Source organism: Sturnira hondurensis, unplaced genomic scaffold (genome assembly GCF_014824575.4).
Source record: "Sturnira hondurensis isolate 20B ecotype Veracruz unplaced genomic scaffold, ASM1482457v3 Scaffold0010128, whole genome shotgun sequence".
Classification (NCBI taxonomy): domain Eukaryota; kingdom Metazoa; phylum Chordata; class Mammalia; order Chiroptera; family Phyllostomidae; genus Sturnira; species Sturnira hondurensis.
In genome coordinates, this window is record NW_028082759.1 from 7501363 (window position 1) to 7621995 (window position 120633).

At 39.8% G+C, this 120633-nt stretch overlaps 4 protein-coding genes, 1 non-coding gene and 1 pseudogene across 6 annotated transcripts; 4 read left to right on the forward strand and 2 right to left on the reverse strand.

The window, feature by feature from the left end:
• Positions 1 to 42084: 42084 nt before the first annotated feature.
• On the forward strand, positions 42085 to 57260 carry APELA (apelin receptor early endogenous ligand). The gene is made up of 3 exons (XM_037058205.1): positions 42085 to 42321; positions 43708 to 43797; positions 56244 to 57260. Exons 1-2 carry the CDS (start codon positions 42246 to 42248, stop codon positions 43794 to 43796), a joined length of 165 nt encoding a protein of 54 aa, XP_036914100.1. The 5' UTR covers positions 42085 to 42245; the 3' UTR covers position 43797; positions 56244 to 57260.
• Positions 57261 to 63948: 6688 nt separating this feature from the next.
• LOC118995369 (tripartite motif-containing protein 60-like) lies at positions 63949 to 72634 on the forward strand. Of its 2 annotated transcripts, none has more exons than XR_005068255.1 (3): positions 63949 to 64379; positions 66746 to 66829; positions 70367 to 70482. XR_005068255.1 is itself a non-coding variant. In XM_037058326.1 (3 exons), the coding sequence occupies exon 3, from the start codon at positions 70660 to 70662 to the stop codon at positions 72079 to 72081; it is 1422 nt and encodes a 473-aa protein (XP_036914221.1). In that variant the 5' UTR covers positions 63949 to 64379; positions 66746 to 66829; positions 70656 to 70659; the 3' UTR covers positions 72082 to 72634. The 2 variants fall into 2 exon arrangements, 1 of the variants encoding a protein (XP_036914221.1); XM_037058326.1 differs by lacking the exon at positions 70367 to 70482 and adding an exon at positions 70656 to 72634.
• A 7341-nt stretch (positions 72635 to 79975) lies between these two features.
• Positions 79976 to 81394, reverse strand: LOC118995314 (putative tripartite motif-containing protein 75). The gene has a single exon (XM_037058230.1). It carries the CDS (start codon positions 81392 to 81394, stop codon positions 79976 to 79978), a length of 1419 nt encoding a protein of 472 aa, XP_036914125.1.
• Positions 81395 to 101685: 20291 nt separating this feature from the next.
• Positions 101686 to 101876, forward strand: LOC118995615 (U2 spliceosomal RNA). The gene has a single exon (XR_005068325.1). It is a non-coding gene; the product is annotated as a U2 spliceosomal RNA (small nuclear RNA).
• Positions 101877 to 103358: 1482 nt separating this feature from the next.
• LOC118995315 (tripartite motif-containing protein 60-like) lies at positions 103359 to 104665 on the forward strand (annotated as a pseudogene).
• Positions 104666 to 108678: 4013 nt separating this feature from the next.
• Positions 108679 to 110058, reverse strand: LOC118995316 (tripartite motif-containing protein 60-like). Its single transcript, XM_037058231.1, has one exon. It carries the CDS (start codon positions 110056 to 110058, stop codon positions 108679 to 108681), a length of 1380 nt encoding a protein of 459 aa, XP_036914126.1.
• Positions 110059 to 120633: the final 10575 nt, after the last annotated feature.

Genomic DNA, 120633 nt, shown 5'->3' on the forward strand with positions numbered 1-120633 from the left:
GACAGGCGACACAGCTCACAGTGCCAGTGACCTGAAAAAACGGACGTGCGCTCTTTTCCTGATTTATGGTACCTGGAGTTGGGACAGTGGGAGAAGGGAGTGCTGTGTGTGTAGGTGTGTAGGTGTATACCCTAAAGGACTTTGATATTTTAAGGAAGGAATTAGGCCTGAATAGCATTAAATAAACTTTTCCTTTCCTTTTCACAAATCTCTGGCATTGAGAGATGTCTTTCCAATTGGCGGCAGACAGAGAGCTCAGTAGATATTAGTATACCCTCTTTGGGAGGGGCCCCTGTTGTTCTGTAGCAGTTTTTGGCATCCCTCAGTGGGCCAAGTATTGCCCCCCACTACCCCGTTGTTCAGTAACAACCCCACAGATTATCAATGGGTAGAAGGAGGAGGAGGAGAGGAAGTTTTCCTTTTCTTCCACTGAATCTGAGGAATGAAGTCCTGAAGCTTTTCCAAGAGCTAAGGTTTGTAAAAGGCCCTCTGATGTCTTATCAATGTTTGCTTATCTTTCTTAGTTAATGTTGGTGGCAAGAGAGGGCAGTTAGATAACCTTGTATCATTGTCCTAGCATCCCTCAAATGACTGGCAAAAGGCCTAGGAATGTAGGTCAATAGACTACGGTTTTTCTCAGTAATTTAATGAAGACTGTTTAAAGTGTCTATAGAGATTAGCAATAAACTGACTTGTAAATTCACTGAGTGCTTTTAAGTACTGCTTTAGACTCATGTCTTAAAGGAGTATATCAAATAATAAACTTAGTGGTGAAATATTCACATTCCTTTGTTTGAGTTGTACTGAAATACTGAGATAATTTATTTCTTATTTGAAAGCATAATGATAAGTATTATCTGAATAAAACATTATTTTTATTTTATTTTATTGATACTCAGAGGGGAAGGGAAGGAGAGGGAGAGAGAAACATCAATGTATGGTTGCCTCTCGTGAGTCCCCTGCTGGGAACTGGCCTGCAACCCAGGCATGTGCCCTGACTGGGAATCGAACCGCGATCGTGTGGTTCCCAGGCCCGCGCTCAATCCACTGAGCTACGCCAGCCAGGGCTGAATAAAACATTATTGAACACTGGTTTTATCTGAACCTAGAACACATTCTATTTTAACTTCATTACAAAATGAGTTTCAGGATAGAAGGAAGCACAATAAATGTTACTGAAATACTTGTATACTAATAACACAAAGCTTACTAACAAATCTAAATTTTTTTATCTTAATATATTTTTAAATATTTTATTTATTTATTTTTAGAGAGGGGTAGGGAGAGAGAAGGGGAGAGAAACATCAATGTGTGGTTGCCTCTCAAGTGTCCTCTGCTGGGGACCTGGCCTGCAACCCAGGCATGTGCCCTGACTGGGAATCGAACCTGCAACCCTTTGGTTCACAGGCCTGCACTCAGTCCACTGAGCCACACCAGGCAGGGCTATCTTACCATTTTTAATTTCCAGTCTTTGATGATTTATCTAATAAACTTTTGTGCTTTTTTTTTAATTTGAAAAATGTTTTTTAAATAAGATTTGTGCAGACCCTTTAGCAAAAAATAAAAGTTTCCAACAACAAGTTTGATAACCACTAACTTGATAACTAAACTCAGCAACTTTTGGAATAAAATTATCAAATAGCTAATGAAAATAAAAGCATTCAGTTATAATAAATGAAACTCTTCATGCACTTGGGCCTTTAACCTGACCTCAGCTTGTAAACAATTATCATCTTTTTAACCATCCGTAACAACAGCATGAAACTGAAAACTGAATGAGTTTTTCATCATACAAAGGAAAGACCTATTAAAATGTGGTCATGACCGTCACCTATGGTATCAACAGAGTAATTCCAAGGACATTTTTTCATAATTTGGTGGTACAGAGCAGTTAAACATCTAATAGCAACAAATTAGTATTTCTACTAAGACCAAGATTATCTATTTTACCTACTACTTCAGGCTATTATAAGTTAAACTGCATTGTCACTTTACTATTTAATCTTGTAAGACCTCAGACTGGGAGCTAGGTAATCCTATGTGACACGGGAGTTGTGTTATGGCTCAGTGAAAAGAGAAAAGTTCAGATCACTTGTATTAGATGCATTTCGAGAGAAAAAATTAAAACATTACACTCCATATTTTATTTGGCTATTCAGTGGATTTTTAAGAAATAAAAATGTATAGCCATGGCTGGTATGGCCTAGTGGGTTGAGTACCAGCCAACGAAACAAAAGGGCACAGGTTCAATTCCTAGTCAGGGCACATACCGGAGGCCAGGTCCTCAGGTGGAGGCTTGCAAGAGGCCACACTGACCAATATTTTTCTCTCGCACATTGATGTTTTTCTCCCTCTCTGTCTCCCTCCCTTCTCCTTCCTCTAAAACTAAAATACAATTTTAAAAATAAATAAGAATAAAAATGTATAAATAAAGTAGTAGGCATACATACACGCATAAACTTAATCTAGAAATCAACTGTCAAAGCATTTCCTTGTTTCTTTAAAAACTTTTATTTTTATTTATTCAGTTAAAAAGTAAATGAGCACATACTAACAACAGTCAGGAAGTGTTCTGTGTACAGGTAGTATAGAAACAAATCAACCTTAACCCTGAAGCACTAATACGTCCTAATACTTCTAATCATTTTCTACTCACTTCTCATGGGAGACCCCTTAATTTCATGTAACCACTGCATATGCATATTGTGCTTTAAGCTCATAGAGAACATTAATTTATACCTGTAAACTTTCACACACACAGTTCAAAGCCCAGAAAAATAAGCGGTACAACTTCCCAATATATCTGGACAGGCCAGAAAAGTTCAATAGAATATTGACTAAAAGACCTTTCAGTTCTCAAAAGTGAGTTTCAGATGGGGAAATGCCTGCCAGATCTCAACAGATGAGCCCGCCTGTCAGGGTTAGGTTTGGGGGCATGGGATATACTGAAAACATGCAAAGTACCTCAAGGGTTAAGGTGAAAATTTCCCACCTTAAATTTCAATCCGGTTCAGTATTTTCAAAAGAGGAAATGGTGCTTTTTAGAAGAACTGGCTCCAGGGTAGAGTTAAAATTGAATCCAGATTATTCCCTGATTAATGTATATGAAACCTCAAATTGTCCCCTCAAAGCCCAAGAAAACAGGAAAGAACGTAATGCATTTAAGGGCCTAATTTCTGACCAGAGAAAGATATTACAGGACTATGAATGAAAGATACAAAAAACTTCTTACATAAAAGGCTCTGTTTCCCTAACCATGAGGCTGCACAGAAGGCCTCAGAGACGCCTCTTCTTTCCAGGAAAGCACATTCCTTTCCAGAATGTTTACACTCTGAAAACCATCTTTTTAAGAGTATTTTATTAGTTTTATAATTGTGTATGTGTACTTTATAAATTATTAAATACTTAGTCTCTTGACGACCATGGACAAGTTATGGAATCTCTCCCAGTCTTTGTTTATCATGGGGAAGATGGAGATCCTAACGCATCGCAAGACCCTACAACTGCTGCAAAGTTTAAAACCTGTAAGGGAACTAAAACACAGCGACTGGCCCATAGGAAAAGACCAGTGAATGGTAGTAGCTATTACCAGTATCCTATAAAATATCTTGATAGTTTTTCTATGCCCTTATGGTTTCAGTCTCCATGGCAGTTTTGTATTATTTAAATTACTTCCATACAAAAAGAAATGTTTCTTTAGAAATATCACTTCGTTCCTCTATTGTTCCGATAAAATGCCTTTAGACACTTTCATATATAGTGGATACACGAAAGGATCTTTAGGATCACTCAAATGCCAGAGAATCTAAACTCCTTTTCCCATCCTTGTACGTTATGAGCAGTGAGGAAGGAAAGCTTTTATTTTATTTTCTGTTAAGTGATATTACTTCTAAGTCCTGGTAACTATGAAAGAAGCTGAAAAACACATGGAAATGAATCATGTGGGCAAGAACCCTGACAACCAATGCTTATATCAACCACATTTGATCTTGTTCGGCCGTCATGAGACCCAGGAGAACAGCTGATGGGAAGCACCACATGACTGGGAACAAGGGAATACTATTCAAAGGACTAAGGAATGTGTATATTGTCTACGGCCATACCACCCTGAACGCACCCAATCTTGTCTGATCTCGGAAGCTAAGCAGGGTTGGGCCTGGTTAGTACTTGGATGGGAGGAATGTATATATTGCTCAGAAATAAATAAACAAACAAATAAATATATCTTCATATACATGTACATATCAGGACAGCCATATATATCAACAGATTACGTGACAGGAAGACAAGGGTGCCTTTTTCACTAGTTTGCAAACTTCCCAGCCTAAATTATAGGACTGCAGTATTATCAGAGCTGTGATCATTCTTCTGGAGAAGACCACAGCTCTGTTTACTTTGCCTGTTTTCATGCCTTCCCTGCAGTATTTTCATCGTCATGGACGCTGTTATTCACATTAAAAATGAGCACACCTCAAACTCCAAGAAAACAATGCCAGAGGGGTTTGGGAGAAAAAATTTCAAAGTACCTACAATACGCATTACCCAGAAAACAGATGAAGCAGTTTCTGCTTCAAAGAATCATGCTAATTAAGTGATGTAACCATTCCATTTCTGTAACCACAAAGGACTTTGAGTACATTCTATGTATACAGAAGAACCATTCGGGAATTTTCACTATTAGCAAGCTAATGAAGAAAACTTAGTGATACCCTACAATAATTTTTGCATCACCTGTTTTGACGGGTTTTGATTTTTTAAAAATTGTTCTAGCCCTGGCTGGCGTAGCTCAGTGGATTGAGCGCGGGCCTGCGAACCACACGATCGCGGTTCGATTCCCAGTCAGGGCACATGACTGGGTTGCAGGCCAGTTCCTGGCAGGGGACTCACAAGAGGCAACCATACATTGATGTTTCTCTCTCCCTCTCCTTCCCTTCCCCTCTAGAGATAAATAAATAAAATCTTTAATAAATAAATAAATAAAAGGGGTAGGACAATAAAAAAAAAATTGTTCTAATCCTAACATATACCTGCAAAGTTTTTAGCACATCTTACAGAATCTAACTATGGCCAATGGTTGGGTTGAGAGGCCAAAACACCTTTTTATATTTATTTATGCGAGAATTAGACACCAATACTATATCTTCAGTTAGAAAACAGCCCTATCAATGTCCTCTGGGCATCCCCTCCTGCTTAATTAACCATCACCCATGACTGAGCCTTGGGAAATCACTCAGCTTGACAAAGGGTCATGGGGACGGGACTTCATGGACTGGAACCAAAAAAAAAAGTCTGAAAAATTACAAGTGCAAACAAAAAATGCTTTGGTTATACTCAACATCTTTTTCCCAAGTTGTAACTAGTATTTCAGGCCCACATTCCTCCCCTCACCCCCCAAATCTATGCACAGCGAAATCCTAATTAGCATCACCTGGAGAGAAAACAGTGTTAAGGTTTACAAAATTTCCAATCTCTTCAACCTTTTATGCACATTCACCTCAGCCCAGAGTAAACACACTCTGACTTTAACTATCTTGCTCTCCAAACAATTAGGAGCCATAACCATAAATTTTTAGCAAAGTTTGCTGTTTTTGCTTTGTGGAAACAAAAATCACATTAAATTCAACATAAAAATAGGAGGAAATTTCAGAGGTCTTAACTTTTTTAAACATTTGGGATATTTTTGTAGCAATATACAATGAGGTTAAGAAATATTCAATGAAAATACTCTTTCTATTTCTTCAATGAAAAACTTCTTTCTATTCCCTCCCCTCTAGCTGGCTCTAATATTTGCTTAAAATTAGACTTTGTATAGTCACAGTCCCATTCTTATTTTTGTTCTGTAAAACCTGGAACTTTTATTTGGAATTTTACTATCAACTAAATATAAAACCATGATCTTATTAAAAGTGCTGCTGTGTGTTTGAAGTTGTAACTAAATTGACTGTACTGTGCTGCTCCCATATGCAAATAAGTTTAAATGTATTCTATTCAGTCCTGGTCTACTTTCCTTCCAGGCTACTCAGCCAGGCTTACCCCAGATCCCAGATTCTGGCTTTTCTTTCTTTTGGCTTTTCTTCTTCCTCCTCCTTTTTACCCCTAAGTGACAGCCCTAACTAAAACTGTCAAATAAATTATTTGAGTTTTTCAAAATAAGGAGGGCAAGTATGAATAGCACAAAACAGTTCAGCACAAACTAACCGCTTGTTTCTCAGTCAGTCCTGCACGGCTTTTACAATACCTTCCCAGGAGGGGGTGAAAGGATGGGAGCCAGGACCACAATGAACTCAGGGCATTAGTTTACTTTCTGCTTTGTTCATCTTTTATTAGCCCTCCTTATGTGTCCTTGATAGGTCTTCTCTATTGTATATCTCTATGTACCTTTAAGAACTAATCTGCGTTTTACAAGCCCACTTTGTGTTCAGAGAGTAACTCAAAAGAAGTTTGTTTTGTGATGTGATTAGCGGATTTTTCTTTATAATAAGAATAGGCATGGAATTTTGTAAGGGTTCAAATTTACATCTCCTTTCACATTCCTCTCTGTGACCCATTCCCTAGGAAAGAACTGAAAGGGGATGTCTGGAAAAGCATCTTTTTCTCCCCGTTGAGCATCTAATAGTTACTTCTAAAGCCAAAAGGTTTCATCAAACATTTCTGTGCACACATGCATCTACATTAATTGAAAGTAATGATAACATTAGTGCCAAGTTACCACAATTTTTTGAAACAAGGACAAGCGCTGGTAGGATCCAGCAAGGGAGGGAAAGGATACCCTAGAAGAAATCAAGCAATTTTCCCTCAGCTCCTGATCCATGACTCGACTGGGGGAGGAAATTTACTACCAGAAGGAACCAATGAAAATGTTCCATGTGGCTTTTTTGTTGTTTTGGTTTAGAGTATTTTTTTCTCTTTTCTTTGAAAGCTTTTTTTCTTGATGCTTTCACCAATGTGCAAATATGTATATTCCAGAATGTTAATTGTAAGTTATTAAATAAGTGTAAATGATGTTTGGGGTGAGGGTAAGGAAGAAAAGTCATCACTAGCATTTGCCAGTTTCTGAGACAAACATACTCCTACCACGATTTCAAACTACGGAAATGATGTCGGCAGCGCACAGAGTTAGGAGGAGATGTGACGGCGAGCTCTTAGGAGCTGGTATAAGCAACCCCCAGAACACCGCTGAGACTTCAAGTAATGTCTACCAGATAAGTATTACTAAAATAAACTAAGGTAAATTTATACAATATTATAATACTAGTACCATATTGTGCAACCCTTAAAAATGTGATAGAAATTGGTAATTATACTAATATAAAAGCAGATATTATTAAATTAAAAAATTTTAATTCTCTATGATTCTCATGTCTATAAAATTGATATAAATGTATATTATATAAACATAAAAAGTGGCTAACTTTAAATAAAAACTTAATAAAATGCCACATGTACAGCGCATCCTATGTATTATCTCATTTACTATTCACAACTTATAAGATAGTTATATTGTTATTACTTTAGAAATGAGGAAACAGAGCATCAACTAGTGAGTGGTAGAGTCAGAATTTAAGATGATCAGATTTCAAAGCCAAAGTTCTTCATAAGTCTTCTTCCTATAAGTGTTACTATATACAACTGCACAAGAAAGAAAAATCAGTAATATATTTACCAATTGTTTACATTGGCATGTGAGGAGGAGAGAGGTTACAGATAAATTCAGGTATTAAGTCACCATTTCTGTAATATTTAAACATTTATCACATTTCTTACTTATTTTTTTAAACTTATTTATTTATCTTTAGAGGGGAAGGGAAGGAGAGAAATGTCAGTGTATGGTTGCCTCTCGTGAGTCCCCTGCTGGGAACTGGCCTGCAACCCAGGCATGTGCCCTGACTGGGAATCAAACCACGATCGTGTGGTTTGCAGGCCCACGCTCAATCCACTGAGCTACACCAGCCAGGGCTACATTTCTTACTTATTGAATTAGGAAAAAGGTGAACTTTTCTTAATCAACTGTATCTTTGCCTCTTGCCAAACAGGAAAAAGAGAGACTTTTCCTTGTTACTGAAATTAATGGAATAAAAATTAGTACTTGGCTCTATTATGTCATGACAGCAACAAATATGCAATATTAAGAAGGACAATGGGCCCATTTTTTTATTTTCTTATGCTAGGCCCCACATCGCCAAACCGAGACTTATGGTTGCAGCTCTCCGAGAAATGGAATCTTAAACCTATCAGTCAGGAACTGGCTAACCTACCTGCGTTGGGTAATCTACCTGATAAACCCCTGCCATCCCCTTGAGGAGAGTAACCTGGTAACGACCAATCAGGGTTTTTTTTGGCCTAATATATAATAACTTACTTGTTCCTGCTTCCTTCTACTGATAGTATCTCTTGCCAATAATATCTTTAAAATTGACTTGGTTTGATTTTGTTTTTTAACAATATGGTCCTAAAAGAGTTCATATCTATCGTAAAAGCCTTGTTTTCTAGTTTTGACACTACATATGAAAAGGTACAGGAATATAGAAATGGTCAACAGATGCTCAACGTCACTAATCATCAGGGAAATGCCAATCAAAGCCACAATGAGATAGCACCTCATTTTGATAATGTCTGTATCAAAAAAACAACAAATAAGAAACGTTGGCAAGTGTATGAACAAAAGGGAGCCCTAGTGCACTATGGGTGGGATTCTAAATTAGTACAGCCACTGTGGAAAACAGGATGGAGAGTCCTCAAAAAAATTTTTTAATTTAAAATTTAAAATAAAATATCGTACAACATAGCAAGTCCACTTGTGGATATTTATCTGAAAAATAATAATAATAATTTGAAAAGACATATGGATACCTATTGCAGCTGTGTTTACTACAGGTAAGAAATGGAAGCAACCTAGGTATCCATCGATAGATGAATAGAAAAGGATGTGGTACATACACACATTGGACTATTACTCAGCCATTGAAAAAAAATAAAATCTTGCCATTTGTGACAACATGGATGGTCCTAGAGAGTATTATGTTAAGTGAAATAAGTCAGACAGAGAAAGACATACACCATATAATTTTACTTATACATGGAATCTAAAACACAAAACAAATAAAACAAAACAGAAACAAACTTATAGATACAGAAAACAGACTTACAGATATTTGTCAGAAGAGAAGTGGGTAGGGAGAGGAGCAGAAAAAAAGGAAGAGAATTAAGAAGCACACGCTTCCAGTTGTAAAATTTCCAGTCAAAGAGATTAAAGTAGAGCACAGGGAATAGAGTCAATATCATAATAACTGTACAGCGACAGGTGGTTAAGGTAACTTGTAAAATATTTAAATGTTGAGTCATCATGCTGTACACCTGAAACTAATATAATACTGTATGTCAATTATTGGGCGCCTCAGCATAACAAAGGACAAAAGGTACAGCTCGTGTCACATACAGATTTTCTGAAAAAAACTAAAGATACCTGCCTGAGCTGGAGAAGGAGAAGTCTCACAGAGAGGCATAAAATTCTCTAAATACTGAAAGTTGTTTTTCATGAAGTATTATTTCAAAGGAAGAACTAGACTTATTCTAAAATGCCACAAGTTCAAAACTTTTTTAAAAAGGCTAGATATTTTAGAAAGATGTAACTGATTACCATCATAGAAAGTCCTTTTATTAGAAAATTAAAATGTTAAATGAAAAAACATTTTAAAATATAAATCTGTTCAATGGGCTTCTTTAGAAATAAACAAATAAATAAATAAATATCTCATTGGAAGGGCCGAGAATGACCATCTCTCTAAGATATTGCAAACAAAATTCTTCCACTAGGTGGAAAAGAGACTAATAATTCTAAAGCACCTATCAACCCTACAATTCTATGAAACATTATGGCTCAGTTTTCAAAAGAGCTATCAGAAAGTTTCAATGATAAGGAAACAGGGCCCTTGTGACCCACCCTTTACCAGCACAACCATTCATTTTCCCGTTCAACCACGACTTCGTGTACTGACTTGGAGAATCTTCCGGTTGGCTGGATCCTGGTCACATCTAACCTGGAAAACACCGCATCACTCCCCACAAAAAGCCTTCTCTAGGAAATCAAAGCAACCCCTGAACTTATATTAAGCTGAACTCTCAAGACTTCACTGAGCATCTTATCTAAATCCCAGACTGAACCCAGAATCTATCTATCTCAAGAAATGGAAACTAACATTACATCCTGACTAAAGGAATTAACTCAAAATCAAAGCCATTTAGGGAACACAGAATTCAGATACACCAATTTTTACTTCCCTCATAGTAAAATTGTATAGTAAACAAGTAGGCTGTCCTTTGTTACTTAGGCACTGGAAATCTCAATATTGAAAGTAAAAGATGAAAGTTTTTGTTATTGTTCAAATTATACTAATCAATGCCCAGGCCTATTTTTGACATTCTGTATTTCAGGAGCTTTCCCTGAAAGCCAATGGAAATGACTACTTGTGGAACGCCTGGGCAAAAGTTCACTTACTAGGCTCTTCTCTGTATCAGGAAAAGATTAGGAAGACAGTCAGACACATAGGCAATGTAATGGTCCTTTTCCACAGTTTCAGAATGAGATTCACAGTCATAATTCATTAAACAAATGGTTTTAGCCCTGGCTGGTATGGCTCAGTGGATGGAGTGCCCACCTGTGAACCAAAGGGTCACTGGTTCAATTTTCAGTCAGGGCACATGCCTGGGTTGTGGGCCAGGTCCCCAGTAGGGGGCACATGAGAGTCAACCACACATTGATGTTTCCCTCTCTTTCTTCTTCCCTTCCTCTCTCTCTAAAAATAAATAAAATCTTTTAAAAATGGTTTTAAAATAGTATAATCTTATTTTTAAATACAGGTTAATGTGCATAACAAAATCTGAGCTAAAATTCACTGAAATGTTAATAGTAATTATTTCTGTTAAAAGTTCTATTGATTTTTTTTAATTTTTAATAAATACACATGTTTTTCAATCCAAGCTACTACTTTGCAGAACAACATACAGTTGCCCCTGAATGATGCAGAGATTTTGACTACCGACCCCTGTGCAGTCAAAAAATCCGCATACAACTTTTAACTGCCCCAAACTTAACTACAGTGTCCTTTCGTATCTATAGGGGGGTTGGTTCCAGGACCAAGATGCACAGACACTCAAGTCCCTTATATAAAATAGTGAAGAATGATGCGTACCACTGGGCTTCCACTCCCATGGACTCCCCATTGCAGATGAAAAATACTGATTTTGACCCATAGTTGGTTGAAACCATAGATGCAAAACCAGGGCATACGTACATTTATTTCTAAAAACCTGTGTGTAAGGGACCTGCACAGTTTCAACCCATATGGTTCAAGAATCAATTGTACATGTGTGTATTTTACTCCACAAAATAAATGAGATGAAGGTCATTGTTGACTTTAACAAGATCAGTTTGCAGGGATGATGAGTCTGAAAGGCAGTTGGGAACACTTTCCTTTATCTGCAATTGGCTCCAAATAATCAGATGGAAGCTAGATGATGGATATATACGTGGTCATTTCACATTTCTCGTTTTGTTTATGTTTAAATTCTTCCATAAGAAAAAGGAAAAAAACAAAACATAAAAGGGTGGGTTCAAGAAAAAATGAGAGAAGAGAAACTGGAGACAGATCTTCAAAAAATAGAAGCAACTCTTTCAAAAGTTTGTTTTAAAGAGAAGGAGAGAAATAGGATGGCAGTTGGAGGGTAACTGAGGTCCAAAGAAATCTTTTTTTTAAGCAAAGAAATACAGCATTTGCAAGTGGTTCAAGAAAGGGGTGGGAGTTAACTGACGATGGAGAAGACAGTAGGGACCTACTGCTGCAGGGAGGAATTTAGTGGGTGAGGGAAGGAGAGGATTATGAAGGTAAACTGACAGGAAATAGACAGAATGGTCCAGGCCAAGAGGACAAAGCCTAAAATCCCCCTGAGAGAGGCTGGATTTTACTCAGCAGATTATTGGGAAACTTCAAAGATTCTAAGCAGAGGAATGGCACGCTAGGCTTCTGCTTTAGATAACAACAGCTATCTAAAATGGGATTTGGCTTAGCACGGGAACTGACCTCTCCTGTTGAAATGTGGTGTTTCTTCTAGCACAGGAAAACCTGCAGTGGATGGCTCTTTACATCTTTTGGAAATCCTCTGAGTGTCAACAAATAAAGTTTGTCTCACAGAAGATTATCAACATTAATTTTGCCATTACACAAAGTGTAATCTTTTTTATAAATTAATAGAGGAAAATTGGTATTTTGACACTTTTAAAAAAAAGAATGTATTTGTTTATTTTTAGAGAGAGGGGAAGGAAGGAAGAAAGAGAAGGAGAGAAACATGGATAGATTTCCTCTTGCATGTCCCCAGCCAGGGACCTGGTCGACAACTCAGGCCTGTGCCCTGACAGAGAATCACACAGAACTTAAGGTTTGTGGGGTGACAACAACACACTAGGCCACACCAGTCAGGGCTCACCACTGGTTTCAGTTGTATTTATTTAACTTCTAATGGAACCAAATATTTTCATATCTATATTCACTGTATATTTTTTACTGTTCACCTTCTATTGCTAGGCTGTAGAAAACTTTATTTCTGTCAAATGCAGACATTATTTGTAAGCTGTAAGTAGGATTGTTGTGTTGGGTTTTTAAAGAAAAGTAACATGTAGATATTAACATAGCATTAAGCAAGAAGAGAAAGTAAGAAAAAATCTGGATTTTTCTTGGGTTATTTGCAATTTTGGAATAAACCTTTAGTATAGTCCTCAGAAATATTAAAATCACGGTTCCTATTAAGTAGCTCTCTAAACATCTCCCAAGTGTTGGGAGTGAAAGGGAAGAATAATACATCTGTTGCTACAATGCTGGGGTGAGTAAATTTTTTCCATAAAGTGCCATATAGTAAATGTTTTAAGCATAACAATTCATACGATTTCTGTTGCAACTATTCGATAGAAAAAGCAGTCATAGACATTACTTAAACAAATAAGTATTGCTGTATTCTGATAAATTATATTAATGGGCACTAAAATTGGAATTTCATATCATTTTCACATGTCATGAAATACTATTTTTTTCTTTTATATTTTCTTCATTATTTTAAAATGTAAAAGTTATTCTTTGCTCATAGATTGTTCAAAACTAGGGCCATAGTCTGAAGTTTGCTTACCTTTGCTGTAACAAATTGTTTCTTTTTTTAAAGAACCAGCATTTCTGAAGGACTCTGAAGGTAAACAGCCCTTCTCTTTTCCAGATGAAGATAGTATCATAGACACTATACACTATATGACAAAGTAAAGGGCAAAGGTATGACCCTGTATGCCTGAAAGTTGAAGGTAGTATTAAATTCAATCATACAAACAATTCACAAGAATCCACTTTTTAAAATGAAAAGGTTGTCTAATATTCAAATGCTTGTCTTTAATTATATTAATGTATCTACCTGAGAGCTAGACAATGGGTATAGACAAAGCCCTGGAAATAGAGCTCTCAGCTTTGCTATGAGCTAGCTGTGTAATTTGGGGCAAATCACTTAAACTTTCCTGACTTCCGTCATCTCATCTATAAAATAATGCCATTAAGCCCTATTATACTGTACCCAGCCCTGGCCCGTGTGGCTCATTTGGTTGCAGTATTGTCCTGTAAACTGAAGGGTTACTGAGTCAGTTCCTGGCAGGGCACATAACTAGACTGCAGGTCCCATTCCAGTTGGGTCCCTGATCAAGCAGTGTGTGGGAGGCAAGCCATCAATGTTTCTCTGTCACACAGATGTCACTCTCTCTCAAAGCAATGAAAATAATGTCCTTGGATTAGGATTCCAAAAATTTTTTTGATATATTATACCTAAACAACCTTCTACCTATGAGTTTTTGTTATCAAGCCTATTGATTTACAGATAAAATATTTAACCTAGCCTATATTTTTTATTTTAATAAATATTGTATCCATTCTTTTTTTAAAGATTCTATTTTTTTATCTTTAGGGGGAAGGGAAGGAGAGAAGGAGAGAAATATCAGTGTATGGTTGCTTCTCCTGAGTCCCCTGCTGGGAACTGGCCTGCAACCCAGGCATGTGCCCTGACTGGGAATCGAACTGCAATCATGTGGTTCGCAGGCCTGCGCTCAATCCACTGAGCTACAACCTAACCAATAATTTAACTTATTAACTAAGTTATTTAGCAAATAACGTAAGTAAGTTATTTAGCAAATATTTTCTGAACAGCTATGTGTCAGGCACTGAAGCTAGACGGACACCAGGAGTAACAAAGACGATGTACCTGTCTAGGAAATTTCTCAGGCTGGTGAACCAAAGGGCAGAACGGGGTTGGGTACAAGGCGTGATGTAAAACTTCTTTATGCCAACTTTGCCTTTCCCTTTCCCTTTACAGTTCCAACATAAATGCTTAGTAAAAAGATGAGATCTCAGATGAAAGACTGTTGCTGTGCCTCTGGTCCATGTCTTGAGAAATGAATAAATATCATGTGCTATCATTTGCTGTCTCCCTAGCACAGAGTCTCTTTCACATGTCACACACACGTGTGTGCACGCACACATTCATGCACACAAACACATGCACACTCTCATGGATCTTCCAGCTCATGACCTGTAATTTGTCATGTCTAAAAAGTAAATAGCTTAGTAATAAGTGGGAATTATTATATAATGAGGATTCTGGGTATTGAAAAATATAATACCCAAGTATAGAAGGTGTTAGCTCTAGATCACGAAGACTGCTATCATTATGTGAACATAACAACGAACATCAACAGGCTAACCCGACCAGAGCACAGCAACGGTAGTGGGGGATCTGGAAGGCAGGGTAGAAGAGGACCACTGATGGTGGGTGAATAGATGCAGCAGAAATTCTCTTCTGATGCCCCCACTTTAATTAGTGAAACAGTATATAAAGCAAGGTCAAAACCGAGAGTGATTAGAAGGAAGGAGGAAAAGTGTTGAGAGTTTGAGAGGGAAAAGAGTAATGGTAGAATCACCCTGGACTTTTTTGTTCTCAAATAACCTCTGAGATAAATTTTTAAAACTATGTGCTCATATATTTTTAAGTTAACATTAAAAATTCTTCCTTATGGCTTTTAAAAGTTGCTATAGGTATAATGTTTGGTACATTGTAAATGTAGATATCCTAAATGAAACCTTTATGCTATTTTTTTTAAAGATTTTATTTATTTATTTATCTTAGAGGGGAAGGAGAGAGGGAGAGAAACATCAATGTATGGTTGCCTTTTGTGCATCCCCTGCTGGGAGTTGGCCTGCAGGGAACTGGACTACAACCCAGGCATGTGCCCTGACTGGGAATCGAACCACGATCCTCTGGTCCGCAGGCCCGCGCTCAATCCACTGAGCTACACCAGCCAGGGCCCTTTATGCTATTTTTTAATGTAGTCACTGGAATTACGCAAAGTATAATTTATAAAAATAAAAAACATGACTCATACAAGTGTAAAGTGAGTATATGTCCAAGACTTAAGTCATTTACAAGAAAACGAGCAGAATGGTTACCTGGACTCAAAGAGTTATACAAGAGAAACAGTGTTCACAGTCTCTAAAAAGATGTGTGATCAAATAAGATTGCTAAATTAGATATAAAACTGGTTACTGTCACAGAGCAATGAAAATGTAACTTTTGAGCTATCTTTTCTCATTCACATCTTTACTGGACAAAAATCATTCACATCTCTTCCGGACAAAATTCATTTGCAGTGTTACTGGACAAAGAATCTTTGCATTGCCATTAGTTTCCTCTTTTTTTCCAGTTTTTTTATTTAATTATTTTTCAAGTGCAGTTTTCTATTACTCCCATCCCATCCCACCTCCGTGCCCCCCCTCCCTCCCATTTCCACCCTTCTCAGTTGTTGTCCATGTATCCTTTATATATGTTCCTCTAAATCCCTCCCCTATTTCCCCTGAAATTCCCTCCCCTCTCCCCTCAGGTCACTGTCAACCATTAGTTTTCTACAGTTTAGCATCTGCCCTTCGAAGAATTATAAATTATTTTGATCAGTAGTAAATAGTAAGTGAAAAAAATACAAATCCTTAGAAAACTATGTAACTCCTGTTTGAGCCTCTGAGACAGCGCTCCAGTGTGACATTGAAAAGCCATGTGGTCATCCTTTCACCTGTTTGCACATTTCAGATGTTTTATATTTTATCAAAATAGCATCATATTTAGAGATCCAAAATCATTTATTTTAAAAATACATTGACTCTCCTTTAGCAGAACCATATATTTTTTCCTTGACATACTATTTCTATTTATCTTCCCCATATTTTAATTCAATATATTTTTATGTGTGCCAGGTCTTCAGTTAGTATTTCTACATTATGAATGAGAAAACAGGGTAATAAATAGCTAAGTTGAGTAAAGAATGCAACATCAGATACGGTCACTCATATTGTGGTAAATAACCTCTGAACCACAGTCTTTAGTCTGCAGGATTACAATGTGAGATGTTTTCCTGAAAAAAAAAACTATCATGACAAGATATTTGCATTCCCTTGTTCACTGCAACACTATACACAATAGCCAAGATGGGGAAGAAAACTGAATGTCCACTAACAGATGAATGAAGAAAATGTACTACACACATATGATGAAGTATTTTCAGCTTTAAAGATGAAGGCAAATCTTCTACACCAGACAATGCAGATGAACTGTGAGGACATTATGCTAAGTGAAATAAGTCTGTCACAGAAGGACAAATACTGCATCATTTCACTGGTAGGAAGTATCTGAAATAGTCAAATAGTCTTTGCTCGTGGAAGCAAAGGACTAATTGTGGTTGCCAAGCGCCAGAGGCGAGGTATAAAATGTCAGTTATGCAGGATGCGTAAGTCCTGGAGATCTGCCGTATAACTTTATGCCTGTGGATCACCGTATTGACTATATAATATGCGTGGTCATATTTGCTGTTGCATTCTTTCCACAACCGCTATTTCATACTTGCCTTTCTCATTCACAATGTAGAAATACCAACTGAAGAACAGTCACACATATAAATATATTAAGTATGGGAGCCCTGGCTGGCGTAGCTCAGTGGATTGAGCGCGGGCCTGCGAACCAGACGATCGCGGTTCGATTCCCAGTCAGGGCACATGCCTGGGTTGCAGGCTGGTTCCTTGCAGGCCAACTCCCAGCAGGGGACGCACGAAAGGCAACCATACATTGATGTTTCTCTCCCTCTCTCCTTCCCCTCTAAAGATAAATAAATGAATAAAATCTTAAAAAAAAAAGGCTAAGTGTATTTTAAAAAAATAAATAAATAAAAAAAAAATAAAAAAAAATAAAAAAGTATGGGGAAGATGACTAGAAATGTTTAAGTACACTGAAGAATCTGCTAAGAGGGTAAATCTCATGTTAAGTATTCTTAATACAATAAAATTTTAAAAAATTCATCATGACAAATATTCATAATATTTTATGCCAGGGGGTCTTGAGCAAGGTACTTAACCTCAGTACTGTGTTCAGTTTCCTTTTCTGTCAAATGGAGATAATATTTCCACATCTCAGAACTTTTGCCAGTGAAATGTGAAGAGAAGGAAAATACTCAAATGGCTGATTCAGAGTAACCACCTGATAGTGATTATTCTTTTTATCTGCTTTTTAAAAAATGTTTTAAAGATTTTATTTATTTATCTTTAGAAGGGAAGGGAAGGAGAGAAGGAGAGAAATATCAATGTATGGTTGCTTCTCATGCATCCCCTGCCGGGAACTGGCCTGCAACCCAGGCATGTGCCCTGACTGGGAATCGAACCACGATCGTATGGTTCACAGGCCCGTGCTCAATCCACTCAGCTACACCAGCCAGGGCCTTTTTATCTGCTTTGAATTATGTTTTTAAGTATAATGTGTTAACATACGGTTAGTTAAATACATAGTTTTATACATATTCATTGCATTTCTGTTTTTCCTTTTGTGAGTTGAGTGTTTCTTTGCATATTTTTATTGACATGTTCATCTTTGTTCTTATTGATTCATAGGAGTGATTTATATTTTGAGGATAATAATCCTATATATGAGATACATTTGGCAAGTAATTTTGAAGTTCGTCAGTTGAGTCTGAACTTAGTATTTTCTGATGTTTTAATAGATTCTTTCAACTTCGTATTATAAAAATTTACCAACACACAGAAAAGTTGGAAGGATTATATATGAATGCATGTTTACCAAGTAACTATTCAACTATATCTTAACAACTTGTCACATTTCCTTTATCTCCTTTGTTTTTGCTGAAACATTTCAAAATATGTTGCAGACCTCATGTCAGTCCACATCTGCATGCGTTAGCATACATCTCCTAAGAACTTGGACATTCTCATATATGTCCACAAACATCATCACCCCCTCAAATATCACCCACGCCCCACTGTGGAAAAGGTTTCAGTTGTCTCATTAAAATTCTATAAATAAATAAATAAATAGGCCTGTCCAAGCCTTCAAAATCAAAGGAGATTTTTTAATAACCAAGTTTTTAACTCCCATAAAATTCCTACTGAGCCTATAGAAATCCAGAGAAATCATAAGCAAAAATCTGATTTCACTGTTGCCCACAGCAATCTTTGCACCAGAGCTGCTGTGAGGACCTGCAGGCCCCTGGCATTCTCCCTGGGAATGGGAATGGGAAGTCACGCTTGATCATCCCTGTGTCTCTCTATTCCAAATATTCCTCATAAAGTAATTCAGATGAGAATGACTTTAAACAGAAGACACCTGGGAGCACTTGTGGAAGTTGTTAGCCTCACATAAGCATGAGTAAACAGACCAAATAACAGCTTGAAATATTTAGGTTAACCCTCCAAGAATCTGCCGGATGTGTGAGTCATTTGTCTTGTAATTACCTCCCATCTCCTAGGCACAAATTTATCCTGCTTCAAACATTCCCCAGCAGAGCAGCCTTGTTTTCAATACGACCCGGTGCAGTCAAACCACACACACCCCCAGAAAAAAACCAAAAAACAAAAAACCCGAAGGCATACTGTTCCCCAAATTTTTGTGCAACCACATATGTAATAAAGACAAAATTATATATTTTTCCAACCATTTTATCTTTACTCAGGCTTCCATAAGAAGAGGGGAATATCGTCGTGGAAATCAAATGATACCAGAGAGAGGTTATAAAATGTGTGCTTATTTGAACTCTCTTACTAACGTGACTATTAAAATTCGGGAGGAATTCAAATACTCCACTTTTAAAATTTGTCTTAGCCGAGCCTGGAAGGCATTAAAGACTGCAGAGCTCAGCACCTGTTTGGTAATATTTAATGAAAAGCAGAAGCATCTCTCTTTAGTTGTGAAGTCAAACAAATTTAAATTATTACCAGTAAAAGGCCTGAAACCCATTATGAAAAGTGTGGGTTTTGTGTTCTGGAATGTATGTCATCATCAGCTCGTGGGAAGCAGGAACTTTGGCTGTATCAGCAGAGGGGGAATTCGGCATCCACAATGACCCGGCACCCAGCAAAGCACACGGGAGAGCCCAGTCCAGCCGCCCCGAGTGCTAAAATACAGCCAGAGGCATAGGTGTGTGTCTCCTCCTTCACTTGGTCACTCTCCTTTCTTGCATTTAAGAGTCCTCTTCTATTCCAACACACAGGTGTTCTTTCTCCACATCTTGCTGATTCATCACACACACACAAAAGGCACAGAATAATGAAAGTACTAACTAATGTTTACGGTTACTTAGAATTTATAGGATCCCTTTCTGCAAACTGCCTGTTAATACCTGCATGTATTAACATGGCATGTAATAGATAGGCAACAGACTTCTGTTAAATCAATTTTCTCATTTCTCAGTATTTTCACAGTGATCCTTTAAAAGAATATGCAGAAGTAATACATACATTTAACAGGTAATAAAAGTGAGGCTTAAACGCATTTCATGACTTTCTTGAGGTCATACAAGAAAATGATGACAGGGCTGTCTCGGCAGCCGAGTGTCAAAATTAAAACTATTACCAAAAATCTCTGATAATAGGGTGTTTGTGCTGCCATGACTCACTCGGTTCCTGCGCACTTTAATTCTTACTTTTCATGAGTGGTAAGTCTCTGATATTTCTACCCTGAGCCCCATCCACCTGTAAGGAGGACAATCTGAAAGGGAGGACTGGAGGAAAACGTAGGTATTGATAAACTCTGCTGTGGCTGAGTCAAATCCCTGCTAAACAGAGAAGGCAGACTTCAACATCCACCACTCTGAGAAAAAGGGGGAGAACCGGGTGGTCCAGGAGCAGAGGACTGAGGAAATGGAAGTCACACTGCTGAGTCTCAAAGAGACATCACTGTGCCCCAACGCACTGCATTTCTGTTACTCAACTAACTATGTCAGAGGTCTGGAAAGATAATCTTTGACATTTGCAGTCAAAGCACCAAGCCTGTAAAAGACCTCAGGAAGCAGGAAGAGCTGAACGTTGCTCAATTCAGCGTGAGATGCCTTGTCCTGCCAGTTAAAAATACCTCTGCTTTGTTCCTCCCTCTGATTGTCAGTCTGGTGCTCCTCCTTACACATCCCACAAACCAGGGCAGCAGGAGGAGATGGGATTCACGGGTGGTGTTATCAAGAATGAAAGAAACTGGACACCTTGAGAGATTGTGTCCACACCATGTTATTCACCAGCTATTGTTTCCTCAACCTGAATGTAATTTAAAATATAGCAGGACTGTTATTAGTAGTAAAAGCTAGCATGTTGCTCAGTAAGTCCTGCCTGAGTGCTTCACCTGCGTACTAATTTATTCCTCACCTCTTTCCTATTAGACTTTATTCCTTCTTACAGAAAAGACATTTCAGGGCACACAGTTAACATGTGGTGGAGCTAAATTTTGCACCTAATCTTTCTGATATCAACCTATATAGGGCTCTTAACTACTATATTGTATTTCCTTTATTGAAATAAATTGGGACTGTTTAAAAGTTAAAATAAATGAAAAACAGAGAGGAAGCATAGAAAAGAAAGAAATACATGAAAAGATAATGTGCACATTCTTTTAAAAAGGCAAATTCCATTCCCATGTGAAATATGCAGATGACTTTTCCTGCTACACACACAAGATGTCACTGCCAGTGATGTCAGTGACACAGCTTCCATACACACTGCACGCACGTCCGCCCCAGCAGCTTCGTGGTGTGGCGTCCAACTGGGAACGGTGCCACAGGTGGTCTGGAAGAGATGGAGACCCTTCAGTGCTCTCCCCTACTTGATTTCCACTAGAAAATAAATATTTGACTTTTCACTGCAAATTGCAGTTTTTAATGGTTTAGTAGCAAGAACCAGAGTATGTACTGCACCAAGAAGGGCTGAGAAGGCACAGGCATCAGTCTCTGGGGTGAGGCATCGGGGGGGGGGGGGGGGGGGGGGGGGGGGGGGGGGGGGGTGGTCATAATATATACTACCATCCACATCCCAAAGCTGACAAGCGCGGCATTTTAGAGTATTTGCGGGGCAGGGGAGTCTTCCTTGACAAGATAGTTTGATTTGAAGGCAGAGTGCGTCAGAATATCTTGTTGGCAAAAGCAAAGGCGATTCATTTCTATTCTCTGGTTTGACCACTACCACTGGGTAACTGGGTACTTCTGGACTGATAGCTGTAGCCCATTTGATCGAATGGAAAAGTTTCATAAATAAACCTTAGACAGATGACTAAATTTACTTGGATTATTCTAAAGCATGAAATGCTAATGTCTTTATGAGTTGTGCTTACTTCAAAGTACCTGAAGACAAAATACTGCAGGTAGCCCTGAATGGTGTGGCTCGAACACCAGCCCACGAACCAAAGGATCACTGGTTCAATTCCCAGTCAGGGCACATGCCTGAGTTGCAGGCCAAGTCCCCAGTAGGGAGCGCACAAGACGCAAGTACACATTGATGTGTCTTTCCTTCTTTCTCCTTCCCTTCCCCTCTCTCTGAAAATAAATAAATAGAATATTTTAAAAAATACTGCAGGTAGCCTTAATAAACATATAAAGTTATTTGTTGTGTTGTTTTTTGAAGTTAATATTTGTTGACTATTTTGTGACACGAGTCAAGTCTATTTTAAAATGCTTTACTCAATATCTTTACTGAAGAGCCTTTCAAAAATGAAATTGTAAAACCAACAAACTAGACAGACACAGACTCAAAGATACAGAGAACAAATTGCTGGTTGCTCCAAGGAAGGGGGAAAGGGAGGTTTGGGAACTGGATGAAAAAGGTGAAGAGATTGAGAAGTACAGATTGGTAGTTACAAAAAAGTCATGGGGATATAAAGTATAGCATAGGAAATATATCAACAATATTGTAATAATTATGCATAGTGCCAATAACTATATATAGTGCCATGAAAATATTGGAGGAACACTTCATAAAGTATGTGTTTGTCTAACCACTTATGTTGCTCACCTGAAGCTAATACAAAATAATATTAAACGTAAACTGTAGTTGAAAAAAAATTAAAAGAAATAAAAGAAATTAGAGATCTATATGTTTAAGTACAACCCATGAAAACACTGAGAAAGTAATAAGGATATCATCAGTATAAAACACTATGAAAGCTAAATCTTTGTCTGATGTGCACCTTTAATGCTCCCCAGGGTGAGAAGCTGCCTGAGGAGGTAAATAAAAAACTTCCCTTCTTCATAGAGGTCTTGACTATGCCTCATTTCTGTCTCCTAAAATAATAGAAATAATATTGACACTTTTTTTAATCTTGCATCTCTCAAGATCTACACTAGTCTTAAAAAATAATAAGCACCTTACTAGTCTTAATAATAAAAATTCTCAAAGTTACAAATTAGCTTTTCATATGTAAATTCCACAGAAGCAAAAGGTAGGGAAGAGCGATAGCCACAGGAAGCCTGGAGTTCGGGTATGCCTGAGTTTGCCGCTCCCATGCTCACACGGGCACACACCCAGAGACACCACCTAAGGCCCTTTTTTCTTTATTTTTACTGCTGACACTCTTATAGATGTCCCCATTTCCACCCGCCTCTGGCCATCACCACCCTAAGCACTCTTGGCTTGTCCACCATCAGTACACGGTCAACATATTCTGATAAAATCGGGGAAAAGTTTCTCCCAATAGGACTGAAACTAACACCAGGTACACTAAAAGGCACTTAACACTTATCTTAGAATGTGCTCGGACAAAGACAAATAGAAACAGCTTTGCAATTGGGCAGGATACATAGTTAAATAAAGCCAGTCTGATAGAGCCTTTTCCCATAATTTAAAGTATAATTCACAACTTTATTTTTATATACAAATACAAACTAGTGAGAACGTGAACTCTGGCCTTCTGTGCAGCACTGATATCAATTACTTGCCCTTTCCAAATTCCTGTCCTCAAAACCTGGATTGCTTTCCAAAGGAACGCCATTAATTGGGGGAAATCTTTCTGAAGTTTGTTCCTTCCCCAGGTTTTCGTTTTTCTTTTTAGAAATGACTACAGCATATTTCCCTAATTTGGAGTAATATAATTCCATAGCAGAATATTTATTTTACAAATTATTTTGAGCTATCATTTTTGAAAATCTAAAAACTAGGCACACGTTTTAAGTCTATTTATTCATTACAGGCCAAAAGTCAGCTAGAGTAGCGATCTCATGAGTGCCATTACTCTCAAGTACAAAATGATAGAACAAGTCAGCCATCAAATGTGTAGAGTAACGTTTTCATTGGAAAATAGGGGCAGCATAAAAATGGGAAAAATATTTTTGAAGAAAGGACTCCAATATGTTAATCCTAGCTGCCTCTAAGTGTGTAGGATTGTGATTTTTTTCTTCTTCTTTGAACTCTACATTTTATGGGACTTCATAAGTCTGAAGTAGGTGCAGTAAGAACCATGTTTTAAATTCCCACATCAAAACAAAGGAAGCTCAGATGTTATCGGCTGGGGGCAGTAGTGAAGTGAGTTTCTGTCGTACATTCTACATGTGACTCTTCTGTTGGTCAGGCAGCCTTCCTGGAGAATAATACAGGCAGTTTTGCCTACATGATATAATAATAATTGAACTAAAATACTTTCATGTGTTTGAACCCTAAGATTCAATGTAATTGATTCCTTTAGACCAAGGTGTTTTTGTTTCTCGGGGTTTACAAAACTCCCTGAAATGGGTATTATTAACCTAATGCGGAAAGCACATAGATTGAAGATTTATATATTTGCATACATTAAACCTACCAGTCATTAATCCAGAGGTGACCTTTGTCAGCGGGCAGATGTTTTCTAATTCCCTGAACACAAAAAGAGGGGACAGTATATTTGAACGGCCCCCTCCTCCAGCGTTTTGCAATCCAGCAGACAGGTCTTCCGCATACAATGAGGCAGCCCCGGGCGGTATTCTCTGTTCTGTGTAGACAGTGACAGAGTACTCTGGTGAGATTTAACCTTTACCTTTGTTTGTCTGGAGGCCCTGCAAATTCAATGCTTTCACAAAATAAGAAAAATAACTTTCCATCTACATTACAATATAAACATTTTCTCCTATACTTAATGTGGTTGAGCCATAAAAATGGCTTCGCCACATGGGTGGTCCGAATATAAGAACGTATACAAAGAAAATGGAATTTATTCTGGAAAATATCATTTCCTGGTCTGGCAAAGTACCTCAAAAGTTAGCTGTTTATTGCAAAAATGATAAAATTATATTGGTTTTTTAATGTATTGATTTTAAAGGGAGAGGGGAAGGGAGGAAAAGAAACATTGATTTGTTGTTCTACTTATTTATGCATTCATTCATTGATTCTTGTATGTGCCCTGACTGAGGATCAAACCCACAGCCTTGGTGTATTGGTACACTGCTCTAGCCATCTGAGCTACCCAGCCAGGGCTATATTGTTTTGCTTTGTTTTTTTTTTTATCTTTTAACAATTTTTTCCTTACTAAACATAAATTAGTTACTGCATGTGCATGTATAACATTTTTATATTTTGTTACTTGAAGCTAAGTTTTGGGGACTTATAAGGGTTATCATTTATGAATACAGATTAAGATATCATTGTGCAATATTATTTATATGCATGCATAGCAAAAGTCCCAGGGTTCCTACAGTGATAACAAAGTCTTCAAATTCGACTTCTCCCCTCTCCAGAGTTCTTGCAGTGAAGCTCAGGCGCTCAAGTCTGATTGCAAGGATGAATCCAGGACAACAGACAGCAGAGCTCATGCAGAGATTGTCTTTGCATTCATCCCACGATTGATCAAGGATTTATTGAGTGCCTACTATATAGCAGGCACTGTTTCAGGGTCTCTGGGTAGAATGAGAAGCACAAGAGACAAGACCTCCACTTTCAAAGAGTTAATAGTCTAATGAGGACTCACTAACAAATATATTTAAAAATTTAAGGCTGCATTAAATATTTCAAAGATAAAGAATCAGAACAATATGAGAGACTCTAACTAGAGATGTAGCTGAAACCAGAAAGAAAAAGTTTTGGTAAAGAAGGAAAAGGTTTTTCTCAACACTCAGAGGGTCAGAAAATTAAACTCATAGAGTTAACAGGGGAAAAGCATACACATTTATTTAGCCTAAGTTTTACCCGGCACGGGAGCCGTCTGAAGGAAATAAAGACCCAAAGAAAGAGATCTGCGTACTCTTATGCTAGGTTTAATGAGAAGTGGGCAATTGTGTAGAATATGATAGGTTAGAAACTATGAATTAAGTGTAGTAAACTGGGGAAACTTAGCAAGGCCTGTTTTGTTAGGATTCTTCTTGGCAGCGCTTTGTTTTAGGAGATAAGAAGGCTCCTTTCCTTCCGTTAGAGGGAGGGCACTTCTCATACAACATAAGGGTTTTATGACCTGTTTATGGGAAATAGGAGGAAAGATCAGAGTCATCTTTGTGCTTTTGCCATTTCCTCAGACTCCTTCAGCTTAAAATATTCAATATGGCCAGGTGCCCTATTTTGGGATAGTGTGTCTAAAATCCACCACTATCCACATGAAGATCCGAGGAAGAAAATTCCCAAGAAGGGGAACAGCGGGTTCAAATAACCTATGGGAAAAGAAATGTGTGGGTTTTATAAGCAGTGGGACATAGCAAGGGAATAGGAGAAGGAGGTAGGGGCGGACATAGGCCAGGCTACAAAGAGCTCAGAGGGAATTGGTGCCATATTTGATTTTTTTTTTCTCAGTGGGAAATCTATTTAAAATGCCCCCACCATTTATTTCTTTGCTTCTGAGACTCCAGGTAGCCTACGTTCAAGAAGGGCATCTTTTTTTTTTAAAAGATTTTATTTATTTATTTATCTTTAGACCAGAAGGAGAGAGGGAGAGAAACATCAATGTATGGTTGCCTTTTGTGCGTCCCCTGCTGGGAGTTGGCCTGCAGGGAACTGGACTACAACCCAGGCATGTACCCTGACTGGGAATCGAACCGCGATCCTCTGGTTCACAGGTCCGCGCTCAATCCACTGAAAGAAGGGCATCTTTTTTATAAACATGTTTCAGGCTGCTCCCTCAGCAGCACTTACCCCCAACAAGCCACAGCAGCCACGCGGAGTTTTCATCTGTGTTGCAAGCTACTTTTATTTTCTTTCTCAAAGGTTTTTATTTACTTATTTTTAGAGAGAGGGGAGGGGAAGAAAAAAAAGAAGGAGAGAAACATCAATGTGAGAGAGAAACCTCTACTGGTTGCTTCTCACACGCCCCTAGGGGGCCTGGGTTGCAACCCAGGCATGTGCCCTGACCAGCAGTGCAACCAGTGACCTTTCAGTTAGTGAGACAATACTCAACCCACTGAGCCATACCAGTCAGGGCTCGAGCTATTTTTATTTTTAAAAATTATTTTTAAACTACTCATTTTGAAATTCTGGATATAAACAAAAAAAGAAAAAATAGTACAATAAGCCCCAAGTTTCAACAATGATCAACAAGTTATTTTTAAGTACGCAAGCAATTCAAAGAAAAGAAGGCACTTAAAATTCTACTGCTTAGAAACAGCCACCAAAAACCACAGCATAATGCTACATCTCCCTCCGGGTTTACACACAGGCATACACACACACACAGGGTGTGTTTTTTCTTGCAAGTTTGTCTGTCTTTGTTTTTGCTTGCCAAGGTGAGTTTATGCTATTTTGCAAGCTTAGGCAACCATTGAGCCATTTCTTCTTCTCTCCCCCTTCCCATGGAATTCTTTGTTTTACCTGACCTCATGACACATTTATTTTTGACATTCCTAATATTTATTCATCCTTTTTACATGTCCCACATAGCAGAACTACATTGTGTTAAGAATAATTTCCAATAAAAGCCATTTTATTAAAAAAATAAAAGAATAATTTTATTCTTTTACCGATAAACCACCTACATAGTTGGAAACTGCAGGTTAGCACAGTCGTGGGGAATGTAGATTCAGGGTGAGACAGAAAATGACTACTCTCTCTGTGGCTCAATTTTATTGTTAGTAAACTGGAGAAAAAATAGTTTCTACCTCCTGGTGTTGTGGATAATGTAAAGCAGTGTGTGCACTTATGGTGTTTGCCACTGTTAAAAAACAAAATTCAGCCTAGAAAATTTGAAGATCTGATTGGCCTTATGAAGCAGTTCATGAATCTGGAAGTCACCCCATCTAACAACTAGAAGAGCTCCCCCAAAATGGAAGGTTTTATAGGAAGAAGGTTGGGACAAGAAAAGATTATTTTTAGACCCATACATCTTTTGGGGGGTGAGGGAATGGATTTTTATCATGTAGATTGCCTCTTTCTATGGGGGATGAGAGGACCCATGTATCAGACCCTTTCATTGGTGTTGCTCAGAAAATTCCAGACATCGATTAAGATTAAGTTTCTGGGAGAAGTTGAAATATCTATGAGATTAGGTATTAAATTTAGGTTTGGTATCATGGGATTTAGCATAAGTGATGCCATTTTGGGTCTATGGTCTTCTCTTTAACATCATATATCATGAGCTCAATCAATGGTTGCTATTTTAATTATTAAAACATCTGTTATCAGTGAACTAAACTGTTTCTTCAAATGATAAAATATCCAGGACGTTGATTTTACTCCCCAAAAAGCTGTATGCAACGCCTGCAGGAAGTCATTGTCTTCAAGCTATATAACTCAGAAAGCATATTTGCTTTTATTAGTTGAAGTTAAACCATAATGTCATGTTGGCATTGTTATTTATTAGTCTGTATATTATATGTAATATTGTACTTAAATAGGTCTTGGTCTGTGTTCATGAGAGGATGACTAATATTAGATCCATGTTCTCTCCCAGGTAGGGGAAAGAAAAAACACTGGTATTGGAATAAAAAGCTTATTACCTTTCATTAATCAACAGTGGTGGGCAAATGAGAGAATATAAACCTTTATGACAACATGAGAAATCATTTATCTGGGCTACTCTCAGCAATTACCTGTGCTTCACTTGTAACCTGTAGGTAGCAGTGAAAAATCAAGAAGGGTAAAGGAATATGGTCTCCAAGAAGGTAGAGAGGAGAAAGCCATCTCCTTAATAAGTCTGCTTTAAAATTTTCTTTCCACCCAATTTTACTGATAAAAATCCTCCCGCATTAGATTAAAAAAGAGAAATACTCAAAAGAAATCAGAAATAGAGCAGAGATTCAGCAGAAAATAAAGTGAAAAGCTTTATCGCCTTTGTCAATTTTATTTCTAAGGTGAGATTTTCAAGAAAAATAACTCTATTGTCCTTTGCTACAATCAAGGAGGAAACATTGATATGTTAACTACCCTCTTTGCTTCTCATGCTGAGGTGTCATTAGCAAAGTATTTTCAAAATACAAGGTTGTTTTCATGATATACTAACCCCAGCTGTATGATTTCCTTAAATGCATTTAACTTTGCATGGCTTTAATGTTCCTTCTTACCAGGAGCAATCACGTTGTGTGGCCATTAAATTTACAAAACAGATTTTCCTAAAAGCAAACAAATGAAGATCCCATTGAAATTCCTTAACACTGAACCTCTCTCTTACTCGCTTCCCCTTTGTCTCACTCCCTCCACTTCTTTCTCTCTTTACATCTTCCCATTTTCCCTTTCACTTTCTACTTTATTCTTTTCCTTTTCAAATGACAAGATTACCATAAACATTTTTCCTTCACACACACGCACACACACGCACACACACATTCATCCAACTGCATCTGCTACTGATTGGCTCTTGCAAAAGGACAAAGGGTCAGTTAGAGGAGCCATCCTTCAGCTTGTGTGTAGAGATCTGCCAGACTAGCTGAAATGGGCAAAAGTAACTGTCATTACAACTCTGCAGACAATTAAATAATTGGATCCATATGTGTTGTCTTACAGGATTTTAAAAAGAAGTTAATTTCAATGTGGAGTTCTGATTTCTGTAAGAAAGAACACACTATTATCTAGTTTACTTCCTAGCTAGTTAGTATACCAATCTTTTATGGAAACTTGTGTTTATGTTGTAGCATAGATTTTGGTGCTTGTGTAATAGAGTAACTGGATAGAGTAATAGAGTAATTTAAAGCCATTCATAAGAAAATAGTACGTAAGTTAAAAAATTAAATTTCTATAAGTATATACATAGATACATAAAAACATTCTCTCTATATATCCCTATAACCATTATATTTCTGAAAAATAACATTTGACTGGAAGTTCTGCTGAGTCAGAAATCCAATGGCTTGTCCACGTGAAGACAAAAGCATGCATAAAATTTAAAAGTCATTGTAAATCTTAAGACTCCACACAGGGATGTTCGGCCCATAGCTTGTGGGCCACATGCAGCCCAGGATGGCTATAAATGTGGCCCAACACAAAATCGTAAATTTACTTAAAACAGTATGAGGTTTTTTCTGTTTTCGTTAGTGTTTGTGTACTTAATGTGTGGCCCAAGACTATTCTTCTTCCAGTGAGGCCCAGAGGTGCCCTGGAAACACACAATAAGGATTGTTTTTTTCTGTCCCTATGGAAGGTAGCTAGCAACTCAGAACAGGAACTCAGGGGTCTTGGACTGGGTTCAAAGCCTAGGTCTGTTTACCAGCTATGCAATCTTGGAAAACTATCTTATTTCTCCATACCTAAGTAGCCTAATTTATAAAACAGGCATAAGGGGGTTATTAAAAAGATTAAATTAATTAGCCCTGGCTGGTGTAGCTCAGTGGATTGAGCGTGGGCCTGCAAACCACGCGATCGTGGTTCGATTCCCAGTCAGGGCACATGCCTGGGTTGTGGGCCAGTTCCCAGCAGGGGACTCACGAGAGGCAACCATACATTGATATTTCTCTCCTCTAAAGGATAAATAAATCCCTTCTGATATTTCCCTTCCCCTCTAAAGATAAATAAATAAAATCTTTAAAAAAGATTAAATTAATTAACTCAAGTAAAGTTCATTTTTTAATAACAAGACATTTTATTTGTTTGTTTTAATATCCTCATCTGAAAATGTTTATTGATTTTTAAAAATAGAGGAAGGAAGAGAGAGAGAGAAACATCTGTGTGAGAAATATTGATCTATTGTCTCCTGTATATACCCCAACCAGGGATCGAACCCACAACCTTTTAGTGTACAGGATGACACTCCAACTAACTGAGCCACTCTGTCAGGGCTCAAGTAAAGCTCTTACAATAATACTTGCAATATAGCAGGTGACACAGAGAGAATCTTTCATATTAAATTTGCTTCTAACAAAAACCATTACTGGTGCACTGGTCAGTTCTATTACTGACTTGCTTTGGCCTTCAACAAGCCATTTAATGGCAGTTTTCTCTTTTTTTATAAGGGAAACAGATTGGACTTCATTTCTAACATCACATATGGGTATTTCTAGGACCTTTACTGTATTTCAATAGCACATAAGCTCCTTTAAATATTGTGTGTGATAAGGGCTTAACAGTCAGTAGCTGAATAATTGATCTCAAACATTTCTAGTTCAGGTGCCCAATTTGGAAACTGCAAAGGTAAAAATATAATAATAAACAATAATGAAATACCCCTTCTAGCCAGGTCAAGAAGCTGACAGAGAACCATATGCAACATTTGTATTGAACATCCCATGCGAGTGTTCACTACAGAAAGGAGAAAGTTGGAAACTGTTCTTGACTAGTTATCAGGAAAATAGACAGGCAAAGTACAGCAATGTTAGGCAACTGGACTAAGCACCCTGGGATAACACTAATTGGACTGCATTCTCTGGGAAAGAGAAATGATATTTTGCAGGATGTTACTAGGGAGTGAAGTACGGGTCAGTGCAGAAAGGATGAAATGCTTGGAAATCGATCAACAAAGTTTTCTGCACTTTGTCAACCACATACCAATTAGCACACTACCCTCCTAGAGTTCTGTTTGAGATATAGACACTTTGGGCTTATATTTTCCCTTCTCATAATGTGCAACAAAACCCCTGCATATACTAAGTGTTTTCATTTAATGTTTATTAAACGAGCTAATGAAACCACTTAAATTTTCTACCAAAGGAAATTGAAGTAGAGCCAAAAGTTAGAGTTTTGGAGGACTTAAGAATCTGTCATTTAAAGACTAAATACCTCATACTTTAAATGAAGGCTCTGATAAAAATAAGTTGAGCAAATCCATATGACTTAGAGACAGGAGCCAGGACTGAAAATTCAAGTTGCCTGACTCCTAAGGTCATGCTATTTCCATTAGACCAAACTACCTTCACTTTCAGTGACAAACAAAATCATCACAAGCCAAATACCAGATTTCCATTCTTTTAGCTTAATTTTAAACTCTAGACTATTCAAGTTTTGTAGTTCAAAAATGATTTAAAATTCCATGAATTTCAAAGTCTTAAATACCTCCTTAAAGAATTCCTACACAAGGTTTACTAGCAGTTTTATATCATATATAATTCATCCAGTACACCATAATTACTGGCCAGGAGTCATTCAAATTTATTATGAAAATTCCTGAGACTGTTTTTAATAAATAATAATAAAAAGGATGTAAACAAGGTTAAAGGTAGCAGGAGAGAAGATGAACTCAAAATCTTTATTTTCTTTTTAAAGAATATATTACTAAGTAGGACCTCTCCTATGTCGATTGAACAATATTTACCTAATTTGTTGTTTTTATTTGTCGTTGTTTTTTTTTAGAGAGAGACAGATACATCCATTAGTTGTTGCACTTATTTATGTATTCATTAGTTCATTTTTTAATGTGCCCTGACCAGGGATGGAACCCAAAACCTTGGTATATCAAGACAATGCTCTAACTGAGCTAAATGCCCAGGGCTCTATGTTGTTCTTCATTAGAAAAATATATAGCCCTGGCCAGGTAAGCTCAGTTGTTTGGAGCATCATCCAGGTACACAAGGGTTGTGAGTTCCATCTGAGTCAGGGCACATGTAGGAATCAACCAATGAACACATAGGTGGGCGAAGATGACAAATCAATGCTTCTCTCTCTTTCCCCTCCTTTCATCTCTCTCTAAAAATAAGTAAATGAAATTTTAAAAAATACATACAATGATCACCAATATCCCTTTTAATCAATAACAGGACTCTTCTTCCTCTGGCTGGTGTGGCTCAGTAGACGGAGCACCAGCCTGCTAACTGAAAGGTAACCGGTTCAACTCCCAGTCAGATTATGTGCCTGGATTGCAGGCCAGGTCTCCAGTTGGGGGAATGCAAAAGGCAGTGAACTGATGTATCTCTCACATATCAGCGTTTCCCTCCTTCTCTTTATCCTTTCCTCCCCCCCCTCTCTAAACATAAATACATTTTTAAAAAACGTCTTCTTGATGTCATTAGGTCAATCATCAATCACTCTAACCCAGTGTAAGAATCACCACAATGTAGGGGGGTATCTAAATGCCCCACAAATGTTGTTACCTGTGTTATTTTTGTACTTCATATAAATAAGAGTCTACTACTCTCATGACCATGTCGTTTTTTTCAGGTTTGCCAGGCATATGAGGGTTAGGGAGATATTCATACTCTCAAAAGTGAATGCCTTTTTTGGAGTTATGGTTTTTTGTGAAAATATGTGTTTTGGCTCAGATATTATCTTGAGGCAGCATTTATAATCAGTAATGTTTTTTCAACCAGTACATGTGCCCAAGAAGATCCTGGGAAAATTTTTGAATGAGCATTGTACTGAATAAATGCTTTACCACATTCAATATTCTAATTTTATACATTTGATCTCTCTAACATATCTAAGTCACCATTTCCTCTAAGCAGGAAGAATGTCAATCTAGTCACATATTTTCAAAACCAATAATTTTTTATTTACTATGATTCCATTTTATATAATTCTGGTTGCTTCCTCATCGGTGTTAATTTGGGACCAAAAAATGGCAGTAGATAATTAAGGGAGCCCTAGGGGAGCTAGTATAGGGAATGAAAACTAAAAAGCCTGGGACTGATCTAGACTTAGAAGTGGGCAAAATAAAACCAAGGATCAAAAGAAAAATTATGATGAATATGCCAAAATTAAAGGTCAATGAATGCATTTGTTTTAAATTCAAAGAGTCAGAAAGCAGAAATGTGAGGTCAGAAGGAAATAAGGCCTCAGGCAGGTAAGTGAGGTCAAAGGAAGGAATGGGAAAGGGGGAGTCAACACCACAGAAGCAATCAGGAATCAAGTAGGAAATATTCTTGGGAACATAAACTCCAAATTAAGCTATACTATATCTCCACCAGATTAGTTTTGAATGTTTTCATCTGTGGGCAGGACACAATCCCACCACAAAGAGAGACAGAGATCAAGAGTGGACTCATAATATTAAGATCTACTTCCTGCACTACAATTATTCAACAGCAAGTTAGATAATGAAGAGATGGCAATGAAGAAAACATAAAATTTCCTATCCTCACGGAGTTTACATTCTATAGAGATAGGGGAACTTAAAGAGCAACTCAGTTTCTATCCTTATCTAGATCAAGTTTCACAAACTGCTATCCTTGTATTTGCTCTAAATCCTGAATTTACTCATTTTTCTTCACCTTTTCCAGGTAAATATTTTTCACAAATTCTTTCTCTTTATCCAAGAATCACTTCTGGTGTCATACTGGTTTTAAGTGCTCACCGATTCATTTTTGAATATCTCATGATTTCCATATTTAATTCAATATGAATTCAGTATTTCTAGGCTCCGGAGAAAACATCATAATTAGAAAGGGCAAGTCTCTCCATTCAAAAAGTTTTTATTGCTGCTTGAGTCCATGTGTCCTCAAGACACTGGCAGACCAGGATGGATGTACTACAGCCCACAAGGGAGGAATTAAGTGCTACAGTGATGAAAAGGCCATGACAAGAGAGGAAATTTTACAGACCTCCAAAACAGAATTGAAATCACTTTCAGTTAGCAGGAATGAAGAAAATCTTATAGAGGAAGCCTAGTGAATTTACCTAAAAATTAAATTAGATAAAATTTAATGAATAAGCATTAAATACAAGAGTAGGGCCTATTTCCGCCCCGACTGGTGTAGCTCAGTAGATTGAGCGCAGGCCTGCGAACCAGATGATCGTGGTTTGATTCCCAGTCAGGGCACATGCCTGGGTTGTAGGCCAGTTCCCGGCAGGGGCCAGTTCCCAGCAGGGGTTGCACCAAAAGCAACCATACATTGATGTTTCTCTTCCTCTCTCCTTCCCTTCCCCTCTAAAGATAAATAAATAAATATTTAAAAAAAAGAGTAGGGCCTATTTCCTTTTTTTTTTTAAAGATTTTATTTGGACTTCCGATCAAGATGGTGGCATATGTAAACACAGTTTTCCTCCTCACACTACAGCATCAAAACTACAACTACACCATAGAAAAACGATTACGCAGAACTGTCCGAAATAGAGTTGAATGGAAGTTTGACAACAGAATTAAAGAATCCACATCCAGGGGTGGAGGCAAGGGAGGGAGGTGGGTTTGGCTGGGGTCGGGGGAGTGGTGGAGAATAAACACAGACAACTGTAACTGAACAACAATAAAATAATTTTAAAAAAAGAAGAATCCACATCTATCCAGACTAGTAGGAGGGGGGAAGGTGCAAAATGCACTGATCCATGAGTGGTGGACAAAAATTCAGAAGGGGTATCTCAGGAACAAGGAGCCCAATACCAGGGTCCCCAACCCAGAAGGATAATTCCTGGAATGACAAACCCCCATAACTTCTGGCTGCAAAACTCAGTGGGGACTGAGTCAGTGGAAGAAACTTCTGGAGCCTCAAGCAGTTCCCCTTAAAGAACCCACACACAGACTTACTCTACTCACTCCCTCTGAGCTCCAGCACCAGGATAGCAGCTTGAAAGGCACCAGTCGCACACGGGCAGGAATTGAAGTGTCTGGCATCAAGAGCTGGGGGTCATCTTTCTCCCAGGATGAAAGACAGAGGCCATTCTCCCTTTTCGGGTCCCACCTCCCACAGAGTCATAGAGCCAGCAGGCTCTGTGAGACTTCATCAACCTAGCTAATACTGTTTGCCTCAACCTGGGGATGCCCTGAGACTCCATCCCAACTTACAGGCCCATCCAAGCTGTTAACGGTAACTTTTCCATATGAATAGCTGGTCCATAGGATTTATGCTTTACATAAATCTTATATAAGTAACTTTTCCATAGGATTATGCTTCATAATCCCTACATTCTCTCAAACAAGCAACAGCAGACCTCAGTGAGCTTCGGCCCCCGTACCTCTTGCTAAGCAGCCCCAAGCAATGCACTAGCAGCAACCAGCCTACATTCACAGCTTCATTTCACCTGGGAACCTCTAAACCCGGCACAAATAGCAGCCATCTCAGATTGCTTTACAGCTCAGGCAGGGTGGTCCTGGGTAGAAAACAGGTGGGGGCTAACATTGGCCTGCCCCACCTGGGAAACCACAGAGCCTGAACACTCAGTGGGCATCTACACACCAGAGCACCACCACCCTGCCCCTGAACAGCTGGTCCTGCACAGAGGGTGGAGGTTGGTGGACAGTGGACACTGTCAGTCCTTGCAGCTGACTGGCCTGAGTAAATCCCTTTCACTGACTTACCAACATCAGTCAAGGCTCAGCTACAAGAGGAGGGTGTACTCAGCTCACACAGAGAGCACACTTCAAGTACCCGACTTGGGTGTTAGGAGACACTGCACCCCTGGACCCTACAGGACACCTACTATATTAGGCCACACTACCAAGACACAGAGTCAAAGAAGCTCTACCTAATACATAGAAACAAACACAGGGAGGCTGCCAAAACAAGGAGACAAAGAAGCATGGCCCAAATGTAAGAACAGACCAAACTCCAGAAAAAAATAACTAAATAAAAAGGAGATAAACATTCTATCAGATGCAGAATTCAAAACACCGTCTATAAGTATGCTCAAGAAAACTAGTGAGGACCTCAGCAGCATAAAAAAGATGCAATCAGAAAACAAAGGATTTGCTAATTGAAATTAAGAACAATTTATAGGGAACCACCAATAGAGTGGGTGTTTTGAAACACTAAGAATCAAATCAATGATTTGGAACATAAGGGAGAAAAAAGCATTCAGTCAGAAGATCGAGAAGACAAAGTAATCCCCCCAAATGAGGACAGTATAAGCAGCCTCTGGAACAACTTCAGGCAGTCCAGCATTTGCATCATAGGGGTGCCAGAAAGAGAAGTCAAAAAGCAAGAAACTGGAAATCTATTTGAACAAATAATGAAAGAAAACTTCCCTAATTTGGTGAAGAAAATAAACATGCAAGTCCAGGAAGCACAGAGAGTCCCAAACAAGATGGATGCAAAGAGGCCCACTCCAAGACACATCATTATTAAAATGCCAAAGGTTAAAGATAAAGAGAGAATCTTAAAAGCAGCAAAAGATGCCCTGGCTGGTGTAGCTCGGTGGATTGAGCACAGGCCTATGAACCAAAGGACTGAGGTTCGATTCCCAGTCGGGGCACATGCCTGGGTTGCAGGCCAGTTCCCAGGAGGGGACACACAGGAGGCGCAACCATACATTAATGTTTCTCTCCCTCTCTCCTTCCCTTCCCCTCCAAAAATAAATAAATAAAATGTTTTTTTTTTAAAAAAGCAGCAAAAGAAAAGCAGTTAGTTTACTACAGGGGAGTTCCCTTAAGACTGTCAGCTGATTTCTCAAAAGAAACTTTGGAGGGATTAGCAAGAAATACTCAAAGTTATGAAAAGCAGGGACCTATAGCCAAGATTGCTCTACCCAGCAATGATTTCATTTAGAATTGAAGGGCAGATAAAGAGCTTCCCAAATGAAAAAAAACACTGAAGGAGTTCATCATCACTAAACCATTATTATATGAAATGTTAAAGGGGCTTATTTAAGAAAAAGAAGATCAAAACTATGAACAATAAAATGGCAATAAATATGTATCTATCAACAAATGAATCTAAAAACAAACTATGCAAACAAGAAGAACAGAGACAGAATCATGGACATGGAGAGCATTTTGATGGTTGCCAAATGGGAGGTTATGTGGGGAAATGAGGGAAGAGGTGAGGGGATTAAGATGTACAAATAGGTAGTTACAGAATAGCCATGGGGATATAAAGTACAATATACAAAATGGAATAGCCAAAGAATTTGTGCACATGACCCATAGACATGAACAATGGTGTGGGAATTGCCTGAAGGAGTGGGGAGTGCTGGATGGTAGGGACAAAGGGGTAAAAATCGGGACAACTGTAATAGCATAATCAATAAAATATAATTTTAAAAATAAATATTTTATTTATTTTCAGAGAGAAGATAAGGGAGGGAGAGAGAGAGGGAAACAGAAATATCTGTCAGCTGCCCCTTGTGTGCCCTGATCTAGGGACCTGGCCCACAACCCAGGCATGTGCCCTGATTGGGACTCAAACTGGCAACCTTTTGGTTTGTAGACTGGCACTCAATCCACTGAGCCACACCAGCCATTGTAAGAGTAGGGCCCATTTCTGAGTCTTCATTTTTTACCTTACACTTAGAACTGAGCCTGGTACATAGTAGTCATTTTAAGTACTCAACAGATATCTGTTAAACTGATCTTGAATGACAAGCAGTAGGACTTCAATTGTGTAAAACTAGGACAAAACAGAGCAGATGTTTGCAAAGAAAAGAAACATAAAGCCTGAGCAAAAACAAGAAAAGAGGAAAATGTGGGCAGAGAATAGCCTAATTTGGATGGATCAAAGCTCTCACAGAAAGGACCTATTTGGAAGTCTGCTGCGTGGTAAAAGCTGGAGTTCAATATTGAGGAGACGTATCCCAAGGAGGTGGTAAGGGCCACCAACAATCTTTATTTCAGACATCTTCCTGAATAGTGGCTGAATGAAAATGCGCAAAAGGACAGAAGTTGTAGGAAAGATCAAAACACAAGTAAGAAAGATTCAGGATGCCGGAAGTCCAAAACCAAAGTGTCAGAAGGTTTAATTCTTTCTTGGGACTCAGAGAGAGAATGTGTTCTACTCGTCTGTCCTAAATTCTATCGGTTGCTGGCAATCCTTGCCTAGTTGCAGCATAACTCCAATCTCTAGCTCTGTTGTCACATGCCATTCTCCCTGTGTGTCCCTGTATGTCTGTGTCTTTTCTTATAACCACACCAATCAGATCTAAAGGCAACCTTACTCCAGTGTGAACTCAATCTTAACTAATTACATCTGCAAAAACCTATTTCCAAATACAGTCACATTCTGAGGTTCTAAGCTGGCATTTGGGGGTGACAGTATTTAACCCAATGTAAGTATTTTCCTAACTCATCCTTATTTTTTTAAGGTTTATTTATTTATTCTTAGAGGGAAGGTAATGGAGGGAGAAAAGAGAGAGAAAAACATCAGTGTGAGAGAGAAACATGGATGAGTTGCCTGTCATACACCACCCCTGCATTGGGGGCCAGACCCAAAACCAGGCATGTGCCCTGACCAGGAATCAAACTGGCTACATTTTGCTTTTTGGGATGATGCCCAACCCACTGGGCCACATTGGTGAGGACTCTTACCCTTATTTTTATAATAGCTTCAGTAGGCTATTATTATAAGAACTAGAATTTTGACCTTAAACAGGAGAATAGGGAAACGATTGGATGCTCAGGTCACAGGATTTAAATTCCATCTCTTCCTCTTCCCAGTTGTGTTGTCTCTTCAGTTGATAGCTTTCTCATTTAATAAACAGGGAGTGATGTTTCCGAGTGTTTTGAGGAGGATTAAATGATGTAATACATGCAATGCATTTAGCGTGGTACTTGGCCCAGAGGGGACAGTTCTTTACTCCACAGAGGTCGACCTCTGCTGTAAGGGGGTGGAAATGAGTGTTTCTGTTCACATAAACAAAGATGATTTATCATTTCCACATAGTTGCAGGCTGAAAGTCCTCTTTGCAGAGCTACCTGAATTTACCACTTTGATTTACCACTTGCTACCAAGATTCCTCCATGCCTGGTTGTTCGACACTAACACGCGTGATTGACCATCCTTGTTGACTCACATTCCATAGAGATGCTGGATCGTTCGTCACTGTCCTTCAATGTTTAGAATTTCAGTTTGCCCGTCAACTTTATAACACTTCACTATTATATTCCCAAAAGCAACTGCTTAAACCTAATTACCATCATCTTCCCTAAGTTGTTTTTTTGAAGTAATAATTTTAAAATATATACATAAATAATGTCTTAACTTTCATAGATACATTATTTCACTAAACTCCTGGAAATGGAAAACCAAGTATTTTATCTCATTTCTTTAATGAGTACGTTGATATTCAAAGCAGTACCATGAGAAATACAGCACTTTGCTGTACCCTGGTCAGTGGAAATGTCACACATGTATCTTCCATAGTACTTGCTTGTATTGATTGGCCTTATTCTATTGTTGAACATCTGATAATAAAATGTGAACATTTTAATCTACATATGCAGTCTTGGTGGTCACTATTTTATTCATAGAGAAAACTTGCTACTATACCTTTGAACAGACTTAAAACTTGATGTTAATTTGTCAAAAGCTACATTGGTCTTCTGTCGGTTTGCTTGATTTACCCCTCAGCCTGGTTGGCTTGCTGTTTTCCATTGTGCCACGCAGAGAAGCTAGCAGAGGAAGTAACAATTTGAAGCACTTTTTGCCATTCGTGAAACACTTTTATGAATCCAAACTCTTATATTCAACTGATTGCACGGAGCAATGCACAAATACAACACGGAAATGTAATACCCTTAACACTAAGCTTCCATTTGCCAAACAGGTAAATATTCTTTGGATTTTAAGAATTTCTGTATGCTATTGCCTGTTGTAAGGTGCATGCATAACTAGTGTCCATGTAAGATAGGTCCAAACCTCTAAGAAAATTTTAGGAGTTGATTTGAGCCAAACTGACAACGGTTGCCCTGAAGCAGAATTTCATTGGACTGAGAAAATGCTCCAGAAAACGGCAGCTTTACGCCTTAGAATCAAAGGGGAAGATGTAAGTGGGTTACATGAAATTTATTGGTGATAGATTAGGGAGGTGGGAGAAAGCAAAGCAGGGAAATCTCTGGGATTGGATGAAAAGCAAAACAAACAGACACAAGCCCTGGCTGCTGTAGCTCAGTGGATTGAGCGCGGGCCTGTGAACCAGAGGATCGAGGTTTGATTCCCAGTCAAGGCATATGCCTGGGTTGCAGGCCAGGTCCCAGCAGGGGACACAGGAGAGGCAACCATACATTGATATTTCTCTCCCTCTCTCCTTCCCTTCCCCTCTAAAGATAAATTTAAAAAATTTCTAAGAACCTCCTTTAAAATAACAACAACAACAAATAGACACATAGTTCTTTTATGTGAGCAGTTATAGAACAGCTAACCATTCACACAATAATAACAACAACTAACAACAACTAAGGAATTTGGGGTCTCTGCTCCGGTGGTTGGTTGTTCTTTGTGGGGTCCAGAAAAAAGGAAATTACTTTGATATTCCAAAGTCATGTTACTGTAGAAACAAAAAGACACACACCCAAGACAGGCTCAGTTAAGTCAAAATTGACATTTGTTAGGGAAAAACACTGGCCTAGGATAAAACTGCTTTTAGTTACAAAGTTTTAATTTCAAGTCTCTGAGTTTATGAAGTCATAAGACAGGCCTCCTTTAAGCTTGTCAGGTTTAGTACGAGGCCCCTTTTTCATTCACACGAAGCAGGAAGGGAAATTCACAAACTGACTTGTAAGGTCAAAACAAAATCATGCATTAATTTCAAACCTCAGGAAGCCCAAGGCTGTGTACCAACTACTTGAATCTAGAGAAACTAAATGCAACAAAATTGCTGGTAGTTCATAAAAGTTGCATATGCTTTAGATCTGGTATGTGGCTCTACATGCATTTCAAGTATACCTACATGATTCTTTTGGTTTGCTTTATACTAAGCACAGTAATTTCCGTTTATAACAGAGAAGGTCACACTTAAAACAACAACAACAAAAAAAGAGATCTTAGTGCATGTGTGCCAAAGACAAGGCTAGATGGGTTTTGTGCCTTCTGAATTCACTGGGAGACCTCCAATTTCTGTGACTGTGATATTCTGTTAGCCTGGTATTCCACCACATATAAAATATTTTTTTAACAGAACACAGATTTCATGAGTTTGTGGTTTGTCTAAGCTTCCTTGTTAAAAATCCTGAACACAATACAGATAAAAATGATCTCCATTGCTTTTTAAATTGTACTTTACAAAATAAAAATAAAAACACTTTTAAGATTTATTTCAGAACGCTGTAAACCCCAGGAATGTTTATTGATACCAATGAAGCAATTTAGAGATTTAAGATAAACAGGCAGGACATTGCAGTAGATTGGGTAAATGAGAAAGAATTTCAGCACAGGTTTTGCCACAAAGCATTTGGGAGTCTGAAGTCAGAGCTTCAGAATTCCTTCTGAAAAGGACAAAAGAGAGACTTCCTGTCATTTCCACTGGTTTCTGCATGTGGGACCAATATGGGCAATCCAAAGTTTAAACAGATGCAAATGGTGAGGGGAGGAGGCAAAGCCATGCCTAGTTTTACATAATTCTCCAAATCCAGATTGAATTAAGCCAGTCTCTCCTAAAAGCTTCCAGAGCGGACTTCCACCGAAGTTACTGCACACTTGAATGGTTTATTTCACCAATATTTGCTTATGGAAATGAAGGGGAGTGACAGAGGGGAAGGAGGAGGGGAGCAGAGGAGGGGCTTGGGGCTGAGGGAGGCTCTGACCGAAGCACAACACACCAGTAACCTTGTCTGATGTGATCATTAACCCTTCTGGAAAAGGCAGCTGGCGGTGCTCGGAGGTTTGTCATTAGAATGTGAGAAGAGCCACACAGATACTGCGCAGGCTGTTCAAAGAAGTTTGATCTCCTTCGGGAACCACGGTTCCTTTACAGTGCAGCAGAAAAATGAGACTCCAGCAATTCTTTTTTGTATTTTTAGTTTTTTTGATGAGTCTTCTTCTTATCAGTGGACAGAGACCAGGTAAGACTGACATATTTGTCGCAAGTCACTTGTTTTTGTGCCTGTTTGTCTCAGTGTGCCTCTGAGCACAGTTGTGCTGGTGTTGAAAATCACTCAGGTGTGCTTGGTGGCACCGGAGGGTGTGCAGGATTGCAGAGGTATGCTATTTAACCTGTTAGGTCTATTATTTCGCTGGTTTTTAAATAGCTGGATATTAAAACAATGGTAAATATTTTACTACTATTTTTTCTGATTTTTAAAGATATTGATTCTTTAGCTATTGTAGATATGTTGTCCTAATAAGTAAAAAGGAATGAAAATGTTTAGTCCATTCATCACAGAGGTAAACAAAACTTACAGATATTTAGGTAAAATGCAAAATTCAAAGCAATTTATTAAAAGAGCATGTAGCCGGCTAAAATGAGGCAATGTTGACTTGACTAACAACATATAAAATTCATAATGTGTCAGACTGTTGATGAATTCTTAGAATTGGTCAATAGCATTATTTCCAGCTATACATAATTACATGTGTCACTTAAAACAAAAAGAAAAGTACAATTTTAGTATTGTGTTTATAAAGCCAAAAGTATGTATGGTCAAGATAAATAAATATTCATTTACTTGGCATATTTTTTAAAACTGATATCAGTTGTGGTGTCCTTATCCAACAGGAATCTAGTAAGCAGTTATTCTGAAGTGCTTTTAATTCAAAACCAAATATCTAAGATTTCTAAGCACTGGCAAGTAAAAACAGAAAATAGAAAATTTTCTGACTCAGAAGAATGCATACCCAAATTTAAAAGGAAGGGTGATTATATTTATATTCAAATGTGTATACTGTTCACTTAATAATATAATTGTCCATTTAGAACAGAAAATGGTACATCAGTGGTTAAAAATTCAGTCTGCCTTTTAGTTAATCAGAAGTTTGATCACTGAGGTTATTATTTCAAATGGAGTCCATTGGTGTGTCCTTTTATATAAATAAGAAAAAAGTCCCAAACTAGCAACTTGGAAAGCATTCCTTTTCACTGTTTACATCCATTGCTTCTCAAACCATATCTCCTTTTGTGAAACATGAAACATCTTTGACAATGTTCTTGTAAAATATTTGTGATTAATTCACGACATAAAATAAAAGCTCGAGGAGCATTTAGGAAGAAGACACGTAGAAAGAGGGGGGTATAACTATTAGATCCTTCTATTAATGTGAACTGTTGGGAATAAACCTCGTATTTCTACATCACATTAATTTTTTTATGGCATAATCACGTCTAAACAAATAGCAAATAATCACATTATAGTTTGAATCCTAAATATTCCTTGGCATCCCCCAGACTGAAAAACAGTTAGTTTTCTGGGGAAAAAAAAATGCTCCTAACATTTCTCTTTTTTTCCTCTCAGCTAACTTGGCAATGAGAAGAAAACTGCACAGACTCAGCTGCCATCAGAGGAGATGCATTCCTCTCCATTCACGAGTGCCCTTCCCCTGAGGTACTTCTGATGGAAAATCGCTCTCCTACATTTAGGCAGAGGCCCATACCAAAAAGAATGTCTGTTCCAATGTTGTGACATGTAATAATGGCTTTATGGTAGTGTCAGTTTAAGACATGCATGCTGTTAGCACCGATGAAACGGTGAAATGACACGATGATTAAAAATAGTTTAATGGGGTAGATGAGAAAATGTAGGAAAATCTTGATAATTGTTGAAGTTGAATAATAGTTATATGGGGATTAATACTCTTTTGTGTGTTTGATAATTATAATTAAAAATCAGGCACCAGGAGAATATAATAATTAAAAAAGTACCTTTAAACACGTGTTTCGAAAAACACTGAATAGCTCCCTATTGGAAGCATTTGGATATGTATGCCCAGCAACACTGTATGAATGATGTGATAGCCTCAATATAGTTTATTTTTCCTGGTACTATTTCTTTTAATACATAAAATCAACTTGCCCTGGCTGGTGTAGCTCAGTGGATTGAGCGCGGGCCTGCGAACCACACGATCGCGGTTCGATTCCAAGTCAGGGCACATGCCTGGGTTGTAGGCCAGTTCCCAGCAGGGGACTCACAAGAGGCAACCATACATTGATGTTTCTCTCCTTCTCTCCTTCCCTTCCTCTCTAAAGATAAATAAATAAATAAAATCATTTAAAAATAAATAAATAAAATAAAAGCAACTTAATTTTAATGGCATAGCATTTTTACAGCCTCACTCATGGAACTGTTCTTGATGGTTGCATCTTTAAGAACAAATTCTGCATGGAATTTTGCTCCTCCCCCACTTTTTTGTTGGAAAAAAATTAAAAGACAAATGATTTTACATCACCATGAAGCAGTAATACCATCTGAATCAATTAACTTCAAACACTGCCCAAGTTGAAGTTACTTTGCATGAAAGAAATAATTAACTTGCCATTCCATTTAATTATTTTTAAGCTGTTAAGTCATAAAATGTATCTTCCTTTAAAAAAAGCCATAGAAATATTGCTTGGCTGGTAAATATACAGAGACAATTGCTGAATTGGCTTATTCAGCTGGCCTATGGACTGTAGCTTTTATGGCTCTATTCATTCAGAGGAGAGAATGGCTGCTGTACCTATTTAATATGTGCTTTCAAATGCCATGAAAGCCCTGCATAAGACATTAAAAGAGGGAAGAGGAATTCCATAACAAGCATTTCAGTACCAAGCATTTTTCACAAGGACTGAGACAAAATGCCAAGTTCTCTATGTCTATACCTGCAACAAATTACTCTTTGCTATCAACATATGAAAAATAAATTTGGTGAAAGAATCTAGAAAGATACAATAAGAAGTTCTTGAGGAGACAATTAGTAGAGGCTCAAATATGCTTTAAAAGGATTTTATATGTCTTTAAAAAAGTCCTTTGCTGTGTGTTGATAATGCCTTTTAGTCTCACGTATAAATAAATAATGGTAAAATCTGTGCTGAGGAGGAGGGAAGAAGTTCAAGATTTTCCCAGCACTCCTCCACAAATAACAAAGAGGAGAGGAGGCATTTCACAATAGCAAGGGAATTCCTGCATATACGGAGCAAGATACCTTACATAACTGTAAATAAAAGCCCTCAGCCACAGGTTTTACTGGCTTTCTCTACAAACCACCTGCCATAAAAGCTAGTGTTGCATGTAAACGAGATAGAGTCAGGAAATTTGAATCTGCAAAGTTAAGGAAAAATTTTGACCTATAAACCAAATTTGTAAACCCAAGGGAAATTTAAGTGAAGGCTATAGAGACCATTTTAAAAAAGGAATCCTGTACAAAATTAGGCGGAACCCGTTAAAAAACTGCTCGGCTTACAGCATTCATTTTGTCCGTGTTTGGACTAGCTCTGCATTCCAGCCACACTTCTTTGAAGAACGTATAAAAACCTTATTCTGGAACCCAGGAACAGCATAAGAACCAATGCAAGATAACACATTAGATAATGTTCTAAGATCTTGTTGAACCAGTGCTTGAATAGCAGGTTCCACCTTCAAACTTGATAGCATAATTCTCACTGTCCTGAAATTTGCACATATTTTATATGCCTTGCCACACAACTTTCTGTGGACTCGATAACTAAAGGCAGGCCCTACAGACCTAGGTAGTGGAACTCGGAGGCAGAAACTCCCCTTCATTCATTCCCCTGTTATCCTGCATGCTTTAGATAAAATGACTTTCTGGTTACTTGACTCAGTGAGCCTCAAGGAAAACCGTAAAAGGATAGGAAAGGTAAAAAGTTAACTTCGGAATTTTTCCAGATTAACCCTTTAGAATGGTTTAGACTTTTAACTCACTTCATAGGAATGTTCTATCACCTTGAACGTCAATGTTTTCAGCTTCTAGAGTCCTCTTCAGTGATCCTAAGACTCCCTAACAGTTAAATAGAAATCAACTTAATCCTACAGAAAACTTAGGCCGCATGCAATTCATGTTCTTGATCTCTTTTTTCTCACGAAAGTATTTTGGCATTGCATTCAGTGCTAAGTGAACTGGGGGGGAGGGAAGCAGGAGAAGGGCTGTCGGGGATTCTAAGCTTACAGGTCCACGGGAGAGCTCCAGAGTGGAAAATGGCGTAGGGGGCTTTAGACTGTAATGAATCTCTCTCTTCCAACAGTGAAATCTTAACTACATCAATGCTTTTACTTATAAATGTGTGCTCCCCATAACTATATATCCTATTAGTATATTCCCTATCTCACTTTTTAATTATAATTATAATATATTTTCATGGTGTGTAACTTTTTTAACAGTATGGAGGTATGTAAAGTCGAAAGTAGATCTTCCTACCCTCGTGCCCATTTTCACTTACCAGAAGTAATGGCTATGAAAAAAGAGTTCTGGTAAAGTTACCTTCTATAAATGAGACCAGCTAATATTCTCTTGCCACCCTTTTTAAATAAAATTGTATTGTTTAATTAAATGATACAGCTTTCAGATATACAATTCTATAAGTTCTATTTCTGTCTTATTCTTACCCTTCAAAGTCATGGACTTCTTACCTCCTTGACCAAATCTCTGCCCTGCCTCCCAACTCTTGCCACAAATGTCCTGTTGCCTTGGCCCTTCTCACTCCGTTCTCTTTCTGGCTAACCCAAAAGGCAAGTTTGCCTTTGGCACAGAATCGCCACGTTTTAGTGTAGCACTTCATCTCCAACTTCAGCAGCGCTCTCCAGAAAATACTCTTCTGTTTACTCTTAGGTGCTTCTGAGTCCCATTCATCTATATATTTCAAATATTCGGTAACCTCTAGTTTCCTTAAACTTCATTTTTTTAAGATTTTATTTCTATAGCTTTAGATAAATAAGGGAGGGAGGGAAACATCGATGTGAGAGAGAAATATGGATTGGTTGTGTTCTCTTTGTGCCCCTACCGGGACGAAACTGCAACCCAGACATGTACCCCGACCAGGAATGGAACCGGTGGCCTTTTAGTTTGTGAGATGGTGCCCAGCCAACTAAGCCACACCAGTCAGGGCTCCTTAAACGTCTCCACCTCCTTTTCTTCTTTTTTTTTTTTTTTTAAGATTTTATTTATTTATTTATCTTTAGAGGGGAAGGAGAGAGGGAGAGAAACATCAATGTATGGTTGCCTTTTGTGCATCCCCTGCTGGTAGTTAGCCTGCAAGGAACCGGCCTGCAACCCAGGCATGTGCCCTGACTGGGAATCGAACCGAGCTCGTCTGGTTCGCAGGCCCGCGCTCAATTCCACCTCCTTTTCTAACTCACAGCAAGAGCTAATTCCTCTTGCCACAGAAAATGGAGCTCATCAAGCTGCACAATGAGACCCTGCCCACAAACTTACAAACATCTGCATCTGCAAGACTTCTATTCTCACTCGCTAGTCTTTCACTAACAGATTCCTCTCTTGGGTAAGGTTAATCTTTCTACACTTCAGGAACTTTGATCCAGCAATTACTCCCTTTTTCCCCCTAGAATGTTCCTCAGTCAAAACTGTTCTATTCTACTCTGTATTTTTTAAAAAGTGCACCATTGACCTCATTGTGCTCTCTAGTGAACAACCCATGTTCTATACACGGCCAATTTTCTTGAAAAGATGGCTCTTTGCTGTCTTCTCAGCTATTGTTCTATTGTTAACACACTGCTCCCCAGTACATACTGGGAAGGGTCCCTAGTGTCTTCTCAAATCCAGTGAACACGTTTTGGCCCTCATCTCAGTTATCTTGCTGTAGGTCAAATCAGTCAATGAATTTTCCTTGGTTTCAGTGACACCATCCTCCCTTGTGACTATTTATCTCTATGTTGGAAACAAATTACTGTTCTTTTCAGGACCTGTAATGGTGTCCATATGCCCTCTCAGCATCACCTTAGCTGTCATCTGGTCTTTCCAAACTAAGTCAAATCATGTCACAACACAATTAAAACCCTTAATTGTCCCTGTAGCCTTCAGGATAGTGAGAATTCCCATCGCTTAATAAACAGCACCTTACAAATTGTACCTCTTCAGCATTATCTACCACCTCTTCTCCCCTTTCCCCTTATGGAGGGGATAAGAATTAAGACTTTGGACTTACGGATTTAAGCTCTGGCTACATAGCTCACTCACTGGTGATCAATGGTAAGTCACTTACCCTCTCTAAGCCTCCCTCCACTTCCAGACCTGTAAGATGAAGCAGGTAATGATACTTAACCTTATAATAACCATTCCTGGCACATAATAAATGCTAAATACAATAGAGAGTAGCGAGAACTATTTTTACCATTATTTTAAAGTCAGTCAATTCTTCACCTCTCACTACACCTCTGCTGCAATGACCTTTCTGTATTTTTTTCCTTACTATCAAGTCATCCTCTAGGAAATGTTCCCTGATTTTGATATCCTTACCACTTGTATTAGATGCCCACTTTTTTTCAGCACCATTTGTATACTTCTGTTGACTCACTGCATTGTAAAAATGTGTTAACTGACTGTATACTCTTCCCCTCCACTCCCAGCAGGCTATAAATTTCCTGAAGGCAGAAGGCTGAATGGGGTATTCTGATTTTGTTAAATTAACATTTGTTAAGTGGAGCACCCAGAGTGCATAATGGTGAGCATTAATTCAATAGCTGACTACAGAAAACTTATAATAGAGAAGTTTATTATTCATGGCATGCCTGTAGGGAGCCCATGGGGAGGTCAAGGCAGAACGGAAACAGAGACAAAATAGTGACAGGAGAGAGAGAAAGGTATGGGGCCTGTATTAGTTTGTGGGTGGAGTGCTTTTGCATTACTGGCCTTAAGGCTGGAATGCTAAATTGAAACCCAAATAGGTGGGCTTGGGTAGGCTCCGCAGGGATTTTTATCTAAGAGGAAGATAAAGTATACAGGCCTGGAAGGCCTAGGAGACTACTGATCACAAGGGCTTTTGGAGAAGTCATATCAGGAACTTATATCTGCTTGCGACTCTGTGACTGCTGTCCAGAACATGTGTTTGCATAAGGGGGCCAGTATCAGTTTAAGGTCTTTGCAGGCCACTTGGCCAAACAAAATGCATGCTGAGGCAGGAGTTCCATGGAGTGGCTTACCTAAATACTCAACAATGGGTTGCATTTACCTTTGTATCTTCAGCCAAAAAGAGTGCCCGAAATACAGCAGGCATTGCACAAATGTTAAAAAAAAGTGAAATGAAACTTTTATTATCTTAGCCTTTAAGACTTGCCATCCTCAGATCCCATCACACATTTGCAGCTTTATTGTCTAACATGAACTGCCAAACTGAACTTCAGTTTCCTATAGCTGTGCGGGAAGTGTTTGGTCTTCCAGGTATTGATTGCTTCCCTCATCTCATCAAGTTCAAGCCCATTCCCTCCCCTAGGGTTCTCCTCAAATTCCATTTTCTATATGAGGCCCACCCTGACCCAACTGACATAAAAATAATCTTCCACTCTCTTAACAATCACAGCATTTTAATCAGTAGGGGTTACTTTATTTTATTTTTACCAGCAGATTTTTAAAAGCTATTTATCATATTAATCTTTATTTCATCAGATTTTATCCATATTTGCATGTGAGCTCCTTGAAAACAAGATAGGGCCCCTAAAGTTTCATGTATAAACCTTTATAATGTGTGAATGGCCTGAAAGCACCTTTAAGTATAAAGGATTCCTTCATGGACTATAATATCTGCAAGATGTCCTGCTTAAAATTAAATATAAAAAAATTACTGTTTTCTCAATCATAGCCCAGTGTCCAAAGACCATGCCCAGAGAAAATCCCTAATGTCTTTAACTTACTGAAGAAGTGAAACTTTTCTATAAAGGTCATGATGCCTTAATGGTAATTATATATTATATATTGAATACATAAATATACAAAATATAGTTATATATTTTAAATGTATATTCCCCCATATGTACTGATGTATAGAATGAACTAAATATGTATGTAATGAACTAAAGCCTAATTTCAGAGTTTCTTTGGAAACTGACTCATTACAAAGTCTGAATAATTCCTTCTGCAAATATTTACTGAAATAGTAGCTCTCTATCATGTTCAGAAGTCTAAAATTTTTTTAGCATAAATCTGTCTTCAGTTTGTTCTCAATCATATATTCAATTAGTGGCCTAGAGATATGAGGTTAACTTTATTATTATACAATAGTAACACATTTGAAAAATATATTATTCTTAGATATTAGCAGGAAAATATTTATAGTTTTGTGGGTGACTTGAAAAGCAAAATCATTGCTCATTAACTGCTTCAACATATTTCACTCTTTGATATATTTTTTAATAGTAGTACACAATTCTTCCAACACTGTCAATATTAATATACATAGATGAATTGTAAACTTCTTGATCATAATAAAATGATAAGTAATTATCACCAGAAACATTTAAATTTGTGTCAGAGTATCTACAATTCCTCAGAACATTGCTAATTTAGAATTAAAATCCTTGATAGTTAGAATATTTAAAAAATATTTATAAATAAAATCATAATACAAACCACATATCTGCTGCTTTGTAAAACTTTTATTAGAGAAGAAAAATAGGTAGAACACACAAGCTCTCCCAAGATACTCTTCTCTGCTAGGTCTCAGCCATGCACGCCCCTATTTATGCCAAGAGCTTGGTCAGCCATTGCCACTATTTCACCACAGTCGGCCTTGCAGAATATTGACCACCTTTCTCTGTATCCACTGATTAGTCCTCTTTAGTCTTCCTTCTCTCCAGCTAAGATTCTATAATTCATTCTTTCCCTAATTGCTGCCAATATTATAAGTTTTTTTGCTGCTGTCTTCATCTGATTATTCTAGAAAAATCATGAAGTTTTTATCCAAGTATGTTAACTGAAGAATACACAAGACTAACTGGAACCAGTTTTCTTAATTTATTGATTTTTGAGAGAGACAGAGAAGGAGGGGTGGGGGGAGAGAGAGAAACACTGATTTGCTGTTCCACTTCCTTATGCCTTCATTGATGGCTTCTTGTATGTGCCCTGACCAGAGACTGAGCCCACAACCTTGGCGTATGGGGATGACATTCAAACCAAATGAGCTATCCAGCCAGGGCTGGAGCCACTTTTAAGTTCTTATCTACAAGTTCAGTTCTTCACAGTGCCCGGCAAACCTACTACATTCCTATAGTCAACTTGCTGCCTTATATTCCATAGTAACTGTTCCTAACTTTTCTGACTCGCCTCAAATTTTAGACCTTTCTTTTCATTTTCAGCAGACAACCTTGTTTCATATAAAAGAAAGAAAAAGTCATCAGGTGGTATGTACCTCAACTTCCCAGTACCAACTAGAATCTCATCTAACCCACCTCTTATCCTGCCCACTCCTATCCTCTTCTTGTCTCTTGGTGCCATGGAAGCCATGACCATTCCTCCAGGAACCCATTCCCCACTTCAGGGGAAAGGAGGGCAAGTATTAGGAAAGAGGGCCGTTAATGATCAGATCCTGACCATTTGAAACCAGTTGCTGCAGAGGTTATACTTTGGTTTCCTGAGCCGGTTGTTAAGAGTTTGTGGGTCAGGGTTCTGTTTTAATCTATGGTCTGGCCACTATCCATTTGTATATTCAGTCTCCCAGCTCCAAACTTATTTCATCTCTAGTTCACAGCACCCAGACTTAACTACTGTCTATGTTGCACTAACCTCCTCACATCCACTTTTGCTTCTCTTTTTTCCATTCTTCGAATTGTAGCTTCATCCTACTTAAGGCCCTTTAGTGGTTTCTCATTACACTTAAGATTAAAATAAAATTCTTAATGTTATTATAAAATTGCACAGTCAAGCACTTCTCTCCAGCCCTATCTGACTCACTATGGCTATAAGAGTTTAACAAAGGCACCCTGGCTGGTGTAGCTCAGTGGATTGAGAACGGGCCTGCGAACCAAAATCGAGGTTCGATTCCCAGTCAGGGCACATGCCTGGGTTGCAGGCCAGTTCCCAGCGGGGGACGCATGAGAGGCAACCATACACTGATATTTCTCTCCCTCTCTCCTTCCCTTCCCTTCTAAAAATAAATAAATAAAAATAAATAAAATTAAAAAAAAACTCTCCTTTGACCCTAAACTGCTTTAAAAAAAAACAACAACAAGAATTTATCAAAGGCATTCTGTTCCTTTTCAGGACTTTCACACATTATTTTCCCAGCCCAGAATCTAGGATGTTCCCTTTCTTATCTTTACCTAATTTATTCCTACTCAATAAAGACTTTGAGCAATTGTCACTTCATTTGGTGGGTGTGCGTACACCACATACAACTTCTCTCATTACACCGGCCCCAGTAATTTTTGGGGGGGCACTTTGGAATTTTTTAGGTTTTACATTACATTTATATTAAAATTGTGTTAGAGCTTTCAACTTTATACTTCTCATTTTTTCTCTGACAGTACCTTTTGTATATATAAAAATTATATGTGTGTGGACATATGATATATACACATACATGTATATGTCACAGAATGTGGAATGTATTATTTTGCCTCTATATAGGCAACTAAACTTAAGTATCTATTTGTAGATATGCAGATAGTTGTTTTAAATGACTGGAATTTCATTGTATAGACAGTCTTAATTTATTTGACTTGACTATTGATGGATACATATGTTTTATGTTTTTTTGAACAATGGTGCAATGAACAATATGCATGCATCTTTGAACACTTGTATACTTATAAAACATCAAGAATTAGAATCAGTAAGGCATGTGTGTTTTTAAATTTTTTGAGATATAATTCACATATCATGTAATTTCCTCATTTAAGGTGTACAGTTCAACGGTTTTTACTACATTCAAGTAGTTGTGCAACCACACCGTAATCAATATTAGAACATGTTCTTCACCTCATAAAGAAATATCCAGCCCTGGCTGGTGTAGCTCAGTGGATTGAGCGCGGGCTCCCGAACCACACGATCTCGGTTCGATTCCCAGTCAGGGCACATGCCTGGGTTGCAGGCCAACTCCCAGCAGGGGATGCACTAAAGGCAACCATACATTGATGTTTCTCTCCCTCTCTCCTTCCCCTCTAAAGATAAATAAATTAAAAAAAAAAGAAATATCCAGAAGCATATACTCTCAACTTCACCCAAACTTTCTAATTCTACTAACTTTGTTTCTATCTACAGACTTATTTATTTTGGACATTTTGTATAGATTTATATGATTTTCGTGTGTGTGTATAATTAGTCTCTTTCACTTAGCTTAATGTTTTCAAGGCCCAGTCATGTAGTAGCATGTATCAGTCACAATTCTTTTTTAATGACATAATAAAATATAGAAAAATCACTCTTTACCTGTCCTCTGTTGTTCCCACTATTTAGCTATTAAGAACAGTTTTACCCTGAATAGTCATGTAAAAGTTTCTGTTTGAACATGTTCCCAGTTCTCTTGGACATATACCTAAGGCCAAGAGTGAAATTGCTAGATTATATGGTTTTTCTATGTTTAATTTGAGGAACTGCCGAACTGTTTTCCACAGTGGTTACAGCATTTTATCACATTTACTATATTCCTACCAGCAAGTATATAAGGGTTCCAATTTCCCCATATCCTCACCAACACTTTCTGTTATAGCCATCCCAGTGGGTATGAATTGGTATCTCACTGTGATTTTTAAAAAATTCTTATTCAAGTACAGTTTTGTTTTATATTCCCTGCCCTGCCCCCCCCCCCCCAGCTCATTGTGATTTTGATTTGCCTTTCCCTAATGACTAATGATGTTGAGCAACTTTTTAATGTACTTACCGGCTATTTGTCTATCTTTTTTTAAAAAATCTTTTTTAAAATTTATTTATTTATCTTTAGAGGGGAAGGGGAGAGGGAGAGAAACATCAATGTATGGTTGCCTTTTGTGTGTCCCCTGCTGGGAGTTGGCCTGCAGGGAACCTGCCTGCAACCCAAGCATGTGCCCTGACTGGGAATCGAACCGCGATCCTCTGGTTCACAGGCCTGTGCTCAATCCACTGAGCTACACCAGCCAGGCTGTTTTGTCTATCTTTGAAGAAATATCTGTTGAAATCCTTTCCTCATTTTTCAGTTGGCTTATTTCTCTTTTTATTGTTGAGTTGTGAGAGTTTTTATATATTTTGAATACACAGCTCTTATCAGATACAGGCTTGCAAATATTTTCTTCCATTCTGTGGGTTGTCTTTTCACTTTCTTGGTGTTGTCCTTGGAGCACCAAAGCTTTCAGTTTTGCTAAAATCAAATATGCCCATTTTTTCTTTGCTTTATTATAGTTTAGGTATCCTATTAAAAACCACTGACTGCCCTGGTTGGTGTGGAACAGTGGATTGAGCGCTGGCCTGTGAACCAAAAGGTCGCCAGTTGATTCCCAGTCAGGGAACAGGCCAGGGTTGCAGCACCAGGTTCTCAGCTGGGGGTCTATAAGAAGCAACAGATCTGTGTATGTCTCACACATCTTTTTCTCTCCCTCTCTTTCTTCCTCTCTTCTCCTCTCTTTAAAAGTAAATAAATAAAATCTTTAAACAAACAAACAAAAAAACATTGGCTAATCTAAGGTCACAAATATTTGTACCTACGTTTTCCTCTAAGAGTTTTATCACTTACATTTATGATCCATTTTGAGTTAAATTTTGTATGTGGTGTGAGCTAGAGGTCCAACTTCTCTGCATGTACTCAGTTTAGATATCGAGCATCATCTGTTGAAAACACTATTCTCTCCCCCATTGAATCATGTTGGCACTACTGTTGAAAATCAATCAACATAAACGTGAGGGGTTGTTTCCCGACTCTCACTTCTACTGTATTGGTCCATATGTCAATCCTTGCACCAACACTCTAATCTCTGGATGATTGCAGCATTGTAGCAAGTTTCCAACTATGACTGAATCCTCAAACTTTGTAGTTCTTTGAGATTATTTTGATTATTATTCTGGTTCCCTTGAATTTCCATATAAATTTTAAGATCATCTTGACAGTGCAAAGACCCAGCTGTGATTTGGATAGGTATTGTGTTGATTCTGTAGATCAATATGGGAAATATCACCATGTGGGCAATTACGTTTTTCAATCTGTGAACAAGGGCTGTATTTCCATTTATGCATATCTACTTTGATTTCTTTCAACAATGTTTTATAATTTTTAGAACAAAAGTTTTCTATTTCTAAATTAAACAAGAAATTTCTTTCTTGTTTAACTTACTCCTAAGTATTTTGTTCCTTTGCTGGTATTATAAATGAAAATATTTTAAATTGATTTTTTAGAGAGATGGAGAGGAAGAAAAAGGAGAAACACTGATTTGTTGTTCCACTTATTTATTCACCCACTGGTTGCTTCCTGTATGCACCCTGACTGGGGATCAAACCCACAGCCTTGGCTTATTGGGATGATGCTCTAACCAACTGTGCTGCCTGGCCAGGGCCTATAAATAAAATGTTCAATTCTGAATTGTTAACTACTAATGTCTAGGTATGTAGTTAACTTTTGGTTATTAATCTTATATCCTGTAACCTGAATGAAATCATTGATTGATTAGTAGGCTTCATAGGATCTGCTATACATTTGCATAGGTTATATGCAAATAGGGGTTTACTACTTTCTTCCTTTCTAATCTAGATTTGTTTTATTTCTTTTCCTTGCCTAATTGCCTTAACTAGAACCTACAGTACAATGTTCAGTAGAAGTGGTGAGAGCAGACATCCTTGTTTCACTCCTTATCTTAGACGGGAAGCATTCTGTCTTTCACCATTGTGGTGCTAACTATGGGTCTCCGTAGAGATATCTTTATCAAGTTGAATGAGCTCCCTTCTATTCCTAGTGTGTGAGTGTTTTTATCATGAAAAAAGAGTGTTGGGCTTTGTTAACTGTTTTTTCTGTATCTACTGAGATTATCATGTGTTTTTGTCCGATTGAAATTCTAAAATTTTCATAACTCATTGTCTATTTTAAAAATTAAGCATGGGTAAATTGGCCTGATGGATGATATGTTCTTTCTTCTTTGCCTTTCAAATACAGATTGTCTCTTGCTAACTTCACCCCATCTGCCCGATGAAGAAGAGGAGCCATGGAAAGATACCCACCCACCCACAAACTAATGTGCTTGCTTAGAAGTTCCTGTTTGAAAAGGAATCACTTGAGAGCACCTGGGATGTCTTATTAGTTTCACAGGATTCTCTTCTTTTCTTTCAAAAGGGAAAATCACAAATTCAAAAGCAATGACAGTTTGAAGCACAGCTATTTACCTGCATAACAAATATCTCTCATCTTTTCTGTACATTATGATTCTTATGTGGGTTGAAAAGAAAAATACTTTGTAATGTCTTAAGACTCTATAATAGTGAAAAGTACAAAAATTAAACGTTTTTCTTTCATATTCCTACAATTCTTAAAAATATTAAAATAAATTTATGTATGTTTGAGTGGTTATTTTCAAAAATGCTATATCTGGAATCAATTTTAATGACTATTTGGCTTTGCAGAATTGAGAGAAAATAATTGGTTCATCAGTTATTTGTATAGAAAGACCAAGAAAGAGGTTATTAATTGCTACCAATTTTATATTATAGGTTTTAATGTTTATAAAAGTATTTTTATTTTGAATAATATTCATTTAAAGTTGTAAAAAAGTTCGAAATACTAACTGTAGCTCATTTTATTTTAAAACTGAAATGTTCATTTCTGAATCTTTATCATGTAATTACAAGAAGCCAACATTTGAGTTTCTTTGAAGTTCTGTTTCATGTTCTTGATTCATTTGCAGAGTTTCTTAGAAAGGCCCACGTGAAGGTGACATTTAAAATACAGTTATGCCATCACTGTCCATCTTGGGAGAATGCCTGCGCCTTCTCCCCTTCTTTCCTGCGCACTCTCTCAGGAGCAGCTTTCCCTTCCCCCTCCTGTCCTTCCCTTCCTGCCACCCCATTCATTACCTTTGCCCTTTTCTCTCTGAAGCTCCAAGGATCCTTCTTTTGCCTCTGTAACTTGTTTCCTGAGCCTACACAGCCCAGCTGGCTCACTTCTACTACCTCTGTAATTTTCTAAATAAACTTTATATTTGGGGGGAGTGTGTGTGTGTGTGTTATGTCAATGAAATCTTAAGCTGGTCAAGAGCTCTATCTAATATATAAGTGTTCATCATTCATTCTACTAGGCTCTGTTTAGGTGCTATTGAACCTGCAGTGGTGAGACTTGTTTAAAAAATCAGGAGGAATTTAAGGATATGAAGGATTACCCAAGAAGGAAACTATCCTGTCTAAATCTGGATTGTATTGATAATTAGGTGCTCCCAAGTTGTTAAATATGCTCTTAATTTGTATTTATTGAAAAACTGTTTAGCTCAGTGTCATAAAGCTTACATTATTTTACTGTAAGTTAATTCCAGGTATAAAATTTATAAATTCATACCTTGACTAAAAATTTTACATTGGAAAGAGTAGGAGAAGCCATAAACCATGAACCCTTATTTTGCAAAAATAAAAGATTGGGGTTGATACATAAAGAATTTGATAGACATATTCTGACATCATGGAGTTTGTCTCCTATTCATAGCTCATTAGTGGTATCTTTTAGATTCATAGGTATTTTATATAAAGCACTGCAATTAAATTTACATACAAAAGATGTTTTATAAAATATGTTACCTCATTTCAACTGAATATTGGGGAATTCTAAATGATTTTCTGCATAAATTAATTCTTTTACACAAGTGCATTTCAGTAGAAACAGCTATTATCACTTATGTTTAAAGCACATATTTATTGATATGTTTATATATTTTGTATAAAGGAAAAGAAACAATACATAGTTCAGATACATCTCAATGAGTACAAGTCTATTTTTTCAAGTACAGATTCTCACATCCACAAAATGTTAAAATCCAGCCATACCACTGTAAAGTAATTGAATGGTTATACATTTCTGCTCATACCACTTGAATAATTGTTCAATAAAACACTCAGGGATTTGAGTATCTAGCTGTACTTAGTTTGTATAAGAAATGCTCAGAGGCCTGGCTGGTGTAGCTCAGTGCATTGAGCATGGGCCTGCGAACCACATGATCGCGGTTTGATTCCCAGTCAGGCCACATGCCTGGGTTGCAGGCCAGTTCCCAGCAGGGGACTCACAAGAAGCAACCATACATTGATCCTTCTCTCCTTCCCTTCCTCTCTAAAGACAAATAAAATCTTAAATTAAAAAAAAAAGATGCTCAAAGTATTGAGTGCAGTATAACAGAAGTTTCCCTAATATTTGTCTCTATTCCATGGTTTTAATTGAAGCAGTTCAGCCTGAATCTCTTTGCCATCTCTCCTTGTATGCCCTGCTACAGCAGATCTTTTACTTAATTCTAGATTATCAGTGTAAGGGAAAAGTTTCTCAAAATCTATAAAAACTCAACAACCAGTGGCTTATACGCTGAAAGTGGCGTACCAGAACAAGACCATGACAATAGAACCATATTCACCAGCGAGATACAGCAGCAGACCAGAGGAATGTTAAATGTTTGTACTTAAAACTTAACCATGTCTATGATTTAGTGTTTGTCTCTTTAGTTTTCTAGTAAAGGTTCTTTGTAATTTCTAATATTTTCAGAATACAAAAGATATTTTATACAGTATAATCAAGATGGTTAGGGGAATCAGAAATAATGATGCCACCCCATCTTGGGGATGTGGAGTGGGTCAGTGGAGTAGGACAGATGGAGTGGTAGATCAAAGAACAATTGTACATGTTGACCCCTTCTTCCTTGGCTCATTTCTTTCCAAACTCTGAAATCAGTCTTTGTTCCCATTCTTACATCATTTTCGCTCTCCTTTGCAGGGCCAGAATGAATAGTTACCAAATTTAAGGGTGTGCCAAAAGCCTTAGTAATCAAGATGAGTAATATTTTTATACCATTTTTGAAAACAAATAAAACAATACTAAAAAGAAGTATGATGAACAAAATACCAAACTTTTAGGGGAAAGATAGGATCAGCCCTGGCTGGATAACTCAGATGGTTAGGACATCATTCTGTTACTACAAAGTTGAGGGTTCAATTCCCAGTCAGAGCACATACAAATAGCAACCAATGAATGTTTCTCTCCTTTTGTGTTGCTCTGTCTCTCTAAAATCAATTTTTAAAAAGAAAGACAGGCTTAGTTAAGCCATGTTAGCGCCTGAGGTGAAAGGAAAAGATTAGTAATACTAATCCTGTCAGTAAAAAGCCTTATTTTAAGCATATTGAAGCCTGAGTCCCCTTTGACTCCTCCTTTCTCACTTCCAAAATTGACCTCACTCCCTAAACCCTAAATCTGTATGCCGTTCTTCATACTTGGCTTCTGCCTGGCCAGTGTTTGTAGAAAGAACACTGGATTCTAGCCCTGGCTTTTTCATCTGAGTTCACGTCTTACTATAAAATCATATAATTGGATTCCAAGGAGTCTCAGTAAGAGAAGTAGTGAGGTTGATAGAGGCTTCTGCCCCTGCCAGCTGTTCTACAGGAAAGTCCTATCAATTTCATCTGGCAGTTTAACATCTGATTGTATAGTTAAGAACTACCTACAATATCTCCTGACTCTATACTTGAAGGATTATCACAATACTCATACCTTATATCAACTGTTTTGCAGCACTTTCTATGTAAGTGACTATAATATTCTTCTAAGTTTTTAACTAATGGAAAATAGTAAAGGAATATTTTGGTTTGCAGCCATTTCTCGGGTTGTTTTTTTTAATGTAACATTACCTGGTAGAATGTGTTAGTATGTCAGTTTCCAAACTTCTTTTTTCTCTTCCAGTGAGTCCTGGACAATGTGTTTTATAACTCAAATAGTGTTAGCGCTTAACTAAATATGCCTTTTATAAACTAAGCCATATAAGTCATGAGAAGTGCAAATACTACAATTAAGCCAAGACAAAAATATTTCCAATTCTTTAGCATTTGGTAAACTTTTTATAACATTAGCTTTGAGCCTTGACCAGCATGGCTCAGCAGGTTTGGGCATCATCCCACAAAACTAAAGGTTGCCAGTTCAATTCCTGGTCAGGGCACATGTCTGAGTTGCAGGCCAGGTCCACAGCTGGGGGCTGTTGGAGGCAACCAATCAATGTCTCTCTCTCTCTCTCTATCTCCCTCCCTTCCCCTCTCTCTAAGACTAAATGAATAAAATCTTTAAAAAATATATTAGCTTTGAAAAAATGAAAGGAAAAAGTTCTAAAATTGAAATTTGACCAAAAAGTGATGTTTTCTGTTAAGATACTCTTCCCTATGATGAGATTGTGGATGATATTGTCCATATTATAATTTCTGGAGGTATGTTTTTAAAGTATCTAAGCCTCTCTTTTTAAATTATTCAGGTCTTTTGTGTGTTTGCTTAATATAAGAAAAAGTGCACTTGTTAGAAAGGAAGGAGAAAAGAAGGGCCGCAGCCTTCACAAAGCAGTTCCCCAATAATTCTGTGGGATTAAGTATCACTTTGCCCCTTTTCAGATGAGGAAACAGGTACTTAGAAAGTAAGAGTAATCTGAAATCACACAGCTAGTAAACTGATATATTTGAGATACAACTCCACGTGCCTTCCAAAATGTGCTCTTAACCAGAAGGACTATTAAATTAGGAGTTTTAAGTTATTTACTAAAGCCAGATATTTGGCAATGGGATTAAAAAATTGTTTTCTGACCTGCACCTGAAAAACAGGAAAAACCTTTTTAGTCTACAGTTTTAGGCCCCTTCTAGAGGCAGGTCGGTGTAGGCATCACCACTTGCGCCCTCTTGGCCAGAGACCTGTTCTGTCTTTGTGTGTGACTCCACCGAACACAGTTAGGGTTCATCCCTCCCACCCTTCCTTCTCCTCTCAAGGAAACCCAGAAATTATTGTTTGCTTCAACTACTTTTTAAAGAGAAAAATAGTACTCATAAAAAGTAAAATTACTTTTTGTTTATCCTATGTACTAAGCAGAATATTTCAAACAACTATAATAATGGTATGTTTTGAGGTTTTGTTTTGTTTTGTTTTGTTTTGGAGAGGTAGCAAAATTATGCTCCAGAAAGTATTTTTTATCTTTGCCAACAACTAATTTAGCACAGGTTTGATGTGGGAGTCATAATTTCACAAGTCAATAGCCTATAGGATAATATCTCTTAATAAAACTAAATAGACAAATAACATCCCAAGCAAATGACAGATTAATTACAGTTTTTCCAGGCAAGGAGATGTGAAGGAATGAAGTCTAAATTTCATATGAGGTGTATCTTTTACAAGGTGGAGGCACTTGGAGAGTCAGCAACCACCAACCAAAGGGTTGGTGGTTTTTCAGCTGCCAGCACTAAAGTAGAAGACCCCTTTTGCTAGAGCAGGTTGACAGGGTCAAAGATGCCAGTGCCCATAGGTAGTCTGATCACTCACCAGGCCAATGTGAGTTTATCAACAATGTTTTTGAGGAGTATCTCCCCACGCTGGGAGCAAATGCCCCAAGGATCTTTGGAAAGTCTTTAGGTTGGGGAACTGTTGCCCTACCCAAACTAAAACTCAAATAGTTCCCACAAACTCAATATTTATACTCTAAATGTCCCTTTGCCGCACTGGCTTCTCTCTGTGTCCTTATTGATAAGCCCCCAGCAGGGCCTCTTAGCAGCCCAGCTTATCAATGATTAAGATGTAGAATTATGACATTCTGGCACAACTTACTACATTCTTCTATCAAAGTAACTTTTTTCTTTGTCATAAACAAGTGGATTAAAACAACTTCACATAAGTCATAAGAAAGCAGTTTTAAAATCATATAAACCAGTACACAACATAACATCAAAAGAGCCTGAAACAAAAAACTTTTACAAGTGATATAAAACCATGTGATACACCTGTTCCCTCTAAATCTCCCTTCTGCTCTGAAACAGACATTAGATGAATTTATAGTGTGTTCATATACACATACACAAATATACACATTACTTGTCATCTGTTTTTACATTGCATTTACCATGCCAGACACTCTTCCAGGTGTTTAACATATGAAAAGTCATTTAGTACAACTCTTAAGAGGCAATTGTACTACTATTAACCCCAGCCCGTTTTTTAGTAGATGAGAAGACAGGCACAAAAAGATAACCTGCCAGAGGTTACACAAAGAGGGTAGACCTTGGATTTGAACTCCCAGGAGCCTAACTCCAAAGCTAGGAATCTTTAGCCACTGCTCTTAAGCTTCCTCTATATATGCAGCAGGACATAGACTGGGTATGTGTATGCCTACAGATGCACATCTGTATATGTTTCATGCTACCTTTTAAAAGTTTGTCAGATGCCCTTGCAGACTTTGACATGTAAGCATGAAGGACAGAGAAGGAGCAGCAACTGCCAAAACCAGGGAGCAGTTAGAGACTAAGACTACATAGCATCTCAGATAGTAACAGACATGAAATATACTCCTTGACTAAGAAACTAAATTCCTGAAAAATTAAGTTTCAGTTCTTATACAAGGAGTAGGGTGAAAATGAGATTGCTTCTGAACTAGTCTTGTAGGAAAAAAGGTAACATTTCTTAAAACACAGTGGGTCCAGAGGAAGAATCCAATGTATAACAACCAACTCATTAGTGCAATTAACATCCAGCAGGAAGGCGGGCTCCATCCTGTTGAATTATGCGATAGCCTACAAAGCAAGGCCAGCTTCATAACAAAGGAGCTCCTGTCTTAAGTAACTTTTTATGTCATGAACCATGATAGGAATGACTCATATTTTGTATCTTAAAATATTTAAATTAAAACCATATACTCACCCCACAGTAAAAGAATCAATGAAAAGAGGAAGTTGCTGCCACCAGCAATTCAAAAGGTTTAGGCATATAACTTTAACAGTGTCTGTTAAGTCTCTAATTCACATCTGTACTTAACTGCTCTACACATGCACCAAGCACTAATTCTTAGATTTTTTAAAGGCACCAGGAGATCTATTTTCTGAATTGTAGCCAGTGATCCACTAAAATTTCAAATTTTATTACCGGCACTTTTTGCTTTATTGTGTTTCCTAAGCGTTGCTTTTTTTTTTTTTTAACAAATGGAAGGCAAGACCCTCCACCAGCAAAAGAAAGAAAGGAAGGAAGGAAGGAAGAAAGGAAGGAAGGAAGGGAGGGAGGGAGGGAGGGAGGGAGGAAGAAAAGATCGCTTTATTGCAATACTTGTTTTATTACGATGTCTGGAACCAAATCTACACAGTATCTCTGAGTTATGCCTTTGTATTATGTTAACTGTTTGAAATGCTTCACTTGTTTCCTTTGCACCTGATAAAGACCGAAATCCTCAATTGCCTGAGGATCCCAAATCCTCAACTACCGAAATCCTCAACTGGTCTTGCAGCAGCAATTCTTGCCTATCTCATCAGCCTCACAAAAGCCATTTTTTAAATCTTTTCTACTCCCCGCATCTCCCTACTTCTCGAGGTGTCAGCCAAACCAACTTGTTTCAGTCACTCAGGTACCACCTTCAAACTTCAGACTTAAGAGCCTTCTCATTCGCTCTTCCTTTATCCTTATAGATTTTACCGTCGAATTTGTCCAACTAACTCAAATTTACCAATCAACTTTTATCTTAAATGTCACTTCCTTAGAAGGTCTCAGTGAGCCAAGATGGGATTGGCCTAATTCTACAGTGGGGCACACCCTCCCACTCACCTACTGAGATCCAAACTGAGCCTTAGAGGCGACAGTTCCCATTCCAAGGTTTACCACCTCCTCACCAGCGACCACAGACCAAGTGAACCGGCTCCTCTGCCGCAAAGTTCCCCATTGCCTTGTGTCTGCGAGGAGGAGGGTGCGGTGGCGAAGCTTTAAAAACCACCCTGAAACCTGACTTCGACCCTCAAGTGGCTCAACAGTAGGAATCGGAGAAGTCTGCCCCTGGGAATGGAATGATCGGCTGAAGCCACAACAAAGGCCTTAGCGCTCGGGGAAACGCCCGCAGCGGTGCTCCCGCGCTCCGGCCGCGTTTCGCCCTCCACTCGGGGTCATTCGGTTCGCGCCCGTCTCTTACCTGCTCATTTCCGGAGGAACCGCCAATCGTCGCGCCGGCCGAGAGCGCGCCTCGGCCGCGAAAGACCCTGCTCACGCTCGTCGGATCGAGGTCCTACGTGGACCGGGCTCTGAGACCCCGGCAGTGTCGCTCCTTGCCGTCGGTTCCAGGTAAGCCGGGAGGCTGCGGAACCGGGCCGTACCGGGCTGTCGTGAGGCTCAGCCGAGCAGGTCGCGTAGGCTCCCTGAGCGTCTCTTGTGCGCCAGACCCCGGGTCGTCTCGGCTTGTCCACAGTGGGTCTCCTCGGTCAGGCAGGCTCAACTCCCTGGTCCCAGGCGTGTGGTATCAGAATGGGGGTGGCGGGCCTTAGAAGTTTTCGAGAAGATACTGATCTGAACAAGAATATGAGGGTTGCCACGTTATTTCCAAAGAATGACTGTTTGGTGGGAGGTTAAGGGAGTGGAGTGGTAGGTACCGTTTGAGAACCCATTACCCTCCTACATTGCCTACACCTCCTGGCCAATTTAAACATCTCTTAATCCTCACAAGTATTTTACAGTTGAGGATTATTATTACAAATTTACAAATGACCTGATTTAGGCTCAGGCAAGTTAAGAATCATCCTTTATAAGAGGTTGAAACGGAAGCCTAGGAATCTACAAGTTTGTTTGTTTTTTTAAGTTTTGTGTAACCAGTAGTTCACAAAGGAAGGTTCCGAGGCTATAGCAGCATCACCTGGGAACTTCTCAGAAATAATACACACCAACCAAATTAGAAACTGGGAATGTGGCCCAGCAAACAGATCAGTTTAGCCACAGTGAGGCAATTCATTGGAGGCACCATTGTGTTTTAGAGTAGAAAAGGGCTCACACTGTAATCCAGGTAAGAGGCGTGGGTAACTTGAACTACAATGGTAGTGCCTGTAAAACTAGTTGTGTTCAGTTCGTGGTCTGTTTTCTTAATGGCCTCATTCTGAAAAGCAGGGAAGACTGATTTGTACAAGTGCTGGGGAAATGGAAGGCACAGTGATACCTGGAGTGAGTACCTACTATGTTCCTTGTACAGCGCTAGAATCCTTTTTTTGTACATATTTTCTTAACAGATATATATTTTTCTTTTTTTTTTAAAGATTTTATTTATTTATCTTTAGAGGGGAAGGGAAGAAGAGAGGGATAGAAATATCAATGTATGGTTGCCTCTCGTGAGTCCCCTTCTGGGAACTGGCCTGCAACCCAGGCATGTGCCCTGACTGGGAATCGAACCTCGATCGTGTGGTTCGCAGGCCCGCGCTCAACCACTGAGCTACACCAGCCAGGGCTATATATTTTTCTTTTGATTTTAGTTTTCCCATTATACTCTGCAATTTACTAGCGGCATGATATTGGTTGGGCAAGTTTCGTAAAACATCCTTCAGCCTAAATTTTCTAATCTCTTACTACTGTTCTCTGCAACCTCACGCCCAATCCCAGGCAGTCGCCATCTTTCTTAATGCATATACCTCCTGCATCCAGGGGAGAGACCCAGGAAAACTGAGTAAAACTCACCAAAATAACAGAAAACACCACCTCAAATATTATCTTAAACTGAAGAGAAAATATGTTGGTGGGAGAGTCAGTTATGGGAGGGTACAGTAAAAGGATTACTGGAAACGCACAATAAAGGAGGGTAAGATTGTTATGCAGATTGAGTCATTGTCTTCTGCATTGATAAGAGTTCCTAGAGATAAAGTTTTATTCCTCTTCCTGGTCCTGCCTAGGGAGATACAAATGGAGGTTTCTCCTACAAATGTAAATTTTCTTTTACAAAGGGTAACTTTTACTTGGTGTTCTGAGTGTGTCTCCCTAGTGTACGCTTTCTTAAAATTAGCCAGCCTACTATCATCCTACACCAAAGAGGCATGTTTTGGGGTGACAAATTCTGTTCCCCTACAGCTCCTAGGCTATGAACTTGTATGTACATGGTGTTACTGTATTGAAGACTATAGGCAGTTGTGACACAATGATCCATAATGTCTCATGCTGGGGTGATAGGAACTTTTCCGCTCTGTAATAGTCTGTGGGACTCTGATAATCACACCAGAGTTATATGTGATTATCATTGATCAAAACATGGTTGCACAGGGTGTGACTGTATCATTCGAGGATTAAAAGTCAAAGCTGGATAAAATTCAATGTGTTTTAAAGTTCTGAAACTTGTCTCCTGCACCTCCAAAATGAGTATAGGAAGTTTTGTGCATCGTACTATTACAATGAGCCTAGTGGAAATTAATGCCTTTAATGGTCCCTGGGGGTGTAACAGCTAACCAGACATAGCAGTTTTAGGTCAAATATCAGTAGTGCTTTTTATATGTAAGTAAATAAACACACATGTAATATATAGTGTAATAAAGTGTAACATTTTATGGGATACAATGAGATGTGGATTTGGCTGGATTTCTCAAGAGCGTTTGAGATTTTATGAGGTAGCCTTATAATACTTTTCAATGTACATGTGCCAGCTCCGTGACATGTGCCTTGCATTATTTTCTCAATGACAGGTGTCACTCTGAAAAACTGATGCTCAGAGAAATTAATTTGACCAAGATAAGTGACCAAGTTGGATGAAAATTCAGTTCTGTCAGGTATTGCTACTTCTCAATTTGTGTTATATCTGTTTCACTGTCATATTCCTGCAATCAGTAAGCTCCTGTTTTTCTCCCTTAATTTTTTTGGAATATGTTATCAAATATGAATAAATATGAACATATCAATACAAAAACTATGTGGTCTTTGGACTAGATGTGGAGAGATAAATAGAATGCTGTGGAAGTGAAGAAGGGACAGTATAATGTAATGTGAGTGTATTCAAATTATTGTAGACTCAGCTTTATAGCTCACTGAGGATGATAGCTCTTAACTTAGAAGGTTGTTTTGAGAGCTTACTGGAATCAGAGACTGTATGAAAGATTCTTAGCTTAATGCCCAACACATAATAAACCACCCTAGAGAACATGTCTCTTGGTCCGAGTCTCCCAAAGGAGCAAACTTAGTTCTTGGAAAGAATAAGCAGTGTGCTTTGTTTTTTTTTGTTAAACTTTTAATGATGTTTTTGTTTTGTTTTGTTTTGTTTTATTTATTTATTTATTTTTAGAGGGGAAGGAGAGAGGGAGAGAAACATCAATGTATGGTTGCCTTTTGTTCATCCCCTGCTGGTAGTTAGCCTGCAAGGAACCAGTTTGCAACCCAGGCATGTGCCCTGACTGGGAATTGAACCGCGATCGTCTGGTTCGCAGGCCCGAGCAGTGTGCTTTGTGAAGAGGAAAAACAGCATGAATGGAAAAAAGGTTGATTAAAAATAAACAGTTGCTAAAAAATAAAGGCCAAGTGCTTTAGTCGGGACCGTAGCCAGATGAAGATAATAATTTATGAAGGTATCTGAATGACAAGAAACTTGAGATAGTATATAAAAGTTCGTGTGTGTATATGCCTTTATATATTTTTCTTAACTTTTTATACTTATATATAAAGTCATACCTTCATACTTGTCAACCTCAGGCCTCATCAAACCTAGTACTTGTTGCGTTTTGACAAGAAAAAAAATGTTTGGACACTTGGTGCTAGCTCAGGACTCATACTTGCTAGAACTTGTATGAGTCAGAACACCACTCCACAGGAGAAGGTGCTTTGTTACTTGGTACTCATCCGTTTCAGCACTCATCAGGAGTTCCGGAACAAATTAACAAGTGCCTTGGTACAACTGTGTGGGTGTGTGGGTGTGGGTGTGATAGAAACTTGAGATAGTCAATAGGACAAAAGTAGAGAGGCAGGGAATATTTAAGAGAACTAATGAAATTCAGTGTGTGTGTTGTATTTGGATCCATATGCAAAGAAATCTAAAATGGAAAGCTGCTGCCCTGGCTGGTGTTGCTCAGTGGATTGAGTGCTGGGCTACAAAGCAAAGGGTCACACTGGTTTGATTCTCAGTCAGGGCACATGCCTGGGTTGCAGGCCAGGTCCCCAGTAGGGAGATTGGTTGCCCCAGTAAGAGGCAACCACACATTGGTATTTCTCTCCCTTTCTTTCTCCCTCCCTCCTCTGCTCTCTGAAAATAAGTAAGTAAAATCTTTAACAAAATATTTTAAAGAAAAAAAGCTCCTCCTTGGCCAAGAACAGTAGGCATCTATTAGTTGGCATTTATATGATATCTTTATTTTAAAAGGCCCTAATCCCCATTTTATAGGTCAGACAAATGGCATTCAAAAAATATGCGCACTTTTCCTAAGAAATACACCATAAATAACCAGAAGTGGAACCTTTGCATAATGTTAGCCCTGAAACACTGCTTCCCATAGCGTGTCGTTATAATAGCTTTTATTTGTGCAGGCCCAAGACACTGAGCCAGGCTTTGAATTTGGGAATAATTTATCAGTGGAGACTTTGTAGAATTACTGCCGTTTTCCTATTCTGCTGGCAGAAAGTCTGTAGTAAAAACTTGCTAGGTCACCAAGACGAAGCCAATTTCAAATGTCAAAACCATGCTTTTATTATTCTATCTTTGGGTTATGAGGAAAAGCAAAAGTTGAGAAAATATTGGTGTAGGGAGAAGGGAAAGAAAGAAGACTGTACTGGGTGGCTCGTAAGCTTGGAGGGATTTGGTTGGTTTAAAATTGATTGTCGGTGGCTATCTTGAAAACAAGCCAGGAAATTTTCTCCTTAACTTTTTATATTGAAATCTTCAAACCCACAGAAAAGTTGAATAGATCGCAATAAATATAAATATACTGTATATACTTTTTGCCTGGATTTAACAATTGTTAACCTTTTCCATAGTTGCTTTTTCTCTTATATTTATACAGTAAGTTCTGATTTAATGTCGTTGTCTGTTCTATGACTCGAAGGAACATGCTGTATAACAAAACCAGTTTTACCATCGGCTAATTGATAGAAACAAGAGTTAAGTTCTTCTGACATCTCATCAACGTTATAACATAATGTTATGTTATAATAACATTGAACATATGTTAATATACCATTGAACACAACAGTGTTATTCAAGGACCCTCTGCGTATACATTTTTAAATTAGTGAACTTTCTGGAAGTAAGCTGCAGCCACCATTTTTTTAAATGTTTATTGAGTTTTAGAAAGAGAGAGAGAAAGGGAGAGAAACATCACTTTGTTGTTCTGCTTATTTATGCATTCGTTGGTTGCTTCTTGTATGGGCCCTAACTAGGGATCGAACCTGCAACCTTGGTCTATCAGGATGACGCTCTAAACAAATGAACTACCAGGCCAGGGCTATCAGTATGTATTTCTTAAGAACAAGGACATTTTATTTGTTACCTGTGACAAATTAAACATAATGTAATACTGATACAATAGTGATATCTGTACTAAAATTCTCACATTTGTCCAAAAATTTTAGTTGTTTAACTTTTAAGATACTAGACTCAATCCAGGCTTGCACATTTTGTCATACTTCTGTAGTCTTCAATCTAGAACTTTTTTGATTAAATTGAAATGGAATATTTTGGCAAGAATATTTTTAAGTATTCATTTTTATTTTTTTTCCCAAGGATAACCCCAATTATTTCCTTTTTTTAATTTTATTTATTTATTTATCTTTAGAGGGGAAGGAGAGAGGGAGAGAAACATCAATGTATGGTTGCCTTTTGCGCATCCCCTGCTGGTAGTTAGCCTGCAAGGAACTGGCCTGCAACCCAGGCATGTGCCCTGACTGGGAATCGAACCGCGATCGTCTGGTATTTATTCATTTTTAGAGAGAGGGGAAGGGAAGGAGAAAGTGGGAGAGAAACATCAATGTGTGATTGCCTCCCATATGTGCCCTGACTGGGAATCGAACCGGCAACCCTTTGCTTCACAGGCCCGCGCTCAATCCACTGAGCTACACCGGACAGGGCAGGCAAGAATATTTTATAGACAATGTTATGTGCTTAATATTGCAGTGTATCAGGAAGCACATAAGGTCAGTTTGTTCCCTATTTTTGTTTTTGATTAATAGAAATATGCAGGGTAAATCTCTACAACTATGTAATCTTGTTTTTCTAAGAACTTCCACTCAGTGATTTTAGCATTCATGGATGACTCCTGTGTGGGTATTTTATTACATTGGTGATTGTGGGATCCTATTTTTAATTTAATGTCTTTTCTCATCCATAGGAAGGATTCCTTGTCTTGGACTCAAGGCTACAAGAAAGCCATTAAGCTTGACTTTGAATCATTGAGTGGGAAGAGCAACAGCCCAGCTAATATGTTCTAATATGTAATAGAGTTCAGCCTGCGGTGTATACTTAGCACCAGCTAAGGGGCAGAGAGATAAACAAGTTTTTAGGAGCTGGTCAGTTCCTGAGGTCTGGGGGAAGATATCCACTGCTTACTGGGTCTTGAAGCTAGAGCCAGGCCTCACTAAAGGACACATTACCTTACCTGCCACCACCTGTGTTCACAGCTCAATGGAGTTTGTGACAGCCCTGGCGGACTTTCAAGCAGGGGCTAGCTGTCCCATCTGTTCAGACTACTTGAAAGACCCAGTGACCATTAACTGTGGGCATAACTTCTGTCTCTCCTGCATCAGCATGTCGTGGAAGGATCTAACTGATACTTTCCCCTGCCCTTTTTGCCGATTTTGCTGTCTAGAAAAGAAATTTGCAAGCAACCCCCAGCTGGGCAATTTGACTGAAATTGCTAAGCTACTCCAGATAAGAAGAAGCAAGAGGAAGAGACAAGAAGAGAAGCTTTTATGTAAAAAACACAATCAGGTTTTGACCTTTTTCTGTCAGAAGGACTTAGAGGTTTTGTGTGCACAGTGCACGTTCTCTGATGATCACCGGAAACATTACGTTTGGCCCATAGAGAAGGCCGCCCCCTATCATCGGCAAAGATTGGAATATTGCCTTGAACCATGGAAAGATAGAGTGGAACAAATTGAGAAGGTGATAACTATGCAAACCAGGAAATCACGGGAACTGAAGAAGAAGATAGAATATAGGAGAGAAGAAATAAGGTCTGAATTTGAGCAACTTATGTTGTTTCTTCAAAATGAGCAAGAGACTGTTCTTCGGCAATTACAAGATGAAGAAACGAAGATTTTAACAAAATTAAATGAAAACATAACAGATTTTTCAGATCATGTTTCCACATTAAAATATCTATTAAAGGAGATAGACAGCAAATATGTGAAGTCAAAACTGGAATTCCTGACAGATGTTAGAAGCATCTACCATAGATACAAAACCTTAAAGGCCCCTGAACCTTTTTCATACCAGTTAAAAGAATATAGTTACCATCTTCCTCCACAATATTCTGGCCTAAACAAAATTATCAAGCATTTTCAAGTTGATGTACTTCTAGATCCTGAAACAGCACATCGTAAACTTATTGTTTCAGATGATAGAAAAACTGTACAATATGGAAACAGAATGCAAAACTTACCTCATAACCCAAAGAGATTTTATCTCTGCCCAGTTGTTCTGGGTTCTGAGGGATACGATTCAGGCAGACAGTATTGGGAGGTAGAAGTGAAAGACAAGACTGAATGGGCCTTGGGTGTCTGTAAAGACTCTATTCCCAGAAGAAGAAAGAATCAGAATGCTTCGATTTTATTAGAGGATGGGTTGTGGTGTATCAGGCGAGGTGGTCCAATTAATTACACTGCACTGGGTCCTGAAAAGGTTAATTTCCTGCCAAAAGTAATACCTAGTAAGATTGGCATTTTTTTAGACTATGAATTGGGTGAGGTTTCCTTTTACAACTTGAGTGATAGATCTCTTCTTCATGTTTTTAATGATTATTTTACAGGAGCACTTTGGCCCTATTTCCATACTGGAACTGACTCAAAACCTCTTAAAATCTGTACAGTGACAGATTTTGAATAGTGAACTATTGGGAGACTTGTATATCTATTTACCTTAATAACTCTGTAATGTGCTTTGGTCTTTTTGTCTTTGTCAGTTTTGATGTAATACAATGAAAAATGAAATAGTGATCTCACCATATATGCTTACGTATGCACACACAATCAATAGATAATCTTCCCTCTGTTTGTTTTTAAACAATGTACCTTCTCTGTTCAGCTGCTATCCCTCACCTCATTTGGGAACTGACCTTTTTCCTCGAAATCCTTGTTGATTAGTTGTTTTCCTTCTTAGGCTTACTCTATTCAAGGAATCACATCTTAACAATATTGGGGCTTCTAATCCATGAACTCATTTATTTAGGTCTTTAAATTCTCTCTGCAATTTTTGTAGTTTTTAGTATATCTGACTTTAACATTTTGGGGTAGATTTATCCCTAAGTAGAATCCACTGGGTTTTCTGTAGACGTGCTCATGCCATTTGTAAATAGACTTTCACTTTTTCATTTACAGCCTAGGTTCTTTTTCTTTTCTTGCCTATTTGCACTGACTAGGACCTCCAGCACAGGGTTGATTTTTTTAAATTTTATTTATTTATCTTTAGAGGGAAAGGAGAGAGGGAGAGAAACATCAATGTATGGTTGCCTTTCCTGTGTCCCCTGCTGGGAGTTGGCCTGCAGGGAACCAGCCTGCAACCCAGGCATGTGCCCTGACTGGGAATTGAACCGTGATCATGTGGTTCACAGGTCTGTGCTCAATCCACTGAGCTATACCATCCAGGGCTGATTCTTATTTTGATTGGGTTTATCCCTCATTTTACTGTTCACATTTACTCAATTTCTATCCTTTTTTCTGTTGTTACTTTTTTAAAAATATTTATTTATCTTTAGAGGGGAAGGGAAGGAGAGAGGAAGAGAAACATAAGTGTATGGTTGCTTTTCGTGCATCCCTTGCTGGGAACTGGCCTGCAACCCAGGCATGTGCCCTGACTGGGAATCGAACCGCGATCGCGTGGTTCGCAGGCCCGCGCTCAATCCACTGAGCTACACCAGCCAGGGCCTGTTGTTACTTTTATTACCTAACTTGGATAGTTCTCAGCCTTTGCTTAAAGTAATCTGTTTAATATTGTTGATTCAATATTATCTAACCATTTCCCCACTGATGGGTATATATTAAAGTCATGCTAACTTTTGCAAATAATGTATATTGAATATATATTTACACTTTTCCATTGTGGACCATAATCAAAAAGAAGACACCCGCATAACCATGACCTGACACTAACATCACCTTTGAACTCTGCCTCTTTTCAGCCCCAGTCTCTTCCTGGTTCTATTCAGTTCCCTCCACCATTCTTAATTTGACATTCCACTGTTACAACTTTTTATCATGTATCTCTGTGTCCCTAAATGTTTAGTTCCACATGTTTTTGAGTTTTACATAAAATCAACACTGGATTATTCTGTCAGGGTTTTTTTCCCCCATGTTCATGAGATTCATCATGCTTTTGCTTAAGGTAGTGTTTGTTTTCACTCCACTTCTGATGTATACTCAGTTAACAATCATCCCTGTTTCTTCCCTTATAAAGTACTTGGGTTTTTTTCTTGTTTTTTTTTTAATGGTCTTGCTAAGAGCAATGAACTCATTTCTTTAAATTGACTTTAGAGAGAGAGGGGAAAAAGAAAGAGAGAAATATCAGTTTATTATTCCACTTATTTGTGCATTAATTTGTTGATTTTTTTGTATGTGCCCTGACCAGGGATCAAATCCCCACTTTGGTGCATTGGGACATTGCTTATAACCAACTGAACTACCTGGCTAGTCCTCCTTGTTTTTCAATTAGTCTATTTGTCTCATTTATAGCAACTCTTCTGGGTTCTAGTCCTGTAGAAATAATATTCACTGCAGGTATCTTCAAGTTTATCTCTTATGGTGTCTTGTACAGAACTTATATTTGATGTAGTTGATTGTATTGGTCTTTCAAGGTTTGCATTCTTGTTGAAGAAATCCTATCCTACACTAATGCTGTTAAAATACTCTGCATGCTTCTAAACATTTTAAACATCTACTTGGGGTTGATAATGTTTGGGGGAATAGGATGGGGCCTGCCTGGATATTTAGTTATATATGATGAATAAATAACCAGTGGTCACAACTTAATTTATTAATTTATTAAGCAGTCCATCATTTTTTCAACTGATTTGCAATACTACCTGTATGTGATATCGAATCTGTTCTACTGGTCTGTTGGTCTATCCTTGGGCCAATATCATACTCAAATATTACAGCTCACTCATCTGATATCTGGTGGAAATTTTCATCATCTGTTCAGGGTTATCTTGGCAACTCTTGGCCTCTTCCATGTAAATTTACAATCAGTTTACTAAATTAAACATAACCATGGAGAATTAATTTGAAATTGCATTGAAGCTGTAAGTCAAATTGGACAAAATAGACAATCTCCACTTTGTTGAGTTGCCTGAACATAATACACCTTTACATCTATTTAAGTGTCTCTTAATAATTTATATAACATCTACCAGTTGGCTGCCATAGTTATAATTAAACTTTATAACTCACATGACATCAAGGTTACTCAGAATGATATACTCTAATCAGCTTGCCATCAGCTTTCCTTTTTATGGAAATCCTTGCTCAAGTCTATGTAGCTTAGAAACCCAGGAGTACTTCTCTTGGGTTCCCTATGAGATGGCTCAGCCTCATTTATGTCCATTTATGAGGTGGACATAAATGAGACATTGAACAGGTGAGGGACCTGCATTGACAAAAGCTTCACAGTCCAGAAGACCACTAAATCTTAATTTCCTACAAGTGAGTGGGCTCCATAGATTGAAAAGGACCTTATGAAATTTTACTAAAGAGTCATTAAGTGATCTCTGGAGGAAGCACATATACAAGGCATTAGAGTTTGAACTTTGTAGGTTTTGGAACCAGTCTCCTTACCTCTAAAAAGTGCTCCCAGCTGCCACCTTCAATAATACCATGACTTCAGACCTAGTCTCCCCTTTCTCATTTCAATTAAACAATGCAGCTAAGCATTTTGTGTTTTAAGAATAGTTTATTTGATTCCAACTGAATTTTTTTTAAGGATTTTATTTATCTTTAGAAGGAAAGGGAAGGAGAGAGGGAGATAAACATCAGTGTATGGCTGCTTCTCATGTGTCCCCTGCTGGGGACTGGCCTGCAACCCAGGCATGTGCCCTGACTGGGAATCGAACTGCCATCCTCCGGTTTGCAGGCCCGCACTGAATCCACTGAGCTACACCAGCCAGGGCTGATTCCAACTGAGTTTTTAATCTAGTTTTAATGTTTTTGTTAATGTTCGTTGTTGACAAGATTTATTAAAATTACCAACCATTGCTTTATAATCACCATTGCCAACTTTGAGGCAACCCCTTTCAACTCATGTTCATTGGGTATTTTATAGTCACTAAATAAGCTAATCGTGATACTCCAGAATTTTTTAGTTTGATGTATCATTTGATGTCCTACTTTGGAAGATGAGAATTTCACCCTGGCCCTCTCAAAATAGAATTCTTCATTTTTTAAATATTTTCTGATATTTATATGCAGTAGTCTAAATCTCTCAATCTAAGCACATGTAGCTTTCTACCACTTTGATTTTGCAGTCTACCCAAGGAGCCATCTAACCAACCCCAGTGCAGGCAGGTTGTTCACTAAGCCAACTGCTCAGATATCATGTTGGGGGTGGATACCCTTAGCTTCTCTTGAGTTTTTCCTATTTCCATATCTTTGTCCATTCGGAAGTTAGTGTCTCATTTTGTTGGAGAATGTCCTTCAGTAGCTTCCTAATCAGAGTACATGGGAAATAAAATTTTTGAGTACTGTATGTCTGAAAATGTCTTTAGGCTTTCCTGATATTTAACTGAAAGTTCCTCAGGGTATAAAATTCTAGTTTCAATTCACTGAGCTACACCAGCCAGGGCTATATAGACTTTTAAAAATGTCTACTATTGGGAACAAGAAAAATAGTTTCAGCCCCAAGGAGCCTGTGTCCCTAGCAAATATCCTGTAAGTTGATTGCCATCTGTTTAGTTTCAGAATTTTCCTTTCAGTTGAGTCAGACCCCACCCTGTTCCCGAGCACGGGCTCTGTAAGCCAATAGCTAACTGCCACATCTGCTTCTGTGCAACGCTTGCTTGCTTGCCTCTATATAAGGACTTAGCTGTAAGCGCTGGGCGTGACTCTCCTTTGCAGCCCCTGCGGGCACCGTGTCTCCGGACACTTTGAGAGTTCGCCCCTGCGCAGGTTAAACTTGGCCAATAAAGTAACATCTTTGAAACCCTGAAAGTCTCCAACATTTGTTCTCGCGGTTGACGGATGCAACATCTACATGTAGGGCAAAGTTTTGACTGAGACTTGATTTTTTTGTATTACCCAGCAGTTGTTAACCTTTACACACAAAGAACTATTGACAGTTATCTATTGAGAGGAGCAATAATTGTGCAAATCAAATTGGCTTAGGTCATTTCTTAGCATACATGATGGAAAACCTGTGTAAGTAATGTAGAGGTATTCCTTTACATGTTTAAAGGAAAAGATTAATACTGTAATCAGCTGTCTATCATTCAACTTAAGAAATATACTTTTAATGTAAAAGCCCCCCCATACCCCACCTTAGCTGTATTCCATTTCCTATCTGGAACCAAATTGTGAAAAAAGCCTGTAATCATCATTCCTTCATTAAAATGAACTTGCCCTGGAGTTTTTATCATTTAATAGTGGTTGTGGATACTTTTAATATCAGTGATTGTCAGTCTGACTGATACCGTTTTCTCTGCTAGCTCACTAGAGCTTTGAGTATGAAAACGTGTCTGAAAATTTTGTTTTCACTTAGTTTGTGCCTAATATCTTGTTTACACTCAAGGCTGCAGCCTGTTCATTTTCCAATAAGAGCATACATTACTCAGGACCAGAGTTTAATCTCTCTAATATTCTGTAGCTTTAATGTATATATAATAGAGTGTAATGATAACCTTTAAATGGCTTCTGCTTCCTCTGAGGCAGCTTGCTCTATGGTACGACGAGTGAGCCCAGTGGGACACTATTACAGACACAAACTCTCTAAGTCCTTCTCACCGAATGAATGGATGAATGTATGAGGGCGGAGGGCTGGACATTATAGTATTTCCATTCCAGCCTTTTGCTCGTGGTACTCATTTAGAGCTGGTTGGCAATTTCAGTGATCTATCAGGGTATTAATACTAAAATACCTGCCGACAGAGTCAGCGCCAGACCAGGCAGGGAAAGCGTTTAGCCCACCCCAGGACTGGTGATTGCAAGAGCAACAGCAGTTGGGCCACAGGGTCATCACTGGGTCTCTTGTAACCCGCACATTCAGGGTTGCCATGCCTCAGCGTTAAGTCTGTCAAGGTGACCTATTTAGCACCCTTAGCAGGGAACACAGTGCTCGCCCAGCTAACTCTGCACAGCCTTTGCTCCAGAGGGTGGGGGGTAGGTTAAAGAGAACAGCTCTTCTGCCCATACCCCGTGCCTTTACACCTTCCTGACGCCTGACGTCACGCGGAGGCTCCGTGGTCACCTTCAACCTTCTTGGGCTTCACGGAACAGGACAAACCCACAAGCCCCTGCGCGCGGCACGGCCAGTCGTAACTCAGCAGCTCAGACTTCTACCTCGGTTCTGGAGAGCTGCTGGACCAGGCAGTGTCTCAGGCTGTACGAGGGTGGTTGGTTCGTTTGCCTTCTGGTTGTGGTTGGTTGTGGTTGGTTCGTTTGCCTTCTGCTGCCCATCCCCACCCCACCAGATTGCGCATGCTCTCTACCACCATTGAGCCTAGCAGGTTCCTGGTCCGACCTGTAAGTCTCAGACTATTACAGTGGACACCCCCACCCCCACCCAGTGGACCCCTCTAGCCACCTATCTTCTTTCGTGTCTCCTTTGTCACCCAAAGAAGGTCGAGGAAATGCACTGGCTTTTTGAGTGATACACTCCAAGCTTGGCATTACAGGCTCCACCTGTCTAACCTAAAGCAGGTTACTAAATCTCCCAGACTGTCAGAGATACCAGCAAACCATGGCAACAGCCCCTTCAGTTTCCTTGGGACTTTTGAACATTTCGAATAAACCCAATCACGGCATTTGGCACATATGCCCTTAAACAACTAGAACAGCTTAGGCACATAACATATTTCAAATTGATGTTCAATTTTGACACTTGTTTTCCCTGATTTTAATCTGATGTATTAATCATTAAGGAATTAATCTGTATAGGAGATGACTTAGAGTAATTCATTTTTTATGTCTCATAGAGTGCTGAATTCCACCTTAAAAGATAAAGCATAAAAATAACACTTAAAGGTGTTTAGGGAGATTTAAAATATGTATTTATTTTCTGATGTTATGCATTACCTTAAACACCAAAGTGATAAAACACTGCCAAAAGTTTGAACACAAATGAAAGTACCAAAAATATTTGAAATATTAGAGTAAATATTTCCATTAGAGACTATGACTCATATCTGTAAAGTTTCAGCAACATAAGAAACTAATACATGACTCAAGAAAACTAAAGGACACAAAAATAACAATTGGTCAATGTTCAAAATTATGTTCACACATGGTAATAAAACATGAGGTTGTAGATGTGAGGCTGTTATAAACAGATTTGTAAAACTTGAAAATCCTCCTTACTAGAGATGGTAAACATGGCAGATGGCATTCTTGTTGGTAGGAAGGTGATCTGAAAGCAATTAAAATACAGTTTTCCAAATTTACTGGGTTTTGTCATTGAACCAGTAATAAAATTTACAAGAAATTATTCTGTGTCTATATTAATACTACTAGAAATCACTAGATGTGTACGGAATTTCCATTTTCATGTCCAAAAACCAGAAAAAACTACAAGACTATCATAAGAATATTTGTCATTCTTACCACATCATATCAAAGGTAGTGGCTACCAACATATCACTGATGATGTGAACCTTAATCACCTGATTAAGGCAGTGTTTACAAGCTTCTCTACTGTACAGTTACATCTCCTGCTCCCTCTCCCCCACTTTCTCATTCTGTAATCTTGGAAAAAATTACCATACTCTTTGGAAACAGACATGGTACTTTAATGCCAAAAGTTAAGACCAGGTTATATAGCCAGGGTAGATCCCCACCCAAAATATGGATGTTTCAGGATTGATGGTGCCACACACCAGAAGGATATGAAAAGGTTTATTATTTCTGTAATGAGGTTTACAAGGAGAACAGGTGTTGGGAAAAGAAAAGCTTTGGGGTGTTTATAGCAGTTACTGGGTGGTGGTAGTGGGAGGGTACTGGCACTACTAGGGGCTTACTTGGTTTGAACCCACCTGCAAAGGGTGGAGCACCTGGGCTTTCTCTTCAGCTTTCCCAGGTGTGAGGAAAAGAGGATACAACAAGGGTGCGTCCTAAAAATCCCATGAAGACACCATCTGTAACAACATCCTGAAAAAGTTTGAAGCAATCAACACCTTACTGCCAACACATACAGAAACAAGAGAAACCCACAATTCTACCTTCTCTTCCACCTGGAATGTAAAGAACTTACGTACAGGCCAGACAGGCACACAAAATTTCTAATATACATACTAAAAATTTATTAAATTTCAATGTGAATTACACATTTCCCTTTCTATACTGTGAATTCTAATGTATGCATTCTAAGACCTTCAGAAACACTTTACAGTTATTCTCCACACCTCCATTTGTTCTCACAACATCTCTTGCTATTGAGCCAAATTGGACAAAAAAAAGGGGAGGGACATCCCATGTTCAAGACATAGAGGTACTGAAATAAATTTTTTGGTGCTAGAGTCACTGCAAGATAGTTGTACAAAATTCTAGCTACTGTACAAAAATCATAGCAAGAAAATGAGGCAAAGTCACAGGTCACCTTCGTAATCTCTTACAGAACAGATTCTAAGAGGTTTAGGGTCACATCCAATACAGAAGTAAGGCTTTAGCACTTCAGAAAATTTATCCATGAAAGAATGGATGTGAGACATGTCATTCAAACTGTAAAATGAAACCTGCCCCAACTCATAGTCCAGATAGATGCCAATCCCTCTGGGATTCTCCTTCAGCATAAGGATGACGGTAAAAGGCCCTCGTGCCACGTAATCACCATTCTGCAGCTGAATTGTCCAACATCTGTTCTGTCCTGGTGGGAACTGCTTTCTCTCCCTGGTGAGGGAGCCTTTGCAAACGCCCACGGCCCACTCAGGCTTGTCATCCACCTGGACCTCCCAGTAATGTCGGCCACAATCAAACTCTTCAGAACCCAGGACAACGGGGTAGGTCATAAATCTCTCTGGATTCCGAGAAACTCTTTGCTTTTTCCTCACAAATGTCACCAACTTTTTATCCTCAGACACGAGCAGATTAGGATGTGCTGTCCTAGGATCCAGAGTAACCTCTTCTCTAAATTTCTCTATAATTTGCTGCAGGGCCGAATACTGCGGGGGAAGACTGCACCCTTCTCCCCGTAACTGGACCCAATACACATCTGGGGGTTTCAGGCTTTCACAACTGTGGAGGACATGCTTGATGTCAATCAGCAATTTCACATCTGACATCACACTCTTTTCTGCCACCACCTTTAGTAAACTGTTCAGGTTGGAAATGTGGTCTGCAAACGCAGTTGTGTTTGCACTGAGTTTCTGTTGAACATCCTTCTCTTCTTCAGCTAACCTTGAAAGAACGGCTTCTTGCTCATGTTCCACAGATTGTGTGAGGTGCTCAAATTCAGTGGCTAGCTTCCTTCTCCGGTTTTGCACTTGCTCTCTCAGTTCTAACAGTTTCCTGTCTTGGGTGGTTATTAATTTCTGAGCGTCTGCCACCTGCTTCTTGAGGTGCTCAATGTAACTGCTGAGCCTTTGCCTGTGATGGGCAGCGGCCTCCTGCATGGGCCCCACATGGTGGCCCCGGTGGTTGGGGGGCTGAGTGCACAGGGGACACAACACCTCCAGGTCCTCCTCACAGAAGAGGGTCAGGACCTGGAGGTGCTTCTCACACAAGCACCTCTCTTCCTGCTGTTGCTTCTTGCTCTTGGTGATCTGGAGGAGCTTGGTAATTTCAATCATCCTTCCCAGCTGGGTGTTGCTCCTCAAGTGCCTCTCTTGGCATGAGTGACGACACACAGGGCAAGGGTACTTGTCCCGAAGATCAGCCCAGGACTGTTGGATGCAGAAATGACAGAAGTTGTGCCCACATTCAATGGTGACAGGGTCTTTCAGGTCATCCAGACAGATGGGACAGTTGACTTCTGCCTGGAGTCCTGCCAAAGCTGCTTCAACCTCCATTGGGTCTGAATAGGATGGACTGAAGTGGGTTTTCTTCAGGAAGCTGGGCTCTGTGAGATCTCTCCACTGAGAGGCAGAAGCACACTCAGATCTTGCTGTCCTTCCTGTCCAAATTCTTTGACAATTAAGGGCAGCTCTTGGTGTCCTATAAAGTCCTTGGCTACAAAGGCAGGTGCCCAGAGGAGCTCTGCTGTCCACCAGTAGCCAATCAGAGTAGTTGGAGAACTAGCTGCCCTTGGCAGCTCAAAGGATATGAGTTCCAGTTTATCAATTTTCTTGGTCAGAGAGCAGTCAGGACTCTTAAATACCTATTGATTCCTGAGGATGAGAAAATATAGTTTCATGTAAAAATTTTTAAAAAGTGTACTATTTGTCTTGTGGCTCTGCTCACTGTCACCCTTGAGGGAACCACTGATATCTTGAAGGAACCCCAGCCCCACAGTCCACCTACACCCACATTAGCCACATGGGGCTACATGGGACTACAGAAAGTGTGAGTACTTTTGGTACTAGATCCTCTGTCCCTGGGTTAGCTTTCAGCTTTAGTCACCTATTACCTGGGGGACTTGGAGAAAGCACTTCACAACCCTAACGTTAAGAAACTCAGATTTACTAACAAGTGTAAACATTCCAACTTCAATCATTTCAAATTTTTCGAAAACCTGAGAAAAAGATTTGGCACTTTTTTGGCTTAAAACAGTTATTTCTGATAGCACTGAATTCATGATACTATCAAAATGTACTTCTTTTCCATTTATGCTTCTCAAATGCAGAATATACCCAACTGGGTACCTAAGTGGACAGGGTTTGGACCAGATTAGATTTACTCTGAAAACCTTGCTAAGCAGGAAAACTGATTATCAAAGGCACAGAATGCAATTCAGGATCAGGAATTCAATGTGAAAAAAACTGGGAAGCCTATACACACTACCTGTGAAGTTAGTAAACTACATCTAATGAGGATTTTTGAGAAGAGAATTCAGTTTTCCCTTACACTCAGCCACTGATACTAGTGGAGGCCGAGAGACAGAAGTGACCTCCATATTGGGTGACCTTGGTCACCACAGTATCACGGAACAGTAAAGGGAGTATTATTAATTTTCTTTCAACTTGTGTTGCAAATTAACACACATTTTGTAGCTCTCAATTCCCCACTACCGTGACCTCCATGTAATTCCTACCATGACTGTATCTCCAATGATCTCCTCAGTTCCTGGCCAAAACTGTTGGATGACTGAAATGTTGGGCAGGTCTCCTTCCGGGGCTGAGTGATCTGGGACCACCCTGCTCATACTCTGAGCATCCGTCGGTAGTATTAACGAAGCTCTAGTCAATGCTGGGTCTGAGTCCCAGGAGTACGGGCACACAGTTCTAATTTCTCCACCTCCTTTCAATACACAAATGCCCCCACCTAAACACAAATTCCAACCGAGACATCTCGGAAGGAATTCCACAGGCGGCTTCAGACCAGAACTACTAGGTGTTTCGCCACACAAATCAGTCATGCCCTTAGGTCAGGTTGGGACGTGGTTTCCGTAGTGGCTTCCGTATTTTCAGCGACCATTTTGAGGACCCATTTTGAGGACTTGGGAGAAACCTCACGGCCCTATAAAAGCATGTGTACAATAACCCGAATCCAAGTTAGGATTTCCTTGCAAAGTGCCACCCGGCCCTTCAAGAGCACACCGTGCTCTCGCTTCGCGCCCTGAGCGGGGTCCCAACCCCCCCACCCCGCCGCGATCACGTGGAACTCACGGCCTTAAGCAGCTCCGGGCGGGCGGCGAGTGTTTGAACCTTGCCTGGTCTCATCTCATACAGATGTTCTCCTGTCTCTAATTCCTCACGGGTCAGACGCGAGTACCCAAAACGTTACCAATCATTTAGGTGACTTAAAACAAGGTTCCGAGAGGGACCAGGAAACCATAACAAACCTCATGTATTTTAAAATAAGCCAAACCCCAGTTTGGATTCCCTTTTTAAGTATTTGTCTCAGGCAGGCACAGAGAAGGCGCTTAGAAACCCACGGGTCTTACCTCACACGCGCCTCCGGCAGCCACAGAGTCCAAACTTCCGGCGCCCAGCGGTAGAAACCCACGGGTCTTACCTCACACGCGCCTCCGGCAGCCACAGAGTCCAAACTTCCGGCGCCCAGCGGAGCTGAAAGGCTGGTCCGGTCCGGTCCGGTCCGGTCGGAAAGCAGCTCTCGCTCAAAGGTGAGGTCAGCCAAGAACGACACTGCGTGACCACCGTGACCCCCACAGCACTTATAATAGGAGGGTGGGGCTATTGAGACCACGCCCACCTTGACCTTGGTGGCTCCTCCTCCACAGAGGGAGGGGTGAATCAGGGTGAAAGGATGTTCAGAGTCTCTGGTTAAAGGGTGCCCTACTATTGTGTGATTCAATCAGCCACTAAAGACTACCGCGGTTAATATGCATGATCTAATTGCACTTTGGAAATTCTCCCTTGATTCTCTGAATGCCCTATTTACTCCCATCTTTGCTGTAGAAATAAATCGGAAAACGGAAGTGAGGCCTAGTCTTTTTCTCTCGCAGGAATGTGTAACTCTGGAGCCTACCAGTTCCACCCTCTCTCTACAGTTTGCGATCTCAGCGCTGCGCAGTCCTGCCCTGCCTCTCCACACTCAGGACTCTGCAACCTCCTGCCACAGAACTGTTGTACACATAGCTTTCTTCCATGGCAGCTCTTAAGCACCACACACATTGTTTACTTCCTTGCTTACTGTCATTCCTACTTCAGATCCCAGCGTAATTGTTACTTTCTTTGAGAAACACTCTTTGAGCTCTAATATTCTCTACCACAATTTGTTTTAGGCAGATTATTTATTAGGCAAATTAATATTCATAATGATTGCTAAAAATTTACCCAAAATAAATATTTATTTATTTTTAAAATTTATTTTTCAATTATAGTTGATATCACCCACACTTTTAAACATTCTAACATTTATTACATGCTACCAATCTATAAAACAGTGAGTCATACGAAGCAAAAACTATACAGAATCGCAGTTGATTCTTATCAAACTCATTGCCAGGAGCAGCCATTAAGCAAAGAGGCATAAATAAGACTGAATAGTATTCAAGTGACTTGGCTTCCAAACGACTAATGAATACTGAAATTGTTATAATGGAGTTATAAGCTCGGGTGTAAAATTGCATTTGTGAAAAGGACACCAAGTTATAATTTCTTCAAATGTACTATTCTAGAAGATTTAGAACCCACTGGGTTCTAGAAAAACAGAACCCACTGGGATTCTGTTTTTCCCTGGAGTATTACTGTATTCTAACCCATATTGCCGACAATGGAATTTACCTGCCCAACAGTAAGCACACTACAATTAAAATAAATTAGACCTTAGCCCTGGCTGGTGTAGCTCAGTGGATTGAGTGCAGACCTGTGAACCACAGGATTGGGGTTCGATTCCCAGTCAGGGCACATGCCTGGGTTGCAGGCCAGTTCCCAGCAGGGGACTCACAAGAGGCAACCATGCATTGATATTTCTCTCCTCTCCCCTTCCCCTCTAAGGATAAATAAAATCTTTTAAAAAATAAAAGGAAATACAATAAATTAGCCCTAGAGAATACATATTTTTCTGAAGGAATATATTGTTAGAAAAAAGTGAACATGAAAGATCCTTTGGTGAGAGCTCAGATGGAAATGTGATAAATATTAAAAGAGACTGGAGAACCCTGGCAGGTGTGGCTTAGTGGATTGAGCAGCAGCCTGCAGACCAAAAGGTTGCTTGTTGGATTCCTGATCAGGGCACATGCCTGGGTAGCAGGCTTGGTCCCCTGTAGGGGCTGGGAGAGAGGCTATCAATAGATGTTTCTTTCACACATCAGTCAGTGTTTCTCTCCCTCTCTTTCTCACCTCCTTCCCCGTCCCCCTGAAAATGAATAAAATCTTTTAAAAATAAAATGAAATCTTTAAAAAGTGTTTCAATAGAATTACAAGCTCAGGGGTAAGATTGTGTTTGGTTAAAGTGTGAAGAGGACACCAAGGTGTAATTTCTTCAATCTCCTATTCAGAAGATCCAATCGATACAGAACAATTGTCTCTTTAACTCAATCCCATCAAGATTCTCTTTTTCCCCAGAGTATTTCTGTATTCTAACCCTTACTACACAGAGAAACCAGATTTACCAGCTCAGCAGTAAGACCATCACAAGTAATATAAATTAGCCCTTGAGAAGACATGTACTTTCCAAAGAATGTTGGTAGAAAACTGAATGAAAAAGGTACTTGGGTGACAACTCAGATGTAAATGAGGAATGTGTTATATGAGACTGAAGAAAAGGTGATTCTGTTATACAGTGACAGAAAATAGCCAAATGGTATACTACCAGTGTGTACAAAGCAGAACTTGTAAGTAATGAACTCGCTGAGGAGAGTGATCCTCTGAGGCTGGAGACTCCATCCTCTGAGCCCATCTTGTGGCAATTTTAAGAATTACTGTTAATTTAAAAAAAAGAATTACTGTTAATATACATGTTTAACAGAAATTTAAACCTGTGGCATACTTCCGGCCAAGATGGAGGCAGAGGTGGAAACACTGTGCCTCCTTGGACAACCAAATTTAAAGACAACAAAGATTTAGAAACAAAACACAGCCAAACTGACAGAAAATTGAACTGTACCAAAGTCTGACAAAAACGAACCATTCATCCAGACCGGTAAGAGGGGCAGAGTTGGCAGTGGAGAGGGGTCCCGGCAGGAGGAGGAGGTGATTGGCGACCCAGGTGGGTGCACATGGAAACCCAGTAAGGTTCGCAAGGTGGCTGGCTGACCACGGACACACATTTGCACACAGAGAAACCAGGCAGGTTTAAAAATGGTCAGTGAAACAGACCACGCAACCCAGGGCACCAGCGACAGAAAATAAAGCCTAAAAGCACTGATCGGAAAAACTTTCGGGGGCCTGAGGTGCCGGGAGAGGCTCCTAGCCCCACAGGAGAGTTCATTGGGGAGACCCACAGGGTCCTAGAATGAACACAAGCCCACACACCCAGGAACTAGCACCAGAAGGGCCCAATTTGTTTATGGGAAGAGGAAGAGGGGACTGAAATCCGAGAGAGCCGAAAACACGCCATAACTCCCTCTCTGACTCCACCCCCACATACAGCATCACAACCCAGCGACCTGGGTTGCCTGGCCCTGGTGAACACCTAAGGCTCTGCCCCTCATACATAACAGGTGTGAACAGACCAAACATTATGACTCAAGAACAGCTCAAAGCCCCAGAGCCTTTAATTTTAAGTGACCAAGAAATAGCCAACCTATCAGATGCACAATTCAAAAACACTGGTGATCAGAATACTACAGAACTGGTTGATTTTAATCACAAATTAGATGAGAAAATGAAGGCTATACTAAGTGAAATGAAGCAAATTGCACAGGGAACCAATAGTGATGGAAAGGAAACTGGGACTCAAATCAAGGGAGTGGACCAGAAGGAAGAAAGAAACAACCATACAGAAAAGAATGAAGAAGCAAGAATTCAAAACAATGAGGAGAGGCTTAGGAACCTCCAGGACATCTTTAAACGCTCCAGCATCCGGATTATAGGGGTACCAGAAGGGAGAAAGAAACAGCCACGAGTAGAAAACTTATTTGAACAAATAATAAAGGAGAACTTCCTCAATCTGGCAAAGGAAACAGACTTCCAGGAAATCCAGGAAGCTCAGAGAGTCCCAAAAGAAGACCCAAGGAGGAACACACCAAGGCACATCATAATTACATTAGCCAAGATGAAAATGAAGGAGAGAATCCTAGAAGCAGCAAGAGACAAGGGGACAGTCACCTACAAAGGAGTACACATCAGACTGTCAGCAGATTTCTCAAAAGAGACCTTACAGGCAAGAAGGGGATGGAAAGAAGTATTCCAACTCATGAAATCCAGAGACCTACATCGAAGACTGCTCTATGCAGCAAAGCTTTCATTTAGAATGGAAGGGCAGATAAAGTGCTTCTCAGATAAGGTCAAGTTAAAGGAGTTCATCATCACCAAGCTCTTATTATATGAAATGTTAAAGGGATTTATCTAAGAAAAAGAAGATAAAACATATGAATAGTGAAAGAACAGCAAACTCACAGTTATTAACAACCACACCTAAAACAAAAGCAAACCAAGAGGACAGCTAGATCAGGAGCAGAACCAGAGAAATGGATATTACAAGGAGGGTCAGCAACAGGGGAATGGGAGGAGAAGGGGAGAGAAGGTACAGAGAATAAATAGCATAGATGGTAGGTAGAAAATTGACAGGGGGAGAGCAAGAATGATATGGGAAATGTAGAAGCTAAAGAACTTGTGACACATGGACATGTACTAAAGGGGAATGTGGGTGTGAGGGGGTGTGCAGGGTGGAGGGGAATGAAGGGGGAAAATGGGACAACTGTAATGGCATAATCAATAAAATATATTTTTAAAAAACCTGTGATAGCCCTGGCTGGTGTAGCTCAGTGGATTGAGCGTGGGCCTGCAAACCACACGATTGCGGTTCGATTCCCAGTCAGGGCACATGCCTGGGTTGCAGGCCAGTTCCTGATAGGGGACACACCAGAGGCAACCATACATTGATATTTCTCTCTCTCCTTCCTTTCCCCTCTAAAAATAAATAAATAAAATCTTAAAAAAAAGAAAAATGAGAAAATTTAAAAAAAAACCTGTGATATACTTGGGCTATTTAAGTAACCATGGCAACTGAATTTTGTGTACATTTGAACACTGCAAAGGTGAACTGCCTGGGTGTTTCTGGTCTAAACATACCTCATCACTTCAGCTGGCTTTCAAATGTCAGAATAGCCCTTTAAGTAGCTCCTAGGCAATAGATCCATATAAATCCATCCCTGGTCATCCCATTGAGTTTATTTATTTATTTATTTTAGAGAGGGGGAAGTGAAGGAGAAAGAGAGGGAAAGAAACCTCTGTGTGGAAGAGAAACATCAATGTCCTATTCTAGAAGATTCAATCCATTGGGATTTTGTTTTTCCCCACAGAGTATTACTGTATTCTAACCCATACACAAGACAATGGAATTTACCAGCCCAACAGTGAGCCCATTACAATTTAGAGAAATTAGCCCTAGAAAAGACATTTTCTGAAGGAATGTATTGGCAGAAAAGTGAACGTGAAAGGTCCTTTGGTGAGAGCTCACATGGAAATGGGATAAATATTAAATGAGACTGGAGAAATGTTACTTCTGTTATGCAGTGACAGAAACATAGCTGAATTGTGTATCACCATTGCATGAAAAGCAGAACTTGAAAGTGATAAACTTGGATATTTAGCTAAGGAAAGTGATCATCTGTGGCTGAAGACTCCACATTCTTAGTTAATATACTCTGATTAACTGAAATTTAAGCAACTGTGGCAGCTGAATTTTGTACATATTTGAACTATGCAAAGTGTGAATTCCTAGCCTTCACAAGGTAAAACCTTTAAGTAGTTCCCAGGCAACTTAACCACAGAGGTCTTTCCCAGTTGAGCTTTTTCCCCATATTTGTGTAATGGTGTTTAAATGTTAGTCTCAATGATTCATTTACTAATGAAATCAACAAAACTTCAAAATAACAGTGCTTTATGTTTCTAAAAAATGCAAAATGTTTTTAGGCTTATTTTACTAAAAAGAAATTCCTCCAGCACTGGATAGTTATTGAACAACCAATAGATACAGCCAAAGGAAAGTAAATTTCTGTTAACCTATTTACAAGTTCTAAGTGAAGACCTTTAATTTTAGCACTCATGGTTAATAGAAATTTCACTCAAGTCCAACTGAATACAGGAATTATGGCAAATGGAAGCTTTTCACCCCATGTAGTCTGGTATTCTTGTATGCCTATATTCTTTCCTACCCTTACAGATAAGTAGGGTTTTGTGATTCCTGTTAGAAAATGGAATGTGAGTAAATATGTGTCACTTCCTGGTGCTTGCCTTCAAATCTCAGTGTGCTCCCTCTTTTTAGTTGCAGTGACCCAGTGCTGTGACAACTCATGACTGAAGGAGTTCCATTTGTGGGAAGATGCTGGAGCAATGCCCCACTTTACAGGAATAAGTATTAGTTTGTCTTCCTTACTCAGATTACCACAGCACGGCATGGCTACTCCAATCAGTGCAGTGCGCCTCCACAATGGAGGCTCTGCTGAGCATCTTCTCAAATTATGATGAAAGACAAATAGTGCAGTAAAGTGACACTGTTTACCAACTCTGTAGACCACACACACACAGGATTCCAAATGGAGGCACGTTCTAAAACGTCAACAGTTTCATGTAATGTTAAACATGAGTGTGTGACATTTGGAGGTTTTATATGAATATGGTTTCGCCCTAGTTGCTGTGGCTCAGTGGATTGAGTGCTGGCCTGTGAACAAAAGGGTCATGGGTTCCATTCCCAGTCAGGGCACATGGCTGGATTGCAGGCCACGTCGGCCATAGAGTGTGTATGAGAGGCAACCACATGTTGATGTTCCTCTACCATTGCATGAAAAGCAGAACTTGTAAGTGATAAACTTGGATATTTAGCTGAGGAAAGTGATCATCTGTGGCTAAAAACTTGACATTCTCAGTTAATACACTATGGTTAACTTAGAACCACTGGAACTTTGAACCAGTGGACTTAGGTTATTTAGTCCCTCTCTTTCTCCCACCGTTCCCTTTTCTCTAAAAACAAATAAGTAAAATCTTTTTAAAAAGACAGTGATTTTATAAAGGATGAAACAAAAGCAGAACAATTAGAATTCCAAAAATATACAAAAATAATAAATAGTAAATACAATGTCATCCTTATGTTACCAAACAAAGGTCCAAGGGTGGGGGCAATACTTGGCCCACCGAGGGATGCCAAAAACTGCTTCAGAAAACAGAGGTCCCTCCCAAGGACGGTATACTAATATCTATTAGGCTCTTCTGTCCACCGCCAATTGGAAAGACATCTCCCAATGCCAGAGATTTGTGAAAAGGAAACAAAATGTTTATTTAATGCTATTCAGGCCTAATGCCTTCCTTAAAATATTAAAGTCTTTAAGGGTATACGCCTACACACATCCACACACAGCACTCCCTTCTCCCACTGTCCCAACTCCGGGTACCGTAAATCAGGAAAAGAGCACATGTGGGTGCTCCGTTTTTCTGTAACCTTTAACTGGTTTAAAGGTTATAGAAAAGGTTTAAAGGTTTAAAGGTTTAAAGGTTTAAAGGTTATAGACAGAAGTTTTAAAGGTTTAAAGGTTTAAAGGTTATAGACAGAAAAGGGAAAATCAGTTCTAAAGTGAAGCCCACAGACCGCCCCAACCCTTCACCAACCCAACTATTTAGTTCAGCCAAACCGTTGAGTCTCAGGGGAGCGATGAGAAAGATGGGCTCCTTAAATGAGGCATATATTGTAACCAATCACTCATAGATAGGCAGGTCATAGGCATACACCCTATGAAAACAGAAGAACACACAGGTTAATTCACACAACAATCCCCAAACCAGTCTCTGCGCCTGTGAGATTGTCTTTTGGGAAGATATTATATTACAAGGTCCTTCCTGAAATGACATTTAACAGTGGCAATTTGACAGGTCCTCTGCACCTGTAAATTGTACATCTTTGGTGACATCACAAACCTGGTTTCAACTCGTAAATGACAACAAACTTTCAAGACATTTAGCTGCGCCATTCTGATGTCCAATACTGAGCATTGTGATTTTCCTTGAACTACAATTTTTCTCCTTAAGATCACCCTCACTGTTATTATATGGACTACTTTGGGTCCCACTTTTGATTTTGACTGTTCGTTTTCATAAACACACCAAGAGCAGCCTGGATCACTTAGGATCCTTAAGTCCACTTTGCTGGAACTCACACAGGGAACCCTTAGATTGACTTCTCAGTCCAACCCTCGGGGCACAGAAGCAGAGCCACACATCTGCCATCTGGCTTCGCCTGTACCAGTCGTTTCACTCAAATCCTTGAGCCTGTATTGTGCCTATAGGTTCCTTTTAGCCATCTTTCAGGAAGACAACCTTTGTTCCTTCCCCGGAAAGACTGGCATGAACCACACAACCAACCAAAGTACCAGGTTTTTCTCATGGGCTTTCGCTAGCTTCGCAAGTCAATCCCAGTTCCTCAGGGCCTTCTGGTGATGACCAGAACCCATACATGCCTCCTACAGGCGTGACATTCCAGTCAAAGTCTTGGTTAACAAAACCACTGTTAATGACTGGTCTTATTGGTTTTATGCAAAGAAACCTTATGTCATCATTCATTCCTTCAGAGTGCCAAATTCTGGAGGGATCAGGTAGGGAGAAAAATACAAAGCATAATGGAAAAATCCTTTTCCTTATTCACTTTCTTACAGAGTATGAAGTTTCAACCTTTTCTGGAATCCTCAATTTCCTTTTCAGAGCAGAAACAGAGCAAAATCTGGAACACAGAGTTTCGGAACAATACACAGGTAGAGGCATTCTCTTGCACCAATGCGTCCACTGGTGCCTCGCAGAGATATGCTCCTTCAGGCCCGGTCTCATGGCAGAGACATGCTGCTTTGCCTCAGGCTGAAGCACTTATCAGCCCCAAATGACCCTTCCTGGGTCCTGGGGTGGCAAAGGCACTCTCCCCAACCGGATACAGTGACCTTCACTAGGTCTTCAGGTACGGAGACATGCTGCTTTGCCTCAGACTGAAACACTTATCAGCCCCAAATGACCCTTCCTGGGTCCTGGGTGGCAAAGGCACTCTCCCCAACCGGCTACAGGTGACCTTTCCTAGGTCTTCAGGTATGGAGACATGCTCCTTCAGGCCTGGTCTCATGGCAGAGACATGCTGCTTTGCCTCAGGTAGATACACCTATCAGCCCCAAATGACCCTTCGTGGGTCCCGGGTGGCAAAGGCATTCTCCCCAACCGGATACAGGCAACCTTTCCTAGGTCTTATAATACAGGTTTCTGATCAGAAACAGAACACATGTGAGAAATTTGCTCTCATCCCACAAAACCAGAAAACAAGTAGTTGAGGTTTCCTTTACTCCAGGTTTAAAACTTTCACATTCTTTAAACATACTTCTACTCATTTAGATTTATCCATCTTTCTCTTTTAATCTTGGCTCTTTTCCCACATGGGAAGGACTATACTTAAGCTCAGTACTTAAACTCAGCATGTGGCAGCTAAAAGTCCCTAGCACTACAGGTACCTTCCACTAAAAGTCCCTAGATTTGCAGGGACATTTTGCATCTTTCTGAAGCTTAGACCTTGCAAACACCCTATAAATCAGATGGTCACTCTTGGACCTCAGTTCACGACCTCCAAAACTAGAGCCATTACTATCAGAACTAGTTACACAGAGAACCTGACTGCTGCAGTACTCACACAGCAACAGCATGCAAGCCCATAATCTAAAGAGAAGCCTTAGCCAGTTCCAAGATGGCGGAGCCCATGCACGTGGAATCATCCAACATGGGGGCAACCATGCATGCGGGGTCGTCCAAGATGGCGATGCCCATGCATGCTCTGTCCTCCATGGTGGGGGCACTCACGTGGCTCATCCATTTTACCCAAAATGGCAGCACCCTGACTCTGGTTCTACACACCTGCAAAGATCCGAGGACTCCAGTTTCAGGAGTCCCGAAAGCTCCCAAGGCCCCTTCTACCCACGGGTGTGGGGGCACCACAAAACCACCCTCCACCCATTGGGAGTGATGCACTGAAGCTGCCATCACCAATGCAGATGGAGAGCAGGCTCTACCCACCTGTGAAGGTGGGGGCCCTGAAGCTCCGTTTTTGGGAGCCAAGGGAGACCCTGGCAACCCCTGGTGCAGTGGGTGAGCAGAGCCCATTCGCAGAGGCTATGAATCCGTGGTGGAGACTTCTCCCACTTGCAGGGCAGGAGAAGCCATAGTGGGCCTCACCTCCCCAGAAGGCAGGGTCACCACAGGAGTTTCTGCTGTCTGGGGTCCTTCATTCCCTGGGTTCAGAGCATTAATGAGGTTTCTTTCCTCATCATCTTTCTCCTCCTGTGATCTACTATCAGGGAGGGGTTCTGAGACCCCTTTCTCCTTCTGGACCACTACACGCTTCTCTGTCTCTGGCACAAGGCTGTTGTGCAATATTATAAATGCATTAAGGTAGTGTAACTCTTCCGAGAGTTCACACTGCTGGCAATACTGTTTCAATCTAGTAATGATGCAGTAACTCAAAGAACCATTCGCGGACCATCTCAGCTCATTACTCAAAACATAAGTAGGCCACACCGTGTTACAATAGCATATCATTAGCTCCTTAGTCAGGGGATTCCTGCATGTTGACTTAGCATGGTAGCTCTCTCAATCTCTTAGGATCTTACCAAGTGGACTCCACTTAGGCACCAGCTCAGAACCACTCGCACAGTTCCAAAAAAGCAAACAAAGATTCAGAGCAAAAAGAATACAGACGGCGTAAAGACCAGGTATTTCCCCTGCTATTGCCCACAATTCCAGCTCCATTATTGCCAAAGAGCAGTCAGAAACCAAGTTTTCAACCCCAAACACTTTCACGTCTCTGCTTCCTCCCTGCTGTGTTTCCTTTTCACCTTTCCAGGCGTGATTAGGCGGCCAATGCCCTCAAGGGCGCAGAAAAATCCTCAGAGACTGGGAAAATTCCAAAGCCTCACTCTCTCACACCTGAGGGAGTCGGTCTGCCACGGACAATTACTCTCCTGTCTGGCTCCCCCAAAACTGGTACCGAACAAGGGTCCAAGGGTGGGGGCAATACTTGGCCCACCGAGGGATGCCAAAAACTGCTTCAGAAAACAGAGGTCCCTCCCAAGGACGGTATACTAATATCTATTAGGCTCTTCTGTCCACCGCCAATTGGAAAGACATCTCCCAATGCCAGAGATTTGTGAAAAGGAAACAAAATGTTTATTTAATGCTATTCAGGCCTAATGCCTTCCTTAAAATATTAAAGTCTTTAAAGGTATACACCTACACACACACACACACAGCACTCCCTTCTCCCACTGTCCCAACTCCGGGTACCGTAAATCAGGAAAAGAGCACACGTCCGTTTTTCAGATCGCTGGCACATGAGCTGTGTCACCTGCCTGTCCAGGCAGGATCTCCAATTAATGCAAAGTCATGAGGCACCTTTCACTGGCAAGAGTTCTTTGTACCAAGTTCCAGTCAAAGTCTCTCCTGCTTTTCAGGCCACTCAGCCAAAGGGAGCACCTCAAAGCTGCGTGGGCTTCTACCAAAGCCGCACTCCACCAAAAGCGCGTCTTTCTTCTTCACCTGGCCGCAGGGATCTCCATTCTGGCAAAGCTGCGTGGTCTTCCCTTTCACCTGGCCAAGAGGGGGTCTGCACTCTGCTGAAACCACGTGGCTCTCCCTCCTAATGGCTACAGGGGTCTACATCTTTCCAAAACAGCATGGCTCTCCCCCTCACCTGGCCAAGAGGGGGTCCTCACTCTGCTAAAGCCACATGCCTCTCCCGCAGGCACTATCTCAGAGAAGCAGCCCCAGTTCCAGCCTGGATAGCAGCCACTCACTTCTCCCTGGCCCAAAACTTGGCCACAGCTATTTAACATATCTATGAAACCAGTTAAAGGTTATAGATATATTAAATGACCATTCCAGAGGTTAGCTGCAAAACTGTTGCTATGCAAAACAGCTCTCAATGGCCCTGCTCCATCTGTCCCTTCCCCCAACTGACACCTGGTGGGGGGGGGGGGTGAGGACATCTTAATATTTCCTCCAATATTCCTGTACACGTTGAGTTCTGGACACCATTCCAAATCTTTTCTGACCCCCCCCCCCCCGGCTGCACCCTGTATCACTTATCTACACTTCTGACTTTGGTCAGTTAAAGGTACAGCACAGCCTTGTGATGTCTCGGCTAATGCAGCACAAAGATGAAAGGGCACCCTGACCTAGCAAAGCAGAGCCTGTTATACACGAAGCCAGAGGAGGAGAACCCCCCAGCTGGAGGCACTTCACGTCTGATAATCTTATTCACAATTCCAACAGTGGTGACGAGGTTACATAGCCCCGGCGAAGGGGGGAATGTATCTAAAACTTGCTTCAAATGTCAAGACTGATGATGATTCACCGTATACCGGAAGAGTATAAAACAGATGATTACTTACATGATGAGGTTTTGTGGGAAGAGTAGGGTGGATCTCAGAGTATGTCCCAAAATAACTGAGAGCATAGGGAAAAGGGACTAGCTTGTGGTGTTTATGGCGGTTACTGGGTGCTGGTGGTGGGAGGGTGCTGGGACTACTAGGGACTTGCTTAGTTGGAACTTCCCACCTGCACCAAAGGATGGAGCACCTGCGCTTTCTCTTCAGCTTTCCCAGCTGTGAGTTAAGTGAAGCAGAGAAGCCTGAGTCCCAAAAACTTTCAACAGTCAAACATCAAAACTGGAATCGGAATCTTCGTGAGTCTCAGCCTATTCCGGGGGAGAGGTTTTGCTATCAAGCCCCGAGGGAAAGCCTGAATCCGTTCCCACCCCCACACTACTCCCTTGAATACCAGGCAGTGTGATGGAGGGTGTACCTATCAGGTGGAGCCTGGTATGCCTGGAGCCTTGGGATGAAGAACTAAAGATGTCAATGAAGAACAGAGCCATGGGAAAGAAACTGAGGACTCACCCTCATTTCAGAGGGCTTGTAACGGTGCAGCCAAGGGGGGCCCCAAATGGGGATTTGTAATGGGGTACAGAACTCAAGGTGTCCAGAAATACTAGAGAGAAAAAAATATATGATGTCCTCACCTCCTCCAGTCTGAGCTGGGGGATGGGAGACATGGAGCAAGGCCCTTGAGAGCTGTTTTGCATAGCAACAGCTTTGCAGCTAACCTCCTGCATGGTCATTTAACATATCTAAAACCTTCAACTGGTTCTGTAGATATGTTAAATAGTGGTGCCCATGCTTTGAGCCAGGGGGATGAGAGTGACTTCAATCCAGGATGTAACTGGAAGCAACTCCCCCTCTTTACAACGCCTGCGTGAAAGCTTGGAGATGATTGGCTCCACGTCATGGGGCCATGACTGCCTAGACTTATTACTGCAGCCCAGTAAAGCTGGGAAAAAAAATATGGTAATGCTGGCAGGTGTAACTGATTGTGGGAGGAGTCGGAAATAGGGCTGCAGAGGAAGATTGGCTCAGGAATTTAAACCCAGGTGCAGCAGCCATACCAGGTCAGGACCATAAGGCTGTGGCAGAAGTCTGGGACCATATGGCTTTGGGTTGCTCCCTTTTGCCACATGGCTTAGGAAGCAGGAGAAACTTTGCCTGGAAGAAAAGGGATGCTAGGACTCTTGCTGGTGGGCCATGAGAAGATGCCATATGTCTTTGGATTAACTGGAGATCATGGTAGCAACACAGCTGATGGCACTGGGAGCCTTAATAATGGACTTCTACTTCTTTTCCTGAGATACAGTACCCAGACTGGGCAGAGGGGGAAGGAAGGACTGTGTGCATCTGTGGGTATTCTAAAGGATTTTAGTATTTTAATGAAGACATTAAGTCATTATTCTGTCTGTATAATTTTTATTTTTTAAAAATATATTTTATTGATTATGCCATTACAGTTGTCCTATTTCCCCCCTTCATTCCCCTCCATCCTGCACACCCCCTCCCCCATCATTCTCCCCCCTTTAGTTTATGTCCACGTGTCTCAAATTCTTTAGATTCTATATTTCCCATACTATTCTTGCCCTCCCCCCTATCTATTTTCTACTTACCGTCTATGCTACTTATTCTCTGTACCTTCTCCCCCCTTCTCCTCCTCCCACTCCCCTGTTGCTAACCCTCCACATGATCTTCATTTCTATGCTTCTGCTCCATTTCTATGGTTCTGGTCCTAGCTGTCCTCTTAGTTTGATTTTGTTTTAGGTGTGGTTAATAACTGTGAGTTTGCTGTCCTTTCACTGTTCATATTTTGTATCTTCTTTTTCTTAGATAAATCCCTTTAACATTTCATATAATAAGGGCTTGGTGATGATGAACTCCTTCAACTTGACCTTATCTGAGAAGCACTTTATCTGCCCTTCCATTCTAAATGAAAGCTTTGCTGCATAGAGCAGTCTTCGATGTAGGTCTCTGGATTTCATGAGTTGGAATACTTCTTTCCATCCCCTTCTTGCCTGTAAGGTCTCTTTTGAAAAATCCGCTGACAGTCTGATGGGAGCTCCATTGTAGGTGACTGTCCCCTTGTCTCTTGCTGCTTCTAGGATTCTCTCCTTCATTTTCATCATGGCTAATGTAATTATGATGTGCCTTGGTGTGTTCCTCCTTGGGTCTTCTTTTGGGACTCTCTGAGCTTCCTGGACTTCCTAGAAGTCTGTTTCCTTTGCCAGATTGAGGAAGTTCTCCTTTATTATTTGTTCAAATAAGTTTTCCACTTGTGGCTGTTTCTTTTCCCTGTCTGGTACCCCTATAATTCAGATGTTGGAACATTTAAAGATGTCCTGAGGGTTCCTAAGCCTCTCCCCATTGTTTTGAATTCTTGCTTCTTCATTCTTTTCTGTATGGTTGTTTCTTTCTTCCTTCTGGTCCACTCCCTTGATTTGAGTCCCAGTTTCCTTTCTACCACTATTGGTTTCCTGTGCATTTCCCTTCATTTTAATTAGTTTAGCCTTCATATGTTCCTCTAATTTGTGACTAAAATCAACCAGTTCTGTAGTATTCTGATCACCAGTGTTTTTGAATTGTGCATCTGATAGGTTGGCTATTTCTTGGTCACTTAGAGTTATTGGCTCTGGGGCTTTGAATTCTTCTTGAGCCATAATATTTTGGTTTGTTCGCACCTGTTATGTATGAGGGGCAGAGCCTTAGGTGTTTACCAGGGCCAGATGACCCAGTTGCTGGGTTGTTACGCTGTATGTGAGGACAGGGTCAAAGAGGGGCAATGGTGGTCCCCTCTGCTGCTTCCTGCCACTGGGGCCCACGTGGTTCATCTCACTGCTCTCTCCTTCGCCTGGTTTATCAGTCTGGCTAAATGGTTTGTTGTTGTTTGTTGGACTTCTGTATAGTTCAATTTTCTGTTTTGGTTGCGTTTTTGTTACTAAAACTTTGTTGTCTTTAAACTTGGTTGTGCGAGGAGGCACAGTGTTTCCACCTATGCCTCCATCTTGGCCAGAAGTCCTCTGTTTGTATAACTTTTAAATAAATAATTTCTTTCCTTTTCACCAATCTCTGGCATTGAGAGATGTCTTTCCTCTGATGGGGGCAAAGCGAACCCAGTACTGGGGGAACCCCCAGAGAAAAAAGGGGTCCTTTCAGTAATAGTATATGTTTACCCCCCACCCTCATTCTGTTCCGTAACAGGCTGAGAGAGACTAAACTGTTAAACAGACTGAGGATGTACAGTCTGATACCAGATGGCAACATTTTATGTTGCTTGGTTAATAATGCAATATGAGCAACTATGTTCTATGTCTTACACTTTGCTTTTACATTTTTCTGTTTATTTGAGTCAAAATTGGTGACAATTTCTGGGAAGCAAGATCTCACATTCTTTCTACATTTTGCTTTTTATGAAAAGTATGTCTAGAGGGTTTTTCACACTCACATATGTAGATACATTTCATGTATTGCCATAAGCATTCACTGCTTCTTCAATGTAAAGCCAAATGAGATCAATTATATTTGGCAGATTTTTCTCTGAAGAAACAGTACTAGTATCTTTTTTTTTGTAATATTTTATCATTTTGTTGTTGTTGCAATTTTATAACTTTATTTGACAATTGGCAGTTAATTCTCATCCACATTACTTCTTTGTAGATTTTAGAAAGTGGTGACAGGCACATAGGTAACCAAGGCTTAGCTCGTCTGGAGAATCTTCATCCTCGTTACGTTTTCTGGACACCGCCCCAGAATACGCTATGGACATTCCTTATTCCTTTGGTCCAGGCAGCTTTGCTGTGCCTAGTGTCAATGTGTATGTCTGGAGTTCACATCTCTTCATGACATATTTCTGGGTCTCTCTGAAAGCCAGAGTGGACCGCCTCTTGAAACTCACTGCATGGATGTGCTTGTTAATGTTGATGGTGTATTCTGTGTCACTACCTCTTTGATGGCACAATGGCTTTTTCTCTTCTCCCATCTTGGTGGGAGCCATTATGCAGGGCCAAGATGAAACGAATGATTTTACTTTTATTTTCTGTTTTTTTCTCAGCAAAGATGGGATTAAAGGGTGTTGAGAAGGTCAAGGGAGGATTACAGACATGCAAATTAGATGGTGCATTGTAACACAGGGTTAATCTCTATTAGCATAAGGTGATAACAGGAGATCTCCCCATCTACCAGCACTTCTCACCCTTGCCCATACCCTCCACAAGGGAGGAGCAACCAGATTTTAGTGAGCGATGCTCTAAATAGTTCCACCCTCCGAGTGGTATATATGTATGTGTATGCATATGCCATGATCACATTATAACGTGCTAGACTAGCTTACAGACTGGTTCTGAAGACTTTTCCTGGAGATCCACTTCACAGACTCACCCAAAGCAGCTGGTTCCAGGTAAATTGGGGGTCCAGACCACATGAGAGTGGGAGGCAGGAACACTGAGAAAGCATTGGTCTCATGTGTGGCTGCTCTAGGAGGGCCTTGACCGCAGCTTGCAAGGGAATCCTAACTTGGAGTCAAGTTAAGACACATGCTTTTATTATTGTTCATGTCCCTCAATGAGCCTTGTTCATCAATCCGTTTGTTAAGAATATAGATACTGTGATACCAACCTGATTTAGGGGGTGACTGATAGCTCCATGTACAAAGAGCCCAGAGGTCCTAGTCTGAAGCCACCTGTTGGAATCTTCTAGAATATCTCAGTGTGTAGTATCTATTATTGTGCAAAACCAAGTGCTCCTAGAGGTTTATCTAAATTTTGCCCTGGCTAGTGTAGCTCAGTGGATTTAATGTGGGCCTGTGAACCAGAGCATCAAAGTTTGATTCCCAGTCAGAGCACATGCCTGGGTTGCAGGCCAGTTCCCAGCAGGGCCCCATGAGAGGCAACCACACATCGATACTTCTCTCCTTCTCTCTTTCCCTAAAATTAAAAAAAAAAAGAAAAAGAAAAAGAAAGAAATTTATGGGTATGCTGACACCAAACTGAAAGGGAAGGTGAGTGTTATTTTCTTTGTTTCATGTGTCCCTGAAATAAAAGAGGATAAAAGACCCAACACCAATGACACAGGTAGTCTGAGTTCAGGCCTCAAATTCAACCAAATTAACATACAAGCAGGTGGAATTTTAATGCCTGCCTTGGTCTTCCCTCAGTCTCAGTATTTCTCAATTTAGGAGATTTGTTGGTGGGGAGAGGAAGTGACAACAAGGCAGAAGATGATGGATTTGGAGGGGAAAGGGGAGTTGAACACAACTGTGGGGAAGGAAAGAAATGGAACAAATCTGAGAGTTTTGAGATGAAAGGAAATATTTAAAAAAGAGAGTTAGGCCCTGACTGGTGTAGCTCAGTGGATTGAGTGCGGGCCTGCGAACCAGACAATCGCGGTTCGATTCCCAGTCAGGGCACATGCCTGGGTTGCAGGCCAGTTCCCATCAGGGGACACACAAGAAGCAACCATACATTGATACTTCTCTTCCTCTCTCCTTCCCTTCCCCTATAGAGATAAATAAATAAAAATTTAAAAAAAAAATCCCTGGCTGGTTTAGCTCAGTGGATTGAGCTAGGGCCTGCGGACCAAATAACCATGGTTCGATTCCCAGTCAGGGCACATGCCTGGGTTGCAGGCCAGTTCCTAAAAGGGGACACACCAGAAGCAACCATACATTGATATTTCTCTCCCTCTCTCCTTCCCTTCCCCTCTAAAAATAAATAAATAAAATCTTTTAAAAAATTTAAAAAAAGAGAGTTAGAATAGCCATCTCTGGGCTAAAATAGAACAGAAAAATCACTGCTCTATTTAAATGGCAAACTGAATTCAGAAGGTAAATCTCTCTAATTATTTTTAAAATCATAGAATGTTTAATGCATCCAGAATGGGAGAGAAAATATTATAATCTTGTGTAGGAAGAACTCATATGCTATGATTGTAATCTTTTTGTAATTTCCACCTATAGTCCTCTCACATTTTGCCATTTTTTATAGGAAATTCCTAGCTTTCACTTGTAGACTTTTTAGTATATATTTCTTAAAAAGATTCTTTATTCACATACTTCTGATGCCATTTATTATCTCAATGTAACATAATTATCATTATTTTTTAAATCCTCAGTTATCCAATTTCCCAACTGAATTTTGATCAAGTATTTCTAAATCAAATGAAATTAGATTTATAAATAAAAATAGTTTTATTGCTTCTTGGCCTTTTGGCTAAGATCAAGTGTAGTGTCTGTTCTTGTCAGTTTCATATCTGATACTTCCTTTATCCAAGGACAATATAGTAAATAAATTTTTGGAATTAGGAGATGGAACAGGTGCTTGCTCCATCCACTCCAGTCATTGGCCTGGTATTGCAGCACTTCCAGGAACAGTGCACCAAAACAAACAAACAAAAAATGGTTTAGTATGACTTTTAAGTCTACTTTAATTTCCGCATTCACCCTCTATGAGATGTTTATTTTTTCTTTATATTTGTGTTGAAGAAGTGAGGCTAAATTTTTAGTAGAGTTTGTCAGAGTCTGGATTTTACTGATCACCTACTCAATGTATTGCTGATGGTTTATCAGAGAAACAGAACCAACAGAATGTATCTAAAAAATGTATTAAAAAATATGGGCTGACAAGGTTATGGAGGCCAGGAAGCCCCGTGATCTGCTGTCTGTAAGCAGGAGACTTAGGAAAGAGGGTGATGTTGTTGGAAGGAGGAAGAGTTTTAGAATGCATGGTACAGATTCCAGTCTGTGTCTGAAGTGCTGAGAACCAGGAACATCCAGGATAGCACGTGGCTGTGGAGGCTTATTCTGTCCAACTGAGAGCAAATCCAGTGTTCCTCCAGTTTTTGTTCTCTTCAAACCCCCAGTGGACCAATGGATTAGATAATGCTCATCAACACTGGGGCAGGGCCGTCTGCTTTGCTCATCTACTGATTCAAATACTAATCACTCCCAGAAATGTCCTCCCAGTCACACCCAGAACTAGCATTTCACCAGTGATCCACGACATCCAGTGCCCCATTCAAGTTTCACATAAAATTGACCAGGTAGTCCTTCACATATTTCTCCACCTCGCTTATTTCCTGTAAATAGGTAGCTGGACCTGTGCTTGATGAGATTTAGGTTAATTTTCTGCCAAAATTTTTTCACAAATACTTTTATGTACTTATTTCAGCAATTCTATGATATGCTTATCATTTTAAACATGTATTTCCATTACTGATTGAATTAAATTTTGGACTGAGACAAGAGGAGAGAGAGAGAAGAAGAGAGAGAGAGAGAGATGGACTTGTTTTTCCACTTAATCATGCATTTATTGGTTTATTCTCCCATGCGCCTGGATCAGGAATCAAACCTGTAACCTTGACTTTGGGTGAATGCTCTGACCAACTGGGAACCTGGCCAGGATCACTCTTTTTGTGATGGTTGAAACCAATGACAAATTTGTTTAGATTGACTAATTCATTTAGAGTTGCAAACAGATCACAGTCTTTATTGCTAACTTATCCTTAAATATTGTCATAGTAACTGATTTTGTCTACCTGACACATTCTTCCTCCAGAAATAGAAGGATGGATGCCAACTGAACTTTTAAATGCAATCTTGTTCTGTCCACAGAAACCACATATGACTTGGATTGTCCTGGGTTTTCTACCACAATTACTCCATGTAACTTGGGAAAATGTGTCAATATATATAGTAGAGGATGACAAGAAGATTGAATATCTCCTGGTGGCTTGAACTCTTCTTAGAAGCTCCTTCTGCCTTCCACCATTAGCAAGAACTGAGCAGACAGCAATCTGCAGTCCTGGGTCTTGGAGGATCATACTAACTGCTGAGAGTTTCTTCAGACAGAAACTTGCACTGCACAATGGACTTTGCAGCCTCCCTCCTTGAGCTCCAAGCAGAGGCCAGCTGCCCCCTCTGCCTGGATTACCTGAGAGACCCAGTGACCACTGAGTGTGGACATAACTTCTGTCGCTCCTGCATCCACCAGCGCTGGGAAGATCTCCAGGACATCTTTCCCTGTCCTGTCTGCCTCCACCACTGCCCTGATAGGAACTTCAAGAAGAACACTCAATTGTGTCACATAACTGATATTGTTAAGCAGATTCCCACCACAGGGAGGGCAAGGGAACTGCAGGAAGAAAAACCCCTGTGTGTGAAGCATCATGAGGTTCTGACCCTGTTCTGTCAGGAGAACCTGGAGCTGTTGTGTCTTCAGTGCAGTGTCTCATCGGACTACGAGGATCAGCCCCGATACCCACTGAGGAATCTGCACCTAGTAACAGGAGGAAGCTCAAAGGGTATGTTGTGCACCTGAGTGTGGAGATTGAAGATACAGAAATGGGATAGAAATATCAAGCTGCAAAAGCTTTGCAAGTGATGAGGAAGATGGAATATTGGAAAAGGGAATTACACTATGAATATAAAGAACTTAACGGTTCCTTGGAATTAGAGCAAGATCAAATTAATTCCATTCTACTTATGGAAGAGAAGGATACTGAATAAAAACTAACTGAGAATAGAAGACAAATCTCAAACCATATGTTCATGTTAAATAGTATATTAAGTGAAATGGCAGGGAAGTATTTCCAGACAGACCTGAATTTACTGACAGGAATTGAAAGTATCCATAAGAGGTATGAACTTAGAGACCCCAGCAGTCTTTCCATGTGAATTAAAGGAGGAGATTTGCATCCTCCCTCCACATTATTTTGGCCTGCATACAATGATCAGCACATTTCAGGTAGATTTGACCCTGGATCCTGAAACTGCCCACCCAAGTCTCATTATCTCAAGACATAGAAAAAGTATGACGTATAAAGCACCCAGTGGATTTCATGATCCCCAGGTACGCACTTCTTACCCAGCAGTCCTCAGTTCTGAGGCATTTGATGCTGGCAGGCACTATTGGCAGGTAGACGTAGGAGGCACAGGTAAGTACTTCTTAGGTGTGCGGAAAGAATCTTTCCCCAGAAATACTCTTAAGTCACCACCCCCAAGCAAGGGATGCTGGCAACATCCCCTCTGGACAAGTTCATGCGGTCCATGCTCTATTTGAGTGATTGGGTTTTTCTGAAGTACAAGTTGGAAGAGGTTTCCTTTTATAATATGATTAACAGGTCGTATTTGTGTCGATTCACTGATATGTCTGCTGAAAAACTTATACTTTAATTCTCTAGTACACCTTCTTCAAAATCTCTTACAATCACTATCATCAGAGACAAATCACAAAAAACTTGGAGGACAGTTTTGTATGTGGTTACTTTCTTCCCTTGTTTTGGAAGCAATAGTTATAACGAAGATTCTGATTCCAGTGTTGATGCTTGACTGTTGAAAGCTTTTGGGACTCATGCTTCTCTGCTCCCGTCAACTCACAGCTGGGAAAGCTGAAGAGAAAGCCCAGGTGCTCCATCCTTTGGTGCAGGTAGGTGGGAAGTTCAACCTACCTATTGCTCCTGGTGGCTTTATTCACACAGAAGTTGAAAACAAACACACGTGCATCTGTAACCCTGGTGTCCTTCCTGAGTTCATCAACCCCACAGATGGGTATCTCATTTAATTATTCAACAGCAGACCTTTTATAAACTTGGATTAGAAGGGAGCCACTGTGTTAGAAGCCTAGATGCCAAGATCCCATCAACAGACCCAGGAGAGAACTGGCAGTCCAGACAACAGAGGGATAATGTGCTTTGAGACTTCCTCCATGTGGGTATCTGTCTAATCTGTGAATAGGATATAGGATCATGGCCTTTTTTCAATCAGCAACATTATAACATGCATACTAGCAATTTCCCAGTGACTGTCTAATAGGCTTGTGTTGTTGATTTTTTTTTAAAGGAGGAACTATATTAAAAATTCAGTAACAGACCACATATTGTAGTGGGGTACATTGAGAACCAAATTGCTTTTTGACTCCAAACCATCAGGATCCAGGCTGCTTCTCAGCCTTACAATTTTTATGTTTCTTCTGCAAATTTCAGGAATGTAGTGTTCATATACAAATATACAATTTTTCTTCATTGATTTTACATTATGAATATGGTATGTCCTCTGCTTTTTTAACACTTTTTACGAGTATTATCTGGAGATATTTTTCAAATTTCCTTATGTAGATTTATTTCATGTATTTTTTTATTTTTTCAGATTTTATTTGTGTGTGTGTGCATTTTAAGAGAGTGGAAGAGAGGGAGAGAAACATCAATTTGCTAGAGATACATGAATCAGTTACCTCTTGCACACCCCAAACTGGGGATATGACCAGCAGCCCGGCATGTGCCCTGACTAGGAATGGAACCAGTGACTTTACAGTTCCCAGGCTGGCCCACAATCCACTTAGCAACACCACCAGGTTCGAGTTGTTTTTGAATATTCATTGCCTCTTCAAAGTTTAAAAAAAGAGCCCTGGCTGGTGTAGCTCAGTGGATTGAGCGTGGGCCTGCGAACCACACATTCACAGTTCGATTCCCAGTCAGGGCACATGCCTGGGTTGCAGGCCAGTTCTGGGTTCCCAGCAGGGGACGCACGAGAAGCAACCATACATTGATATTTCTCTCTCTCTCTCCTTCCCTTCCCCTCTAAGATGAATAAATAAAATCTTAAAAAAAAAAAGTTTAAAAAAAGAGAGATTTGTGGTAGATTTTTTCAGAAGAAACAGTGATGTAACACTTTTATTTTGTATAAACACGTGTATAGAATTTATAATAGATTTTCTTATTTTTCCCAAGAGCAGTGGGGAACCACAAATAAGATATAGATAATATCAGAAAGTGAAGGACGAAACTGCTTGTCTCATAGTAGCTGGAAAACAAACACAAATACACCATTCTTCCTGGGGTCAGAATATCCCAGGAATCGTGCAACATACTAAGTACCACTATTATGGTCATGCCACATGGCAAAACCTTAAGCCACTAAAATTTGGTTCTGGTGTCAAGACTGTGAATGGCACAAACACATCAAGAAGGTGTGAAATGGTTTATCGTTCACTTAATGAGGCCCTATGTTACACAGTGACAGAAAGCAGCTGAATGGAATGTCACCGTGGTGTACAAAGCAGAACTTGTAAGTGATGAACTCGCTGAGGAGAGTGAGCCTCTGAGGCTGGAGACTCCATCCTCTGAGCCCATCTTGTGGCCACTTTGAGAATTACTGTTAATATACCATGTTTAACTGAAATTTAAACCTGTGGCATACTTGGGCTCTTTAGGTAACCATGGTAACTGAATTTTGTGTATATTGCGTCATTCCAAGTGTGAACTTCCTGTGTGAGCTCTGGTCTAAACTTACCTCAGCTCCACCGCTGCCTTTCAAATGTCACAACTGTCCTTTAAGTAGCTCCTAGCCAATATATCCACAGAAATCCATCCCAATTGAGATTTTTATCCCCATCCATCCTATTGTTTATTTATTTATTTACTTAGTTAATTTCTTATTTTACAGAGGGGGAAGTGAGGGTGAAAGAGAGGGAAAAACATCCATATACAAGAGAAACATCAATTGCCTGCCACTTGCTCACCTCCATCCAGGGCACTTGTCCTGATTGGGAATAAAAACAGCAACCTTTCCCCGTTGCAGCCCAGTGCTCAATCCACTGAGCCACACCAGCCAGGGCTCATCTTGTTGCATTTAAACATTAGTCTCAATGATTCATTTTCTAATGAATTACCAAAATTTCAAAATAATACTGGTTTATTCTACCAAATAAACAATGTTATAAGCCTACTTTACTTAAAGGAAATATCTTCTTTATTCCTTTTAAGGGGGAATTTACTGAACAACTACTGTAGGATTAGATATTGTAAATGTCTGTTAAATCTACTTACAAGCTATAGTTGAAAACTTTTAAATCTAGCATTCATCATTAATGGAAATTTCACTATCTAATTAGATCAGGAATTAATGGCAAACAGTAGCTTTTCACCTCACAGTACATGCATTCTTTCACACCCCTTGCAGACAATTAGAAGCTTGCAATTATTTTTAGAAAGTAGAGTGGGGAAAAAATATGTGTCTCCTCCTGATGTTGGCCTTCAAGGCTCAGTGTGCAATTTAATGCTCCCTCTTTCTCTAGCTGTAGTGAGCCAGTGCTGTGACAAACTATGACCAAGGGAGTTAGATTCCTGAGCAGGTAATGCAGCAGTGCCCCACACTGCACTTTACAAGAATGAGTACTTGTTTTATTCTTGCTAAGCAACCGAGATCACCACAGCATGGCATGGCTACTGTGGTCAGTGCAGGGGTCCCTTGTACCTCAAGGAAAGCTGTGCTGAGCATCTTTTCAATTATGAAGACAAATAGTAAGCACAGAGATAAACAAAGAAACTTTATTTCGTAACACTATAAACAATACACATACAGACTTCTAAAGAGGGGTATGTTCTAAAAAGTCGACAGTTTCACATAATGTTAAACATGAGTATGTGACATTTGGAGTATATGAAAATTATTTTATAAAATATCAAACAAATCAAAATAACCAGAACTCCCCAAAATTATACAAAAATAATAAAAAGTAAATACAATGTGATCCTTATTGAGACTTCTTAGATCAGTTAAACATGCAGCACAGCTTGAGGAGAACTCAGCAAAGCAGCACAAAGCTAAAGGGCACCCTTGCCCAGCAAAGCAGAGCCTGTTACACATGAAGCCTGAGAACCGCCCCAGCTAGAGGCACTTCACATCTGGATAATCCTATTCACATTGCCAATGGTGGTGACCAGGTTGCAGAGTCAGGGTGGAACTCATGCAAAATTTGCTTCAAATGTTAAGACTGATGATGACCCACCACCACCTACCAGCAGTGTATTAAAAGGTTTATTACTCACATTAGGAAGTTCTGAAGGGAGTAGGGTGGGTCTCAGAGTACATCCCAAAATAACAGAGCACAGGGAAAAGGGACTAGCTTGTGGTGTTTATGTTGGTTTCTGGGTGCTGGTTGTGGGAGGGTGCTGGCATTACTAAGGACTTGCTTGGTTGGAACTTCCCACCTGCACCAAAGGATGGAGCACCTGGTCTTTCTCTTCAGCTTTCCCAGCTGTGAGTTAAGGGGGGCAGAGAAGCGTGAGTCCCAAAAGCGTGAGTCCCAACAGTCAAACATCAAAACTGGAATCAGAATCTTCATTATAACTATTGCTTCCAAAACAAGGGAAGAAAATAACCACATACAAAACTGTCCTCCAAGTTTTTCATCGTTTGTCTCTGATGATACTGATTGTAAGAGATTTTGAAGAAGGTGCACTGGAGAAATAAGGCATAAGTTTTTCTGTAAATGTATCAGAGAATTTATACAAATATGACCTGTTATTCATATTATAAAATGAAATCTCTCCCAACTCATAGTCCAGAAAAATGCCAACTTGCATGATATGTCCTCTACGGCATGTTCCACATATACTAGCACAAAGCTCAATGTGCCAGCACCTACTGTTTGGTGATAGCGATATAAAAGCATTTCTAGGGAAAGATTCTTTACATATACCTAAAGACCATTCACCTGTGCCTCCTATGTCTACCTGCCAATAGTGCCTGCCAGCATCAAATGCTTCAGAACTGAGGACTGCTGGGTAAGAAGTGCGTACCTGGGGATCATGAAATCCACTCCGTGCCTTATATGTCATACTTTTTCTATCTCTTGAGATAATGAGACTTGGGTGGGCAGTTTCAGGATCCAGGGTCAAATCTACCTGAAATGTGCTGATCATTTTATGCAGGCCAAAATAATGTGGAGGGAGGATGCAAATCTCCTCCTTTAATTCATATGAAAAGACTGCTGGGGTTACTAAATTCTCATACCTGCTATAGATACTTTCAATATCTGTAAGCAAATCCAGGTCTGTTTGGAAATACTTCCCTGCTGTTTCAATTAACAGATTATTTAGCATGAGCATATGGTTTGAAATTTGCTCTCTATTTTCAGTTAGTTTTTCTTTAACATCTTTCTCTTCCACAAGTAGACTGGCATTGATTTCATCTTGCTCTCCTTTCAAGGAATTCTTAAATTCTTTACATTCATAGAGTAATTCTCTCCTGCAACTCTCCATCCTTTTCTGCACTTCAAAAATATTTGCCACTTGGTTTTCAAATCCCGTTTCAGCATCTTCAACCTCCACTGTCAGTGCCTCAAGATAATTTTTGAGCTTCTTTCTGTAAATAGCTGCAGCTTCCTCAATGGGTATCAGGAGCCGATTTTCGTAGTCCGATGAGACACTGCACTGAAGACACAACAGCTCCAGGTTCTCCTGACAGAACAGGGTCAGAACCTCATGATGCTTCACACACAGGGGTTTTTCTTCCTGCAGTTCCCTTGCCCTCCCTGTGGTGGGAATCTGCTTAACAATATCAGTTATGTGACACAATTGAGTGTTCTTCTTGAAGTTCCTATCAGGGCAGTGGTGGAGGCAGACAGGACAGGGAAAGATGTCCTGGAGATCTTCCCAGCGCTGGTGGATGCAGGAGCGACAGAAGTTATGTCCACACTCAGTGGTCACTGGGTCTCTCAGGTAATCCAGGCAGAGGGGGCAGCTGGCCTCTGCTTGGAGCTCAAGGAGGGAGGCTGCAAAGTCCATTGTGCAGTGCAAGTTTCTGTCTGAAGAAACTCTCAGCAGTTAGTATGCTCCTCTAGGAGCTAGGAATAGTGAGAAGTTGACGTTTTCTCAGTTGTTGCTAATGGTGGAAGGCAGAAGGAGCTTCTAAGAAAAGTCCTAGCCACCAGCAGATGTCCAGCTTTCTTGTCACCCTCTCCTTATTTAATGCCTTTTCTCCAATTGTAGATCATCTGGTCACCTCATAGGCAGAAACCCAGGACAATCCAAGTCATATGTGGTTTCTGTGGACCAAAAATACTGTCATTTAGAGGACAGTTCAATCAGCATTAATCCTTCCATCCCTGTTTGAAAAGTACCTCAGAGTCCTAGCTGGGTAGCTCAGCTGGTTACAGCATCATCCAGGTACACCAAAGTTGTAGGTTTGATCCCTGGTCCAGACACATACAAGAATCAACCAATGAATATATGAATAAGTGAAACAACAAATTCATCTCTTCCCCTCTACTCTTCCTCTCTCTCTAAAATCAACAAAAAATTTTAAATTAAAACAAAAAGTATCTCAGATAGACCAAAACAATATCATGACAATATTTAAGGAGGAAGAGTTAGCAGTGAAGACTATCATCTAATTTGCAACTCTAAAAGAATTAATCCATCTAGGCAAATTTACCGTTGGCCTCAACCATCACAAAAAGTGACGGATATCAGAACTGTTGAAGGGAGAAAATAACACTATTTATAAAGATGTTTTGCTAGAAAAATGAACCTAAATCTCATCAGAGGCCTACCAACCTACTTACAGGAAATATAAGGCATGGAGAAACATGTGAAGGACCACCTGGTTAATTTTATGTGTCAACTTGATTGGGCCACTGAAAAGTCCCAGATAGCTGGTGAAACACTACTTCGGGGTGTGACTGTCAGAGGACTTCTAGGAGAGACTATTATTTAAATTGGTGGATGAACAAAGCAGAAGGCCCTCCTCAATGTAGTGGGCATCATCCAATCCATTGAGGGCTTGAAAGGAACAAAATTGGGGGTAACATTAAATTCACTCTCTGCTGTACTGGAATAAGCTAGCACATCCACCATCCTGCATGCTCCTGGTTCTCAGCCCTTCAGACCCAGACTGGAATCTGTACCATTTATTTTCAGACTGTCAGGCCTTCCAACTATACCACTGTCTTTCCAGTCTCCCACTTGCAGACTGAAGATCGTGTGATTTCTTTGTCTCCATAACCTTGTGAGCCAATAGTTGTAAATAAATCTCTTTCCAGAGATAATACTATTTGTTCTTTTTCTCTGGTAAACCTCTAATATCACACTCAGCAAGTAATTACTAAAATACAGACTGTGATAAACTCTACTCAAAATTCAACCATGTTTCCTGACACAAAAGTACAAAGAAAATAAAGAAACCTATGGAGAAAGAATATAGGAATTAAAGTAGGTAAAAGTACATACTAACCGATCACAGTGTATGAGCCTAATTATATTCCATCTTGAAATACCTGATCAAATTTTAATATGGAAGTTGGATATCTGTGGATAAAAAAAATTAATGACAATTATGTTAGATTGAGCTACTGAATGGTATTAGAAGTTTGTAATATACTTTTTTTTGGAAAGTATAAAAAGAAGTTTACAAGTGAACTCCCATGATGTCTTTGGATTTGTTTCACAAAAATGGCAAGAACTCAGTAGGATTGTAGGTAAGGAGTGGCGAAAGATTTACAAATATAGCCCCTGGATTCTTCACAGCTGGGTTCAAAATATTCTCCCTCCTGTTATGGGTTCCTAACATATTCTTTTATTTTAAAAAAGGGTTTTGGGTTTGTTTTGTTTTTTTTGCTTTTTGGCCTGAGTGGTGTGGCTCAGTGGATTGGGCCTTTCCTGCAAACCAAAGGGTTGCTGGTTCCATTCTGGCCAGGGCACATGCCTGGGTTTTGGTCTAGAACCCTAGTTGGGGGACGAGTGAGAGGCAACTACACATTGTTTCCCTCTCTTTCTCCTTCCCTTCCCCTCTATCTAAAAACAAATAAATAAAATCTTTAAAAAATGCTTTCCCCTCCAAAGATTTAGTTTTCAAATTCTATTTCAGTGATTCTCTACTTTGTTCTAACCAAGCAGTTCTCTTTGCTCTTCTTTAAGCATCTTTTTTCCCCCTCCATCTAAATGCTCTCAGATCCATTCCATCTTTTTTCTTCCTCACAGTGGTTTCAAACTAGTCACCTTTCTCCTCCATTCAAATTCATCATCTTCTTCCTTGCTCTCAATTCACACCCACACTCAACAAATTTCCCAAATTGAGATAAACTCAGATTGAGGAAAGACCAAGGCAGGCATTAAAATTCCATCTGCTTCTACATTTTGTGGGTTGGATTCCAGGTTGATCTCAGACTACCTGTACCATTAGGGGTGGGTTCTTTGATTCCCCATTCTGTCAGGGATCAGTGGAACAAGGAAAATTACATTCCCCTTCCCACTCAGTTTGCCGTCAGCATACACATAAACTTAAATAAACCTCTTGGGACATCTGGTTTTAAACAATAAGAATATACGTGGCACAAAACTTAAGAATTTCTGAATAGTATTTCCAATTTTCTTCTGTGAATTCTTTCTTGGTATAACAAAAAATATACTTGGTCTTTGTCCCTAATTCCTGGCACATAGATCCTAAAGCCCTTGAAGTTCCCCGAGTGATGGTAGTGTACTTTAGTAGTTATCAGGAGGCCTCTTTTAGCACATCTGAGTTTATACTAATGATGTGACAGCCTGGGCCAAGATGGACATATAGGAGCCTGGTCACCAGAAAGACCAATTGATGAGAAGATTAGAACTTTCAGCCCAACCCACTGAATTCTGGGGACTAGAGATTAAGTTCTGTGAAAACAGTAAAAACTATTGATGGAGAACTGAAGAATTTTTGTGTTGGGGAGCACATCCAAATGCTGGGGAGGGTGGCACACATTCCAGTTTCACAAAGATAGAAGGTCCTGTCCTCAATACATTTCCAGATCTCTCCCTTTGTGCCTCTTCACCTGGCTTGTCATCTCCACCCTTTATAACAAAGGTGGTAAACCTAAGTAAACACTGGAGTTCTGTGAGCCCCACTACCAAATTACTGGAACCCAAAGAGTGGGTCGTAGGGACCTCTAATTAATAGCTAGTGGATCAGAAGAACAGGTAACAACCTGGACTTCGGACTGGCTTCTGCAGTGGGGCCAGTCTTGTGGGTTCGGACGCTGTGGGGTTTGCCTCTATCTCTAGATAGGTAGTTTCAAGTTCTCCCTGTCTGTGTCTGCTTCTTACAGGAGATTTGCTTGGTGATGTATCATCCTTATTTGGATTGTTTACTTGTAGGTCTGCTGATTTTTCTTCACACTGTCAAAATGTGTTTAATGTACAAATTCACTCTGGAATCCTTGAAACACCAAAAACAACATAACTTCACCAAATTCCAGTTTGTTGCCGAGTGAAAAGGGAACATACGCACCTATGAAAATATCAGTAAACATTTAAACTTCAATTAAGTAATCAGATACATATACAAAACCTTAAATAGGGAGTACATCGAGAAAGAAACCAGCATAGTCATGAAGAGAGGCCCGCAGCAGGTCCTCACCTGGAGTCCGAGGATTTGCCCACACCTGCCCCTGGCGTGAGCCAGGCGAGCGGCACACTCAGGTCACCTCCACACCCGTAGTAACAGCTGTCCCTCCCCGTATGGCCTGCTCCTCTGAACCACTAAATTACCCACTCTGCCGCCAGAAAATCTGTTCGAAAATATCCCGTGAGTACCCCTGTTTCTCCTGCAGCCCCCAAACCGCTCTGACAGGGCCAATTACCCGCCTCACCTCCTTCACCCACCACGGTGAGACTCCAGTGCCGGCTCAACCCAGTCCGCACCCCATCTTGGTCATCCCTACTTCGTTCAGCCCCAGAACCGGGTTCCTTCCGTCAGTCCAGCTCACACCAACGTGCTCACCCCGATGGCTCACGGGCGGAGTCTGCGCAGCTTCTGCGCAGTGGGGAGGAGCTGAGCTGCGTCCCTAAGGCCTAGGGGGCACGTCGACTCCTCCCTCCCTGCGGAGCGGAAGAGGTTTCTCATCCAGGTCAGAGAGCACAGGGCAGCCCGCCTCTCGGCGCGCCATCCCAACCACGTGGCTTTCCCTTCCGGTAGTCGGAGGCCGGAAGTGACAGTCCGTATCGGGCATTTCCGGTTTTTTGTCTCGGACGGCATCTGCCAGGTTTTCACCTCTTGTTTCTCCTGTACTTAGTCTCCCCTCTAATTCCATCAGTGACCTGGTTTCTGAATCCATGGAATATTTTGAAAAGTCCTCGTTCAATTTCTCAAATGAAATTGCCTAAAAGTTTCTGCCTGTTTCTTTGGAGGTTGCCTTAATACCTTCCACCCCTTAAAGGAGGTGTTTCGAGAATCTGTCATTGTCTTTGTTTTCTGACTCACAAAATCATTCTGTAGTTCTCATCCCCCGCAGGCTCACATGCGGCGGACGAGGTCCCAGTAGCAACATCTCTCCCTGCTCATTCAGGAGATGGGGACTTTGTAGGGGTGTGGAAGGAAGGTGAGGGAGAGGTTGTTACGGGCTCAAGGTTGGTGTTGTCCAGTGCTTCAAAAGATCAGATCAGAGTTTGGAGCAAGGACAGGGTGATTGAGAAGATGGGAGACCTAATTTTCAAATCCTTCTGAAGGGCGTCTGGAACCCAGGTGTCTTATTGTTAAGGGAGGGAAGGAAGGAGAGACAAGGTGTGGGTACTGGCCCTAGCCAGGTAGGCTTGTTTTGAAAGGGATCCAAGGAAGACTGCAAAATATGGAGACTCTTAAATTTTTTAAAAATACTTTCCGCCCCCGCTGACAAGGGGCCTGCTAATTCCTCTGGTTAATTAGCATGTCACTAGCAGAAGCTATTAGCTCGAAGGCCATTAGAGAGAGGAAGTGTTTCATTCTATTACAGGGCTGTGACTGGGCAGTACCATCACAGCTCTAATAAACAGGTTAATCTGGGTGGAATGCAGAATTTTGCCTTTAGGGGGCATAAGGTGTAGGGTTTTGTTGTTGTTTTAAGTCTTCCTGGTGCTTCCGACCTTTTGTGAAGTCCTCAGTTAATTTTGAATCTCCACACCCAGATTTGATCATTCTCGTGCTCTGTTCCTTCATTGACAGCTCTCATTCAAATACTCACTCATCAGCCCTGGCTGGTGTAGCTCAGTAGATTGAGTGCGGGCTGGGCGGGCTGTGAAGGAAAGGGTCGCTGGTTCCATTCCCAGTCAGGGCACATGCCTAGGTTGCAGGCCAGGTCCCCAGTGGGAGCAACATGAGTAGCAACCACTCACCGATGTTTCTCTAACTCTCTTTCTCCTTCCCTTCTCCTCTTTCTAAAAAATAAATAAAATCTCATAATATATATGAGTAAAAAAATACTCAGGGCCAACTGTCCATGGACTGGGTCCATGGACTCGGACTAGCACCCTGGAACACCGGGATCACTGCACATCCTCCACCAGCAAGGAGAGAGATGAACCACAGAATGAAGGTTTGGGCTTCCTCTTCATAACAATAGCCATCTACTCTGAGGAAGGTATGAAGGTTTTCTTTAATTAGGAACACAAACTATCTTGTGGAAAGGTTTTTAAAGATAGAATGGTATCCCATGTATTATGGTAAAGATTCCCATGGTAGAATGGTTACATGGAGACTTTATTAGCTTGTCTTGAGGAATTCCCACTTAATGGCTTTTTGAAGAAACTTCCAAATAGTCTACACCAGATGTTGATGTGATCTACATTTATTGTATTTGTCTACAGAATATTCACCTTGTTTATCTCCAAGTGAGTGCAACCTACATATTCTACAATTGCCTATGTCACATACTTTCACCCTGTATCAGCTCGTTGTTTTAAATGTGTTCCCACCGTTAAAGAAAAGACTGGATGTGAAATAGTATAAATATAGATGTTTTCTGAAGAATTTGTAGGTCATCTTCTCTAGATTAATGTTTCCTACAATGTATTTACTTGTCTAGTTTATTCCCTGAACATAGCTAAACAAAACAATAAATAAAGTCATATTTTATTATTGAAGGGTATTTTATTGGCAATTTACATTGAAGCTATAATCCAAGTTGGAGAGGATTGACACCTTTACTGTATTGTCTTGCAATCCATGCGTGTGTGGTATACTTTTACATTTTAAAAGTTTTCTACTTTCTTTTTACTGAGTAAGAAGCCTTTTATATATCTAACTGGTGTGGCTCAGTGGGGTGGACATCGTCCTGATGTCCAAAATGTCACTGGTTTACTCCTAGTCAGGGCCCATGCTTCGGTTGTGGGCCAGGTCCCCAGTGGGGGGAGTACAAGAGGCAACTAACTGGTCTGATCAATGTTTCTCTCTTTCTCCCTCCATTTCTCTCTCTCTAAAAATAAATAAATAAAATCTTTTTTTTTAAGAAGACCTTTGTAATATTTATGATTTGATCCTAATATTCTTGCATATTTAGACCTAGATTCATTATGATTTGCATTTTGATACAATTGTATCAGATTCACTTTAAACATTTTATTTTTCTTTTTTACTCACATATGGATATACCTATTTGTTGTTCACCTATGAATATTGATCTTGTATATAATTCTTGTTAAAATCCCAGGAAAGTCTTTATAATTTGTGTGTAGTTTCATTGGGTTTTCTTTTTGTTTTTGAATTTATTTTTTATGTGTAGTTTACATTCAGTGTTATTTTGTATTAGTTGTGCAACATAGTGATAAAGTAATCCATATACTTTACAAAGTGTTCCCCCCATTATTTCCAGTATCATTGGGTATTCTAAAAGATATTGTCCTTAATGACAATTTTGTTTCTTTCTTTGTTAAGACTTTTTTTTTAGCATCACTTACTGAGCTCACTAGAATCTCTACTGAGGACCATACCACTGAGCTGTCAGACTGTCAGCACCCCAACCCACTCCCTAATAAAAAGGCAATTAGCATGAAGTCTTTATAAAAGTCAATCTACTGAAAAAAATTGGAGAGACAAAATAGCTTTCAAACCATGAAAAATGGATATAATGTGTTAATTTAAATCATTTTATTTCTGAATCTATAATAATGATATTGTGAGTCTATAAGATACATCCTCCTTTTTGGGATTGCAAAATTTAAATGTTCAGTGGGAAAGTGTCATGGCATCTGAAACGTACCTTCAAATGCTTTAGCTAAATGAACTTATAGATAAAGAGGAGGGACATATAGAATTGTAGCCGTAAACATGCAATAAACATGTAGCAATAAACATGCCCATATTCACCCCTTAGATTGTCCAATGAACATTTGCAGTAAAGCAAATGTTCATTGGACAATCTAAGGGGTGAATATAGACATGTTAACTGTACTATTTTTTAAATTTTTTCTGCAGATTTAAATGTTACTAAAAAATGTGTGGAAAAATAGGAGTGTTTGCTCCTAGAGAGATGGATTGGTGAAATGCTGAGTTGAAACAGACTCAGATACACTCATTTTTAAATTATATCCTTTTGTGCTGTATAAATTACCTTGTACCGAAAATTAGTAAAGATATATTTTTAAATCATGCAGAACAATCTCCTTCCCATGCTCCCCCCCCACCTTTTCCTTCCACAAAATCAGAATGTTGGAAAAGTTTTAACTTATACAATGTCTATCCATCGAGTAAAAATATGTGTAACTTCTAGGCACTTCCATTAGTCTATAGAGAATAACATGCCTTTTTTTAAAAAAAGAAAAAAACTAAAAATAAGGTTTTGAAATCAATAACTACTAAAGTCTCTTTGTACTTCGAGTTTTTTATAGCTTATTAATTCCTTATCCATTTTTTGTGGGGCACTGATCTAATGCCAGTATTATTTATGGAATAACTATTTTGTGTCTGTTACTAAGATAAATATATGTCATCTTCTATTACAAACAACATCACTGTAACTTTTGTCTGTAGGGGGAAAAAAAACAGGTTCTATAGATAGTAAGCTTACAGGGTGATCTCATCACAAACTTCTAACTGGTGGTGGTGACTAGTCATGCCCCAGGCATATAGCTTCTTTGCTTATCTTTGCCATAAGCGAGTCCTGTTTATTGTTTCTGTGTATCTAGGGTAACACATCTTTGAAATCCCACCTTGCTTTCTCCCACCTTCATGTAATAGCCCTTACCTTCTCTCCTTAATTTCAAATGCATAAAAGAAACTGTGAAACTTTTTCTGTGGTGTATTTAAGTTTTGCTCCCAGGCATATGTCCTCAGTTTGACTCAAATAAACTCATAAAAATTCTTCACCAAGAAAAGAAAATTCTTTACAAGTTTGGCTGTTTCATGACATGGTTCACATTTATTTTGCCTAAAAAGAATCTGAAAGTTCATAGGAATGAAGTCAGTTTTCCTAGGACACCTTGCTAGTCAGTAAATAACAGCTCAAGTTCCTTATGTCTCCCACGTACAGGGCATGTTTCCAATCTTTCCACTTGATAAATAATTGCTTGCATGGAAATTATCTTATAAATCAAAATTTTCCTTTTCTTTGATTATTTTTTGAGACAGCATTCTTAACTTGTTAATCACCAGGTCAAACGGTACAGATCTCTAAGCGTTTTGAAAGAGGTTGCTGTGGCAGCACAAAGAAGCGACATTCCATCTCTGTGGCTCCCAGAAAGTCTCCATGCTAAGCCTTCCTTTCAACTTTTGTTTGCGGGAGACAATTCTCTTCTGCAATCCGTAATTCTTGTGATGTTCCCGTGGGATGTTTGAGTAAACCATAGAGCACAGGGTCTCTAACTTAGTAAAGCACTCACTGAATAGTAACTTGTATTTGAAAACGAGAGGGTAAAAATACTGGAGGAAACATTGATCCACCAGGAAATGTAGCCTATTGGTTCTTTAAATACATTCTTTTTCTTGGAGACAATGATTCCAGAATCTGAACCATTGAGACCAGAGGGCAACCGAATCTGGGGCTCATGTTGCCTGTCACCGCTCAGCCAAAAAGCAGAGGCAGGGATTGGATGATAATTGTGCTTTTGTTAATATCAGAAGCTAGAAGTCTGAGAAGGTGGCAGGTTAAACCCTAGCATCCACCTTACCTTGAGCTCTCAGAAGTAAGTTTATATAAAGGAAACAGGAATTAGGGAGGGGGGAATTCCTAGGGGAATGGCTTGGAATGGGGAGCTGACAGGGGAGTCCACAGCTTCTTCCCAAGCTGGCTCCTTTGTTCTGGTGTAACCTCTCCACTTGCATTAGAATTCTTCTTCTCTTCCCCAGCAGCTTGTGGGTTAAGGCCAGGGAGGTTAGGGATTCTCTGGTTAGGGAGGAAAGGTATAAATCTTTTACTCTCAAGTGTCCTTGGTTAGGGGAGATACGCCTTGCCATTCACCAGCTGGCTGTAGATTGCTCAGACTGCTTGGCCTTGTAAATTTCTCTGTCTCAGTTTGTCATTCTGCTTGCCCAGAAACGTTCCTAGTTTTGTACTATCCTGCCTCACCATCAGCTGCTGTACAACTATCTCCTTGGAAGGAGCTTCGCAGTTTCTCTTCTGTGTGCCAGACAGGTCCAGAGTTGGTCTCTCTCTATAAACTTCCCCTGCCCAGGGCAGGGGAGGGTAGGGGAAGATTCTGCAGTCATGGGAGCAGGTTACAGCTTATTGTGAATATGCAGAGAGCAAGGGATGGACTCAACCCAGACCCCTGAAAGTGAAGGGTAAAGCCCCCCATTTCTTGTACTGCACAATGTCAAGATTGAACACCCTGAAGAGAGTGTGAGAGCGCGGTCCAGTGCTACATTCCTGGGCAAGAAAGGGGATGGGCCTCAGCCTTTCAGATTTCAGTTTCCTCAGCAGGGAAGATGGGATTAAATGAAGCCGAGCGGATCAGCAGAACATTACAAAGGCTCAAATGAGATCGTGCCTATGAACCCAAGAGCTGGGCTCTCCTGGCCTGATTGAATCACAGGAGATCCCTCTCCCCACCAAGCGGCACCTCTGAACATCCTCTCATCCTACCCTGGCCAACCCCTTCCTCAGCCAGGGAGGAGCCACCGGTCTCTGGTGGTTGTGGTCGGGGTCCCAATACCCCCACTCTCCCAGAGGTGTGTATGTATATGTGTTGGGCTCACAGCACCAACCACATGATATGGTGTCAGACTGGCTCCAAGGACCCTTGTACTGCTACAAGGGTGTCAGCAACCACACTTAGCTGCCCAGGGCCAGTGGCTCACATGCGTTTGGGGATAGGACCCTGTCCGTGTGGGAGATAAGACGAGTGACTTCCTGGAACCTGCTCTGTGCCCAGCTAAGACAGGCTGAAACATCATACTGCAAAAGGGATCCAAATTTGAGTTTGGTTTATTTAATTTATTTATTTGTATTTATCTTTCAATTACAGTTGTCATTCAGTATTAGTTTCAGGTGTACAGTAGAGTAGTTAAACATTTATATACACCTTAGGAAATGATATTCCATAAGTTTATATAAAGGAGATCAAATGATATTCCATAAGCATAGTACCCTCGACACCACACGTAGCTATTTCATTATTAACTAATGTTTCCTGTGGGGTTTG

Coding starts and splice junctions, on each gene's coding strand:
- APELA (XM_037058205.1), top strand. CDS start 42,246: ATGAGACTCCAGCAATTCTTTTTTGTATTTTTAGTTTTTTTGATGAGT. Junction 42,322..43,707: donor TATCAGTGGACAGAGACCAG/GTAAGACTGACA, acceptor TTTTCCTCTCAG/CTAACTTGGCAATGAGAAGA.
- LOC118995369 (XM_037058326.1), top strand. CDS start 70,660: ATGGAGTTTGTGACAGCCCTGGCGGACTTTCAAGCAGGGGCTAGCTGT.
- LOC118995314 (XM_037058230.1), bottom strand. CDS start 81,394: ATGGAGGTTGAAGCAGCTTTGGCAGGACTCCAGGCAGAAGTCAACTGT.
- LOC118995316 (XM_037058231.1), bottom strand. CDS start 110,058: ATGGACTTTGCAGCCTCCCTCCTTGAGCTCCAAGCAGAGGCCAGCTGC.